The 144,179-nt window shown below is 44.2% G+C and overlaps 1 protein-coding gene across 4 annotated transcripts; it reads left to right on the top strand.

Annotated features, from left to right (window-relative positions):
- Window positions 1-72,319: 72,319 nt before the first annotated feature.
- On the top strand, window positions 72,320-133,144 carry runx3 (RUNX family transcription factor 3). 4 transcript variants are annotated; one of them, XM_036542481.1, is made up of 8 exons: window positions 72,320-72,562; window positions 72,848-72,963; window positions 100,579-100,820; window positions 102,592-102,748; window positions 104,142-104,246; window positions 119,561-119,728; window positions 127,304-127,375; window positions 132,526-133,144. In XM_036542481.1, the coding sequence occupies exons 2-8, from the start codon at window positions 72,906-72,908 to the stop codon at window positions 133,023-133,025; spliced, it is 1,302 nt and encodes a 433-aa protein (XP_036398374.1). In that variant the 5' UTR covers window positions 72,320-72,562; window positions 72,848-72,905; the 3' UTR covers window positions 133,026-133,144. The 4 variants fall into 4 exon arrangements, with proteins under 4 accessions (XP_036398374.1, XP_036398372.1, XP_036398373.1 ...); XM_036542479.1 differs by having other exon boundaries at window positions 132,523-133,144; XM_036542480.1 differs by lacking the exon at window positions 72,320-72,562 and having other exon boundaries at window positions 72,732-72,963; window positions 132,523-133,144.
- The last annotated feature ends 11,035 nt before the right edge of the window (window positions 133,145-144,179 follow it).

Below are 144,179 nucleotides of genomic sequence, written 5' to 3'. Positions count from 1 at the left end.
TTATGAATAACACAGGCTCCTTCCTTGAGCGGTCTGACTCCAGCCGTTTTCCCACGGCGTCACCGGGCTGCCTTCGGTGTGTTCCAGGGGTCTATCCACCGTCTCGATGAACTGACCCTGCCCAGGCGCAATCCACACCACTCAGCCTTCTACAGCTGGCTCAGCCAATAAATACTGTAGAAAGGGCCAGGGTGTGATCTCTGGGGCTCCTGGGTTTACCAGAAAAATTGCTTGCTGCACTACTGATGTAACTCAATGGGATTATGGAAAAGAGTTTTGTGTTTGAAAAAGTTTTGGCATTATTTCAGTGTTTTATTCCGATACCATGGATGCTTTTTAATAATAATATTAAAAGTTTGAACAGTCTTAAAAAAAAGTTGCAAAGTTTAAAAAGTTGCAACTTTAGTAAAAAACTCACTATTGAACTGCAGTTCCCAGCATTCCTCATTTGCAGCTGGCTATGTCAGGCAGGAAAGACCTACCTGCAGGACGTTTGCCCAGACACATGGATCAGAGCATGTACAAAGCATGATCTTGACCACGTTTACTCTACAATGTAAATGTTGGATGGTCACATTGTTTATGCAAATAATCAATGTCAAGCAGAAAGTAATGCTGGCATTCTGTCATGATAACCAGCATATCAGTATCAGTAACTGCAGCTCAATATTGAGCAGTTATAAATGTCATACTGCTTAATTCCGACACTCATCATGAACGTTTTGATTCCACAGTCTCAAACGTGTTCATTTTAATCTAGAACAGTTTCACCTTAGTATTGAATCTGTTTTTTTTCCCACAGCCCTGATGCTGTATGAAGAGGGGGAATGTATGGGTCTGTCTGTATATTTACCATTTTTTGTTTGGTACTCAAGCTGTTCTGAGAAATGTAGCCAGCTTTGAAATAATGAGCAGTACGCAAATTGCCAGAAGAAACAGCAACCAAAACAGGTGAATATCTCAAGGAGGTGTGAGCTGCTGACAGAACTGATGCAACATCATCGGAAACATAGAACGAAGAAGATTATGTGATCTCTGGTGATATGCACAGACTGGTTGCCTCTCCAATGCAATGTAATTGCTGAAGCGTTCTCAGGAAAGCCTCCTCCCTATGCCCTTAGTCACTTTCTTTGGCATGTGCCAGGCAGCGGGCCTGTGGATGTGAAAACGCCCATTGTCACTGTGAAGCGAGCCTGGGAGAGGCTGGCACTGAAACTGCCTGACTAAAAAGGTCATGTACACCCACGTTTCTCAGGTAGAGAATCTGAACGTGTTACACCACGATGCCTCAGAGTGTCGATGCCTACCTCTGACTGAGTAATTCAGAGGAACTTGACTTGTCATTTGCATCATGTATATCAGGCGGTGGAACAGTACAGCATTTATAGATGAGTGTTAACGGACCAATAAAGTTTCCAGATTGAACAATGTTATGTGTATTTCACTGGCACTTCACTGTGAGTTCCCTTCCCTTCACTAACCCCCATTCAGAGCATCAGTTATAATGCTGATGTATTTTTAAATTATATAGTATACTTATTTAGTACAAGTTAATTTTGTATGCTGAGATGTGCAGCAACATAACTCTGCTGCTTCTGTTTATCTTAGGTTTGATGTGTGGTAATACTGAGAGATCTAAAGAGAAAGGTCAGCTGGTCTTTTTCTCACAGAACAACATGATTTTTAGTAGCAGTTCCCTAAATGGAATCTGAGTCCTTTAAAAATGGTGCCTACATACAACCTATAACAATAATGTATAATAAAACAATGTGTATAACAATATAAAAAAGGTGGAATGAGAAAGCATCAAAGGGTCATTCATCTGGTCTTGGTGTCTAAAAACATGGGGGGGGGGGGGTTTTCTCATCTAAAGTTAGTTTTTTATACCTCATTTAGAAGCAGTCAATTAATGTAAAATCACAGAGCATGTATTCTTTGCATTAGAGATACTGGGAAAGATGATTGTATTGAATAACTGTTACTGTAAATGAATCACATCCGCCCATGTTCCTACGCTATGGATTTGAACATTACTCTCCGTACGCCCTATTAAAAACCCAGGGACTCCTCCTGAGTGCACGGGAAACCACTGTGGCCACGCGCTGAAAACCGTCCGATCATTCAATACAGACGCGCAATCGATGCACATGTTGGCATTTAAAAAAAAAGGAAGAACAAAAAAAAAAAAAAAACGAGCTGTGGCGAATCGGTTATTATCATTATTCAACATGTGCGGCTAATTTGTCCCCAGCAATTTCCATCAGAGATGGCCGGGGAAGAGACGGAGGGAAACACTGGTGGCCGCGGTGCCTGACCGAGTCCCACCAGCGCTCCCACAGAGACAGGGGATTAATGTCAGAAGGTTTTTTTTTCCACAGTTATAAAGGCACACTAATACAAAACATTGCAAAGGACTGTAGAGGAAGCAATACTTCTCATTTCCTAGGGTTCTCTGCGTGAGAATATGTCATCTCACCTACCCATGTCACAATAACAATATGAACAACAATAAAAATATGCACATTTATGAACAGATTGAATATATATCAGATATATTAGTCACCCTTTCATACACAGTTTGCAAACCAAATCACACTGTTTATTGTTTATTTATATTTGACAGCACATGTATATAATTAAATTTTGTATATTAAAGTGCCAATGATTTATGCTTGCAAGATAAGAGGCATAATTTTCAATTGAAAACTGTGACAAAAATGGAAGGGGTGGAAATGTTTGAGCAAATATGGATGTCCATCACAGCTGATGTGACATGAACATACCCAAAGTACGGGGCTGTCTTCACTGGCTGTGAGATGTACATCATCTGAAGACAGCAGCAAGGTATTTTGGGAGTTCACCTCAGCATTAACACCATCAGCCCTACAATGTCCTCATTTTATTTTTTACATGGTGACACAGCCTGTTTATTTTGTATATTATTACTTTTTGCATAGACTCTGTGAATCACCAGCTCTTGCAGTGACACTGGGCAAACCCGCCCTTCCTCAATGCAGTGCTTGTGGGTGGCGGCCTTGGAGGTGGGAGGGGGGCGGCGAGGAGGTAACTGCCCTGGTGGTGCTGGACGGGGTCAGGCTGGCAGGATGAAGTGTCCTTCTCATGCAGTCACGCCCGCACGCCCCTCTGGGTGGTCTAGCCTGCGGGACAGCGGTTGTCGGGTGCACACAGTGCCCCTGGGAGGTCGGCAGAGGTGTGGGGAAGCACCCTGGGATGTGCCCACACAGTGAGCGCCACAGAGCCCCGTGCCAGCATCACCTCTCCCCCCCCCACCCCCTTTCCCAGAAATAAATAATACATATTTTCAGAAGAACACCCAGACACGAGGGGGACACATTCTGTCTCAACAGGGGGAGTCACCACCACGGAAAAACACAAGATGGCTTCAGTGCCCTGTCAGAAGTTCCTGAGGCTTCAGCCACTTTTAGAAGTCCACTGGATTTTTTTTTCTCCTCCACCCCCCTCCCCTGTAAGTCGGCGGTTTGAGAGACACACTACACGGTCTGATGAGGAATAGCCAGGATAGCAGATTCTTTGGGTTTTTAAGTTGCGGTTGGCCAAAAAAAAAAAAAAAACATTTCTTGACTAAATTAAATTTCAGCAGCTCAATGGTCAGAAATACTGCCTGTCACCCTTTAGTTCATTAAAGTTGTGTCATTCTGTATAAGTAAACTGCTATTTCTGTTTGGGAAAATATTTTCAGAGGGACTAAAAAGCACTTCTTCTTACGCTCCTGTCATTGGTTTTTGGAAACATGCGCACATATCAATGAAAAGGGCTATTCAGACCTCAGAATCAAAGGATTTAAACACGGTGAAATGGCCATCTAGTGAGAAGCAAAGCCATTGCTGTGTCCACATCCTGAACTGCTGATTTGCCTTCCTTCATTGAAAACTTATGAATAATGTCTCTTTTGGTTTTGATCCTCACTGGACAGAAGTAATCTGTTCCACAACAGAGCAGCAAATATTATTTCTCCTTTTAACATTCACCAAGCAATGTCATCCGCAATATGAAAGAAATTCACAATGGTCACATATTGTCTGCTTACAAAATAGGATAAACTCTATACGGGAACCTCTTGAAAAAACAAGATGCCTCATCTTAAGAAGTCTTTTTCCTGTTGAATTACTAATAACAGAATGACTCTACCTTGACAGCCTTCCACTTTCAGAGCTTCTGACACCAGACCCCAGAGTCGGAACACTGTCACGCCTGTCTATGTGAAGCCCCAGAGCAGAGCTCCACATCGCCCTAGTTGAAGGAGCACCATTCAGTATTGATCACGTCAGTCATTAGCTCTTTATTGAGTAATAAACAGCCGCTCTCCGGCAGTGCATTACCATCCAGTGTCCTGCTGGGGCCATCAGTCTCGATCTACGATCTGACGTTACAAGGCACGATTATAGGTTATTAAGCCTTATTGATTATCACCGGAGGCAGCTAATAGAGCCAGACGGCTCTGTCCTTAACGGCCCTGCCTTTATCAATGAATGTCTGCTATCTCCCGTTAGACGTCAATCACTGTCCTCGTCAGGGACCGGCCAGCAGAGCACGGGGGCTTGTCGCTCGTGCCATGCCCAGGAAGTTGTTTTTTTTTTGTTCGTTATTGATCCGCGCCCGGGCCGAGAGTTGCAGCTTACTAATAGTCCCTTTATCCAACAGGACAAGTGCTTTAATTTTTCTTACAGCCCAATTCATTGCATTGCTGGTTTAACTGGTCCCTCAGGCTGCATGGCCATGCTCGGAGACAGAGCCAGGCTGTCAGCGGAGCTCTGAACAGCTCTGAACTCATGGTTGCAGGACAGAAAGAAAAAAAAAGATAAAAAAAACAAAACAACTGTATTTTGTACCGGGAAATGTGGCTGAAACTCATGAGGATAGGATTGGTAAGACATGTTTCACTACACCTAAACATCAACAATTGGTTAGGGCTTCACTGATGATCGCTGATGTGTTCGCATGTATAAGATTTTATACTGGATATTAACAAAGGTTTTACTCACTCTTGGCTAGGCCATTTTCTTTTCCCCTCTAATTTCAATATTCTTAAAGACTACATTGGTCTGCGGCTTGTCTGCAGGGGTGTCCTTGTCCAAAGAAGAGGGACAGAAAACAAACTCCTGACTACGCCACTCAGGGTTCTTCTTTATATATAGCACAGGGAACTCTGTTACCTGCCTCAATCAAACAACTTCTTTCATTTGGGTTAAGCAGGCAAAAAGGACAGATGTGGAAGCTACAAAGCAACCAAATTATCATCCAGCTGACTTTTTAAAAAGGTTTTGTTCCCAAGATATTCAGGTATTATGAATGTGCTAGTCTGTCAGACTACTGCCAATACCCCAAGGCAAAACACAGCAAGAAAACGTTCATTGGGTACAAAGTATACATTAGAACTCTGTTTCAGTGAGTTATTATGGTACAATTTGTTCATGTTGCTCAAGCATACTAAATGAAGTAAATAGAAGCGGCGTACAAGGTTGAGACGAACCGTATGTCTGGAATAAGCTGACAGAAAATATCAAGCATTTCATCGAAGTCACAGCTGAGCCCAGGTATTATTGTTGTTATTTACATCTTTTGTCATCACACCTGTGTCTCCCTTTAACCTGTGCCTCCCTGGGGTGGCCACGCCCTTCACACAGCAAGCCAGGCTTAAATAAGCAACCAATTATTCCACCACTGAATAATCCCATCAGTCAGTTCATGTCATTAATGGGGTAATCATGTAATTGAATGCACGCCAGACCAGAGCTTATAAAATAGCTGAAGTAACACCTGTGAGACACTAGCATCTGTGTGTGTGTGTGTGTGTGTGTGTGTCTGTGTGTGCGCATGTGAGTGTGTGCGCGTGTGAGGAACACTGAAAGAAAGAGCTGCAGCTGGGCTGTGAGTCTTCTTCTGTTTTTCTGAAGTATTGAAATGTTCTTTTTCCACTTCCGCTGGTGCTCAAATTAAAAATGTTTTCACGTCAGGACGACAGTGCGGCGACGAGAGTGTTTACAGACTCCATGAGCATTGTGGGTGCCCACCCGCCCACCTCCAATCGTTACGGAGCTTTCCTGAAGGGAAGCCATGGAGGCTGAGAGTCCTCTGGTCCACACGCATACTTAGCTGTGGTTTAAGAACCACTTACGTCCACTCGTTTTTCTGCCATTACTGCCCAGATGAGCCAGTTCTGGGGGATTTTTTTTTCTCTTTTACGAACTTCCTGTAATCATCAATCATAAACTTAAAAGAAATGGGAGGGATCTGAGGGGAGAGTCTGTAACCTCAAGGAGCTCCTAATGCAGAAAAGCTCTTTGCACAACGGGCTCCTTTGCCTGTAGTACTGTTATATAATAGGTAATGCCATCAATAATTAAGAGCAGATTGGGTTTAATATTTAATGTTGGCGACATGTAATTTACACTTATACCCGAGAAATCACGAGGTGCAGACCAAAATAAACAAGTGTATTTGCACTGGAGAGCGGAGAGTTACTCGAAACCGTTCCGGTGGTCTCCGTTTTCTCTCTTGTGCCCTCTCTCTCGCACTCTCTCTCTTTCTCTCTCTCTACCCCTGTCTGCTCCGCTTATAGTGAAGGAATCTAGGCAAAATAAATAAATAAATAAACTGAGGTGATATTGATGCCTCCCTTTACTTCCGGGGGGCAATCAATTCTGGGACCCTTGTCTGCAAACCTTTCGTTCATTGGCTAACAACCACTCAGTGATCACAGGGTGAGCTTAATCTAGTGTCATTAAAATGGTCGACCTCCATTTCAAGCCTTTTTTCACCCCAACCACCAAAGACAGTGAGACGGAACAGGTTTTGATTTTTCATGAGTAATAATTCCTGCTTACTACAGGAAGGATTATCTCTCTCTGCCTCTGTGGCTGGTTCTTGGAGCCAAACAGCAGAATTATTGTGGAATTATTGGTGGCTTTTTATAAAGCCCTGTTTACACTCGCTTGGCTTTGGTTACACCTCAGCGTGGCCTTGGTTTTTATTATGTGGCCAAAGGGAAGTACAATAAGAGTGTTCTTAAGGAGGACTCAAGAGCACAGGAGCTTGCAGACAAGAGAGATCCATTTGGTTTTTGTTTAGTTTTATTGTGTTTAAGAGAGAAACATTCAACACTTGTTAATGCAAAGAGCTCTGTGCCTTCAGTGGATTTGCCAATAGGATATGCCAGTGATTATTCTGCTTGATTTGTTGACGTAGAGCTGCATAATACTCATTACAAAATTTAATAATAAAAAAATGAAAACATATTTCGCTACCTTGAACTTGAATGGAAAATATGTATCGTTGCGGGCAACTTCACAAGAATTAAATGAGATTTATTTGTGGCAGCAGTGATGACAAAAGACAAAAGTGGCACCATCATTGTGTCTTTGGTTCCCATGTTTTGTTAGTTTTCAAAGCTCCCATGTGGTGCTGTTAATAAGACAAAAAAAAGAGATGAAAGCATTGAGCATTTCTCTTCTTCTGCGTTAACATCCGATACCTGAGGGTGGGGTGGGCAGAGTGGACACCCGATGCTGTTGGAAGGGTTCCAGGTTCACCTGTACCTGTGGAAGAACTAAAACAGGTGACCATATGGAACAGCTCTGAGCCAACACAGTGTGGGGTCAGGTACAGCTGAATGAAGCCGATGGGACCATAGCATAAAATGAGGATGAGCTCATGATAAGAGACGTGCCTCGATCCTGGGTGTAATCAGATCAACAGGAACGAACGCAGAACAGCTGAAAGCTCATCAGATCACATTTCCCCTGTGGCAGCATTTCAGGCGGTTTGTATGACACCAGCCCAATGGATTCTCTCAGGAACCTTCACTGTCTGCAGACCTAAGACAGCCCCATTCTATTTAAATCCTCAGATTCTTCTAATCTACCCTTATACTCTATACTGAAAAAGTGAAATAAGGCGCTGGTCCAAATGAAACTTGAAGAGTATGTCTTGATCAAATGAAAATACCAGCATAAATCAAACCTTCAGGAAAGCAAGTGTGGGTACAATCACAGAAAAATATTATTTTTGGATTTATTTATTTATTTATTTATGGATTTAGATTAAAGGGGAATGTCTAGAATTTTCTATTCATGAAAAACAGAGGTAGATTACCTGTAAGAACACAGCTGACATACTGGATAGGATAGATGTGGTATCATTGTTTTTCCTATTTAAATGCAGTAAAAGCTGCAGTGATTGTAGTAAATGAGGTAGTTATGCTGTGTGTGTATGTATGTGTGTGTGTGTGTGTGTGTGTGTGTGTGTGTGTGAGCGTGTGTGTGTGTGTGTGTGTGTGTATGTGTACAGTTTGTCCATTCAGGAGGCCATAACAGATTAACATTAAATAAAATTCATATGTTCGAAGTCACAAGACCAAAGGGCCCTGAATCCCAGTTGGACACTTTCTCTCAAGCAAGCGTGCATGTCACAGATCTCTAACGGCTGAGTCACGGCAGGAAATACGGGCTGGTTTGTTGCTCTTCCCCATTGCTTTATTCCAATGCACCACAGCACATACACTCACACCACACATAACTGACATCAACAAACAGGTACAGTAAACACGTGGTTGCATAATACAAACAAAAACTGCATCACTTTTTAACATATATTGATGCCAACACTGAAAATACAAAAAATATTGCCGAATGCATAAATTAAAGAGGAAGCTCAACACAGGCCACACAGCATGCACGGGCCCTGGGGTCCATTTTCCTTCCTTTGCCTTATTTTCCGCCCTCTGGAAGCTAGCCAGAGAGGATGCTGGGAGCTCGACGTGTCACAGTCGCTGGTCTCATCCCCGCTTGGTGTGCAGCCACACAGATGGGCCTGTGTACACCCTCGGCTGTTTACTCTGCACAGCACAAACAGAGCCCAGTAAACACAGCACACCAAGACATGGCTGCGAGAGACAGACTGCAGGCTCCACGTACGCACACATACACATAAACACACACACACACACACACACACACACACACACACACACACACACACGCACGCACAGAACACATACACACACTCACAACCAATGCACCCACTGACTCATTTTACACAAATGACATCAAACTCGTTTTACTTCTAATAAACTCTTCAAATTAACAGAGTCTTGCCATGCGGTGCACATGTAGTAGCCGTCAGAATATAAAATGAGGCAAAAGACTGCTAGAATCTTGCATTTGCATTGGTCAACATGGCTATGGAGTTTATAAGAATTACGCTCATTGCTTTACGAGGCTCAATATTAACATTTTAAAGGACCACATGGAATATTGTTCATATTACGCAGCTGTCAAGGCACCAAAACAGAGGATTTTGGAAGATGCATGTGATATTTGTGTTTCCAATTTAAATATTATACAAATATGCTGTGCAGCTTTTATAGTAGAATGTAATGCACAGTGTAATGCAAATATATGTACACATACACATATAAAGGGAGAGCTTATCAGTGTGCGCATAAGACAAAGCCATGCACAAGCAACAAGTTATATAAATTATCATAACTTCACCACGCCTCTTATTGTCCTAGCATTTAACAACATTGCCTATGTAGTTACAGATACAGCTGATCAAAAATGTTTAATCGCAAGAATGTTGTGCTAACCAGTCAGACCTGCAAACTGAACACACTGTTGAGAACACACTCACAAGTCCCTGCATTTGGGCCTTGCAGTACCTGAGGCCTCTTTACACACCTGCTGGTCATGTGGGTCTTGCTGGCTGCGCCACGGATGACTGAACGAAGAGTTAGTGTTCCCACAGGAACGTGGAGTCTTGGGGGGTGGGGGGGTGGGTGGGGCTGTTGGACGAGAGAGTAGGGAGTGTAAGAGTGCCCGTCCCACGCTATCTGATGGGGTTCTTCCAGTCAGACTGTCTTTTCTAGCACCAAGAGCTGGCAAAGGATCACTCTCTCCACCCCTCTGCCAGCCTGTGCCAAGGGAACACGCTCCAGGGTATGTGTGTGTGTGTGAGTGTATTTACATAAGTTGGGGAGGAAAAATATCTGCACTGCCTCCATTATTATTGTCATCAGCTTCTCAACCGCCATGGCACCATTAACATCAGAATGTAGTACTGTGGAGTGGAGGGGGTCAGGGAACAGAGCCAGGCGACATAGTGTGGGTTTCGCTTCTGCTTTCACTTCTGACCTGTCTCACCAGTCTTGTCCACTGACGCAGATGTTAGAGTCTGTGGCTATGTGGTTATTCGTTGGTCTGGGTGTTCCAAAGTGTGACAGATAAAGAGAAGCAGCTAATGGTCTGTGGGGGGGAGTTCACTTTTATGATGTCATCTTAAAATTAACGTAATGCCAGGAGAATGACATTGCCATGGGGTCCACTGTGTGTATGGAATGGCAATGCTAACAGTAATGGTAATGGTAATAGTCAGCAGGCCCTGTTGTCTCTGTTATGTCCCTTTTGGGTGTGGTTAAGGGTCCTCTCACGAACATGGTCAAAACAAGGCACCTTAAAGGCCAATCTTAGATTAGGGCAGTTGCAGGGGGTGGAAATGGTGGTGCGGTTCTGACCCAGAGGGCTGTGTTCTGGCAGTTTTCACTTCTTTTTTTAACCGTTGACACAGGTGGCCCCAGATGTGGACAGACCAAAGAATGTGTGTCTGACGTCCCTAAACGAGTTCAGAGTTATTTTTTCTCTTTGGTGTGGTTTTCTTGCAGCGGATAAATAAACTGAACAAGAAGTTGACCCCTGGACTGACCTGTCTGGCCTGAAAGTAAACAAGGCACAGGTGAGAGAGAGCAGGTGTAAATCAAACAGAAAGAGAGAGCGAGAGAAAGCGGTTTGGACACAGATCAGAGGAAAAGACCAGGAGCTGGAGTCTCCTGTTTCTCAATGGCCCAGAAGGTGAATGGCCAGAGCCATCTCTGCCCGCTGACCTTTATTACTGAGTAACCATGAGGTTGCTTTTGTCTCTCCTCTCTGTCTAATATAAAATTTCTCAGTTCAGTAATCACAGCAAAGTTACCAAATTGCTGAATTTTTCAAAATGTCTGGTGGAGTTTCAGTCTTGAAACCCGTATTACATGGAAGTAAAGGATGGCATGCTAATGGTGCACTGTTACACTGCATATGGTTGTTGGTGTACAAATAAACAGACAATATCTTCATTACTGTGCAGACAGATGTGCGGATATGTAGGAGGCTGTGGTATCTACAGGGTTAACATACAATTAATGTAGAAAATTACAGCATTTCTTTTTCTTCCAGGAGAGGACTTCACTTGACTTTATTCTTTTCCTGTGAGGTGTTTGCTGTCTTGCATACTTCTGAAAAGATAGATGACAAACAGATAAAGTAAACATCTGCTCTTCATTACCTAAGCCAGGACCGCTGTCTGCGGTGCCGTTTGCGACCTCCGACCCCCGCGACACATTCTAATTTGTACGGAGTGGAGTTAACGAGGGCTACCGTGGAGAGGCCCATAAAGTGATTAACGAGTACCGCAGAAGCACAGCCAGACATTAACACCTTCCAAAAAAAAAAAGAAAGGAAAAAAGCAGAAGCAAGCCCAGGCCTTCCTGAAATCAAAGGCGACCAGAGACTAAAAGAACTCCTCAGATAGACTCCTGATTCTCCTGGGGAATTCCAAAACAATATCAAAACAACAGGGTTGGAGTTAATTAGGGTTTATTAAGATGCTCTGATTGGACGCCCTTCCAAATGATCATAAGACATTAACGTGAGACAATAAAAGCCCCTTTGACTGCTGTTTGCTGAACTCATCCTCCTGGCAGCGATGTAGTCTGCTTTGCTCCGGATAATTTATTGTAACTGTAATTTATTGTAACTGCTGACTTAACCTATCGCTTCTAATGTGCATGTTAGTACAACCCTTAAAGCATTGATGATTAGTTGCTGATTTATGACATTAATGCATTTCATAATGCTAGACTATTCCACTCATCAGGCCAGGACTAAATGCATTGTGTATTACAGTGTTATCTCTGCACTAGTTTTCAGGCTGAGCGCAAGCCAAAAACAAACAACATGCTGTTCAGCTGTGGAAAAAAAAAGAGAAACACCTGACCTTGTTCCTGTGTTTTCTAAAAGCAGCCACTTAAAGGATACTATTGAGTGTCTCATAGCTTTAAGTCACTTAAGCCAGACCAAAGCTACAACAATTAGACCTTTCCAAAAACAGCCAAGCCTACAAATACAGCCATGACTATTTTATAGGGAAAAAAAAAATCAGTTTATTTGTTTTGACAATACCTGCAGCGGGATTCATTGTGCTGGCTCTTTGAGGTACCTGGCAACCCACAACAAGGGACCACTAGAGGGCAGTGTTTTGTCTACATATGAAGGGATCTTTGTTTCTATGAGACACCAGATCTTTGTGTGTTTTATGGCTACTTTCAAATGTGCTCTCCAACCACGACATGGAATTTGGGTAATTTCTATCTGTTTGAAAACAGATTGAGGTAAATTGGGCCCATGCTTAATTGTGGCATTTGGGGTGGTGTGGCATGGGATGGTGCATGTGTGATGTGTTTGTTTGTGTGTGTGTGTGTGTGTGTGTTGGGGGGGGTGGGGGGAGGGTCTCTGTCTGTGTCAGTGTTCGAGAATCCTTCCATCCCTACAAGCAGGCAGGCAAAAATTCACTGATTTTCAGCCATTTTTCAGCAATGTTTCAGAAATGCAATGGCTTCAACCATGATGAGAAAATGCCATACAACACAAAGCTTAACAAACGCAATGCCAAGATGGAGAGTGTATCACTGGCCAAAATACGATGAAATGATCTTCGGTTTAAAAAGAGCCTGTTTAGCATCGAAATTACCACAAAGCAAGAAGCCACTTTTTTAAGGAAATGATATATTGGAATGCTACTGGGTTTGAACTGTTTAAATATGAATAGTTGGGTCTTAACACCTCCGCCTTCTTTGCCACAATGTCACAAACACTTACGTCCTTAAACGAAAAAAAATAAAAAAAGATTTGGCAACGATAAAGTGTAAAAATAAAGCAGCCACAAAGATGCAGACTGAGTGCGATTCTCGGAGTTCTGAGACACTTGGCTCCTCTTTGAACAAAAATAAGGTGTGAGCAATGTGGGAGATACAGAGGTGTGAAGCCTCTACGACATGATAAACTGACTGCCTTCGGTTCGCTCATACGTGGAGTCCAGCACTGACAAAGCAATGCAGCTTGGAGATAACTGGAAAAGGAGAGGGGAAAAAGACAGAGAGAGATGGGTGGAGGTGGTGGTGGTGGTGGTGGTGGTGTGAGAGAACAGATAGGAGGGAGAAACAGAGATGGATAGGGGTACAAACAAGATAGAGGGAGAGACAGGGGTGGGGGGGAATGGAAGGGACTGAAAGATAGGGAAAGACAGATGAATGGAGAGAAAGGGAATTGAAGGAGAGGGAGAGGGGAAGGAAAGAGGGGTACAACAGTTTAAATGAGCACAGCAGTTTAAAATGTACAGCAATAGAGGACAGAAAAGGGGGGTGGGAGAGAGATTTTGTGAAAGAGAGGGGATGAGGGAGGAGGAGAATGAGAAGATACAGTGGATAGTAGTGATCAGGCCACTGGATTAAGATACAGGAGGACATTTTCAGCAGGCACAAGACTATACTGCTGTATTCATGAGAGAGGGCTCATGTTAAATGCCTCTAACACAACACAACAGATACTGTACGTAGAGGGTATACAGGCTCTGCTAGGAAATCTGCAATCCAACCCGCAACCACAGGATACACAAAGGTCAGCATACTGGCACTCCTCTGGATAAAAAAATGAATGCACAGGCATTCCTCACTGCTCCACTGACCATAGATATAATAGACAATGTAAATAAATACATTTATAGATAGACATATACAGTATAAAGTATACATCATAAGTAATGTTCAGTATACATGCATAAGCATGGGCGTCAATGATGCTATAACATTAATGGCTTTCAAAAAGTGGTGGGGGCGAAATGGGCCATGACAAAAAGTGGTGGGGACAAAATGGGCCATGACAAAAAGCGGTGGGGACACGTCCCCAGCGTCGCCAGCGTAAATGACGCCTGTGTGCATAAGAACATTTGGAAATGTAGTCATTCTAAACCTCTGAGATAAAAAGTGCTTCCATTTGTACTAACATGGAACCGGAGAGATGTCCCCAATGCATGGTGACAAAGCTAGAGACTACAGACAGAGTGACCTCTGCAAACGGGTCCAGGACCAAAATGGACCTCCTGTGACCTAGTGGTGAAGCAAATAACTGCAGACAGACTGACCTCTCCGTATGTGCCCAGAGCCAAAATGGAACTCCGGTGCACAGTATCCCCACAAGGCAACTGCAGATGGACTGACCTCTCCGCATGTGCCCAGAGCCAAAATGGATCTCCTGCGCCCAGCAGCGAAGCAGGCGGCTGCAGAGAGACTGACCTCTCCACATGTACGCAGAGCCAAAATGGATCTCCTGCGCACAGTATCCCCACAAGGCAACTGCAGATGGACTGACCTCTCCGCATGTGCCCAGAGCCAAAATGGATCTCCTGCGCCCAGCAGCGAAGCAGGCGGCTGCAGAGAGACTGACCTCTCCACATGTACGCAGAGCCAAAATGGATCTCCTGCGCACAGTGGCCAGGCAAAGTGACTGCAGAGTCCACGAAGATGTTGGACGCGGGCCACCATTCAAGTTTTGTTTGACGTTCCACCCCTCAAGCTGCTTTTATGGTGCTGTTTACTAGTAGAAGCTTCCAGAGATCTTTATCCAAGGGCTTTGATTTGCCAGAATTTTCCCACATCCCATATGGAGCTGAAGGAGAGCCCTGCCTAAGACAGCTTTCAGGCAGAAATAGAAAAGCTGGCAGTCATTTCACAGTCAAAATGTACATTTTATTTTTTTTTCTCTTCCCCCACCATACATCTTCAGACATAATCAGAACCTTGCAGATGTGCATGGAACCCCATGGTTAAGAGAGATGTGATGAAAAAGCACTCTGTGGCCCGATGGGGAAAGACGTGAAGACATTCAGCACAGGTGCCCTCAATCCTCTCATCCTCCTCTGCTCCTTCATGTGTTTTGTCTTGGTCAAGATCAAACACAGACCGTAGCTATGGAAAATGATGTCACTTTCTCTAATGTATTATTTTGTCTTTACAAAACACTGTAGAAAAATGCATTTGACAGAATTGGTGAGATGTGATTGGATGTCCTGCTGCAGGGGGGGATTTGGAGAGTTGCCTGGTGGCATGGTGAGGATGTTTGCCTCGCAACCTCCCTGCAGCAGCAGCAGCAGCAGCAGCAGCTCAGGCTGCTGAAATCTGATGAGGCCATAAACACTCATTATCGTTAAAATAATCTGTTCTTGAGGCTGGGTTTACCCTGAACCAAAGCAAAGGAAAGAAAAAAGGTCTGTACATCAAGTGAAATTAAATGAAAAGCACACTCTCTCACATACACATGCCCCCTTCCTACACACACACACACACACACACACACTCACTCACGCGCACACACATATACATGCACACACAAAATACAAACACCCATACACCCGTTCACACACAAACTGTTACACACACACACACACATACACACACATACACACACACACACACACACACACACTATTACTTAGACACGGGCAGACACACATACAGATATCAAAAGGAACAAGAGGATATGACATGGTTAACCAAACCGTATTGTTAATTGCATTTATTTCCTATGACAACCGCTTTATTACAAAGGCCTCTGCAAATGCTTTGCAGCTGGGACTGCTGCAGGGTTGCTGGGGCTGATGGTAGGGAGTCAGGGTCTAGCTGAGCTCTGTGAAACACAGCGCACTGTGTCTCTAACCTGTGTGTGTATGTGTGTCAATGTCTTTCTATTTTGGATGTGTGTGTGTGTCTGTACATCATTATATGGCTTGCTTTCTGGCTTTCTGTCTTTCTATCTCTCTGTTAAAAAAAAAAAAAAAAAAATATATATATATATATATATATACATATATATATATATATATATATATATATGTGTGTGTGTGTGTGTGTGTGTGTGTGTGTGTGTGTGTGCGCGCTTTCATCATTACATTGCTCACTGTCTGTCTTTATATGTCTGAATGTGTGCACATGTGTTTGTGTGTGTGTGTGTGTGTGTGTGTGTGTGTGCGCACGCGCCTTCATCATTACATTGCTCACTGTCTGCCTTTATATGTCTGAATGTGTGCGTATGTGTTCGTGTGTGAGTGCATTCATGTCTGGGCTTTAGCTCAGCGCATTTTGTGTCTTGTGAGTAAAACAAAGTCCCACAGGAGACCAAAAGCCAGTGTTGTGTGGAATTATGCTGCAACGCTATGACTGCAGACTGTCTGTGGCAGCGGCCCATTGTGAAACCAGACCACAGCAAACTGTCATGCGGAGAGGAGACAACGCCAGCATCCACCCCTGTAGTGTGGCGTGACTTGCTCTGACTCGCAGTGGCTCGCTGATTCACTCCTGCTTGGACCGGACAGTGTGTTTTCCTCGCCATGTCACATGACACGGGTCAACAGGGACTTCCACTGCGGACGTGCTGAGACCAGTTTCATCACTGCAATCAACAGAAAAAAAATAAACACATTTAAGAGGTTCCTGAACTGGCCAGAGAGATTCTTCATGGTGGTATTGTGGAGGAAGATCTCAAAGGTAAACTCCAAGAGCTTGAGTTTTGTGAATGGAGGAACATGAGGTTTTTGTGATGACTTCCATGTTCTCAGGTTTTTACAGCTGAAGTTCCAAATGCACATTTGAAGTTCCAAATGAAGATGCAGGAAGTGAATTTCCAGACAATCTATACATAACCAAACCTAAACAAACTGGTCCTGTCCACGGCTACAGGAATCTCATGTCCTACTTCTTATCTGCATTAGCTATTCATGGCATCCCTCCTCCACCCCATCTTCCCCTTTCTTTCTCCCCCTTTTCTTTTCATGGGTGGTCAACAAACGTACAATCCCTTTGTTGGACCCGAAGCCAAATAAAAATACTGCTATAACCACATCACATGTAACTTTGATTGTATGGAAATTCATCTTGACCAAATCAATAGGTAAGTGAAAACAGCCTGAAGACAAGGAGCCTGAATGTAGGCCAGAAAAAAAACCCAAAAATCTGAAAACACACTGAAAATATGATAATGCAGAAAAACTGAAAGTGCAAACACAAGACAACCAAAAACACTGGTTTAAAAACCGAAAACATCAGCAGAAAAAACTGAAAACCCTGGCTGAAAAAACTAAAAACATAAAAAAACAGCACACACACACACACACACACACACACACAAACACTGATTTAAAAACTGAAAACATTGACAGAAAAACTGAAAACCCCAGCTGAAAGAATGAAAAAAATGATTGAAAATTTGAAAATGTTGCTAGAATGAAAACGGGGGTAGCAAGGGAACAAGGTAACACATTAGACAGCATGCAGAACAAAATCTGATCACTGGCATTTGAAAAACAGTTAAACTCTTTTTTTTTACATTGCTGGCTCTCCATCTCTTCTTGCACAGTCTCAGTGAATGAGGGGGAGGGTGATGTTGTTTGTGAAACTCCATCAGGGACAGTTGCTTCGGGGCACCTCTGGAGGTAAGACTGGTGACGGTGCAGCACCACACAGGAGCCGGAGCCACCAGAGAGGTCCGGCTTGGTGAGAGTCCATCTGAGGCGAAAAGGAGGCAGGAAATGCTGACTAGGCGCACTGGTTTACAACTCCAAAATGGTTTCCGAAAAGGAGCTGGAGGGGGTGGGGGTGGGGGGTGGGGTGGGGAAAGAAGAGTTCAGCTGAACACAAAGCACTCGCTCAAGTACATGTTTAATCCCAGTGTGGTTTTCCTCAGCTTGGAACCCAAACCCCATGCACGCCCTTTTTATTGCCGCTTTTTTGAACATTTCTCTTTTTTTATTATTATTTATACTCGCAGCCGGCCACGGATCTGGCCCAGGTCCTCCAGAGGAGATGCGGTTTCCCCAGCTGCTCTGAACCCTGCAAAGAAGCGCCACAGAAAGCCACGCATAATTTGTGTGGTAGAGCTGGAGTGTACCCCCCTCTCCATCTCTCTCCCCTCCCTCTGTCTCCCTTTCTCTCCCTCGCTCTCTCCCTCTCCCTTCGTCTGTCCTTTAGGACTCTTTTGTGGGTGCATGACTGTTCCACCATCATCACCGCTGACAATTTGGTAATTCAGCTCCTGGGGCGGAGTGGAGTAATAACAGCAAAAGAACAAAGACCAGTGGGGCAAAGACAGCTTTAAAAATAACCATGGCCGCTGCAAAGTGGTTGACTGTGGAAGTGAAGCCACAAAATGATGCACATTTAGAATAAACACCATATCCTCAAGGGCTTGGTCAATCTGCTTTCTGTTCTGCCCTCGTGAAATTGCATTGTTCATCAAAATACCGCAATGCTCGGAGGCTCAACCGTTTCTGATAAAGAAATGATTTTGGACCACTGCCGCCATTGCGGTGATACTTCTTTCTGTTTCAGTTGCGACTGTTTTCTCCTACGTCAGTGCTATCTGAGAGCCTTGATGTTACTTCAGAACAGAGCAGTCATAGGTCTACAGGTGACCACCATGTTCAAAGCCCGTAGAATGCATTGTGAAACATAACCTCTGTGACATCCAAGGCACCCAGAGCTGTAATTGTTTCTCTTTTTCTCTATTTTTTTCTGTCCCTTTCTCTCACCTCCGCTGTCTCTCTCTTGCTATTGCTCTTTCTTTCTTGTCTTCTTTCTGTCTTTCTCTATTTCGGTCTACTAGTAAAGTCAAGGGTTAAGCCTAATTACAGTCATTACAGAAAGAATAGCTAAGGTTTGAAGACATTTGGTGCATGGACAATGCAAACTGTTCCCTGCGGGAAAATGACTTCGCTTTTAATATTTGATGCAAATTGTCTGTTCTCTGTGCTGTTCAGTGTGTGGTTTCTTTTGTTACTGCTCTGCTCAATGACAAAATAAGGTTTTGTTAAAACAAACAACAAAAAACTCATTTTCCTTCCTCTATGTCTGTCTGCTCTCTCTAGTTCTCTCTCATTATTTCCTCATCCTTCCTTCACTATTACTTCCTGCAAACAGGCATGGATGAATTCACTCCTTTTAGGCCACAGGTTTCCGCTCTCAATCCCTTCTTATCCGGACATCATTCAGGGTTTCCTTCACGTGAGCTTTTGGGTTGCCTGACCAAAGCTTTTATACAGATCCAGGCCTGACAGCTATTCGGTGTCAGACACCTCAGTCTGAAACTGAGAGCCAGGCCAAGACAAGAACCAGTGTGACCTTAACACCACAATCAGCTCATGTTCCTCATCCTGGTTCACACACAACTTCCCGTGTCTGGACAGCTATTGGCTGTGTCCCAGATCACACACTTGCATACTACTGCATTCTAGCATGCTGTGTGGCACGTACTCTACTGAATCTTTTAGTATTTATTAATAAATATTGAAGTTTTCACACCCCCTAGGCAAGCTAGCTAACAACAGGTATCAGTACTTAGTTCTCAAGTTCTTAGTTTCTTAGTTCTGTAGTCTGAAGACTACAACTGCCCTGGTTAACTTACCCAAGTTAAGATTTGCTCTCCAGCTTTACAGGTTTTTTCCTGTACAGGATCCAGGATATTAGAGGAAATGTAGACCACCACAAAATCGCCCACTGTGGTTTACTATCTGCCTCAGCGTCAGGTCATCTCAGTCTGGACTAGAATGTATGGTAGGAACTGATGCTGGAAGGACCAGAGAAATGAGCCAGGACAATGGCAGCACACCATGGTCAGCTGTGTGGCAACCAAGCTGTGAATTATTAACATGTAGGGTACACAAACACACACGCAATCTCTCTCACACACACACACACACACACACACACACACACACACACACACACACACAGTTTTAGAATTCCAGGTCATTAACACTGCTGTCATGTGGGCTACGCATACTGGCAGTGGTCTGCGTGGCAGGGGGTTGCCGGGCAGGTAGCATTCAATTAAAAAGGAGCCAGATCGGAAAGCGGAGACGGGCAGTTTAAATTTACAAAGTAAACACACCGCAAACTCACAGATGCGACGGCAAGACGTCTGGGCCGGAGGGCTGTTGTTATTGCACCCTGCAGTCTGAGAAAAGGCCACTGAGTGGTTCTTGGTCTTTGTCCCACTTGCCTTCCAAATATAACACCCACTGGGGTGGTCCCGTTCCAGCTGAGCTGAGAAAAAGCGATGTGTTGGCGCATTCTGCCTACCTCTCAAGGCCTTGCTCACTTTACCTCCCCACTTCCCTCCAGCTCTCTCTCTCTCTCCAGAACTGCTCACAAGAGGAAAACAGGCCTGTTACAGGCCGCAAAGCGAACGGTAATGAGAGGATGATGGTCCAAGATCAACCTGCCGTGAAGGACGCGCGCTGACGTCATGCCTGTCATCGTCAAACCCTTCTTAGACAAATGTCTCACTTTCAGCGAGGAAGTGAAAAACAAGAACTGAGCTTTTTGATTCTGAGAGTTTAAATGATGCCCTGTGCTAACCACTCTGTTCTGGGTTCTTATTAAGAGCAGATCGCTCACGTGCCTAAAGAAAATGGCTTGGTTGGGTTTATTGACGAGAACAAGATGGGTTGAAGTGCTCACACTTCCTGAGTGAAACAGCTGTGTCCTCATCCACACCTGAGCCCATTGTCCTCTGCTGTAATAGTGTTGCTCTGTCTATGAAAATACAAGGCAGCAGTGTGGCGTGGCGGTAAGGGGCAGGGCTTGTAACCCTGCCAGCAGCGCACCGCTGTTGCACCCTTGAGCAAGGTACTTAACCCAAACAGCTTCAGTAAATATTCAGCTATGTAAATTGATATTATCAATAATGAATGTAATCTGAATAAATTGCTCTGGGTAAGAGCATCGGGTCAGCAGTGTGGTGGAATGGTAAGGAGCAGGGCTTGAAACCCAAACGTTGCTGGTGTCTGAGCAAAATTTTCATCTTTCCATCTTTCCATCTTCTTTGTTTTCCTGCTTATGTGAAGAGGAGTGTGAGGGGTTACACGTGTAGGCAATTGGAAATAGTCCCATGACCTGACCTTCCCTCCCTTGGCCCTCCCCCGACTGTCGGTCCCAGTAACACGAGTGCTCTTTGTGCAGTTGCGGTCAGCTCTGCTGGCCCTTGTCACACCGCCAGCTTGGACGCCAATGATTTGGGCTGCAGGGGTCACGGGGGAAACAGCCATTATGTAGTCTGGGCTGCGCTTTCCACAAAAAAGGGGGTGAGGGTTAGAAGGACAAGCGCAGCGGCATATGTTCGACATGGAGGGTGCATCTGTGACGGTCATTCTGGAACTTGACCTTCACCTCCACCCACTTGTGCTCTAGACTCTGACCATGGTCAAACCCCAGACCAACTGGACAGAATACCCCCCCCCTCCCCCACAGGCATACACCAGTGGCTTTATGGGTAATGGGATTGATCCTGACCGGTGGCCCCCTCTGGCACTTTTATTGAGGTGATGGATTGAGGGTCTTAGAGGTGACACGTGCACAGACCTACTTTGCGTCTTTAATGATTCATGATTCTGGTTGGAGACCAGAGGTAACAGAACAAAGCTTGTGCTCATCCTGAGGACTCTGTGGAAACTCCACCCACCCCCCAGCCCCGTGCCTCACACTCCCCTGTCCACCCTGCACCACCCCCACACCCCCTCCACCCCCCCAGAGGAGCAGAGCTTTTAAGGGCCTGACAAGCTGGAGTCAGTTTGCCTCCACTGGGTGCCTGATTTATAGTGGTCAGAGACCTGGCTGATGAATTCACTCACTAATATCTATTAAGACATCTTCAACAGTAAAGAGATGGATGGGAGAGGGAGATGATCAATAAGCGTTGACTTGCTTAAAGAGCGAATCGAGAACCTCCCCGCTGAAGTGCTGCCAGTGTGACACTGGGGACAGAGTTGGTGAAGACCCCAGCAACGGTTCTCCCTGCAAACTGTACTCTGGTACCATTGACAGGTAGAGCTCAGGCTCCGCAGGTGCTCTTCAACTGTCACCTGTTCAGCCATCTCTCCTTCACTCACATTTACAGTTAGTCTTTTCCCGGGAAGTTACCTTACACAGGATGTTTCCTTAGCAAATACAAGGGGACCTGTGATATGGCACCATATGCCATCTCTATCTATCTCTATTTCTCTATTTGTTTAAACATACATTTTGGCCTTTTCAGTCTCGCTTAGTCACAAACAGACACAAACAGCTTAATTTGTGTTGCGCAGGGAATATTAAAATGGCTTGTCTGTATAAACACAGATTTGCTCTGCAGATGTCTGGATCTGAGGTCGCTTACGTTCGGCTCGCCTCTCACAGAGGCCTCAGTGGCCGCAGTCAGATCTTACAGCTGCAGACTGAGGCCAGTGATTCAGGTAGAACACAGTGGCTGCAGTTTCCAGGTGCAGAACTGACAGAGCCTCACCAAGGCTTCATGAGTCTAAATCTCACAGCACAGTGGATACTTCTACTACTGCTGCTACTACTCTATGACTGCTACTACTGCTGCTACTGTATGACTCTTAATACTACCACTAATACTTCTGCTATTACTGCTGCCACTACTATAACTCGTAACATTGTGCTATTAACTTCTGTTGAGAGAAAATAGTGATTAACGATGGACATAATGGCCATAATAAGAGATGGTATATATGCAAACCCCAGCCTGTCTCTGTTGTTTCTGTACAGTTTTATCAAAACTCCACAGTGTCAGCTCATTGAGGTTGGTTAGGTACAGCAAGAGATGACTAGAACATAAAACATTCAATCGATTAGCCTGTGTATCTAAACAGTCAGCGTAATTTGAAATGAAATGTATAACCTTTCAAACAGTGAAACATCTCCATCTCGCAGGGACTCTAATAAACATTAGAGAGCACTGTTGAACCTCTGGGGCACGCTTTTGCCAGCATTAATATTTAAAGGCAAACATAGATTCATACATTTGTGATTTTAGAAGGAGTGTCTAGTCATCAACTACTCCTTTGGCTCTCATTTAACTGTAAATACTCTGTTTCGCATACATCTAACTGTCACTGCCATGCCTCGTATATACACCAAACTGCATTCACCCTGTTTCATATACATATATATATATATCTGTTACTACCCCACTCCACGTAAATCTAATTGTGACCAGCTACTTCATATGCATGTGCATTTGCATGCCCTTTGTCAAATTACTCAAACTGTGTTTAACCTGCTACATAAACATCTGTAACAATCCTGCTCCACATGCAATAATAATTGCAACCCTCTTTCATACACACATAACTGCTCAATACGTATCTAATTGTAAATACCCTGCTCAATATACACCTAACTGTAACTACCCTGATCAATATATTTCGAACTATAACCCCTTTGCTCAATACATATCTAACTTTGACTACACTGATCAATGCACATCTAACTGTGACTACCTTGTTTTCTACACATCCAACTGTAACTACCCTGCTTAATATGCATCTAACTGTGCCAATACTACTTCCCACACTGCCTCTTACCCGGGCACCTGTTACTAGCCCACCTTGTACCCATGTGTATGTAAACCTTCACATCTTGATAGCCAGCTCATGTATTCACAGTCTAAGAGGGTGCTGGTGATGCAGCTGTTTCACTTTTGTACCTAATCACTCCCAGAGGCACTTTGATTTGAATTTTTACAGCCTGTGTTTTTTTTTTCTAAGCAACATGTACAAAAAAACCCCTTTTTTGATCAAATTTGCACCACATGGCTGAAAAAAAGATGAACCATCTTCCCTGATTTTTCTTTAATTTTCTTCTCTAAAACAATTTTGATCTGAGCCCAGCTGAAGCAGAACCTCTGGAGCCAGGATTATATTCCCCAATTGCCCTGCCGAAGATAATGGGAGACTACACTTTTTGGAATGGCTTTTGAATGCAGGGGAAAATAGATGAGCTGCAGATCTACTCGCTGGGCTAACGTCTCCTGATCCTCACCCGAGTGTCTGCCGCCCTTGGGCCGACACTCGGAGGGGGGAGATGGGTTCTGGCGAAGCTGAAATCAAATCCGAAGCGCTAGTTTGTTCCATCTGTGTTGGCCTCGCCTTTCATTACCCCCTTTCTGCATGATTTAGGGAGTTTCGTTTCACCTCAGATTACTGTGCTGCATGTATGCCATGCTAAGCTAACACCCCCCCCCCCCCCCCCCCCCCCGCCCCAATCCTTCCCCCATCCCCGGACCCAAAAGTAAAAGACACAGCTCCTGGAAAGGCCTCTGGATGATTTCTGTTGAGTTGGATAGGGGAACTTAATTGCTGATGCACTGGAGTCTAGGGTTCACTTGCTCTGCCCCCGTATATGTGTCCCGCTGATATGCCTCCTCAGACCAAGAGCAATCAATCCCCTTTCAGGAGGCTCCTCTGGCAGACAGGCTGCGCTTGTCATTGGCTATCTGGCAGTTCCACAAAGTAATCTGCGTATCCAGAAAAACAGACATGCCGCAAAACCTGCAGAATAAAAAGACATGCGCAATGTAGTGATCAAGATGACATAGCGCTGGAAAAGCTCAGTGCTCAACTAGGGTGGGAATCATTATTCAGGGTTTACGGTGAAGTGGGGGGACAGAGCCTCGGCATAGGAACACAATGGATTACCGTCCCCTTAACTTTACAGATCTCCCACACACTCCCCAGACTCCTTATCTGCTGAATTTTTTGGATTTTGTTGAACACTCACCACTCTGAGTGATAATAAAAACAAGAGAGAGAGTTGTTTTCCCACCCAGTACAATTAAGATGATGGATGAGCTGTTAGAGTTTTTAGCTGGTTAGTTTTGTTCTCAGAAGGCAGGCAGCATAGACAGTTTCCTCATGTAAGTGAGAGGTTCAGTTGGGGGGGGGGGGGGGGGGGGGTCCTGCCTGATGCAGCACTCCATGGTCTCATCGCTGACATGAGTAGCTTTTTATAAGACCATGCTCTAAAGGCAACAGATGCGCACCTCTGGCTTTGAGAGCACACAGCACGGTACAGAGCAAGTGAGCTGCATCTGTGGCATTTTCACGTTCTCCAATATAACGCATTTAATCTCTGTCAGAACCCCGGGGCTGCAGCTATAATGCGGTCTCATCACAAACCCCAGATCTGGCTCCCATTGTAACTCCCTGTCTGTGCGCACTCCAAACAGCTGGTGCAGCTTACCCCTGGAAAATCACATCCATTCTGCACTCTGCCTCTCTCCGTGCATCTCCTCTCTGCCCCTCTTCCTCTGTCTCTCGCTAGCTCTCCGGCTGGCCCTGGAGCAGGCGTGGAAAGGGTTAACGTCTCAGGGGCTCTTAACGTTTTGATCATTGAGTTTAACAGCAGCGGAGCGAAATTAGGAACGTTTCTCTTAACGGTGGGATTGAGCAATAACCGGGGGGCCAATTATACCCAGATGCCTGTCTGAGCGTAAACAGCACAGCGTGTTCCGTCCTGTCTCGTCAAGGTGCAATCCGACATTAATCCTGAAACCGTTCAGCCTCGTTGTAGTAATAATAATGTACACTGAGACTGGGAGGGAAAGAAAAGCACCAACAACATTCGTAGTATATCACCAGGCCATCACTATTGATTTATTAATGCTGGGGCATGCTTCTGTGCTAATTGAATTGAGATCCAGGAAGTAAGTTAATGTAGCTGACAGCGATACAGGAATTTAATCTCCCGAGTGCACAGAATTATGACTCTTCTCTATCTTTGCTGTCAGTGGGATAAACAGTAAATCAATCTGGGCTCCAACTGGGCCACTCAAAGCAGTTTATCCCAGGAAAATAAAATAAGGAGCCTCCGTCATGAGTGCTCTTCATTTTGGCCCTCTCTCAAGTCAACACTGTTAAAAGTTCACTCCACCATCTCTGCAAAAATCAGACCTAATTCTATGAGTGAACCCTAGAAATGATCGTGTTTGAAACTTGTCCAAGTAACGTAACAAGTAATCTTACGGGATTTGCATATTGCTTTCATATATATACTTACAAACATGCACACACGCACATATGCATATGTATAGAGCAATGTGTGTGCTTGGTGCTAAGCACTGTAAGATAAATTCTCATGGCCCTAATATAAAATGATAACATGAATACAGCAACCTATAAAAATATAGGTAAGATTAGCTATGCATGTAAGTAAGATGCTAGGATAAGTAAAACTGTCATGTAAAACATTAATGTCATCTCTTTTTCAGGTATGCTTCAAACAAAGGGGAGCAGTGACACTGTGATGGAAACAAGCTCAAAGCCAGGCCACTGCAGAGTGTATAAGATGTGCATTTGATGCCAGTCCACGAGGACTCTGTGGGAACACTCAGCTGTAGTGAACACTCTTACACAACTCCATTTACTCTTCCTGCAGCTTGTTAAAATATTATTCGTTTGCCCATGTCCATGTCCGGGGCAATTTTTACACGATACTTAGGTGTATATTTACACAGCTGTTTCATTTTTTTCTGATGCAGTAATGAGAGTGAAGTCTTGCTGGCAGGGGGGCTAAGAGAGAAATTTGTCACCCGCGGTGCCGAGTCCAGAGCCGTGTCCGAAGTGCGCTCCTTGACGCTGCCACCCAGCAAGCTGGGGCATGTAGTGCCTTGCTGGGGTCATGTGACCGCTGACACAGTTTCCTGGACCCCGTGTGTGTGTGTTGGGTGGTGGGGGGGGGGTTAAGGAGACCCTGACAAGCGGAGAAAGAACACGACCCAGGAGCGGTAGTTTACCACAGACCCCTGCAAACCACACAGCCTCCAGCGGAGCAGAGGAAAAATACTGAGGAAACAGAGAGGGGAGGAGGGGAAAAATAAGAGAGAGAGAGAGAGAGACAGACAGAGACAGAGAGAGAGAGGGAGAGAGAGAGACAGAGACAGAGAGAGAGAGGGAGAGAGAGAGACAGAGACAGAGAGAGAGAGAGAGAGAGAGAGAGAGAGAGACAGAGACAGAGAGATAGAGTGGGGGAGAGGGAGAGAGAGAGAGAGACAGAGACAGAGATGACTGGGGGAGAGGGAGAGAGAGAAAGATAGAGGGAGAGAGAGAGAGAGAGACAGAGAGAGAAAGAGACAGACATACAGAGAGAGAGAGGGAGAGAGAGAGACAGCGAGAGCATGACTGCACAGCCAGATTCACTGGTCTGGAACGAGAGCCAAAAGAACGGCTTTTTGTGTATTCCAAACTTTTCGATTCTAGTTTTATCCCACACATAATTCACTGGACAAAAATCACTAATTCTGTTTTGGACGGTAGCCTTGAAAGAGGACCCAGAAAGACCCTTGATAATATACTATCTGTAATAACATCATATCTGCAATAGCATTTGGCATAGTCAAGGATATTTGGTTATTCACAGCTTCCAAGTTAAGAGTAGGTATTCACATTTAATGTGTTTCACAACAATCTTATGATATAGATAATTTAAATTACATGTGGGGGTGTTATTAATATTTTACAGCAAAATCATAGAAAAATTATACAAAACAAGAAAGGCTGTTAACTGTGAATGACAAAGCTGCAACTTAAGTTAAAATATATTGCTTAATAAATATATATACGTGTGTGTATATGTGTGTGTGTGTGTGTGTGTGTGTATGTATATGTATATACAGTATATGCATGGATAATATAACAGTGAAGCGGAAAGGCATTGAAGACATGCGATACTGCAGCAGTGACACTGCATGCCGGCGGGGTGTTCTTAGCGGTGGAGAAACGCATGCTGTCGGACCTGCACCCTCTGCCCCCAAACCACAGCTGACCGCCAGGGCGCTGGAAAGTAAAACCAGGAAAACCACGCCGGGGCCCGGGTGGAAAAAAGGCGCATCAGCCCTGGAGCTGCGCAGCACTGATGGAGGTATTAAGATATTAATTGCTTTTTGACATGATTTCGTTGTGGGGAGAAGGGGCAGGTTGCGGCTTTTTACTTGGAGACGTTTTAATGACAGAGGAACCTGACTGCGCAGAAAATGAGGCTTTACTGTGTGCGTGCATGTGTGTGTGTGTGTGGTTTGAAACAAAATGATTAAACAGTTTGCTCTTGACAGTTGTACAGCTTTAACCGCTACCGATGACAATTAATTTACGGGTAAATAATTCAGTCATTCCAGTGGTAAAATTACTTGTATTTCAAACGTTTTTTTTTATTTCTTTTTCAGTTTATGCCATGTATCAACAAAGACATACGGTGCCTTAATACTGGCAGGAGCCGGAAAATAAACAACACTGACGGCACTGAGATAAAGTTATGTATATAAAAAAAGATTTAGCATGAAGTGGTAAATGAAGCTGTGAGTCAGAGAGGATCATGGGGTTTGGGACAGAATGCGCAGCACAAACGGGAGCAGACGTAAACATGGTCACGCTGGCCCTGCCCCAAGGCAGGGCTCAGACTGCAGGGCTGGGAGAACTGAATCACCAGGCCGGACCCTCTATTTAGTCTGCTGTTTGCCTTTCTTGATCCTGCCATCCGGTATCACTGATGATTCTGCTGTTCTTTTCTGGTAATGTGTGTGTGTGTGTGTTGTATGGGTGTGTGTGCATGCATGTATGCTTGTGCATAAGTTTATGTGTGTCTCCGTATGCATTTGTGTGTATGGCTGCTTGTTCTGTGCCTGAGTCTGTATACATTACAGTATGCGAGTTTGTGCGTGTGCGCGCGCACACGCGTGTGTGTGTGTGTTTGTGTGCGTTTGGCCAGGATATGAGCAGAAAGCATTACCTCATTCATATCCCAGGAGATCACAGTGGGATCTGGGAGAATCCCTGTCTAATCCTGTCTCGTCTTCCATCTCCCACACAACGTAATCCTGACAAACCAGGTCCTACGCCTTAATGAAATCAGAGAGGGGCGGGGCTGAGGAGAATAGTCCCAAATCAGCACTCGGCCCCAGCCTGCAAATTGGACACCCCGAGAAACCACACTTTGACCGCCAGGCCGTGGTTAGAGCCGGAGGTTGGAGGCAAAAACGGTTTAAAAGAGGGGAATGTGAATCACGGACAAATCCTATCGGATAAACATCCTCCTTTCTGTTTGACAAGTAGATTATCCCATGATAGGAGAGGAGACACACAGGACAAATAGCAGGACCATTTTCCTGTTTATTTACTCTCCTTATTCTTACACGATTCACTGGACACATTTATTGTTTAGGAAATTCTTTTTTTTTTTTTACTTCTCCTAGTCTAGCTTTCAGTCTTTGTTCTCCATGATTTTCCAAGAATATGAATTATGAATTCTGAAGAGAAGCCAGTAACAGCATAAAGGCAGAAAGAGCATGAAACCTGACCTGTGTGCGTCTGGAAGTCCCTCAGACAGTTTAATTATGGTTTTCTCTCCGTTTGATAGATTACCCAGAGCTAAGGTGGTGCTCTGAATTCAGATTAAATACACAACTCTCGGGGCAAATAAAACGCCACGGATTGACTTTCCTTTTTGCCACGAGCAACTGGCGAGCAGAAAGACTCCAAACAGTCTGCCACACCAGCCCATGTTTGAGAAAAAAAATTACAAGCAGTAATTAAAACAGGTTGAGATAAAATGGGGTCAGGAGAAATTCTTTAAGTGTGTAGAGAAAACTATTTGAGGTAGAGCTTTTGGTGGTGGGTGGGGCTGCATTGGGGTAGTGCAAAGGGGGTCTGAGGAAGAATGTAACACACAGCATTCAGTCTGAAGACAATCAGGTCGACCACGAACATGTAACAATATGAAGCAAAGTGTTCCATTGTCTTTGCTCTAGGAACAGAGAGTGGCATGGCTCCCTGTGCCCTACAGATAAAGGACTAGGCAGAGATTGGTATCTGCCACCATTTTCCTGCTAAACAAACCCAGTTCAAGAGATCCCTTGATTATCTTTTTGTGTGGGAGCAAGGTGCAGTAAATGAGACCTGGTCCCTGCATGAATCAGATTCAGCGCACTGACAGATGTGCTCATTTACAACCTTACATTTGTACCCATTTCACTGCCTGTGCTCCATTCCCACTGTTTTCTGGGAGCTTCTTAGGGTTACATAATTTATTTCCAGTTCTTCAACAACTGGCTTTGCGATTTTCCCTTTAATGTCAGGCTTTTAATTCCTTTTCTCAGTAGACTGTGAGTTTTCTGATGTTCCGATTCCCTTTGGAAAACACACAGTGTCCAGGGCTGTGTGACAATTCAGTTTTATAAGTGCAGTAGAAAAAGAAGTACATTTCAAGCAGGATTTTTATGTTGAATTAAGATACCAAACCAGTCACAGACTCTTATGATCCGTCCCATTCCCTCCAGCTAATTTAAATAGGCCTACTGGTGCTCATTAAATAATAAAAGGGGTGTGTGAATTAATATTTAAAAGGAAGAGCGAATGACCTATTGGAAAATCTCTACCTGGAAGAAGAGGCGTAAGTACTTCAAACGCCGCCATGTTCTAGTTCACTACAGCGAGCGCACAGCCAGTTGGCTCCCTGAAAAAGAATATGAGGACGACAGTATTTGTTAAATACATGCGCTCATTAAAAACAATCACTCCATCATTAATGTGGAAAAACAAAGTAATTAATGCTTCCTGTGAGGGAGCAACCGCAGTGTTTACAAGCGTACAAGTTAAAAGCTTCATTATTTAGCAAACATCCTTTTGCAATCTCATGTGAAGTGATTTTGTATGTGTATGTGTGTATGTGTGTATGTGTGTGTATGTGTGTGTGTGTGTGTGTGTGTGTGAGAGAGAGAGACATAGCTTCTCTCAGTTGTGATAGCGAATGGGAGGGTGCACGAAATGGCTCGTCCATGGCAGCTGCAAGCAACAAGTAACACGTCAAAATGAGTTCCAGACCCCCTGGATGTGATCTGGGAAGAAGAAGGAGAGGGGGAGGAAAGAAAAGCCACTTAAACCCCCAGCAAATGTATGTCGGAGTGGAGAGAGACAATTCACAGGCAGTAAGTTTTGGCTGGAGCAGAGCGGAGTGTGAATTGAGCGGCAGCGAACTGAGGCACACGGGCAGAGACAAGCGCTGTGGATCTCTCAAACACCTGCCACACCCTCCTCTCCGGTAAAACCATGGAACACACAAAGAAGGCTCCTTAGAATCGCTTAGCCGTGCCACTTGAAAAATGGAAATGTGGGTAGATCAGATGGAACTGTCAGTGATCATTGTGGTTTTTGTTAGTAGTGCTTATTAATTTTTTTTTGTTAACCATCAGTTTGTCATCCATAGCTCCTTGTGGCTCTGGGGATAGCATAGTGGAAGCAGAGACCCTTAGACCATGTACATACAAACATGCTCAACATGGCTCAACAACCATAACTATGTCGCGTGCCTGTCCACAGGCACAGGCTAAAAATGGATGAAGGACCCCGTCCATGTGGGCGAGGAAAAGGACTCCTCGTTTTGGGATAGGGTGTGAGATGCAGTAAATTTGTCAAGGAACAGAACTCTCAGATTTCAGAATGTGAGTTGTCTTAATGCAGGACTTGTTAGTAAGCACACAAGCAGCTGGTGTTTAGGAAAGTTCATTGTGTTTCGATGACAGTGTAAAAAGTGTAAAAGTCAAGGACAATATCTGTTCATTTCATCATTTCATGCCTCTTAATGTATTTGTTGTTGTATGTGTTAGTAAGCAATGGAAGAATCCTTCCACATGACAGCAATGTGTTCTTAAATCTTAAATGTAAGACCCTTAAACGTATTGGGCACCATACCTACAATGTGTTCTACCAATGTATTCACAGAATACAGCCAGTGAATTCCTCTAACCCTTTGATTACACAGATGAAAAAATCACTCCCACACAAGGGCAAATGACAGATGCAAACTCCAGAAGCAGACTGTGTGAATCCTGGGAACCCCTCTTGCATCACCCTCGGATTGCGCTGGGCAGTTCTGTGAGACCTGACAGGCTGACCCGAGCTCACATCCTTGTTCCCTGGCTCTCCCGCACAGCTCCGGACGTGCAAATTAACGGCTTTTGCACTGAGCGCCTCCTCCTCCCAGTTGTTGTGAAACGTTGCGTCATTTGAAAGCGAGACAATACAGGCCCGTTGTGTAACAGGAAGGCCGGCCGCGCTATGGGAGGACCCTGGTCATACCCTGGGCTACTTTGTCAACAAACAGGGGCTTCCTCCCACATGCTTATTTCTGTTTTTACTCCTGAGTTTCTGACATGACTAACACTTCAACACTGTTATTTTTGCAACACAGTCAAAGCCAACAGTAGACAGTCTTAATGTCCTTAAATATCACTATGTATGGCATACATGCCTGGGAAACAACTCAAAACCATCTTTTCATCATAGGCTTTTCTCATAGGCCTTTTTTTTTACCATAGACTGGTTAAATTATTTCTGATACAATATGACAATATCTATGACGGTAGTTGTTTCCATGCGTTGCCATCTACTTTAGTCAGATGAACAGTCATTAAATATAATCTTTACGGTTCAAATGTAAAAACAGACCAGAGTGCGGCGAATGAATGTGTCTGCGGCATTCTTCTTCCCACAATCCTCCAGGCTCCTCCAGTGTGGCGCACCCCATCACGAACGTCTTCTTCCCCACACACAGCGCCCCCGCTGACAGCCCTCCCTCGGAAACAGTCACGCTCAAACCGCCCCAGAGGCCTGCAAACGCAGTGGTGGCCCACAGTGCACTCAGCGCTTCCACACACGACAGCCACTGTGGAATCGCTGGTGAGAGCCGTGTCCACAAAGGAGCCCACCAACAAAAAAAGAAGAGAAAAAGCCATCTTCTTCTTTCTTCACCTTTTTCAACACTTTTTCTCTTTCTCCTCTTTTTCCTCCTCCTCCACAACCTTCTGTCCCTGCTTTCCACCTGTGAGTGGGAATTACACGGTGATAAACGATACTTTACCAGAAATGGCCAAACTGCTGAGAGAGGCAAAAAGCAAATGCAATTAGCGTGTGGGTTTTATAACCTATAAGTGCAGGAGATGAAGTGACGGCCATCCGAGGAGATAAACAGGGAGTAATTCCTGTTGCGCTGTTTAAATTGACTACCGCTGGGGAGGAGAGGGAGTAAAACAGTTTAACGCCAGAGCTGGGAACACACACCTCGCAGCTGTGGCCGTACAGACCTGCTTCCTGAAGTCTGACTGAAAATCAGATGTTTCAAATCAAAGGGGAAATGTTCACTGAAGTTGACCAGAAGTTTGTAATCACTGTTTACTATGCATATTTAATTGGAAGTTAAAAAGAAAGTTAAAAAGTTAAAAAGCTAAAGTTTCAGGGTTCTCTAAATTATTATTTCCATTAGAATGTAAAACGTGTTTGTGTTTAGTGGGGGGGGGGGGTGGCGTGGCTAAGGGTGTAAAGGAGGTATTGTAGCTTTAATGGAAAGAGATGATGGCCTTGTCCATCGTCTGTTGAGTCATCTCTGGAGACAAAACTTCTTGATTTCGTTTTGCAATAACTATCTCCAAAGTAGTGTTTACCAGTGCGGTGGGCAATTTTTTTTTCTACTCAGCCATTACTAAAATATCTACAGAGTTTTCTTCCATATTCATGAAAGAATGTCTCACATAGCCAAAGAAGCCGCATGTTAAAAATATCTAATTCCTGCAGACCAAACGCCCTCTCTCTTCCCTGCCCCCGCCCCCAACACCCCCCCCCCAGTCCCTGCTCACTTGCCGCTGGAATATGCTGAAGGTCAGTCGAGGCCGCTACTGCCGCTGAAATCTCTCCTGTGGGCCCTGATGAATAGCTGTCCACTCTGCATAACCGCCATGCGGAACGTGGGCACAGTTGGCAGTGGGGGGGGTGCTGAAGGCGTGCCAAAGGGCCCGGCTCCTCGCTGGGTGGTCTGGCTTCGTGCTGCTCTGGCACCACGTCCGCCCACCCCTGCAGTGGCCGGCCACGCCACCGTAAGGTTCCCCGTGTTCCTGACGGAAAGCCTGCGTAATGTAAAAAAAAAAAGAGGAAAAAAAAAAAACGCAGACTTGGAACGGATTTAAAGTGAGAAGCACACAGGCCGAGTTACAGGACAGGGATGTTTGCTCTAGAAACGGCCAGCGGGAGTCATTTTGATACAGATTAAGAACCAGTCAGGGGAGAGAGAGTGAAAGCTTCTGATGTAACAGAGTGGGGGGTTGAGGTGTGACTTTTGTGTTTTGAGAGTCCGAGTCACACCCTGCCAACCTCACCCAATCAGCACACCTGCGAGCAAACTGTGGGGGTCCTTAATGGTCTTCCTTCTTCCAAAGGCTCTTGTCACTGTGCCAGACCAGGCCAGCACTCTGTTGGGTCCTCCATATCATTTGGTATACGATGCAGGAGCAGGAAATGATTGGGGGCCATAAGAGTGAGACAGTTTGCTCTGGAATCCTATGAGAGTGAGACAGTTTGCTGTGCACTCTTCCGTTGGAGAGGAGTTGTTTGCATACGTTTTGCTCTGGGGATGAGGGGAAGGGGGGGGGAGCCGTATCATGTCACTTTCAAGCGGAAAACAGCAGTAGCTCTTTAAAGTCAAAGATCTGGACCCCCTCCCACCCCACCCCTCCCCGTCCTCCCAAAACCACTCCTGGAACATTATAAAGAGGGACAGAGAAATGGGATCCAAGCGCCGGATCATCATTATGGTTTGCTGATGGCTGCGGTTGCATGTGGAAGCGTTTGGGACAGTCCCGTGCAGGCAGTCCGTTGGCATGCTTCTGCTCCCCCCCCCACCCCCCCACCCCACACTCCTCTGACAACCCCCACCAAAAAAAAAAAAAAATGGAAGTCATTTTGATGTGGCCGAGGCGCAGGGTGATGAGATGAAGCAAAGCCTCACAGCAAGGTGTCTGGCGCTGCTGCGGGGGAAGGTCAGACACAGAGCCCCTACTCTGCCTGATGTCACCCACTTTCAGGCCCCTAGCACCTTTCAGCCTTCCTCTCCCCAATCCCTTATCAAGACGCCAGGTAACACGCCTCCTTATTTCAGTAATTAACAACAAAACAACAGATTACAAAAAATAATACAGAAAAAAAAACAAATCCCCAGAAGAACATTTACATTTATTTATTTGGCAGACACTTTTATCCAAACCGACTTACAAGCAAGGCAGAGTACAACACAAGCAAAAAGCCAGAAGGAGTCATTAAAGAGGAAATTAAAGAGTGTTTCTTTAGATATGGACCAGTCCTCACAGAGGAGTACAACCCCATCACTTAGCTTCTACATTGTCAAAGAGAAAGTCGAAGTGAAAAGTGGAGTTTTTTTTTTTCCGCTTTTGGCTGGATCCGCTCCCTGATGCAGCAGCCTGTGCTGACCATACGCTGGTGCCGCCTCTGTGTCCCGCCGTACCGCCTGCAGCCAACTCCTCAAACTGCCAGTGATGAGCTGGCAACTAACTGACAAATTACACTGAGGGATCCCCCTCCCCAGCCCTCCACCTCCCCCACCCACATGATCCGTTCACCGTGCCCAGAATCCTTGCCCATCCAGACAGAGGAGGCCTCCATCACCCTCTCACACTGAGCCCCGTTCTGAGACACACCGCTGGAAGCTCCGATCTGGAAGTAATTTCGCCACGCGCTACAGAATGTGATTCACCCCCACCCCCCACCTCCCCTCCCCGGCTGAAGGATCAGGGTTCTCTCTTTCTTTTACCCAAAAATCCACAAGTGCTCTCTTGACTCTCTGCCTGATTGGAGATGATTAAAATGATTAGGGGTCGTTAGCAAGAGTCACTTACTAGTGAGTGGCCTACGGGGTGGGGTGGGGGGGTTGGGGGGATGATGGAGGTGGGGGGTGGAGGGTGTGTGTGTGTGCGGCTCAAAGTGGAGACAAGTCCCATTCTGTCATCTTGCACCCTCTGCCTAAATGAAAGCATTAGGAACAACCGGGGGCCCCAAAGCTGCTCTAAAGACAGCCCCTCTATGAGTGTATTAGCACAAGGAGTAATCACAGGGCCTGGCGGAGCTGTAATGGGGCTGTTAATGTATTAGCAGGGACAACTTTCTACACGTGCCCTGTGTCAGGAAGGCTTTTACTGGGTAATGACAGAGCCACCTTTTCGCTGCAGTAATTGCCTGTGTCCAATTGAAGGAATACTACAGAATAAATTAATAATGCATATAGTTTGTCTGCCAATCAGGCTGGAAAGATTAACATTAAAGTAACAAGTTTACCGGTGGGGTGATTAATAAAAATGGACAGATGGATATGATGTCATAAACAAGGCCAGCTTTTCAGAAGAACAGCCTTTACGAATCATGCAATGATAGTGCCTCCTAGAGATAAATTGGAAAGCGCAGATTGTTCTAAAACATGTGACCTAACTTTGATTCATCAGACCACAGATGCTTCAGAGAATGTGAATTTAAAACATGGAATGCAAAAAGAGAGCACAAATTAGTAATTGACTGAGGAAATCTCAGTGTCAAATAAGCACTGTTCCAAAGACATGCATCTTGTGTATTGATGGCCAGCTGTGTATATGTCTGTGTCCCTAGCCCTAGAGTGATACACAAGACACGCACACACACAGACACACACATACACAGTACATGAACAACGTGCCTCTGAATCCTGATCAGCGCCCTTTGACAGCTGACGCTGAGGGCACACGCGGCAGATCGGATCTGTTTGCTGTACTCCATGAATAATATATGCTGTTTATGAGTGTATGCTTTCTATCTGACCCCTGGGGTTACCGTGGAAACAACAGCCATCGGTGGAGTGGGGGGGGGGGTGCCTGAGTGACGGATGGCCCTCGTCCAGCGATGCGACGGAGTGTCGCTGTCTAGAGACCGTCCATCGCCTATCAGTGACACGTCCAATCAGCCAGACTCTGCTGCTGCCGCTACAGCACACCTATAAACATGCCATGCATTAACTAATATATGTCTATATACAGGCAGTTATAAACACACTATGATGCAGCCAGTTCATTATAAAATGATGCAGCTGCTACAAACTTAAAAACAAACAACTCTGTGACTACGACACAATTATAAATACACTACGCTGCAACTGCCACACAATTATGAATATTCTATACTACAGCTGCTAACCAATTATTGATATACTATGCTGCTGCTAATACAGAATAAAAAAAAACATAAGATGATGCTCGCACTATAAAATCATAAACACACAATGATGCTGCTGCTGTACACTTACAAATTTGCTATGATGCTGTTGGAATTATACACCTACAAACATGACACGCTGTTGCTGCTGTGACCCACTTATAAATACAATAGTGCTTCCACTAATGCTACATACTGATAAACGTGTTATATCAGTGCTACACGCTAAAAAATGTGCTACGTCGCTGTTGCTAGGGTAATGATCATATTACAGAGTGGCAGTTGTGACAGCCTGGACTCCGCAGCCAGAGAACGAGTTTTAATATGAGGCAGAAAGGAGAGAAAGTCTGTCCAGGCAGCCATGTGAAGCCTCCCTCAGCCCTCCATTAGAGAAAGGGTGAGATTGCACCGTGTGGCTGTGCCAGGCTGGCCGCTGCGGTTTCACTAATGAAGACAGCGACTGTCCTGCCGTGAGTTTCGCTGGAAAGGTGCCAGTGGCTCTGAGCGCATGGAACCTGCCTCTTTAAAACCAACCCTCAATTAGCACAGCCTTGTTTAAGAGTCTGCAGCCCGGAGGGCTCGTGCAGGCCAGGGAGAGAAGAGTGAGGCTCATTCTACAGAATGACGAAGGAGACGGTGGGGTTTTCAGAGGTCTGGTCTCATCTGCCTGGTCCTGGGCACTTGTTGTGATTAGGGCATGAAAAGGGCTGATACAGGTGTTTGGACATCAAGGGGATCCGTCTGAAGCATGATGTCACGACCATGTGGTGTGCAGTCATGGCCAGGAGAGAGTCTGAATCCTTGTTTGCGCAGGAATTCTGATGTACACACTTCTACACAGTTTTGTGCACTTACGCAACAACATAAAACGTTGCGAATTGGCATGGCACGCATGGCAGCAGGCACATTAGGGCACCAAGGGAAGGCATCTGTAGGTGCATGCTAGAGAAAAAGAGCCAGAGCCACACAGCTCCTGTGCACTGCACATTAATTTTCTGTCAGAAGAGTGTCAGAAGTGAGATGGCCTGACAGAGTTGTTGCTGAATGTCCTTACACAGATGGTGTTTAACAAAGACCAATAGTTATCTGTTCATTGCAGATCAGTCAGAAACCTTTACAGGTTGCCATCTTTTGGATTGATAGCATTTTCATAAACACCTTCTAAAAGGTGTGCATTTTTGAGTTTCTCTGAGAGAAAGCATGTTGTGAAACAAGCCAGTTCTCTGTAATTTCATGTGAGCCAGGCCTAAACCAAATATGATGCTCTGACTGAAATGATACATTGATGAGATAGGAGGAACCTCTTCTGCCATCGTGAGATAAAAATGGTGAGATTTTCCAGGAGACACTCTATGATCTGCCACGTCACCAAACCTGAACCATTCATGTAAGTGAGTCCATGCAAGCTACCCATGCAGCTTGTTATCTGATGATCTGACGGCTGTTTTTATGTACCAACAAAGTGATAAAGACTGGTACAAAAACAGAGATAAGCTTCCTTCGAAATGATCTCATTGGAGAAACCAAGATAATGCTTTTACAAATAGAAGAAGAACCATTTGAAAATACACGGTGAGGTTAAACTTACCTCTTCTACCTCTACCTGTTTCTGCCTCGCCTTCTTCATCTACTCTAAACACAGATAAAATAAGACCCAATCACATGCCCTGGCAGGCCTCAGTTTTTGCCTGCGAGAGAGGGGAGTCCCTGGGTTTGGTCTGCAAAGGCTACCGAATGGATTTCTAACCCGGGCCGGTGGAAAACCGGCAAGGAACGAAACAAAAATCGCAACCGGGTGATCACGCAGAAGGAAAGGTCATGTGGCGACAACGGCAACGCCGCCGAAAACACCAGTGACGACAAAGGAACGCAGCCGCGTTTCTCTTAACCCCCGCGTTTCTGTTAATCGCTCGTCGGTGTGGAAGGCACTTTAAAAACTGGAAGCGTTTATTTAACCCAGGAGACAAAATAGAAGTGAGTGATTTAATAGCCTTGCTTGTGGTTTCAGATGGCAGGCAGAATGTCTGGTTGTTTGTCGGTCAGATTGTTGTTGGCGATGTGCAGAATTATCAAAGTCCCATAAAGTGGAGGGCTGGCTAACACCTTTGAAATGAAGGCAGCTTCAGTGTGCTCTGCTCACAGTTTACACCATTACCACACACTCAGAAAAAATAATGACTGCACAGGGGTACTGTGTGTGAGGTTCTGCTTTTCTGCCTCAGGAATTTCCATGTAGTTTTTTTCTCTACCACACTACAGTGCTGCTGGTGCTACATACACAAACATGACAAGGTGTGCCGTTCAAACAGCGACATATTACCTTTATATAGACTCCATCCAGTCCTATGCAAACAAACAGACAGAATCAAAAATACATAGAGGGGCTCTAAAAAGAAACTTATTAGTGTTTCCGTGTGCTAATTATAATTTGCCATGCCTATCTAATTTGAGTGTGACCTTAAGAGTAAACTCTCTCAGCTCACACCATGTACATGGTCTATACAAGAGTGCTTAGTGGCCACCAGAAATACCAGAGAAGCCTTACAGGAGGCCCTGCACATTGAGAGCATTATCAGAAGATCAAGGTTAACCTCAAAAGCACAGAGAACGGGTATAAGTCAATACCTGCACCCACACTAGTGGGCACTCTGTGTGCAATCATAACAGCACAAGTCATAGTGGGAATGTTGAGTTATGAGTAACTCTCCGCACTCCATGCAGATAATGATGTGACGTATGAGAAACCATGGCAGTGCATGTAGGTATGAAGAATTAGCTTTTTTGCCCTATTAAGTTGTTTATCAAGGACTTAAAAGTTTAGAGTTTAGTGTGAACATCACAGATGTCAATGCCATTCTCAAATCTACTGAACCATAGATCTCTGGAGTTTCTCACCCTTGATCTCAAAAGCAGACCCCAAACCTCAGGGCCCACATCCCGTATCGCAGAGGAAATACCCCAGTCTCAGGAGCTGCATATAACAATGAAAAGATATTACAAAATGAAATTGCATTTGATTGTGGGAAACCAAAGCATCAGTCATAATATGTTAAACACTGCTTAAAGATGCTGACTGATAGATCAAAATGCTGAAAACGGGAGTGAGAGAAAGAGATAGAGGAGAGGAGAGGTTTATAGAGACAGGGAATAAAGAAATTGATGGTGAAAATGCCAGAGTGACAAAGGAGAAAGAGACAGAGAGGGACGGAGAGAGAGGGGAGAAAGAGGCAGAGGGGACTGTGCGTACAGTATACATGCTGCATGTGATCACAGTTTTAGGGTTGTAAATTATTCAGCAGACTGAGACAGTCCCCCTGTGCCCTGCGCTGTGCTGAAGCTAATGCTGCCGCCGCACATATTACAGGAGGAAATCATTAAAGATCAATGAGCAGATCATTAAAGGGGCCCCCACCCCAGCCCTGCCAGCGGTCTCCCCTCTTTCCCCATGGTAACACCAGCACCATGAGCTCACCATGACGGCTGATCGTCTGATTGATTGGATGGGGTCAGGGGTTACCAAAGCAGAGTGTGACCCAGATCACTAATGCACTTGTAACACTTTAAAACACTTTAATGCAAGTTAAACAGAATGAGCCTGGACCACACAGAAGGGCACAGACCCAAGCTTTTCAGAGCTCTCTCTCCCTCTTCCTCTTCCTCAGTCTCTCTCTCTCTCTCTCTCTCTCTCTCTCTCTCTCTCGCTCGCTTTCTTTCTCTCTCTCTCTCTCTCTCTCTCGCACACACTCACACACACACACACAAACACGGTGAGTATCTCACCTGTCACTGAAGCACAGATACAACCCTGCCTTTGGCACTCAAGAGTCTCCTATCATTTTTGATGCCCCCTTTTTAAATGCATTTTGTGGCTATAGAAAACAAGAATGTAGTGATTTCAGATTTATTTAAAAATGAACTAAACAGCTAATTGTAAATAAATACACTGCAAAATAAATCGAGTTTTAGATCCAGAGAATGACAATGAATCATTATTGGATTGGTCTGAAATGTGTTTTATAAAAAGTACTGAAGAATGATACTCTCAACTGCATTATGGAAACCGTCCGGGCAGCGATAGCTGATCATGATTGAATTTGCTGTTCAGGGGGGATTTTGAATGTGAGGTAATTGCTGACGGGCAGTGTGTTAGAAGGCCTTGGGTCATTCTCATGGTTTCAGATGACATTGTAATATCGCAGGTCTTGAGACAGGGAGAGATGATGAGAGTGGATGTGCTTATTGCGATAGTGAGCTGGTTTTCTTTTGTCAGTTAATGCGAATACTGTGCCATGACAGACTGTCAGACTCACCTCTGCAGCCCAGAGTGTGTGTATGTGTGTGTGCTCTTGTGAAAGGTGAGGCGTGAAGCTCCAATCTGTGTTTCAGTGAATGTGCGTGAGCTGGCTACAGAGGAGCTCTACGTGCATGCTAAAATTGTAGGGTGTGGGTGTGGTGTCACACGTCGTTTTCAGCGCCTTATATCTCCCAAACACGCTGACCACACCAGTGGTGCACGTATTCACAAGAACTGGCTACTATTTAACACTCATAGAGCAAAGCTAGTCATCCACCCTAACATGGACCAGAGGCCAATGCTGCAAGTTTGAGCTCCAGCTGGGGGGGGAAGCAAAGTGTCTTGGCTGGACTGCCTGTGAAACAGGCCCAAATCATGCTGCACACCTTGCTGAGAGTGAGAGGGTGTGTGAAAAAGAGCAAGTCTCTTTTTATATTAAGTGTAACATAAGTGTAACATCATCAGACCTTCTTATTACCCTCATCAGCATGGCATGCATGCTTTATGAAGTAGTAATGCATCACTCAAGGGCGCATTATGTGCTTGTTATGACACCGATATGGATTCACACGGACTGCAGATTTACTTTATGAACTTCAGCACTGCAGTACTATGGTAGTGCTTGGTTGATCAATAAAAAAGACAACATGTAAGATTCTACTGACCCTAATGTTGCAGTTTGATCGAAAAAGACAGGTTAGGTTGCCACTCTTGGCCATTCCATTAATAAATGCATCTGAGTTTGTCCCTTTGACACAAAGTGCACATGTTCCCATTTATCAACTTGCCTATATGCGCGCTCTTTATCATAGCGTCACTGTGTGTGCTTTTTCTCATAGCATGCTACAGTTTTAGATTTTGTGTGTGCTCTATATCGGTGTGTTAGTTACACTGTGTGTGCTCTATATCACAGTGTTAGTTTGAGCACTCTTTTTCATAGTGTGTCAGAGTGTGTGCATTCTTTATCACAGAATGTTACAGTGTGTGTGCTCTTTCTCATAGAGTGTTAGACTGTTAGAGTGTGTGTGCTCTATATCAGTGTGTCAGTTTGTGTATTCTTTTTCATAGTGTGTTAGAGTGTGCGCACTATTTATCACAGAATGTTACAGTGTGTGCGCTCTTGATCACAGTGCATTAGAATCTGTGTGCTCTTTTTCATGGTGTGTTAGAGTATGTGTGCTGTTTTCACAGTGTTGGAGTATATGAAACAGGGCAGGGTCATGATGCCGTCAATCATGCTTGTGGTTTCCTGTTGTTGAGCGGCACACAGCTGCAGCACAGGAGGCTCAGTTGGGTTTAACTGTAACACAAACCAGTAGGTGAAACTGGGGTTTAACCATTACACAGACCAGTAGATGGAACTGGGGTTTAACCATAGCACAGAACTGTTGCAGAAGTCGGGGTTTAACCATAACACAGAACTGTCACAGAAATCAGGGTTTAACAATAACACAGAACTGTAGCAGAAACTGGGGCCTAACCATAAGACAGAACTGTAAGAGAAACTTGCATGCACGTTATCTCAGTTGCCAGGCAGATAAAAGCCGCCAACTGGTCTTTGGTCCCAGTGTTCTTAGGTGAACATTGTTATTCTTTGAATAACAAACCTTTGGGTTTGAATAACAAACCTTTGGCCCTTTACTTTGGGAAATAAATCCTTTTTGGGCCCATTTAAATGTAAGGCATCACAGGCATCTTATAAACTCTGCCAGTCTCGGATCTTCCTACTCCTTCCTATACTCTTAATTGGTGAGAAAGGTTCAGCTGCTAAATTTCGCCACATTTCTGCTGGTAGCTCTGTGTTCCCTTAACTATGCCATTGGAGGAACTGGAGCGGTTTCCAGCTGTTCATATTGTAGGATGTCATATAGGTCAAGTAAAAACCCTTTTATTTCTATTGAGCTCAGGCATTTTGTCTATTTCAGAAGTGTAATATGGGCCTTTTGTGATGTGGGGACTTAATACTGTGTGTTTGGGCATTTATAATTATAATAATCCAAATAGTTGAATCCTTCATCCCCTCATGGAAAGTGATCCAGCAGTAGTGTACCATAAGGTCACAGGTGTAATGGGGGGCATTTGTGGGTGCGGTGTGCATGTTAAGGCCAGATAATGGCCTCCCTTGCCAGATATGGGCAGGCTTGATTGATGTCCACTCTCTGTCAGGAAGTGCAGTAATGTCGGGCACAAATTCCGACAAGGGGGGTGAGTGGAGGGGGAGAGGGGCATGCGTAGGAGCAGAGGGAGTTTGTGGTTTTTGATTGGGTCAGAAGTTGAGGTATCGGAGTGGACCGAATGCAGCCACCAACGGGCTCACTGTCTGCGTTGGCAAGGCGACGCAATGATAGATGGCGGGCATTATCGTTTGTTAAGTGCCCCCTTGTCTTCGGGCAGGAACACTTAACATGCCCTGTGGTCGCTAAACGCAACCGTAATGTTGGGAGGGAGGTAAAATATTCATTGGTGAGGACCTGTGGTTTTCCTCCTTAGAAACCCTAAAAGCCTGGGCTGTTTGTTTTTTTAACCAGGCCCTAAAACAAACCCACAAAGGGCTACCCCTTTAAAGCGCTCTGTAATGTGCATTAAAGGGTCCAGTGACCTTACCACTGTCTTTGAACACACACTTACTCAGAGTTTGAAATGGAAGCTCTTTGGAAGAGGTCTCCTCAACTCAGAAAAATAATAATAACACTGGAAAACAACACATTGATACTGATACATTTGTATTCCATCCAGAAGTTCTCCTGTGGTGTAAACATAAACTTTTTATTAGCATAGCATTATTGTTCCAGTGAAACTCTGATGTATTTCAAGTGGGCATATCTCACATTTTAGAGTACATCCTGGCCAGTTGTGGTTCAGCAAGGGTACAGAATATTCCACACAAATGTGTTCTTGATGGAGCGGCAGAAACAGATGCAGTTTACATACACTGTACGCGTTACAGATGCGGAAGATATTCACTACACGACGCTTTTATCCAAACCGACTTACATGTTACATTTACTGTTACATTTTGTTGACTGAGAGAAGATGACCAAAAAATTCCAGCATGGCTGTGGTAAAGAAATCACCTGCTTTGCGTGCCTTTTTCGTGCGTGTGCCATGACTCATGTTAACCTGTGTGCATGCGCATTGGGGAGACACAGCAGTTATCAGTGGATCTGTGACCTTCTGCTTCACCATCACTGGCAACATGCTATGGAGTTGCCATCTTCTTCATGTTTTTTCTGTGACACATTTTTACCCCCTATCAGTATGAATAGGCAAAACCACGCCTGACAGTTAGATGTTACATGAAAACAAAAAACTGACGTAACAAAAGAAGGTGAATCAATGTTGAATATTTGACAATCTGACATGCCCTCAAGTTTATGTCTTAGGAAAAATAAAAAAAATAAAGGACACAGAAATTAACAATGACAGTTGTCAGAGTGGGAGAGTGAGATCTGAGAGAGACAGAGAGGGGGTGCGTTAGCCCACAGCCCAGAGGCAAGTTTAAGCAGGCCACAGCAGCGGTGGCAGCCATACAGCACGGCAACGAAAACCACCGCTGCACAGCTGATAGGCTGTATCCAGCTGCCATGTCATCGGTTGCTGCAGTAACCAGAGCGCCTTGTGATGGGGTGACGGCACCCGTGGGTTTCATCTCTAAGATATATCTAGGCCGACAGGGAAGCTTCCACCTGTGGTTGGACTTGGGTTTTGGTCGCTTAGAACGCTAACCCTAAAAACCTGACTTTCTGAAACCCCTTTTTACGTTTGCCTCTTTCTCTTTCTCTCTCTGTTCTTTTCTCTCTCTCTCTCTCTTCTCTCCTCCTCCTGTTTGCTTCGGGGCGTAATCTGTTTCTGTTTGCGAGCTGAACGCCTCTCGCCCCAGTCAGATGTTGGCAGGAACCCAGGAGCTGTGTTTACATGCTGTCTGAACACCGCAGGCCCAGGGAGGTAGGGCTTGGTTTCTAAACCCACGTCTCAGGCCTCAAAGGATATCTCTCTGGGTTTTGGGTGTTTATTGTAGGGAACCTCTCAAAGGAGCCTTTGGTGCGCTCATCGGTCGGCCACATCACCGCTGCTGTTCCGCAGTGGCAGGTGTGGCCGGGCAAGAGTGGAGTTAACCTCTGCACTCAGCAATTAACACTCACTCAGTGTTAACCTCTTCACACTGAAATGAGCACTCAGACATGAGTACAAGTAGCAGATAAGCTCCATGTAGGGTATAGCGTTTATTGCTGTAGTCAGGTGGCTATAACCACTCCATGTGACTTTTAATACTTGAGTCACTTTTCGCTCTTCAAACTGCACTGCAAACACTCACCAAGAATAAAAATCTCATGTCAAACTGTTTTAGAGTTAATTAAGCTCCACATGCTGCAGTTAGCAGTCACCACTTTACACCACCACAAACAGCACGCTATCTCTGCTAGTCCTAGCTACTAGCTACAACCAGCTACCACCAGCAATGATGCTAGCAAATGTGTAAAGGACATGGCTACGGCTTTGTGAGGAACCACCATCCTAGTTTCTTGATGAAACCTACACACCGTGTCAGTACAGACAGAAACTGAAAACAGAACAGAGAAACTCTTCGGTATATCATATTCGTTGCTGCTAATCCTCACATGAAATTCTGCTATATTTAGGATGCTGTTTATGCACAGAGCCCTGCGAGATCCAGACAACCACAATAACTTCAGAACTGGGACAGTCTGGCAGAGTACGCAGTGTTCAGCCCTTTTTTTTAGTTTAGTTTGTTATCAGTGATCTCTTCCCCTTCCTCCATACCAAGACCAGACCCTGATGCGAGCCGGAGCCTCTTAAACCTCTATGGTGTTTGTGACTTATAAATCTCTTTGGTATTTGTAACCTTATAAACCTCTATGGTTGCTGGAAAGCACACTGAGAGTGAGGAGGATTGTGGTTGTTTGTGACCAGGTGAGACTTACAGGGCCATCTCCACAGCAACAGACGGCAGCAGCGTTGGTCTGTGCGGTTAGTGCGTGTCTCGGCTGCGTGTGTGATTTGCTGTTGTTATATTTAGAGCTTAGGCAGACAAAAATTATTCAATGTGTTTTTTTTCTGGGTGACTGGCATGACAAGAGAGAGATGAGTCCCAGACCCAGATGCAGTTTTTCCAATCCACCATTTCTTTTATATATCTCAGTGGTCTATTGTAGATCTTTCCCCAAGGCTTTGTCCCTGCATAATAATTTCAGCTGCCACTCCATAGTTTTTGAGGGCTGATTTTACAGATTCTGGTCAAAGCTACGCAAACATTTTCGCATATCATTTCAGTACAAATTTACGACCTTCTCATGATTAGTGCTGTATTCGCTCTGCTTTGACCCTGTGGTGTGGCCTCATTCATGAGATGAGGCTAAATGCTTCACAGAATTCAAACTATGCTATGCTAACACATTTCTTGTATAGAGTGTTTCTAACATGTCATGCGATTTCATGCGAGTCTTGTGTGCATCCTTTCCCACGCGCAGTGACCGTCTCGATCACTTCGGCGCTAGGGAAGAGTAACCGGAGCTGAGAAACCACGGCGATGGCCATCAAAAAACCAACGACTTCCTCCGAAGTCTGCTCACATCCGCTTCTTCTGCTGAAACCTGCTGTTGCCATGGCTCCCAGGACTGGCGTTTGCGTGAGAACAGCTCAGACAGTCAGCCGAGTTCCTCACACACCGGAAAGCGTCAGTCAGTGCTCAAAACCGTTTCTCACTTCTGCCTCCTCGAATGGGGAAGGTGGAGGAAACTAATACACAAAGTTCGTCTGTATCACCCCTTTCTCTACAGAAAAAAAATCATTATTTTTCGTTCTGTTTTTTGTCAATTCATGTCTGGAAATCCTGTCTATCACCACACTGAAAGTCAGCATGTAGTCAGCATGTCCGTGCTGTTTGCTTCTCACAGAAGGCATGAAGAAAATTTCCTCAAAAACGACACCAATTTTTTTTTATTTTTCTGTGCTTGCACACACTGAGCAGCAAGCTGTCTTTTTTTTTTTTAATAAAACAGCAGTCTCCACTCTGTCTGTGACACTGTGATCAGACAGACAGCTGGACCACAAGAAAAATGAACTAGTGTGGTATATTGAAAAAAGCTTTTTTTTTTTTTCTTCACAAAGTCTCACGGTTAAAAAAGTCATAGCTGATGTGTGCGCTGAAGCACATACAAAATAGACAAATTGCTCATGCACATCCATCACACGATACTGGCACAACATGGACATGCCCCTCCATTTCTTTACAAAATTACAAAGCACTGAATAACAAGCATTGAAAGGAGCTAAAAATGCAACCAGGTCAAACCCTTTCTAGTCCCTAACAGCCCTGCTCCAAAACAATGGTGCGCAGACACATGCACCAGCACAAAGCAGGAACACACATGCACATACATGCACCTGAACAAGTGAATATCTAGTATGTAAAGAACTAACAAAAGTAATGCAAATTAATGTGATGTAATGTAAAGTAATGTAAGTAACTGGTAAAGATGTAAATTTATTTGGATTGTCAGTATTTGGATTATCAAAGTCTTTGAAAATAAATCAAAATGAGACATGCTCATCTTTCGCTCAGCATTCCGTGGTTATGCAGGTATTGATTGAACAGTTACAGTAAAAATGTAAAATAAGCACATGACTGCAGTTATGAAATGTTCATTTCTACAGAAGGTTATTTCTTGCATGACAATAATAATAACTTGATAAATGCTCATAAAATAATTCCATAAATAAACTGGTGTCTATGTAAAGAAAGGTAATTATAAATGAATTAAGTGTTTCATTTCATTACTGTCAATTTCATTCTATAGCAAATGCTAATATGGTGCAGTCCTATGGTGAAGTCAAGTGAAAATAGGAACTTCCACAGTTGCATCACAATGACTTGGTGGACTATACAAAGAAAATAATTGCCCCCCCCCCCCCCCCCCCCCCAAAAAAAAAAAAGCCACCAGGAAATTCAGCAGTCGGAGTGTCAAAAGCTCACATGTATATGCACCGTGACACCCCCCCCCAAAAAAAAGGTCACATGGTCCATAACATGGTCTTGCTGGTTGCGCAGTCATGGTTAGCATGTCGAGACGGTGTGGGACTGTTGCACTGCACACGCTTTTTAACTTACCGTATGCTTGCTAAACTGAGAGCTCCATTCTGTTGATGCACTGTAAGGGTATTTACCACTAAGTATACTGTTGCCTGGTAAAGGGGGAGAAGAACACACAAGCCCAATTAAGCATGCCATTACGTGTGCTCCATAAGGATACATCTGAGACTATAATAAACAGACTTCAGCCTTCCTCTCATCTTTTGCTGAATAAATAGGATAACTTTTCGTGGCGCTGAGACGGTTTCAGGGCTGTGTTTTTCTCATTAGCATAATGGAAACATTCAGCTCATGACTGTAAAATTCAGAATAGCCACAAACGTTTGGGTCCGTTGATTCATCGCGCTCTGAACTTCGTGTTGACCGTTTGGTCTTTTAGTGGGTATGTAAACGATGACTCACCCTCTCTAAACTCGGTCCAGTGGAAGAGTGTGAATGAAATCAATACTCACTGTGCACAATACACACAGTCAGAAAGCATAAACAGCCCTTTAATATCTTGTATAACAGAGAAGATTAAAAAAATAGGATTTGGGGACAGAGTCTCTTGATTGCCTTGCAACATTCACACCAGGAGGAAACAACAGGACCTATAAAAAAGTTTAAATTCAAACTGCTCGCAGCAGAACCACATTGTATGAATCCACAAACAGAAGAAATACAGTCACATTATGAAATATGTATTTGCTACATTGACACTTTGCTCTGGACAACTTCCAACGGCCACACTTCTATTGTATGTGGGAGTCATTCTGTGAACCGCTGATAGCAGGCTGCTATAGTACAGTTGGATTTCCCTGAATCATCTGAGGTAAAATATCTTGATCAAAGGTAAAACACCACATCCACTGAGATTTGAAACTGTGAACTCTCAGGTCAAATGTACATTGGTCCTGCCACTACTCTGCACTGTGGCCTGCTATTAAAGTCAACCTTCAGAGAAAGCCTAAGTTCCACACACCCACGACCAAAAGCAAGCCGAATCATCTGAACCTGCACAGTCACTTGGAGCATTAGCTTTTTGTTTTTTGTTTTTCTGTCAGAAATGTGAAGCTGAAAAATAAAAAGCCGTCCCTCATACACTTCAGTGCCCCGACACCCCACGTCCTTTGCCAACAGCGTGGGAAGATAAATTGCACATCTGTCATGTGGTTTCAGACCCAAAGTCTTTTCTTTGGGGGGGATTGCAGAAACCTGAGTGCTACACACAGGAACTTCTCTGTAGCTTTGAATACCTAGGTCCGACCTCCACAATGGGGCAGAACAACAACAATAAAAATAATGAAACCACAGAACTGAACAGGTACATTTGTGGAGCCTCCTGTTGGTGTATTTTCCCCATCTAGTGGTGACACGAAGCTACTGTTTTTAACTTGGGGGAGCTGCTCAGTCCATGAGTGAGTAAGTGAGTGAGTCACTTAGGGAGAAAGTGAATGAGTGAGTGACATAACCATTGCCAGGTCTGTTCTTTTTTTTACAACCAGGAAGAGTAGACATTTGCAAGATGTGCTCCCAACAGGAAAAAAGCATTACTCCCATGGAGTGTTGATCAGTGCCTGCTCACTGCCAGGACGGATTGGACTCAGCTCATGTAAAATCCAGATGTATCTACTATAAGATGGTTCAACTGTAAGAAGGAAAGGGTCTTCTAATAATTCACAACACTGTACATGAAACATACAGTATTTGCTCAAATATATGGCGACTTTCTTTTCTCCCAAAGTATGAGTTTCAAACACAAAACTCCCGCTATATTTGCAGACAAGTAAAAAATGCTAATGCTACAAGCAAGTAATCAAAGATGGTGCCATTGGCCATATAGATGCCAGTGGATGTAGTGTGCATTCAGCAGACAGGACCATTTTCTTATTTGCTGTCCTCTGCAATGAAATGAATTGTGTCTACTATAGCTGTTGGCTGCTGTATACTGAGTATATTGGAGGATTGAATTTGCTTCACTTCGTGGCTTTCTGTGCAAGTGAGGGAAAAAAAGTTTCATTTCATTAGTGAAGGAATGTTATTTTTATTATTTCTTTGTTTCATAACATATATAATAAATATAATAAAAATCACATTCTTTTGATGGGCTGGAGGGTGTTGCCCTCATCTGGACTGATGTTGACTAAGATGTGTACAATTAATGTTTAGCACTTCTTGTGATAAATTAGGAATATGGATACTGTAGGTGGGTATTTTTGCCTGTTTCAGAGCTGCTGCTGTCAGAATGCTGCTGATGCACACTGATGCTCAATGTGAACTTTGGAAAATTCCCATCCCTGAGTGAACAGCACTGTGAGAGCAGGCCGGTGTGACTCACATTCAGAGCGGTGGTTAGTGAGGGGGTGAAGCAGGGACCTTTAAGCCCACATGACTCATTTGCACTTACAGGAACCTGGGGACGGCTTCTGAGTTGCAGGTTTGAGATCTACACCATGTGACCATGGAGATGAGCAGTTTGTGTGTGTGTGTGTGTGTGTGTGTGTGTTTTCAGTGTGTGCAATTAGCATAATGATAAATGTGCATGTCTGATAAACAGTAATCTCAGACACACACTATTTGGAGCATTCTAAAGGAAACTTTCGCAGTGCTTTCACAGTGTTTTTGTGTGTGTGCGTGTGTGCGTGCGTGCGCGCGTGTGTGTGTGTTGAGTTGAGTTGAATATGATTGCCTGGGAGATGCAAAAAAAATATTAAGACCACAATGATTCTCTGTTGCTATTTGAAGCTGCTTGCCACTATGTGGGTTGATACGAAATGCTGGCCAAGTCTTTACAGTCACTGGAAAAAAAACAAGGATGAAACTTGTCATATCCACATCGCCTGCCATCGTAAGACAACACCACAGTGATCTCACTCTGAATTATGTCCTTTGGTCTTTCCTGACCTTTAGGGTGATGCCCTCAGGCAAAGGCAGGTGAGATGCATATGCAGTCATACCATGCAATTTAGAGCAAAATAAGGCTAACAAACAGATAAGACTCTCATGCGTGATAATCAGCATCTGTATAATACATTTGCATGTATTTTACGGCTTCAACCAGAAGACAGAAGACTATTGTAGTACTTGCTGCCAGTTTGTGATTTTCATCAGCTTTGTGTTTGTTTGCAGATCAATAAAGACATAATCATATGCTGCAGCACACAATCAACAGTCCAGTAATTTCAGCAGATTGCCAGTGATTAATAATGAATGACACTATAAAAAACAAATAACACTGCAGCCCTTGATCTCTCATCCACCAGAGCTCACCACTTTTTTTAAGACAAGGCTTGGGACAAGATGGTTTGACATTTACCTACTGGATAAAGTTTCTTACAGTATGCATGATAATATATATCACAGATGGTATGGTCAAGTGTCAACTAACTGACACCATGATCAAACACACACACACACATACATACACCCATAAACGCACACACTCTTCTCTCTTCGCCATCCCCTTCCTCAAGCTGTCTGGGTCAGTGACAGATTGTAGTTACCATGTTCTGCCTGGCCTTGCGTGGCCAGTGATACTCGATCTATGTTTGTAAAGTGCAGTGTTTCTGCCTTGAGAGGTAAGTGGTGGTGTGTTCTTTCACGAAATGGTGAATGACCCATCGTGTACTCCTTCCAAAGTAAACCCACCTGCCATTCAACTGCTAATTTGTCCAACTCTAAAAAAAACGGTCCTTACCTTAAAAACCCTGCTAGTGCTCAAATTCTTCAAAATGACTTAAATACAGACCTTTTAAAGTCAAAATACTTCATTGGCATGTATTACAGTCCCATATATTTCCCTGCCTGAGGATCAATAAAGTGTTATCTTATCTTATCATATCTTATCTTATATGTGCATTTGCAAAGCTTGTGACTTATAAACATATGAGAAAAATCAGCAGAAATGGAAAATAAAAAAACAAAAATTTTCCAGAAACAACTTAAAGGTGTTAAAATTTAATTATGGAATTAAAATCGTAACCCCACCCCCTTTTTTATTTGCTGTAGAGCGATTCGTTTATTGGGGAGACATATCTGTGCTCTTAGTGTGTGTGTTTATGACTATTTAACTGCAAGCGTTACAAAGCTCTTGGTCCTTAATTGGATGTAATCCACCCCCTCTCTTTCTCTCTCTAAACATCTCCGCTGAATGGAGGTCAACCACAGCCACATTTGCTGTCCCCCTAGACTTAGAGGGGGCTTGTCTTATTTTTGTGCTGCTCCACTTCCCCGACACACACCACCAGCCAGTTACTGTCAGAGGTCTGACCTTTTTAGCATGAAAAATAAACTTTTAATCCCCCATCCCCTTTAAGTAGATCCAGAGGGCAGAAGTAGACATTTTATCAGCCCATACCAAACATTACCTTTTACCCAACAAAATATCTTAAAGCACAGGTCACTGTTTTAGGTACTCAGGGAAAGCCATTGAAAGTGTATTCCTGGTTCGAAGCACTTAAACAACCATTAAAAGACACACACACACACATAAAGTCAAAAACCCATACACATACATTTACAATATATTTCCATTTCTGTATGTCTACATTTCTAATGCTGCAGGTTTTGGCATATATGGACTGCACAGTACAACTTGCTGAGTGAATGTGGTTTGCAAGACAAGCTGGTTTCAGTTAAGTGAGTGTGTGCAAGATTGTGCTGTGTGTGTGTGTGTGTGTGCATGTTAACAGTCATCTTATACTGTAGTAAAGCCTTAACTTGGTATTTAAAAAGGTTTTCACAATCTTCACACAGTTTCTGAAAAAGTATGACAAAGCTGTAGCAATATTAGGTCTGAACATTCTGGCAGCATTATAGTTTTATCATCTCTGTATGGTCTCGATCTCTTAAAAAAAGTGTGTTAAAGAAATGCTAAGTTCTCAGAAATGTTGTGCTGATGTGACACTGAAGACACATTAATGTGAGAGAACAACTTGTATGATTTCCCATTGCGCCAAGTCTTTCTTTCGCTTTGTGAGATTGTAACAGGAATCTAGAAACATAAATGGTATATACAACACATGCTCTCCATTGCTTTATCTGTGCAAAAAAAATAAGCTGTGTAAACTGTCTGTCTGATGAGCACCACTGCAGTCGGGCACACGCTTTCCTCTCAATCACTGATTGATTGATTCCACTTGCTTTCCTTTTTCCCAACATACCGATCTGTGCAGTGTGAAAGGAGATGTGCCGGGTGACTTCAGCTTTGCTGTGTAAATCGAGCTGCGCCCTGTGAATCTAGCTGTGGCATTTGAATCAAGCTGTGCCCTGTGAATCTAGCTGTGGCATTTGAATCGAGCTGCGCCCTGTGAATCTAGCTGTGGCATTTGAATCGAGCTGCGCCCTGTGAATCTAGCCGTGGCATTGAAATCGAGCTGGGCCATGTGAATCTAGCCGTGGCATTTGAATCGAGCTGGGCCATGTGAATCTAGCCGTGGCATTTGAATCAAGCTGTGCCCTGTGAATCTAGCCGTGGCATTTGAATCGAGCTGGGCCATGTGAATCTAGCCGTGGCATTTGAATCGAGCTGTGCCCTGTGAATCTAGCCGTGGCATTTGAATCGAGCTGTGCCCTGTGAATCTAGCTGTGGCATTTGAATCGAGCTGGGCCATGTGGGTTGAGCTCTGCTGTGTGTATCAGATTGTGCTTTGTGAATTGAGCTGTGATGTGTGTATTGAGGTGTGCTGTGTGAATCCAGCTGTGTCATGTGGATCGAGATGGAGCATTGCGGAGATATTACCCAATTTATTCACATTTCTTTCTGCAATAGTGGCTGAAGCTGTATTTTATCTGCAAATTCTGGCAAAAATAATATTTTTTCATATCTCCGTTTCCACAATATCTTTTTACAAAATAGTTTTAAGGTACTCCTTTACTTTTCCCAATATTGTGGCAACACAGTCATCTGGGAAATATAAAGAAAAGAGAACATAGCATTGTAAACAGACAAACACGCCTATGTATACCTGCCACCTTTGCTCTAAGAATCACTTTCATTTTGCAACAAATCAAGTGTGTGTGTGTGTGTGTGCGTGTGTGTATGTGTGTACACATGTGTACGTGTGTATGTGTTTGTTAATTTGTGCATATGGGTGTGTGCAATTTACTAAATAATGGCTACCCGCACACACACACACACACACACACATCAGCCCATTCACCACCCACCCTTCACATTTAACTGTTGTCAACAGTGGAAAGTTGACTGGTATGCGAGAGAGAAAGAAAGAGAGAGAGAGAGAGAGAGAGAGAGAGAGAGCTGCTGCCTCTGAAATGCAGTGGGGACTACATACACAGGCGATGCGCAGACATTTGTACTGAGTCCACCTCATTGGAAACATAAAGACAGAGGCTGGGCCCTGTTAACACCCATACACCCCCATCCCATTAGTGACAGTTCTATTGCACCTCCACTACGGCAGCCTCCAGGTGGCGTGTTTCCACTTTCTACAGGTACACCTGAGTGTGGCACAAAGTTTGGCCATCTAAGCCAGGTTGCACATACTGTATATATCACTCACTCTTCCCAACCTATGCTTGGATGGACCTAGGGCTGGCAAAGAAATGAAAAGTATACAGGCGACATTACAACAAACAAAGAATATGCATATGTTTCATCTGGAAAACATTGTGACACAGCACACTTGTGATAGCCATGGTACATTACTCATTTAGAAGATGCTCTTATCCATAGTGATTTAAAGGGGTTACAATTTTTACATGTTATCCATTTATACATCTGAATATTTACTGAGGCAATTTTGGGTTAAGTACCCGGCCCAAGGGAACAGAGGTAGTGTCCCTGTAGGGAATTGAACCAGCAACCTCACAGTTATGAACTCTGCTCCTTACCACTTTGTTACACTACCAACCACATATAATGTGTGCATGAATTCAATAGGTTATTATCACATGTTGGTACAACCTTGTAGCTGTAAATAGCTACAAATATTATGCTGCTTTACTTGTTTTTTCCTGAGTGAGAATTGGATAGCTATATTCTGCTATTTATGATTTTACATTAATATTAGGACATACTTTTAGACAGTAATAATAATTTTAGATTGTTACTATATTTTTATTTATTATTTTTAAAATTGTGATTTTTTGGAAATAGATATTTGAGGAAAATGTAATTGATGATAATGTGTTTGTGGCTTCTGTTTGAAGTGCAGCCCTCTACCTGTCCTTGTACCTGGTTGACCAGGCTTGCATGTGTGGGCCTTCAGTGCAATGGAAGACAAGGTAATTGAAGCCATACTTTTGCTGTAAGGCTTCCCAATAACATGTGCACTTCGATTTTCGCATACGTTGGCTGTGAAAACATATCTGATCTGCACAACAATGGCTGCGAACACCAAACACAAGTCAACGGCATTTTCCAGCTCCTCTTCGTAATCATTGGGATCGTTTTTAAACATCTAAAATTTGATAAATGATATCAAGCAAAAAAAAAAAAAAAAAACATAGAGAAACTTTGTGGTTCACAGCATGCAAATCAGAACGGTCGAGAGTGAACACTTCTGGATAAAATGAGTCAGTGGAAAGAGGTGTTAAGACGTAGGACAGTGGTTATTACTGGGAGAGAGTAGTGGAACTCTATCTGCAGTAAGCACATCAAAGGGCACAATCTGCCCTCTCCGGGGAGAGGCTCACTTACTCTATACAATACAATGGAACGCTTTGCAGCTGCATTAAACTGCTTAAACCTTAAAACCACTTCAGCTAATATGATATATAGTGCAGCGCCACTGAAGAGTCCTGCCTCCTCTAAACTGCTAGATACTGTCCCCGGTACTCCTGAGAAGTACAGCTGGCAACAGGATTCATAGCCGGAGGAGCGTGAGAGCAGCTCCCCAGGTGGAACAGGCTAGTGCTGCTCTCATTAGCACCACATCTATGAACTGAAATTGCTCAGAATAAGATGCCAGTGTTACTGGTGGGAAAAATATTTTTAAAACGTGTGCTACAAAACAGTAGTCCCTGTGGGGGATATTACTGTGTGCTGTATTCAGCTGATAAAGAGGTCTCTTCTGGTGGACAGCAATACTCAGCCCGAGGGCCCTGTGACACACACACACACACACACGCATGCGCACGTATTCACACCCACATGTGCACACAGACAAACACATACATGCACACATTGCAACCTCTGCTTTCCAAGGAAAGGGCATGAATCACATGCATTACTGAGCAAACTGAGCAGGGGGCTGTGTGTGGCTGTGTGAAGGTTGCCGTCAGAGACGCCTGGAGGTTTCTCTCCCTGCCCTGAGATGCAGAGGAGATGTGTTATCAGGCCCTGCAGCATTCTGAAACAACACAGCACACATCATGTGCTTTCTTCTCTTGCATTTTGTGTCACTGTACACCCTGCCCTCTCTCACGGTGTTGTGCTCATCACCATCTGTGTCAGAAAGAGAGAGAGAGAGAGCACGCAAACCCACGTAAATATGTATTCTCTCCTCTCTCTGTCTGTCTTCCTTCGTTCCTGCATTCCTGTCTGTGTCTGTCTGAAACGCAAACACACAAACACACACATTCACATACACACCAACAGACGCACACACATGCACACAGTGCCGGAAACCAAACCTCAGAGTTTTGTCACGAAACGCTGCTTGTCTGACTATCAGGTGATGTGAAATCGGGCTCACTGCACACTGCAGACATTCTGGTGCTGTCAAAAAAAAAAAAGAAGAAAAGGAAAGAGAGAGAAAAAAAAAAGGAGACGCAGTTCCCCCTTGGTCGTCTGCAGAGAAGCGATGCAGCGCAGCGAGTGGGCCACCGACCGCAACCGCAAACCCTCACAGTCAGCAAGCACCTGGCTGTGCCTCTCCCCTCTCAGACATGCAAAGCAGAGAGACGGAGCTGCGTTTGGAGGCCGCGGCACCCTGCTGTGGCGCCCTGCCCTTAAATTAGGAGGCAAGAGAAACTGTGCTGTGCACCCCGCCGATCATGTGCTACGGTGTCGGCTGCAGCGCCGAACGTTCATGCTTTTCTCCATGCAACCAAAGCCCGCTGCACAAAGCTCCGCGTGTGTGCGTGTGTGCGTGAGCGTGTGTGCGAGAGAGGTGAGGGAGACCATGTCTTCTCTCTGTTCTCTCTATAAGTGCACGTGTGCGTTTGTACGTGTGTGCAGTAGGACACTGGTCACATGTCTCTGAGCCTATTTAAAGCATGTAGCGTGGGAAAGCACCTCAGATGTGTGATCTGAGATGCTGAGAGAGAAAGAGAGAGTGAGAGAAAGAAGGAGAGCAAGAGAGAGAGAGAGAGAGGCAGAACAAGAGAGAGCTGTTGTAAAGAACTCTATTTTGGTATCTTCTTTACTTGTGCTTCACAGATCTTCAATATGTGAAGTTATTTGCCTGTTGTATTTCATGCAAAGCCAAGCCAAAGTGTTTTTAAAAAATTGAGCGCATATGATTTTTCAAAACTTTTTGTGTATTTTTAATATTAATTAGTATATGGTTGCTCAAAGTTCCTTTTCAGGGTTGCACAAATGCACACACGCATATATACACACCCAACATGGTTCTAAAAGAGAAATATGGGGAGGAAGATAAGATGCGAATGCTGATAAGCAGATTTTAGTGTCGCCTGTTCTGTCGTAATGCAAAGATTCAGAGCTACACAGGAAAAACATGGTACACGCAAGAGAAACACAGATGCATAGGAGGAACACAGATAATCAGGAGAAACACAGTACCTGCTGCAGAAATATGTAACTCTGAGGACAAACAGACGCACAGGAGAAAGACAGTACACACAGAAAGAGACACAAATGCACACAGGCCTCTTCACAGAAACACTGTACTTCTCCCTCCTCCATCATGTTGTCATACTGGTGTTTGAGCGGAGACTGCACAACATGGGATTAGCTGCATCTGGGAGTTGGACCCGGGGAAGTCCTCTCTCACCCTCTGTGGCTCTCCACGTCCTGTGGTTCCGCATCAGACCAGTTTGGTGCGGAACACAGATGAACCGATCTGGGACTCGGGCCACCAAACACGCCTCCTCTGCGGCCTGAAGTCAACGGCAAACGCGTCCCACGCTGAATCCCTCTGCAGTGCATGAACTCGTGACCAGAGGACAGTCAGCCTGAATCACCGCAGTAAACAGCCAGGAATACGTGAGGACAGTCTGCAATGCACTCTGGGTCGGGGGTGTCTGTTAAACCAATAAACAAACTGAGGCAATAACAGACATGCAGCTCAATGGGCAAATGTGGCCCTTCAACAGATATAGAATTAGCAGGGTGGCAGTGTTGCATAGTGGTAAAGAGCAGGGCTTGTATGTGAAAGGTTGCTGGTTTGATTCCCCACTGGGGCACCGCTGCTGCACTGTTGGGCCAGGTACTTTTACTTCAGTAAATATCCATCTGTAGGTAATATCCATCTGTACATGTAAAAATTTTAATCTGTGTAAGCTACTCTGGGTAACAGCATCTGCTAAATGGCAATAATGTAATGCAGTAGAGGGGGCATATCATTCCCACATGTTTTCTCCAGCTTAACTAATTCTCAACAAAGGTACAAAGGAGATGTGGAATTGTTACAAAGAAAGTAATTTTGATTTAGCCTTCTCATTTATGGGTTTTTAATTTTTGGGGGGAGGTTGTGTGGGGTTATGTGAAGTGCATTTTTTGGCTGCAGTCTGACCTCATTGTCGCTGTACACAATAGTCCACCACAGACTCATCCTCACTGACAGCGCTGTGCATGAAGAGTGTGTTCATTGAACGTGCTCATTTTTTCGGTGAACGGTGAACTTGAACATATCCATTTGCAACTAAAGAATATGAACTTGAGTTCGCTCCGGTTTGTGGGAGATTCGGAATCCTTGGGTGTGTTAAAGTTACTGTTTGATGAATAAACACGGACGGCGTTATTCCATACTTGAGACGTTTTTATTAGTGCAACTCATCAGATAGCTTGACAGTTTGCAACCTACTGCCCATATCCTGGGTAACAATCCCTGCACTTGTAGACGTACACATAAAATAGTCCCCGGAGCAGCTCATTTAAAAAATGGAAGAAATGAACTGGGACTGTGAACTTGTTCATTTTAATCTGTGTGAACTGAACGTTGAGCTGGCTCTTGTAAAGTGTGAACTTGCACAACACTGCTCACTGATACAGAGCAATCATGAATCGAAACTCCCTCCATGACCTGGTCTGAGTCTGGCCTCCTGTCATACCAGGCCAGCATGGAGAATTCACAACGTGGCAGGTTCTCAATCATTCTGTCTCCATGGTGACAACAGACAGTGACCTTCCTTGCGTCGGCCGCCTGTCTCTACGTCTGACTGATGACTCCTTGCCTCAGTCTGGGCCTGGTTCCTGTTTGAGGAGCTTTATTCAGCCGGAAAGCCTTTTCGCATCAAAAACTCAGCAGAGGTGGAGGAAGTCCATTCAAGATTTCTCAAGGCAGTCTTTGGCACTAAGGTGCTGTGCGTGTACATCCTTAAGCAAAAAGGGGTGGAGGTGGCGGTTTATTCTGTGCCAGCACATGCACCTTGAAGTTCCTCCTCCTGCAGGCCTGGTGCACATTAGTGGTGATGTGAAAATCAGTCTCGGGTGGCCCTCATTAAGGCTTGGGCCCCGAGCCGCCACAAAGGCAGCACTGTCACTTTAAATAGGAGCCAGGCATATGCCATACATCAGTGGCAGGGTCAGGCCCACAGGGGAGTCAGTGCCCCATGCCTGGCTCAGGCCACTGGGCTAGAGAGCTCTTATATTAACTTGCACATAGCACAGGTAGAGGGAGAGGGAGGGAGTGAGGGGGAGAAAGAGAGGTGGAGGAAATGGACAGAAAGACAGAGACTGGATTAAACTGAATTGAGAGAAGGGTAGAAGCAGTAACAGATAAAGGGAATGAGGGATTGAGACTCAGAGAGAGAGAGAGAGAGAGAGAGAGAGAGAGAGAGAGAGAGAGAGAAGGAGAGAGAGAGAGAGAGAGAGAGAGAGAGAGAGAGAGGGGGAGAGACAGAGAGAAATTTTGAGTGGAAGAGAAGCGAGGATCACGTCCCATTTGAGGCCTGTTCTGAAGGAGAGCAGGGGCAGCCGAAAAGCCAGTCAGATCCATCAGGGATTCAATGTCAGCATCACCTCATAAAGCATCATAACGAAGGCAGCTTAGATGCATGACAGATGGAGTGAGAGGGCAGGGGAGAGAAAGGGAAAGAGAAAGAGAAAAAGAAATGACAGAGTGAGAGAGGACATCACAGAGCCAGATAGGAACAATGTGTCAGTCCGTAATAAGACAAATAGAACAGCATCCCTCAGTTCAAAAGTACATCTGACTGCAAACGACAATAAATTCTCGATAAGGGCACTTGCCAGGGGAGCAGACATTGAGAAAAGTGCACACCATCCCTCACAGCCTCAAAATCACTCTCCTGCAGACCTCTGCTGTAGGTCCCTTAACCAAGAGACTTTAGAAAATGGAACTCAGGGCAGCCAGTTCTAAAACCAGGTCAAGCCCACACGCTTTTTACCATAAAAAAAAGACACCAGGAGCCATGTGGCTAAATTTTCCCATAATGCCTCAGCTCTGTGGTAGGGCACTGCGGTGGGGGCCTGACTCATAGTGTTCTCATGAAAAAATGAAAAAAAAAAAGTTCCCGTGAACTGTAATGTACATTGGCAAACCGATGCTGCAGCAGCTTCAGGCAGGACAACAACACCAGTAAGGTGTGGGTTCTCATCTCTGGGCAGAAGCACAGTTCCTGTGCTCTGAGGGAAGGAGGGTCCCTCAGAGGAGCTGATTCAGAAATCAGTTCTTTGTCAAAGACCTGGATTTTGTAGCTCAGCGTTTTGAATGGTGTGGCGTGACTAGACAATTTTAACAAAACCCATTGGCTAGACTTTGCAGAAGTCGACAATCTGACCACTAAACACACAGATCATGTGCCTGTTATGCAATCTGTCTGCATATAAAAGATTAAAAAGTTTGGAAAACCATACTTGCAACGATGACTAACCTGGGTTTTTTAAAACAGTGCAATTAACTGAGAAATGAGACAGCTTTTTACAATAATAGAGCCCTGGACTGCAATGATTTTGGATTAGTGTGCATTTTCACTTTTTATTCAGATCATTTTGGTATTGATATAACTTGCACACATTGCTGATTACATGATCATAGGCACAATCAACCATAAAAGTATTTACACAAAAATACTGATTAAAAAAGCACGGAATATAAGGATGTATAGAAAATTGTTGATATATGTAAAAATGTATGTGTTACATGTCACAGATATGTGAAATATTGGTACACTCTTAATGAATAAATAAAAATTGATTCACAATTATATGAGCGAATTATATTGTTTAATGATCCCATGTCTGGTTTCAAGATTCCTTTAATCTGTCTTAACAATGCCAAAATGCATGCTAGTGACCACTGTGATATGATCAATATAAATATGAAAATTAGCTATTTTGGAGTCGTGTTGCCCACAAAAGAGAAAGTAAAGCTTCAACTGAGCAGTAGCTTACACGTTTCACTGCCACATTCCTACTCTGAGACAATCGGCCTGTGTTTGAAACACCCACCCGAAGAGAAAAACTAGCTGCAGAAATTCTATAAAATAGTCATTCTCAGGCCAATAGTAGTCAAAAAAAAATGTTTGCGCACTCTCTCGCCTACCTGCCTGTGCCCAACTTCACCTGAAAATCACATGAAACTACCCCCAAATGAGAAAAGCGGGAAACAGACCATATCAATTTTATTAATTCTGACACAGGCAGCAATACCCTGCACTCTTCACTGGTTCTGTTGGGTCTGACACAGGCAGCGATGCTCTGTACTCGTCACTGGTGATATCGCACCATCAGACTGCAACGTTTCCCTCAGCCCAGCTGGGTGCTGCCGGCCCATCTTCTTATCAGCTTTTATTCTAGTGCTTTGCTATTATCAGATCTTTGTTGGCTGCCTGGAAACTGCAATCAGTCTAACGCCTGATGAACTGCCGTTCTTCGAGCCGTACCCAGTGCAATTCACAGGCAGATATCAGGCGCTGGCGTGTAATGGTTAGAGTGCTGAACTTCAGACATGACAGTTGTACATTGAAGTCCCTCATGGGACCCAGCTGTTGTTATTCACCTACCCTTGGTCTTATAAAAATCAAGCCACGCGAAAGAGTAATGGAATGTTTAAGCTATAACAGCTTTATTAGCTGTGGAATGTTTAAGCAGTAACAGCTTTATGAGGTGGGGACTGTTTAAGATATAAGAACTTTATAAACTGTAGAATTTTTAAGGTATAACAGCTTTGTAAGCTATGAATTGTTTCAGCTATAATAGCTTTTTAAGCTGTGAGGTGTTATCAACTTTATAAACTGGCCAATATGTAATATAAAATATGTGCTATAACCAGGGTTGGGGAGTAATGGAATACATGTAATGGCATTACGTATTCAAAATACAAAATATGAGTAACTGTATTCCATTGCAGTTACCAGGTAAATTGATGGCAATCAAATTACAGTTATATTTTAAAAATATTTAGATTACTGAGGGGATTACATTGGATTTTTTTCTTTTTTTTCATTTAATGTTTATTCAATTGGAAAATCTATCCAATGATAGGCAACTCTGGGGTGTATCTCCCATATGCCCCTCACAGAAAAAAGAAGAAAAAAGCATGCAGCCTGCCTGACTCACAAGACAGTAGAATGGAGAGTGAGACAGAAAGCATCCAGTGCAATGTGTTGATGTCATGGAAATACTGGGACCATTTTACTTTCAAATTTGGCAAAGGTCGCAACATAACAGTACAATGCAAGCTGTTTGCCAGCAACCAAACTGCTATCCGCTTCAAAAGAGTCGACCTCTAACCTAAAGAAGCATCTTGAAGTAAGTTCTCTTGTTCATTATTTAAGCTAATATTTGATCGCTAGCTAGCTATCTTACATAGTTTGGCTGCGCTGGATTAGCTATTCAGCTAGCTAGTAGGCTAGTAGGTATAGTATGAAAGCTAACTAGCTAACAAGTAGATACAGTGACAAAACAAGTGAAATTTCACGTTCAAAACTGTGATTACTCCAACAATTTTACACTATGCATATTATATGTTATTTTTGTTTAGCTACTCCTTTCTCACTCACAATGTATTTAGGGTGGCTCGTGCCTTTTCTAACTCATGTTTTCGTGTAATGTATAGTTTTTGATTTAACATTTACAATTCTGAAGAAACTGCGATGAAATGGCTATAGACTTAACATGGGGGTGCCAAAATTTTAGCCACAACAATGCTAAGTGAACATTCTAAAAATGATCAAAACCATTCAATGTTCAGAAAGTAATCCAAAGTATTTAGATTACATTAATTAGATAGATTACTTAAATTGTTTGCAAACATGAAAAGGATTACATCTTATCATCTTACAAATGTCAATAAACATGTTTCATACAATTATGAATTAATCTTAGTTTTTTAGGGGTCAATTAATTGAGGACAACAGAGTGCCACCACAATCTGTCTTCAGTTACGGGGACAGACACATATACTGTCCTACTCCTGTCTACGTTAAACCACTGTGTCAAGACCCTGTTTTTAAACAAAGATGACTGATGAATCGCAATTAACACAATTTGCTTTGATGGAAAACAAGCTGAACTGCATGGGGCGATGCTCAATGCAGAAAGCTCCACTGCAGTCAAAAGACATCCTGCCCAACAGCCGAGCTTGTCTGTCACATACAAACCCCTGTCTGAACCACAGGAAATGTACACTCGCAAAATAGAGAGACAGGTAGTAAGACACGGTCAACAAACACAGACAAAAATCACTTAGCAACCATAAATGTTCACACAGAATTCTGTTTGGATGGCTCTTTTGTTCATGTTAAAGGAGTGATAACTGAAAGGGAGAATTGAGGGAATGATGCAACTAAACAACAACCAAAGCTGTTGTTTAAAAAAAAAATGAGTTACAATTTTGGCTTCTTCTAAAGGTCCAGCAGAATTTGCAAAGGAGCAGGGTTATTCATGCAACATCTCCGCAATATCTCTGCAACATTGTCCCAGGGTTTTCTGGCAGGCCTCTGAGGTTGGTGCAGGCGGCGGAGTTTATGATAGGCCGTGGTTTGGTCTGGGCCGATCTGGGCAGGCCTGGGTTAGGTTGAGAAGCCTGCTCTGGGGTGTCTGAGGTCTTGTGCTGTCAGCGGCTTTGGGCATCGTCGCCAGTCAAGTTGCAGGGGACAGAAACCCCAGTAGAAACCATCTCTTCCACACGCCCTGTGCCCATACTTTGTCCGTCAAATCCTCCCCACCACTAGTGCTTACAACAGGAGGAATCAGCAGCTGCTTCTTGCACGCATGCTAACAAGCTGACGTGCAGCACGATCAGAAACCAGCGAAACACTCCGCACAACAGCGTCGGGCTTGAGTCAAATCTTCCCCTTAAAAAGTTGACGCCAGGCAACTATCTGAGCTGTGGTGGGTCTGCTTGCTTCTTAAGTCGTTTGTACATCTGCTGTGGAGGAAAATAACAACAACCCCATCATTTTCATATGCACTCCATTCATTTTCATGTGTCATTCCCCTAGCAGAATATTAGTAGTGCTTTTGTTCAAGCTGGTACAGACATCTGTTTCACTGAAGCGCAATCATTAGGCGAGCCTTTATTTGGAGAGGGGATCGTTGTTATATGTAAATTTGAGTTGAAAATGAAATCAGGTTAGCTGCCTTGCCATTTAAATCAAATGGTGTGACATTATAAATATCCTTCATTCATGCAGCTGCCAAGCGTAGCATCATTTGAATATTTAATATTCATTGTCAAGGCGCACTCAAAGTAATTCTTTTTCCTTCTCAGTTACTGTTTTTTGCAGAGCACTTTCATTTTGACATGTGAGGTCCTCACAGTGCAGTCTGAAATGTAACTGCCATGATGATATGACAATAATGAGCAGTTGATGAGTTTGCTACTTTGATTTGAAGTAATGCAACTGCAGTTCACACTTTTGATGAGAGCGGCAGAACGGGGTTTTCAGTGAGGAATTCAAATGAATTTTCGAGTGTGAGAAGCAACAGTAATTTGTTTGAATCTGCACTGACAGGAAAGCAGGTTGGGGGTGGTGAGGTTGGCGGGGGGGGGGGGGGGGGGGTTGGGTGAAGGGGAGGGTGTGTGTGTGTTGGGGTTGGGGTTGGGGGGGGGGGATTTGTACCTGCCGGTGTGTTTCTATGTGTCATTCTGGGAAACAGAGATTTTTTTTCTAACAGTGTCAAGCCGGCAGGCCAAAGAACTGGGTCACAATGTGACAAGCAGCTGGTTCATTCTCTGTTCAGAGGGTCTGCTTTGCAAGACAGCCACTGTGGATGGAATGGCGCTTACAATATTCCCACTGCACGCCACCTTACTCCACGCTCATCCTGCAGGAGCTCCATACCCCTTGCATTCTCTCAACAGGAGCAGGTTAATTTTGAAATCAGACCCTTGCTTTTCCTTAATTTATATCTTAGAGCTACAGATGATTGATCTTTTTTAACCTGTATTGTAGACCACACTTCACATACAAATGGACAGCTTGTACTCTGCATTCAGTAATACCAGTGGAGTTAATCAACAAAACAGCAGAGAGTCACTGACTTTCTTTTCAGTGTCAAAGTCTGTGTTGACGATTGCATGGAAATTTTGCAGAAAATCTACACCTATTTCAAGCACTGAGCGGAGCCCATTTTGACCTACTGTCAACCAGACCAGACCTACTGTATACACAGCACATTCAGAAACCATCTTCTTCTAAACGATTTTTTTGATTAATTCATAACAGCAATTCACAGATTAATTCTGTTGCTAGAACCCCAAGTTCTGGCTTTAAAACTGGCTTTAAGGTTGCTTGGCACATCAACTGAATTAGCACATTTTCCCAAAACTGAACCCCAAGCAGCATCCCAATGTATATAACCCCACAGTGCCCTAGCATTGGTTATGAAAGGGTTGCTCCTTCTAACTCAACTTGACGGTTGTCTCCTGAACCGTGGCGACATGTTGGGCTACCACAGTCTCCATGTCTGCACAGGTCAATTAATAAATAATGCCTGGAGTGTTCACTTGCAGCCCTGATATTGAATACTAAACCGCTTCATTTGAGAGGCCCCAGATTTGAAAACCGAGCTACAGAATACTTTTTTTAACCTCACAGAGCATCTTGGCACTCTTCTTCATCTGGGATTTTATTGCATACTTTACACAAAACATATTTCCACCTGAGACAGTTTTGTTCTGTATATGTCAGAGGTTTTGTAGGTGTGTGGGATGAAGGTGATGGTTAAGGTGGTTTGTTTTGTAGTTAGAATGGGGGTTAAGATGATGATTATTTTATTTTGTAGTTGTAGTTATTTTGTAGAAGTTAAGTATAAGGCAAATGTATTTTTTGGAGGTAAAGGGTATGGTTAAGATTTTTCTCATGGGGGTCACAGTAGTAGGCAAAACATCTGCTTTGATTGCATGCTGAGTCCTGTGCCCTGGGTTCGATAACGGCTGTGATATTTGCCAACATGGACTAGGAGCCAGGGAAAAGTGTTGGGTTGGTCAGCCAAGGCCTCCTCATCTCACCGCTCTTAGGCACCCTGCAACTCGTCAATTCACTACATGATGCTCAGATGACATCAGTGGAGTACTGCTTCAAAGTAGTGCACTGTGTGACTTGTAGTGCAAAAAATAGCTGTTGGCTGCATGCAAATGGAGAGCTGCATTCATCCTGCCTCAGAGCTTCAGCGCAAGTGTAGAGGTTGCCATAGCGGGACGAGGTTAATTCAGCTACTACAATTAGCAGTTCCAAAATAGGGTTGCATGAAGGGGAAAAAGCATGAAAAAATCCCATGGAAGTTAAGGTCATGGTTAATGCCTTGTTTTATTTGCTTTGTTTTTCAGTGTTTGACTAATGCCAATATAGGTTTTGATCCCAGTTTGATCTTATAGCCACCAACATTTAAAAAAAAAAGTAATCTGGAGCGCACCTTAAAATCACAGAGTGTACCTTTAATCTTCAGTTGAAATATGATCAGTAAATATATTGTTTTTTGTTTGTAATGAGTGAATTATTTCGAATTGTTTTTTCCTTATAAGTTAATTTTACAAAGCAATAAATGAATAATAAGCAATTAATAAATTCAATCAAATGACATGAAAAAAAAGACACATGAAAAATTAGAGGTACTACTTAAACACAGATAGACATCCAGTTGATTGATATCAACAACAAACAACCATTTATTGTTTGTGCCCTTTATTTCAATCGCCTGACTGTTTCCATTCTGAGTGGAATGAGAAGATGGCCACAGTGACAGACTGGAAAGGTGTGTGCAGGCGAAGACGCTCTGAATGAGCACTGTGGTTAAAGTGCGTGACTGAGGAAAACGGCCGCTGGCCCCCCCGTCACCAGGCCTGAGAACCTGTGAGACCGCTGCGCTCACTCTTCGGTTGGCACAGTTATTTTAAAACGTGTCGCCCGTGGAATTGCAGCACGTTATCATACTGTGACACTCAGTGGCACAGACTTCCTCCTCTGCAGACTCAACTGCCAGGGCCCAAACAATAAAATTAGAACGTTCGCCCTGGGGGTGCATATTTTGGGACTGGCTGCATGTATAATGGTGGTATGAAAGCGTTAACACTTCTCTTTCGGTCAGACGAACGCGTCCGCTCAACTGTTTTTTTTTTTTATTTTCTAACTGCCGTTCACTTTGAATAGAAAACTGACGTTAAGGGACACTCTGACCGCCTTCGTCATGTCTCTTTGTTTGCCTTTCTTCGAAAAGAACACGGCTATTCTGGGTCGCCCTACCTACGACAACAGCAAGGTGTGAAGTAAGTCTGCAGGCTCTAATGTCTTGCTAATCTCTCATAGCAGACCTCCGCTGCCCTTCTGAACAAAGAAGATTCATTTGCATGCGTTTGATACAATAATGACCACTTTATGACAAACCCTCCCTAAAGTCCCACGCTACATTCCATGTTTATGGGGAACATATGGAAAGGCCTGCAATTTTTAAACCACAAAATAAGACCCTTTGCAGCCGAACGCATGACCGCACTCTGTGCTTTTAGCCTAGCAGGACACACCCAGAGGCGGAGGAGCTCTGTTGGTGATTAAGCCTCGGTGGTTTTCCCAGCAAAACAGAAGTTATATTAAACTTAAATACAGGGGCTTGATAAACAAGACATTCTCAAAAAAGAAAAAAGAAACAAATGCCACAATGATCCTTTCACAGTTTACTTCATGGCCTCGCACTGAGCATTGAAAAAAGCTGTTTAACATAAAACATATGCTGTTTACCTACACAGACATAATGCAATGGACAATATGTCTCGGTTTAAAGGAATAAAAATAAAATCCCTAACTGCTACTGTTCTGCTCCAAGCAGTGCTCAGGGTTAATGTCTCAAAGTTATACCTGCCGTTAAATGAGTGAATATGCAAATATCTCAGTGGCTGAAACCACAGGATACTTTCATATGTACTATTACCAAGACATTTTTTCAATATATTTCAGTGCATATCCCTTAATCCTGCTGGAAAATTATTCTGCATGATCTGAAAATGCTGAAATATACAGAATAAATACGATTCGATGTTTATTACACGTAGGAGGTATAATGAAGAATTATTATGCATTATGCTACCATGTTATAGTTGTATGCTGCTATACCTAAAACGCACACTGAAGAATGCTGTACCTTTAAGCATACACCAGTGTGCTCTCCCCACCATGCTGCAAGTACAGTGTGTGTGTGTGTGTGTGTGTTAGTGCATGACTTTGTGTGCGTGTGTAAGTGTGCATGTGTGTGCGTCTCTGCATGTGTGTCTCCGCATGTATGTGTCTGTGTGTCTGTGTGTGCACGCGTATGTGTTGCCTTCCTCATGTTTTGGACTCCGCTCTGGCCATATTGAAGCAATCACAGCACTGCAGTGGGGGCTTTCAGATAGCAGGATCCCAGCCCACAATGCGCACACACTGACACAGTCACAGCCAGGACCTCACCGAGAGACTATTGAACCCATTACTGCTCCCCGGCTACTGTTCCCCCTCAGCAACCAGGCCCCGGCACAGAGCAAAGGGGCCATCAAAACAGAGACCAAAATACACACAAAAGAACAAATCCAATAAAAAAGCTCACATTGGGGAAACCAAACTTATATTAACTGAGGGTTTTAGATATTTCCCTCCAACCTGTCCGTCTGCAGAGCTGGAGAACACGAGCGGCCTCCAGGCAGGCTGCTCAACAGATCAGAAGCACCTGCAAGAAAACAAAAAAAAAATCCAGATGCACATTTTTTTCATGCCCTCCCAAAGAGCTAACATGGGAAGCGTAATGACCACGTTGTACAAACGCCAAGTGGAGGCCAGGCCGGCCTGGGAAAACTCCTGACCAGTCCCTAGCCCTGCTCTGCGGTGGCCGCTGTCAGCCCTGAGCACCATGACTTGTCATTTTCCCATACGTCACCCCTTCGGTGACGTCGAGGGCTTCCTTTCGGGGAGGGCGGTCATACGGGTGGATACGGGAGAGGCATGTTTGGAGAAAAGGACAGAACACATTGGGAGCCAGCAGCAGGCTTGGGCCCCAGGTCCAGTGCCCAGAGAACCCCCCCCCCCCCCCCCATTCTATGCCACACACGCAGACACACACATTTACACATGCGCATGCACGCAAGGGGTAACCAAGGCATCACGTGAGCAGCCAGACAGTGGTTTTGGTTCCCTCGGTCACAGGCTAGCCGGCTAGCCGTGGGCTGTGTGACTGGAGCAGGAAGGGACAGCCCTGAGGTTGTTTTGCTCACGTGCGCTCTTGGGCCGTGGCCGTAAATCACACACATTCACAGCACATATAAGACAACATGAAAAGCACAAAAGAGGTTTTGTGATGAGAGCAGGCCGTTAGGCCCAGGTTGGCCACTGTTGTTGTATCCTTGGGAAAGGTGATTAATCCCCAAATAACTCAGTAAATATCAAGCTGTTATAAATGGATAACATGTAAAAATTGCAACTTACATTAGTCGTTCTAGATAAGGGGAAATGGAGGGAAATGTAGGAAATGTAGGGAAATATAGGAAAATGGTAGGAAAATTTGATGTAAATAAAAAGTGTATTGAGCAGTGTGTCAAGACTTATCTTGACCACTTTGTGGGTCTTTACTTCCACTCTGAAATGTCATAAACCATCATACACTAATATGTGTGAGTGGAAAAAAAACAAACAAGAGCTTTCAGACATACATTCATATAGATACATTCATATACAGTTGTATAGAAAATAGGAATGTATCATATACATATTTTTATTGTGTTTGTATCAGTGCCCCTAACCCAAATCCCAGCCTTACCCAGATATATGAGCGTTTGTATTGAAGTATCTAATTAGCTGGAATGAGATGTACATTTTGAAGGCACACAACCATGGGAATTGCATGCGAATGATTTAAATGATGGCAAGTGTGTGCCTCCCCACCGGTAGCATTACTCATGGATGTGTGAATTCTGAATTAAAATTCCAAACAGCATTGTCAATCATCATAATTTCAGTTTGTATACAAGCTGTATGGAAATGTTGTTATAATTTATTTAAAGACAAAACCAGTTAAATACATGGACAAAATACAAATACATTTAGTTCAGTCAGTTCACTTACATTTAATAACAAACTGTACAGTCTGACAGACCAAAACATGAGTTTCTAAAAGTGTGAAAACCACAATCAGGTTAAATCCGGTGGTTAAAAAGCTTGCAAGCACTAGTTTCCATTACCTGAATACCACTGTGTCCAGCATCATTTCAAGGTAGTGTTCATTTGAGGTAGTGTTCAAATAGAGTATTCATAACAAAATAAATTATGATTAAGCTTTACCTGTTGAAATGGAAATTCAGGTCATATGTATTTTGCCTATTGACATAATTCTTAAACATATACGTTGCTGCTGTATTACTTATTGAGTAGCTGCAAGTGGGACTTGGAGACAATCGCCCCTTGTTTGACAGGAATGGAGAAACGAGAGACCTCGGTCAGCCATTACTGCCTCCAGCTCTCTGAACACCTTGTGAGAACTGCTTTCCTGAATCAGACAGTTTCACTCTCTGTTTCTCCTGACACGAGCTCCTGAAGAGGAAAGAAGAAAAAGTACACAGCACACCCCATCATTTAGTGCAGCTTCAGAAAGGTGGTTAAAATAAAGTGCTCTATCGTGGGACCCAGGGAGCCATGTTTGATAGCCTGGACAGCTCCCACATGGCCTTCACATATGAGCCTTGCCTCACAGTAAAAAGAAGTAGAGAGAGAGAGAGAGAGAGAGAGAGAGAGAGAGAGAGAGAGAGAGAAGAGAGAGAGAGATGCTGAATGTAAGGGCTGGCACTGCTGCTTCTAATGAGGCTAAGATTATGATACTATCAAGTGGTGAGTGAGGGTGGAGAGTTGGTTTGCAGGCCCAAAACCACCAGTGCTTACAAACACAGATGCGCTGTGAGTCACACATACACATACACACAGACACACACACAGACACACACACACACACACCATCGTGCGGGGGCAGCCATACACACTGCTGGAGCTCTCTGCTTTCTTCTCTTCTCTTCTCCTCTCTCCATTCTGGCGGCAAACCCCCAAAAACCAAACTCCCGCCTCCCTCAGGGTTGTCTCTCTCTCTCTCTCTCTCTCGCTCTCTCGCATGCTTTTTTGTTGCTTTTAATGCAAGGTTAAGGATTTCTAGTTCTTCAAATTTGTTTTGTTGCCACTTGAAAGTTTCCTTGTGTGAGAAGAGTAGGCCACTGAGCTGAAGAAAAAAAAAATCAACAACTCACAACCAATGAGAGCAGAGAGACACGGAGTGTAAAAGAAAATAGAAGAACGCAGATGCTTGGAGAACAACAGAGAGAGAGAGAGAGAGAGAGATAGAGAGAGAGAGAGAAAGAGGAGGGAGGGAGGCTTGGTGACCTCACGTGACATGTGACGACAGCTGTTCCAGTCCCCAGAGGAGCTTGACGCCGAGGACTTGGGAGCCAGGGGTTTCGCCGACTCATTGATGCTCCAGACAGGCCTCATTCACAACCACGGGACCACAGACGGACAGCAAGGCACCTGAACCTCAACCCAAGACCGCTGCTTTCCTGCCACCGCTCGCCACTGGAGGACGTCCCCATCCAGCCTCGGTGAGTCCACTTTCAGGCTGCACGCTTTCCGTGGGATGGTCTCAACACAGTGTGGCTGCAAGCCTCTCTCTCTCTCTCTCTCTCTCTCTCTCTCTCTCTGTCTCTCTCTCTCTCGCTCTTTCCTTCTTTCACTCTCTCTCTCTCTCACACACACACACTCTCTGCCTCTTGATGCTGCGAACATATGCTGCTCTGCTCGCCGGCTTGTGGCTAGGGATTCCTGCGGTAGTTGAAAAACCCAAATTTCTAAGGCTCTACGCTCCCTCTCCCCTCGTCCTGTTTCAGGGCGAACGCCGACTACCACAAGGGGCTGCATCGGCGCGGGCATCACTCCAGCCAGGGCATGGCTTCCAACAGCATCTTCGACTCCTTCCCTAGCTACCCCACCAGTTTGCTGAGAGGTAGGTCACCAGCTCCTCTCGTCTCTTCTCACACCTATCACCCCACCCCCCCACCCCAGCTGGGCTGTCAGGACAAGATAAGCGTGACCCCCAGGGGGGACACCTCTCTCTCTCTCCTGAATTGTCTGAACATGTCACCGTTTGGCGGCTCTCAGAGGGTGAGAGAAAGTTCCGATAAGAACTGTGACAGTAACACCTCTGAACAGGGGACCCAAGGCTGTAGCATGTTGAAGAAGACACTGGCGGTTGGGTTGGTTGAGAGACTGTAGAATTATTTAGGGGGGAAAAGACAAAAGTAGAGGTCGGCCGAGGCTGAAGTCTGATGTGAAATGTTCCTGTTATCGCTGGGCCTCAGGAATTATGAATTCTTGATACAGCACTCCCATTATGGGAAGCTCACCGCAGGCATTGTCAATGCAACTTTTTCACATCAGTAAAATGCAAAGGGAGGGACGAGCAGATTGCTGTTTACTGGAACAAAGAGATGAGGCATTTAACTCCTTATACACAGAACAGGAGGCACAGGGCCCTGTGCAGTACAGCCAGTAAAGTGCGATCGTACAGCAAGGCCTTTTTCGAGAGCCAGTGCAATTTGTTTCCATGGCAACCCAGAGCATGTGGCCCTCATGACATGTCATAATGCCCATAGAATTAAACGTTTCATTTCTGATGGTATTTGAAACGTTCACTCACAGCTATGCGTACTAATTTAATTAGGATGATGTGAACATTCAGCTGGGACTATCAAGAGGAAAAGTAAGGAGGAGAACAAACAGCACAGTATCTTAGCTATTCAGTTAGCTGTGAGTTTCCCGTAAGCTCTGTCACTGATTTCTGCAAGTACCATTAATGTAAATGGGATTCGGCAGAAATGTTTCTTTTAATGTTTTGTGGAAAATACTCTGTAAGACTGGGAGACCAGGATTCTAACCTTCAGCCATTAAAACAAAACAGAAGAGCATTTGAGCTCGACATTAATTCTGCTTTTCTGTGCTCTTTAGGGGGATGATGATTTTATTGTATTTTACTGGGAAACTGGGAGCAGAAAAGGAGGATTTATGTCTGTTTGTCTGTGCAATCCAAACATGAGATTTTAATGGGTTGTGCGTCGCAGGAGATGCAGCGAGCGATTCATCAATGCACGGGGCTGAGCGGAGCGCTCTTTCCCAGAGCTTTTTTGCAAAAAAGCATCGCAAACTTCACACAGCTCTCAGCCTTTTTTCTCCAGTGCGGTCTCGGCGCAGTGTTAATTAGAGCCAGCTACAGAAGAAGCAGCACCAGACCCTAATTGTTTGCAGAATATTTTTCAAACGCTTTTTGAGTCGCGCACCCCACCGCCACTGCCACCAAACCCACCCCCCCCCCACCCCCCCTTTCATATGAGAACAAGTCTCCAAAATCCCCAGTGGGACAAGAGCCACTTGAACACATTGACGGGTGACAGTGTTCTAGAAGCACATACATATATTTGGGAATCATTTATTGCTTCCGCTGTACAAGTCCCTCTTAGTCTCTTCCTTCCCGCTCTATACATCCCAGCACAGGCAGAGGTGTCAATACTGACGCGGGGTGATAGCACATCTACGATTTCATTGCAAACGGGCGCTGAGAGCTGTCACAAAGCTGGCCTATTAAATGTTTAACTGAAGGCAAGGAGGCCAAATGAGGGAATACAATCCACAATCCGCTGTGATTTGGCGTGCGTTGGAGGCTTTAAAAAAAATGATCTTTCAACAGAATCGTTTTCTAGGGGAAGGGGGAAAACAAACTTAATAAAGTAAAACAGGGAAAAGTAAATTCTTTTAACTGCAATCACCATTCAAAACCATTAGTGAATACACAATATCGCTTTACAATCCATCTAAGTGAGAACCTGAAACCCAACTGAAAGAACGCAAAGGCCAAAAAACGATTAAATCCTCCAGTCCAATCTGAAGCCATTTTAAGTACAGGCTACATCATGTAAGCAAAACAAACCAGAAAAACACACAACATGTATTACACAGCCATTGCAAATTTGCCAAAATATTTTTTTTTACTGTAATCAAAATGAAATTAAGAGAAATGGTGGAGAAATGATATCAATGATACAATTACAAATTGGAGATAAACACATTTGTTTCCCAGTATGTCTATTGAAATGGCGTATTATCCTACATGGAGTATGCAGGCTTATATATATTTACAAAGTCAGAAAAAATAAACTTATAACTCTAAACAAGTATGGTTTAGTATTGTATCCCATAATGTTAAAATTAATGTTAAAATTTGTAGGGTGAAATTTCAGATATTTGTGTGAGTTCTTTTGTTCTAAGTCTAATTTCTGGGGAAAAAAATCTGTACTAGAACTGCAACACTGTACGATTTCTCTGGAATTTCTTTCCTCTGAAAATCTGGGGGTTGTATTCATAAGAAAGATAAACTTAACACCCATAACTGTAATTACAAGAAGTTTTGAGTGAGAGTGAGAGTGAGTAGTGAGTTTCATGAGAAAACAACATGATTCACAGCAAGCTTTGGACACCTAGAGGACTGCCTCTCTAGGTGGAAAAAAGGCTGAATTCAGTGATGCTTTAATGTCAAAGGCCAACGTCCAAAAAGCATTGCCCCAACAGTTAGGAAACAGTGTTTGCAACTGCAGAAGGTGAAGACGGCCAGTAGCTAATCTGATGTAGACGCTCTCTGCTCCTATCGCTCCACACTCACCACAATGAGGTTACACCTGCCTCTTTCCCAACGACACATTAGAGAGCTTCATCATTTATTCAGCCCGCAGATGCCTTCAGCGGAGGCAACTCACAGCGCTTTCAGTTTTTCATCTGGCACGTTCACCCAGGTGGGCACATTCATGCCGGCGGTCCAGCGCCAGGCTGCATGAGCGCTAACGCCATGGCATGGCTGGGAGTCAAATCTATAGCCCACAAAATAACACGCTGAAGTGCGAATCACTTCTCACTGTTCTACCCCCCCCCCCCCCCCCACAAACAATGAACTTTCAATTAACAAGAATCAGACACTTTTAAAAGTCACAGAAATGTTACGTTCTCATAAGTTCACGTGACAGATTTTGTTTGTCTCCCAGGAATTCTCTAGAATTCCCTCACACAAGCAGTCAAAATGATTAACAGGTTCCCTCAGCTTATTTACCATGTCTCTCAGTGTTTCCCCCTCGCAATGTAAAACATATAAGCAGATGCAGCGCTGTGACAAACTAGCTAGCTAACACTGTCCTTTACCCAACAACAGATCAGGAGAAAACAATAGAATCCTCCTGTTTTTGTTTTTTTTTCCTTTCATGGGCTCATGGGCATTCAAACACTAGAACATTCCAGAAAAAAATCAGATGGATTATGTATTGATGTATCACAATTAGATTTTCCCCTGTTACTATTGGTCATGAACAGAAGCATATGAGATATGTGGATGAATATATCTGTAACGATTCCGAGCTGGGCTGGATGTAACTGGAGGGAATGTATTAATCTTTCAGACATGTGGTGTGTATGTTTTTCCCCCTTTCCTAAATTAATATTTTACTTAATTGGAACATATTCAAAGCCATTTCTGCTGAGTGTTTTGCTCCGACTCCAAAACATCAGGACTGGCTGAGTGTGCTGAATTCTGTAACCAGATATTAAAAGTTTCGACATTCGGCAGGAGAAATAATAAGAACCTCATGATGGCCACCGAGTAGTGGAATCCTGTCTCCAATTTAGCCTGGTATAATATATATTTATAAAAATCTATGGGCATATTGAAACTGAACGATGTTCTGGAGTTGATTTGGGCAGTGAATGTTTGAGGAACCTATTTCACTTCTTCAGTCTGTCTTGCCGTTTATGCTGATCTGTCAGTGCTATGTCAGATAGAACCTCTACTTCTGGTCGTCCAGATGTTTTATGAGTTTGGAGGTGGGCTGGGGTAGGGGGGCCCCTCTGGTAGTGTCACACCTGCCCCCCACCCCACCCTGAGTCCCTGCTGAACCTCACAGCCAACAGGCCAATGTGAGACATGCTCTGAGATAAATTATGTCACAATGAAGTCTTTGAAAAAGGTCTGAAAAAGGTTTCATGTTGTGGCCAATATGTTTTTTTTCTTGGTTGGCTGGCAATTTAGAATAGAAGCGTATTAGTCTATATGTTGACAGGTTTCCAAACTCTAAGATATTTTCAGATAGACATTTGCACAAAGATATTTGCTTTATATCTGAACTTCTCTGAATCAAATATATTTCCACTGCAGGTCTGGAGGAAAAAGTCTTTGGTTGAGCATGTAATTTGGAAAGTCCTAAAGATTTTCTAGTGTATGGTAACAAATGGCATTAAGAACAACACAAAGTCACCTTTAACTGTAGGAACCATATGAACGGTTTCCTCTGAACTTTTAAAAGTTTTTTTTTTTTTTCATTCATTTCACCCACTGGCAAACTCAATTTCTGTGTGACAACTTGTCCAGATTAGCAAACACCACTTTCCCGTTGAATAGGAAGTAGTTGTCTTTTTCTAGGTTGAACCATGATCCATAAATTTTCAGAAACTACTTATTTTGAATTACGTTACAAACAGGAAAACAGCAATGGCCCCTCAGAGATTGTAACCTGCATCATCAACATTCAGCCTTAAATTTGACTCACAAGCAAGTGCTCCTGGTTTGCAATTTTACAGATCACCAAAATCAACCAAGAAAAAAAAAAAAACTGCGTTCATACTGCAGCACAGTAACACCTGCAATTATGAGTGAAAGGTAATGATGGATGTGCAGTGAATTGAGGGTTAAGAGTTGTTAATGCCTGATCGTGGCTGCGTATTTGCTGCTGCAAACTCATGAAACGAGTGGTGAGAGGAGGCTAGCCTAGGCTTCCGCTGTCCAGGCCCGGCACAGTGGGTACCGCTGTCTGTTTCCAAGAGATCTTTGAGCTTGTGCAAAATACATTAACCACACAACACAGAGTCTTATGACAGAAAAATGAGAGTGTACGACATCGTTATGTAAGAATTACTGAGCAACGGAGGCAAATAATTGGTAGGATGAGAGAGCGCAAATACACAAGCCTGTCATGATAGAACGAGTTGAGATGTCAACAGAATTTATAATGTCTAGACAAACTATTTTAACCAGAGCTGTCCAGTGTGGAAAATGAATATAAATGGGAACGTATGCATGCGTGGAGGAAAATATGCAGACATTTAAAATATTTTTGGTAATTGGATAATGAGATGGAAATGCTAAGCATATTATTTTTTTTTCTTTCTGATTGAGAAAAGCTTGCATCTCTATGATTCCAATATTCCAGCGGATGGTTTTCTTTGGGCATAATCACATTCACAAAGAGGCAGATTATTCTGCATGAAAGCTCTGAAAAAACACAATCACTAAAGTCAGTGTCATTGCTTCCCCATTGCATGCCTGCGTTAGCAGAGGACAATGCAATAGATGCTAGATGTTAGTGAACTCCTAGATGTTAGTGGACTCCAGCTAGTTAATTCATCAATTCAACTGTTCCACTCTCTGTCTAAAGTGATCAGTTGTTTGTAATTTATATGAACCATTGTTAAAGTCTCTCTTTATTTTGAACCCAGAACTCCCTGGAAAGCAGTAATACTTTCAGTGACAGGACTATCCTCGCTTTATACATAAAATGAACGAATGAATGAAGCTCCATAGCACCACATAGCACTTCATCATTTCCTTCTCTGTATACAGTCCAGAATACACTTGAAGGTCCTCTTTATATTGTTAGAAAATATTTGATTATATTTTCATTAATATTGCCTCAATTATGACTTGTTTTTGACTCCACTCCCCCAGGAAATGGCATTTCTGTTTTGGTTGTTTGTATGCAGTTTCACTTTGGTCAGTGAGTAATTAATCTGTATTTAACTGCAAATAGGAACATTTAAAAGTGTATAAAATATTCTCTAATGCCTTTTAAATAATGTCACACAGTTAATCTGGTGGTTCATGATCTATTTATTTTTATTGGTTTATAATAATTATATAAGCCATGCTTAGTGTAATAAAAAATTATTTAACGATTGTTTCCAGATGCTGCGAACAAGCCCAAACATGTTATCAGGGACTGAATGGCCATTCATTGTGTGAGACAATGGCAGCATGTTGACAAAAATAAATTGAAAGGTGATATCAGAGGACAAGTATCTAGTATGACAGTTGTAGGGGCTGAGGTGAATGACAGGGGCATCTTTTATTTAATTTTACTCAGTTTCTATTTTTTGATGCCAGCAGCTGTTTATGTTTAAGAGTTTGGCCGGTGGGTGTGGACTGACACCCGAACCCCCCTCCTATTCTCACATAGGCATACACACACACTCCCATAGACATACACGTGCATGCATACATACACACACACACACACACCTGCCATTAGTGGAGTTGTTATTATTCTCAAGAGGGTGGTGGACCTTGTTATTATTCTCAAGAGGGTGGTGGACCAGTGAAACCCTCAAACAGACTCAAAGGGTTTCTGTCTTGCTCTTTCTCTTTCGGACCTGTTTAGTGCAGGAAACACAATGTTTCTGCAGAACGGAACGCCCTGCAAATAATTGACAAACACTACATGCTGATAAATACTGACTCACAGCTCTCTGACAGGACCAACGCAGGGGAGAAGGACTTTTATTATTTATTATTATTGTGCTTAGTAGTAGTGGTGGTAATAGTATTGTTGGTGATGCTAGTGATGGTGAGGGTATTAGTGGTGTTCGTGGTGTTGGTGATGATGGTGGCATTAATGATGTTGTTGATGTTGGTGCTGGTAAGGATGGTGGAGTTAGTGATGGAGGTGGTGTTAGTGATATTGGTGATGGTGTTAGTCATGGTAGTGGTGTTAGTGACATTGGTGATGGTGTTAGTGATGGTGGTGGTGTTCGGCATGATGGCGGTGATAGTGATGTTTTTGGTGGTGGTGTTGGTGAGCGTGCTGGTTTTGAAAATAACTTTTGTTTTTGCGCCTCCTCTGCTTAGGCAACACTACCCTATGCCATGTCAAAAATGGTTGGGGGGGGGGCAAATGTTGACAAAAGTGCCAGGAAATGCAGAATCCACTACCCGCCTGGTCATATTTAAATCATTATAAGCTCTCTTTCTTCTTCTCTCTTGTTCTCTCCCTCTCTCTCCGACTCTGCCTCTATACTGCCCTCCATTCAGCAGGAGTCATCCGATCCGTATTCCGTTTAAAGCGTAAAGTTGCATTTTGGCAGGACTTTACTGAAGAGCCCTGCTTGTGTTTTCATTCACACTTTTTTGTGTTTCATTTTTTTTTTATTTTGTGTTCTAAAAGAGGCAAAGTTGGTGTCTCAAGCGAAAACACATTTTCACAATGTATTTAGAACGTTGTGATAGCATTATCAACCTGAAATGGTGCGGTGACAACTTACTGAAAACATCCCCTCCGAGGGGCCTTCTTTTGTGCTCTGTGATTAAAGTAAGTAACGCCACCGATACTATTACTACTAACAATAACTAGTTACTAATTCCTAAAGTAATGCTGACTATTGTGATTTTTGTCGTTGGTCAAAGTTTCCTTGTGATTAAACACCGGCTACATAAAAACAATACAAAAAATTTTAAAAACTATAATGATAAAAATAGTTTTTAATGCCAGAACCCCCTCTGGCCCACTTGTGACCTTCTGTTAGTCTGAGCTGATCCTCAGCTTCCAGCACACTCTTTCAGTCATCATTAACAACATGTGCTTTGTAGCCAGCACTCAATGGTTGCACTGTGGCCACACCCATCTTATCAGGAGTCCACCTATCTCTGTTGAGCTGTAGTAATTCAAAACACTCATGACACATGACTGTGGAAGGTGACTGCAAGCCACTGGGGCTTTTATTGTTACACATACAGTAGAAAATCTGGGTTTTACACACACACAGGTAATTTCTGCTGCACTAAAAAATGCACACATTTTTGGCTAGGTGTCATTTCATGAAATATATTAACACAATGTGTACCCACAGGAATGCTGTATGTGTGCATCTTTATACCACCAAATATATACTCTCTGCACGCACACAGAAATAGCCACATTTGTTTCCCACCACTTACACACACTACTCCCACACACAGACAAGAATGCCCACACACACACACACGCAGACACGCACACATTACTCCCACATGCAGACAAACACACTCACACTCATAAACACACCCACTCCACACATGCACACATACACACACACACTTCTCCAACACACAGACAAGAGCACACTTTCATGCACACACACATGCACACAGATATGCCTAAACAGATTCTACACTATTCACACACAGGAACACATTCACGCGCAAACAGGCATACAGTATGTGCACACACACACACACACAAACACACACACACACACACACACACAGAGTAACATTTATACATGCACACAGACAGAGACCTGATATACAAACAGGCACAGTCAGATACACATCCACACAGTAGGATATCAGGCCCAGGTCAGTGAGGATTCCCCCTTTTATGCAGAGGCCTCTTTAGCTCAGACCCTGCTCTGTCACACCATGGCAATGTGACAGTGTAATACTGCAAAACTAACACTATGGTTAATAGATAAGGACCAGTCTGGAGTGCTGGGACTGCTACAGAATGAATAGAAGGAGTCACTGCATTGGATGAATGGGATCTCAGCTGTCTGCGAGGCCGATCCCTTCTCATTCAGTGGCAGCCACGCAGCCCCTCCACGCTGTAGACAGCGTCTCCTGTCCCTGTGGAGCATTCTCTCATTCCCTTGTTGATTAAACAAAACTGCCGTCAAAACAGGGAGAGGAAAGGGAACCGAGAGCTGATGGTTTTCCAAAACGTTCCCTTGTGTTCGGCGGCTCGTACGCTGTGTGCGAGCGGCAAAAGTCCAGAGGAAGTGTTACTGCGGAAGGAACGATGTCCCTGAGGGTGATGTGTCAGGCAAAATGTCAAGAGACAGCACACAACAGTGTCTTGTTTATGTCTGTGACGCTACGGCTCGGAAACTGGAAAGTTTTCATGAAAAATTCTCGGAAATTTCAAAAACAATTTGTTTGATGCATTAATGAATATTGATATGATGTTATACTAAAAAAAATATATATATTATTTCAAACACATTACCATGTTAAAACAAATCTGGTGACCATGCTCACTCCCACACAATGCTGCCCACCAAAGGTGCCCTTGAACAGCACTTTCAGAAAGTGGACAACAGTAAATGTAATAGATTGTGACATGTACCATTGTGAAACACACAGACTAAAGTCTAAATGGCAAATCTCTTGCAGCAAAAAGAGATTTTCGGCATGAAGTATTTTCTTAAATCATTCATTATAGGCTATCTTTAATCAAACTGAAGCATCCAGGCCCCTCCCTCTTACCAAAACCAATAAAAGAGTTTAATCACTCTGCTGCAAAAATGTGGATAATAACAGGACAGGAGAAGCTGTAGGCTATGAAAGTGTTTTTCAGACTCTCTTTTGAGATATTTCCCAGAACCATTTTGAGTTGTTTTTGTTCGGCACATTGTTCCTGATGTGACGAAATGCACGCTCTAAGGGAACAGATAGCAACTTGCCCAAAAGGCATTCGAAGAAGTCTTCCCTCTTGAGACTCTTAAATGTATCATCTCAAGTCAACAAAAAAAGCCAAAAGAAAAACATATCTTTTTCACTGTGAGCTGAGTGGTGCTGAGAGTTGGTACTGAACAGACAGAGTACAGAGACAGTTCTTGGAGTGAATCTTGGTTACTCTCATACTCTTCTGGAGGTGAATTCTATATACTGGGAAGAGGGAGCTGACATTGCACCTATATATAAAATTAACTGTACATTTATCCCAGAAGACACTGTCATTAGGATTGGCTTACAGTATTTACAATGCAGTCTATGCAGCTCTTTTACAACTAAAGTTAAGTGACTCAAACAGCAGAGATCCATACAGGCACCAAACTCAGGGATTACAAGGGCCACTGCCCATTATATTTGCTTAGCTGCTACAGCTTACATTTTTTTCCATACTATCCATTCATACAGCTGGATATTTAGGGCTAACGCTTTGTCCAAGGGGTACAACAGCAGTACCCTACCAGGGAATCAAACCCACATTTTTTGGGTTACAAGCCCTACCAAGAACCACCCTGCTGCTGTAGATGAAGCATGGTCTGAACAAACTGTAGCCATCTACTTGCACAGTGCTCTGCTAATTGATGTGCTCAGCTGAGGAGTGACCTAATGCCACCAGAAAAGAGATACAGGAATCACAGTTTTCCGTGACTATGACGTCTAAGAGCCAAACCAAACTGAGAAACAGAAAAGTGAGAGAGACAGAAAGAGAGAGAGAAGGAGAAATAGAGGCTTTTATTTTTAAGCCTATTTATTTAACAGCTGTCACAAAAGAATAAGAACAGACAAAAAAGAACAAAACTAAAAACATAAACACAAAATCCAGATCACAAATACTGCAAACAAAGGAATCACCAAACTTTTGCATGGAAGCAAATTCAGGCAGAAAACATATTTCAAACAGACAAGGACAGAGGGAGAAAGAGAAGAAGAGTGGGAATATGTACTTCAATTTATCATAAGACAGATAAATAAACTATGGATCCAACATCCCATTGAGATAAACGAAAACGAATGAAATGTTGAACCAAAGCTGGTGAGACATACTGGACAGAGTTCAAAATCTGTGATGGAATTGGCTATGAATTTCACAAGTCTTTTTAAATGCATGCTGGAGAGAACGCTGTATGTGTGCTGGTAATTTCACCTCTATGGTGTGAGGGAACCGTGCGTGCGCACACACACCCCCACGAGCACCACCCCCAGACTTGACCTGGAGTAACTCCATTACCCTGTTTCTGCAGCTCTTCACTTCTGCAATTTCTCAGCGGAGAGGGATAAGGTCGGGATCTCCCCAGCGCTGAAGATAAATTAGTTTCTCTTTCCTTTTTTTTTTCTTTCTTCTCTCTTTTTTTCCGCCTTGTCTGGTCTGAGGGCTTTCCCACAGAGGGCCACACAGACAAGCAGGTGACTCCTCCAGACAGATGGACAGCCCACCATCCCGGCTGTGTGATAAGAGGGAACCCCTGACCAGCTCGGCCAGGACGCTGGCTTAACGGTTTTGACACTAGATTCAGACATTTCGTCTGACTCGATTCAGACGTTTCGTACCCCGTCAGAGCCTTTTTTGTTCCCTGAAAGGGCCTTGAAACGAATCCTGTTCGGGAACTTTGCTAAGTGAATTAATACCTTCACTTGATGAAGACCATTTACGTCAAAACATTGCATTCGTCAGCTTTTTTGGCACTATGCAATAAAGACGTCTTAGTGAGTTACAGAGGTTTGTGGGTACTACTGCTTTATGAATCTAACTGAAGGATATTTTCCCTGCACACTGTGCCATTTATCATGGGTTGTGTGTTCGTACATGCTGTGCTCAGCTCTGCTCCTCTAAGGCCCCTGGTCCAAATACATCAGATACAAGAATGGCAGATGCACAGGCAAATTATGATGAATATGTAAATATGTCACAATGTTTAACTCTGTGGCACATGTGTAATGTCATGACATCTGCCTCTTGACATAACATGCCACTAAATTAAGGTCCATCTGGTCAGATCCAGTAAAAAGACATTGGGCAAAAGACTCACCCCCTGTCTGAGCAGCAGTATCACCATTACCAGTCTTAGCTGAGGGTCATCTGGAAATAAACCAGCATTTGAACAGCAGATTCCAGAGTCATTGTAATCACATGATGTCACAGCAATGTGAATCTGAAAGCTTGATTTTAATATGAATAATATAATCCTTTTGACAAATGTCTTGACAGACATCTCAGGGGAACTCTAGCTATAGAGTAGTACGTACTCCTGAGGTATACTGTCAACATGACATCAACGCACAACCCAGAGGAAAGCCCTTCTTTAAAAATGCTGACAATAGTCGAGACAAAGCCCGGGCAGAATGCCTCTGACATCGCCACCCCATCATCACAAAATCACATGTCAGGTCATACTCTCACCGAAGCCGACACCGAAGCTTCCTATTGGCTTTCATGTGTCACCACCACCGGGTGAGTAAGCTGTAGTGATTGCAGTGCCAAAGCAAAAAAAAAAAAAAAAAAACTGCAAAAAAAGTCCTTTTTGCCTTTGAGGCGGTACGCAGAACTGTAGATATGAACGGCTGCCGAGAGTCGCTTATCGTCCTGCCATCGGTGTCGGCAGGATGTCGAGAACAACGGGCTGCTCGCCACTGCTGAGGTAACAGAAAAGGAGACAAAAGCGCAGCAGAAAAATAAAACATTTCGAAAAGGGGACCGAAACGCCTCTCCTTTAATCAGGGTAATGATATGATGGCGAGTCATTGGAGGGTCTGATTAGTTTAATCACAACACTGCCTCCTTGTACCCTGATTAAGTTTATAATCCCTGTGCCGTTAGTTTGGGGGGGGGGGGCACGTTAGCCCGACAGGCCAAACACAGCAATCAAAGGATTAGACTGATTTGAGTCAGAGGCCTCCATTACTCAGACCTCCTTCACTTAATGTGCGTGTTCATTGATTGTATTTGCGATAAGTCAGCTTTGCTGTCTATATGCTACCAGACATACAAGGGACGTGTGCATGTGCGTGGATGTGCAGATGTGTGCGTGTGTGTGGGTGTCTGCGTGTGTATGCATGCATGTGTGAATATGTGTATGGATGTATGGATGTGAGTGCGCATCTGGGTGTCCGTGCACATGTGGACGTGTGTCGACGTGTGTGTGTGTGTGTGTGTGTGTGTGTGTGTGTGTGTGTTTGTGTGTGCATGCTCACACATGAATGTGCAAGTGTGTGTCGATGTGTGGAATTGATCTGAACTTGTGTGTGTGTTAGTGGGGTGTATAATTTTGCTTCATTTTTACTGTGCACACGTTTAGACCTCAGAACAATTAATCAGCCAGTGACTCAACCCTTTCACTTGAATCAATTGCGCAAAAGCTGTGAGAAAAGAAGAAGTGAGCAGGGGGGGAACCATTTGGCTTGTTTGGCCTCATCCCAGCGGTGGAAGATTTCCCTTATCACAGCACTGATGCGTTGTCAGAGGTGCAGAATCAGAGAGGGTAAGGCACATCAAAGCTGCCACATTCATTTCAGGCTGGCAGTTGTGTGACTCATGGCTCAGAGTGAAACAATCTCAGCGTGTTATTCTCGAAAACGTGATCCACGCCGCGCTCTTGGTGACGCACGATGTGGCCCTCCTGTACTCCTCTCTGCACTTTGCTGCTCCTTTCAGCCTCCCTAAACCTGTCTGCTTAAGAATGGGCTTACCGCTCAGAAGTGCTCTCTGAAACGATTCCATGTGAGAATCAGATCAGCTCAGTCTACGCCGATCTCTTTGTCTTTACCACACAACCAGGTTGATTAGCTCTTCTCTCTTTTTAATGATAAGGAGCAGGCAGCTTTCACTCTCCTGGCTTTGGGAATTGATGCTAATTCAACTTAATATGATACGAACTATCACAGGGCACTACTGTATGAGTTCTGAGAGGAAGACCCAGCAGGTTTTCTGAAATTACAGCTGGGATGTGTTTTACTGTTTGCTGTTTTCTGAAATGACACCTTGGATGTGTTTCACTGTATGGTTTTCTGAAATTACACGAGGGAAGTGTTTTACTTTTTTTTCTTGTCTGAAATTACATCTGGGGGTTCCAGGGCAGAGGTGTGATATCTGTGAAAGAGATATTGAGACAGAGGGCAAAGACATGCAAGGTGAGGTGATTTTTTTTTCGTCATGGATCAGTTTGATCCAGTAATAAAACCCTATTGCATAACAATGTTACATATAAACATCCCAAAAGAGCAGCTCTAAGTGAACTCAGAATGAGAAGTTTGATTTGTGTGCGCATGTTAAGAAAATATATACAACCTGTAAACCTACAGGAAAAGCCTCTGCACTGTGCTCACCATTGCACAATGGATCCGACCCATAAGCCTGACACTGCAAAACGACCCACCAGGTCTGCGGTCTTTAGTACTGACCAGCATTCCTGAGTGTCCCGAGTCTGCCACTCGGCCGGGAGCAAACCGGTACCCCCCCCCCCCCCTCCCCTCTGCTCGGACAGATATGCGGCAAACACGTCCAGGCTTCGGCAGAGCCGCTAATTTTTGCAGTATTGTCTCATGTCTGCAAAGGAAAGCGCTGCAGACGCTTGTCAGGAAATCCGCGCTGGGTCGGAGTTTGATTTTCGTCTCGGGCCCGTGGCGAGCCAGATAATGTTGGATTGATTGAACACCCGTGGTAGGGAACAAATGCGCATTGGATATCTGGAACTGCTTCGTGCCGTATTATTCTTGAATGAGTGTGACAGAGGCTGGAATGCCCTCTCTCTTTAATTTTCAAAGGGTGCGGATGTAGAAATATAGTAACACTGCAAGGACGGGAGAGAGACAGCATAAACAGCACGTGTGACGTCTAGATCATGAGAGCAATCGTGTTAGGCGGCGTTCTTTTCCGATCGACTGTTTATTTTTGCGAAATAAATAATAATAAAAATCATGCCGCTCATACGCGGCATACCTCGCCGTGTTTTCTTCATACTTCCTGGGGACGGAGCGCAATGTTTTTGAGAAACATGTGGCTTTTGTTGCAGGCAGGAATGAAGAGCAGCATTCCTGCTGCAGCCACATGAAAGAGGCTGGCACGATGGGGCTAAGCGAGGGCAGGCTGCCCGGCTTCCTCCGCCTGACGGGGCTGCGACTAATTAACTCGAGAAACACGACTGACGCTCCGGCTCGTTCATTACTCACTCTCCTTCTTCTTCTTCTTCTTCTTCTTCTTTTTCCTCCATGTTTAATTGTACAGAGCTTCTTTTAAATCTGGATGGGGAGGGGGGTAGGGTGGGGGGGGAATCGGGCAGTCACACAGCAACACAATGGGGGCATTGTCTTCTGGTAAAAATGTGGTTTACAGACGCCGCTTAATGGCCTGGTGGTTGTTGGCAGCCGAACTCTACGGCTTCCTAATATTTGGTTCACATGCAATTTCATTTTGGGAGGACTCTGAATTATGGGTCGCCTTTATAACCAGGACATCTTTTTTTTTGCAGCTTATTTTGAGAGCTGGAAGGACAGCCTCTCTCTCTTTTTTTTACTGTTTCTATATTCGCATTATTAGTGAACCCAAATTTTGGCAGAAGCCCTCTGGGTTTGGGTTGCCAGTCAAGCATGTTGTACTGCAATCTGAAAGGTATCCAGAACTAAAATCGATATCCCTCTTCAAAGAGCGCTGTGTTTGATCTTGGTGGGACACGTAACACTAAGGGAAGTCTGAATGGAGGAAATCCAGGAGCTCTGATCATGGGTGTTTTGAGCTCAGTATTTATGAGGGTATTTTTTTAATTTTACAGGCTGGTGAAATGATCTGTGATATATACGTATATTTGTGTAAGCCTGTGTGCAGTCTGTGAAAGCGCGTTACACAAAATGGACACCGGGAGCAGTGACGAAGAGCGCCGATCTCTTTTCCTTAACAAGGTCAACGAGTTTAACGAGGTGCCGGGGACACGTCTGTGGTTTGTGCTGCACGAGGCAAGAAGGTGAGATGAGAAAGCCGTGCAAAACAGTGCAGCATAGAGCGCAAATCTGGTGTTGCTGTGGGCATGTCTGCGTGTGGGGGGCGATGACATCACTAGGAGACATCGCAGTCAAGCTGTCTCAGCTTCACCAGTGAGCAGTCTTGCCCATCGCTGTCTGTGGTGTCATGTTCACCGCCACCCGTGGTCACTAATGACCAAAATGGCATATCAACCTTCAATAAAAATATTGTCCAGAGAGGTTATACTTTCCTATGCTAAACTCTTGAAACAAGGTAAGCATACTTCAGTTTGCATATAATGCATGAATTAGATTGGGAACAGCGGTAAAGAATCTTGACTTAACTGAGGGATCAACAACCAATCTGTCCCTTTCTCTAGAAGAAATAACTAGAAAAAACGATGTACTGAGCTTAATGCTGGTGTTGAGAAATACTGAGGATGAAAGCTATATCTTTTGGCAGAAGTACTCAGAAGAAAACTCTTTCGACAAAAATTCTGATGTGTAATGGCAAAAACATTCGATATCTATCAAGAGAAATTTGATCCGATACTGATCTTGAATGATAAAGCATTTCTTTGCTCCCACATTTAATGCTGTTCTTATTGGGTAAGATGCTTGCAGATCTGGCTTTGGCGCCACTTCTCGGACCGCACACTGCATTCAATGATGCACGCTCCAGCCCTAAAGTTTCTCAGTATTCATGAAGCATTGACTACTAAAATTCAAGATACATCATATTAATTAGTATTAAGTCATTTTCTGAATTAGCCATAGGAGAGACATAGTGGGGGGGGGGGGTGTATTCAGTTCCCCGTCAATGAGTCCTCATCAAAACACTGAAGACACAGACGTCCAGTCTCTGTCTGAGTGTGTGAGTCACAGTCAGTCAGGGGGGTGGGGATGGGGTTGGGGGGGGCTGTCACTGGCAACACTTGAGAACATATTGTAGCGATTACCGCAGCGGAAAATGTTTTTCTGAAACATGCAATTACTATAGATTACAGATCGCGTTCATGGCATCAGAAGTCCTGGCAGGAGAGAGACAGAGTGAAAGAAGGAGAGAAAGGGGGGATGATTACTGCTGGTCCTCTCCATCTAAATATGAGAGACCCAAAACCCTAACAGACCCAACAGTGATAAATAGCCCAAGGGCCAGGAGAGGGCCTATAAAATGGGATTGGTCAACTCAGCATGGCAGTTAAGCTTTTGAAGCCAAAAGGCATGAGTGTTTCTTCTGCTGATACATTTCATCTCATGGAATGGAATCCTTGAGGCTCAGCAGGAGATTCCACATCCACATCTTCCACATCCAAAGAAGAACTCATACTCCCATGATGCATCTCTCTCATCTTAAACTCACACACAGCAGAATTTGTGTGGCTCAGGGAAGGTTTGTGTGACTCCACAGGGATGGAGTATGTGAGCAACTTGTGCAATGAATTTTACAGGTGTGCAGGAAATGTTTGGAGTGTGCGGGAGGTGGGGGAGGTGAAAACAGGATTGGGTTAAGCCTCTGGAAAAAAACCCCGCTCACCAGTAAAGTTCTATTCTTTTTAACAAATGAAAGATGTAAATTTAGCAGCTCCTGCTTTAAATGTAACTTTTGGGGTGTAGCAGAGTAAACAGCTGAACAAAGTGCTGTGACCGTCATTCTGAAACTCACCACAAAGCAGAGCCCCGCCCTAACAGACCAGACCTCCACCCTCTCCCTGAGCCTGATAGAGTCAGTGACACAGCCAGCCCTCTCTGTCTCCACCACCACCCCTCTCCCTGCTTCCTCCCTCAATAACTGCATGTGTTCCTATATAAACAAGAGATCACATAATGTTTGTGTATGTGTGCATGTGTATGTGTGTGTGTGTGTGTGTGTGTGTGTGTCCATATCTGTAAATGAGCATGTTTGTGTGTGCATGCATATGCATGCGCTTGTGTACTTATGTGTGCATTTGTGTGTGCATATGATACTCATAGCATCACGTTGTGTAACCTGCTGTGCATGCTCTGTGGCAGTAAGACTGCTGGTGCTTAGGAATGCCTCGGATCTCTGTGACTCCTCTTCCTCTAATTTATTTACAGTGATACTCAGAAACTCTGATTCAACAGTGTAATCATGAGATCAGGTGGAACAAAAACCAAACGGTATCCAGCCCACCTGGAAACGTGAATAGAGATATCAGCATTTTGTTTCCATCGCGTCAACATCAGAGATAAGTGACTAGAGACCTCCAGGTGGGGTTCTTCTGCATTTAAGCAAAGATTCCCCCAGCCATTTACTCTGTGCCATTTTCCACTAAATCTATTAAGTCCCACTGAAAATTGAAAGTTTGCTTATACCTTTGTAATTACAATGTTGTTACACAGAGCAGTAAATTTGACACCTATGTAACTATATAGTAACTGAAATAGAGGAGTAGATAGGTTTACTAAATTCCACATTACACATTTAATCTAATCCCCCTCCTTAACTCTAGCCATATCCCTAACCCTTACCCTTAACCTAGCCCTTTATCTGCTTTCAAAACAGTTGCAGAGGAAATATTTGTGTAATAACTGTCTGTTAGCAGTGTGCTGTGCTTGTGGCCCATTTATTGTAAAGTGTGGCCTGCTCTATTGAAACAACAACTGGTCACTTAATTATAGCACGTTGAGAGGAGTTGCATAACACTGTTGTCACCTTGGCATTAATCCACAGAGTGCTTCACAACAGCACATACTCAGCAGCTCCCTCTAGAGACAATGGATGGGTGGAGCATACTTATACCTACAGTCCTGTCTTTCTGCTCCAGTAAATATTTCCATTTCCATGTATCTGTTTGTGTGTATGTGTATTTGTGTGTGTGTGTGTGTGTGTTTGATTAAGATGAACACTGCTGTGTGAGCTCTCCTTTTTGGTTACTTCCATGTCAGAATATTGGGAAAATGTCAAGGAATGAATAAATGAATTATATTTATATTATTCCACCTAATCAAATAAGAATAATATTTATTTTTTACAGCACCCTACAGAGTGAGATTATCAGGAAAGTGCAGTGTAGGGTAGCTGCTTTAGATGATTGTGACCTTCCTCTCTCAGCTCAAAAACAAAAAGGGCAGTATTTTTAGAATATATTGACAATACCTTTTCTAACACTGTTCTATTTCATGTACAGTACAATGGTGCAATAACACATAAATGTGTTAAAGCTGCATATTCTGAAAGTATTAATTCTTTTCTTTATTAATTATTTTCTTTAAGTATTAATTCTGTTACAGCAGAGTTGAGCAAGAGCCAACCTTTATAACAGTTATTGCTTTCAGGATTTGGGATGTTATAAACTCATTTATCATTCACAGAAATACATATTTTTAAATGCCTTTTTTTGCAAAAAACAAAGTGAAAATAATTCTGTGAAAGTCAAAATGGTTTTAAAAATAAAAGCATACCACATGCTAGAGACCTCTTCCAGTTATGGTCCATGCTTAATGATTTATTTTAAATCATGCCATGTCTGTGAATATCTGGAGGTATAATTATGAATGTAAAAAAACAAACAATCAAATATTGGCAGCGTATATAGATCTGTATTCACATATCAATCAGCAATATTGCATTAGGCAGAAAAGAGGAGAAGAAAAAAAAACTTTGAAACAGAACTTTGAACTTATCACAAATTATTATTTTTATGAAAACGGAAGACACCCTTTCAGCTTTGTGGTTTAGGTTCCTGGTTCAACATCAAAAAAGACAACAAAGAACACAAAATGACTCGTGCTGACACATAGGTTTTGGGGTTGTTATGCACTGGCTATCCAGTGTGAGTAATGTTAACCTTATGGGACTCTTGTTGCTTTAACACACAGGAAGCGATGAATTTATTCCTTCTTTAACAGTGAAATGTCTTTACCTAGAAATGAGGGTGTGCACGTCACACTACAGTACTTTACCGTTGCTGACAATGGGAAAACTACTGCTGGCACTACAGTGCAATGTAATGGAGGCACTGGGCCTTTCATCCAAAGGTAGCAGGTTTCATTTACATGTGGAACGCTGCTATTATATCCTTATTTATTCTGAAATGCATTAATACACTGCCAATTTTGAATGAAACAGGCATTTTTGTACATTTTTGAAAGTACAGTACAAAGGTACATAATGAGGCCCTCACTCCCGTCCGGGACGTCTGAATTTTCACATATGACAGTGAACACTATTTAACACTATTTAGGTGATCCTCAATCCCTAATATATTTCTTGTAACTGTATTTCCTAAGAAAAAGAAGCCCAACCCAAAATCTAGAGGGCATATTCAAACTGAGAGGAAACAAACTCCATATCATGAACATTGCCCTTTTATAATACTCAGGGTTTTTTCCTAAGGAGAAAACCCCAACTGAAATATAAGGAGACATTTTTCGGAAAGAATGCATTCCGCTGGTTTAGGCCACGCTTGCCCTATAATTTGTAAATGTACAGAAATGTGCAACCGCCGCTACTGCTAAAGATAGAGATCTTTGTCTTATGTCATCAGTTAACTTCAAACTATTTCTAATTGCCCTCATACCCCTTTTAAATTAATAGCCGCCTCCCTCCAGCATCTGTGTACAAACTGAAAATAGCTCCACGGTTTACAGGAGTAATGAGATTCATATTTCCACACAGATTAAAGTAAATCCCTCTCACAGACAGAGAGCTACTTCACTGTGGAGTCCAAATGACAAAAATAAAACGTCTAATCTTTCCCTCTTTTTCAATACGTCTTCCAGCTTTTAAATACTGAACTGGTTCATATCAATCCCAAGTAAATGGAACAAAGGAATCCTGGGGCCATAAACCAATGAAAAAGAGTACAAATTTCTAGTTTATTATTTATTATTAGTTTACGTGAATATTTATTATTACAAACAAATGACAGTGTCAAATGTGTTGGACTCCTATTTTCTTTGATTGTGCAACAAAAACGAAACGATTAATGTTGCAGCAAACATGATCACAAAAGAAAATAAGATGGCTGGGGATTGGTCAGAGCAGGACTTGTAGTACTAGTTGTTTAGTTCATGAATCAGTCACAAAAACTAGTGTATCATCATCCTTGAATCCATAGTTCAGTCTGGTGTGATTTAAAGGTTAAAGGCGTCAGACACACTAAAATCAGAACATGTTAAAATATGAAACAACTATAGAGAAGGAAAAACACATATATATCCTAGTTTTCTTTTCTTTGCATTTTTTCTTCCAAGGGGTCAACCACACCAACTGCAGTTTATGAGGGTCGAAAATATGAATCAGGAGAGAAGGCCTAGAACTCATATAGGGGTAACTGTATGTGTATGCGTCCATGTGTTCGTACACTCACATTTCACTTCATGGGTTTTGAAGTTCACACGTAAGACAGCTTTGATGAGACCAAAACAGCTTTATGTGTTTTGGTTTGGAAGAAGACCAATCATTTTTTTCATACCTGCATTACTAAAAATAAATGACACCTGAATTGTGTTTGCCATAGTTTGGGACCAATACATTTGAGGAAACAAACCCCCATGTAATTCAAATAAATAAAATAATACACTATTCGCAAAGGCAATCCCTATTTTAGAAAAGCTTGAACTGATATGTCTAGAATAACCATCGTCATTCTTCACTTGTTTTCCTATGGTCTGTAAGAAAATGGTACAGTATCAAACCAACACTCCTTTCCTTAATGTATTTGTGAAAATAACGCTGTGGAATGCTTCATTTTTTTTCCTTTGTGTGAAGGCGTATAGTGCTAAATTCAGTCTTTTTTAAAGGAAGGAATAAAAAGTCTTATGTAGCCTAAATACTGTATTAAATATCATAGAGCCATCCAGCATCCATTTCATCTAAACCCCGCTCGGATCATTAAAAATCGTTCAGGGTATGGCAAGGATTGTACAGTGTGTCTGTGCGGCTGAAACTAAAGAAACTGCTGTTGAAACGCAGGAGTCTAAATATGACAGGCGCGCATTACTCCTGCGCAGGTTCGTTTTGCGTGTGGTTTGACATTAATAATGAAGCGAGGCGGGACGAGATGACAAGCTGAAATATCAGAGATGTCATTGTCCTGCCTGGCTTTATCTGGGACCGAAAATAGCTGACATTGAGAGCCGATACTCTCTGAAGAGCCGCAAGGTCCTCAAACATTTGGATACAGTAGATTAACTTTCTGAAACATAAGAAATCCTTAATTATCATCTTCATATCAAGTCTATCCAGAAATCTCTTTCCCGTAGACTAAGCCTAAAGCAGGTTAAACTCTGCACGCTAACATCGTTATGTTTATAAACTGTTAAAGCAGCTATTGGCTTTTCTGTTATTAATACGTCCTAATAATTGTGTCTGTAAAATTGTATTGCAACAATGTACTGTTATAACACAAAGCATTTCTTTTTTGTAATAGTCAGACCACAAAATCAACGGTAGAATGAATAATCTACCTTGCAGATACTATTAGCTTGGCCCAAATCGTTATACACAAAAGATAATAGCTTGGATGGGCGTAAACTCGTTCTCTAGTAAATTCTCTACTAATTATCCAGATGGATTAAGGTTTTGTCTGTTTTGACTTTGCACCGTCTTAACCAATGTTATTGCGGCAGACCAACAATATTTACGTATTGCACAAACGCGTATCACTCCAAGCTGACTCCAAATTCTGTCACCGCTTTATAAAGACTGAGCAGTGTACATCTGAACGTCATTCTGGATCAGTGGAAAATAATGCAGACATTTTATGTCGAGAAAAATAGGTTATTTTCTAATTTTCTCTTGATTTTGTTTCCCTCACTTAAAGTGGAGCCGTGATTACGAAATATGCAACATTATATGGATATATACTCCAGTTGCTGGATTGAAATCATTGCTTAATATGTCATCGTTGATCTTTAACATAAATTGTTTACTATATGGAAATGGACAACGGTTAACTACGTATTAAATGTATAACAGTGCAGTCCGGGTATTTTAATTGGTTTCTATAAATGTGGAATTTAGTCAGAGCATTTGGCCACCGTCATAGTCCCCCTCCTCCGCTTGAAAAGAAGTTCAAATGATTATTCTCCATGACTATCTGGTCCTTGGCATGCGTAAAAGGGTAATCTTCTCATTCCATTCACCTCACCACCGATTCCGCAAGCCTCTGGGCTCGAGTCTGCTCGACATCAGAGCATAAAGAAAACTAAACCCAAATCCTAAACCATACCCACCCTTCCCACAAAGCCTATCTATAGCGTCTACACACACACGCCGCTGAGCGTACAATAGAGAGACCAAGATCGCACGCGCGCGCGCGCACACACACATACATATGCACACACTCCATCGTTTCAACATATCTGTGGCATCTGCACTTACAGTATTGCAACAGAAGGCCAGACAGTCAGACAGAGAGAGCTATGATTTCTATGGTGATACTGACGTGACAGACGTAATTGTTTCAATGTACTGGCTTATTTTTTTATTTATAAGTCTATCAGTCTGACCTGAATTGCCTGGAGAGTGTGTTTTGTCCAAATATGCAGAGCAGAGTAAAACGCTCATAATCAACTGTGTCTGCTGCGTGTGCGTCGGAAAAATGTTTTTTCTGTAAACTTCTCATGTAGAAAAGGTTTTCCCCTATTAAATATTTTGCATATTGGTTTAAAGTTATGTTATGGCTTGGTTCAGTTTTACATCAAATCAAATGAATCAATTTTTATTTTACTTCAACTGGTATTCACAATTTAGCCCTTGTAAAAGATACGATACTTTCATAATTTGATTTGTTAATTAAAGGGATATTATTAGGAATAATTTTCCACGATTATCTTATTTTGAACGGCCATGACAAACCTTCCCCTTAGGTCTGAATATTTCCATTTTGTTTTCCTTTTTCAAATGTTCTCACCCTACGTATGTATGTTTAAATAATGATTTACTTTTAAGATAAGAACTGTGCGTGTGTGTGTGAACTTGGCCATTTGAGGTTAATGTTAACCTGGTCTCATTTTGAACATGGTAGTGGGGATAACCAAAAAGTAACAAAAAGTGTGTGATAGAGGTTATTGTGCGTGTTGCTGGTCAAAACTTTTTTGATGATAACCAGAGAGGCCGGCCTGTGTTTCTGTGACTCATTTTTAAATCATCATTTGATCTTTTTGGGGATGAGCTTTGTTTATATTTTTCCCTCCGGCCCTAAGAAAAGCTTGTTTTATTCCAGTAAATACTTGAGTTGTTTGTTTGTGTACTCGTGGATTATATCATCTAATTAAAATATTCTGACAGAAATGGAGTAACTAATTACTGAGTGTAAAAGGAAATTAAAATGCGTCTCTGCCTAACCACAAACCGAGCAGTTTTAGGTCTCATGAAATTTTGTTTTATCGTTCACTGGCCTTACATTTACCGTTTTCTGTCATTGTCCAAATCTGTTTTTAAGTTCTGCGGTCAGACCGATGTATTGCCCTTCTCTCAAGAAAAAAACGTGGTTTCATCATTGACATAATTGAACTCGAATATATGACAAAATTAAGCACAGACACGTGTCTGTTAAACAGCCTAATCAAGAAGACTGCCTTTGCACCGGTAGGTTTGCGAACAGAAATTAGTGCACTTGGAGGTACAGACAACCTCATATAGAGGCAGATTACATGAATACTACTAATGCTGAAAACATCTGAACAACAAGAAAAAGAGGCAAATTTTGAACACCATTTTCCCGCAACAGGACAATGTGCGGATGAAGAATCGGGTAATCGCGTTTTTTTCTTAAGGTATATATCTTTTGAGCTTACTATAAAATAATTTCTGCAATCGAATAATGCAAATTATATCTATTTTTTTTACAACCGAAAGAATAGATATGTTTTTATTTTTTAAATTCCCTGTCATATAGTGCAGCATATGTATAATTCACATACACACGTATTCCATATAATCTCCACAACAGCAAATCATTAAAGTTAAGCACGTCGCTTTAAAATAAGTTTTTGCTGATTGCGACAGACGCGTAGTTATGTGCCGCATTTTCTTTCAGAAGACTGAAAATACTTTCATGTACTGAGAGCATCTCAGCCGTCAGCTCGGCCCATGTCTTTTAAACGACAAAAGCGCCAACTAGTGTTCAAACTTAAACATTGCGAGTGTGCAGGGCGTGGCGCCTCGTGGGTGACAAAAATTTAACAACCCATTCGATTCTGAAGTGCCATCTAAAAACAATGATGTTATCATTTTCCATACTGGTATAATGGACACATCCACACGACTGATTTAATATTAAAAGCATAACTGTTTGCTCAAATCTTTGAAATATTAACACGACATTACAAGCGGAATATTTATTTAGAAGAAAAATCCCTTACTGTTTTTAAAAAACCAACTAAGTTACATTAAGATTTAAATGGTTCATTTGTAGAAATTTCATGTCCCTCACTCTGCCACTTAGTGGCATATGGTAAATGTACGTATGTATTTGAAACATGTGTTTAAAAAAAACATTTTGTTCAGAAATGACTGAATGATGAACTTACAAGACTAAGGTACCCCCCTATAGTGATGCACGCTGCGCTTAGCTTTTTTTCTGTTGCTTGTGCTGCAACTTCTTAAACGTTATTTGCGCTGTAGTACTGAAATGCAAGAGAGAGACATGGTCGCACAGCAAAAAGGAGATAATTCAAATTGTCAAGGCACAATATAATACAACAATCCCATGAGCGGAAAATTTATTCTGATTTCAGACAAAATGCTATATAATAATATATAATGTAATAATATAAATAAATACGAATAATAATAATAATAATAATAGCAACAGAAGACCTCCATCAGGTATGCACATAATGCATAAATAAAAAAGTCAACAGACACTGACCTGCAGGGAAAAGCGCGTGATACCTTACTCTAAACGCTCAACCTGTGAAAACAATTATGACAGTTGTTAGGATACAAGTAAAGTAGATTCAAATGTCAGAACAACAATATTTCAATATCTTTATAATTAATATTTAATGTAAAAAAAAATCTATCAAACTATTATCTTCTTGTTTCAATCTTGCGTCTTGCCGTCCGTTCCACAGTCCTGTTCATGATACTTTGCTATCGGTACACAAACATTGGGTTTTATTGACAACATTTTATGTTCTTCCATTAAATTACATGGCAAGTTTAAGGTCCATATTGGCATGAGGAGGCTGCCAAACTTTTCCCCTCGTTCGATGGTTTGAAATCGTTTGGGTTGTACATCTTAATACATTAATTCCAGTTCAATTGAGATCTAAGTTACTTGCAAGCACAATGTTTTCTTACATACCGTAGCGTCATCGTGAATGCAAAACAGAAGATAAGGGCGAGTGAGGCAGAATTACACACCTAAAGAGTTGCGCTTTGTATATCACTTTTGATACACACAAAACGAAGCCGCGAATCGACTGCTTCAAAGTCAGGAGTCAATCACAGACCATAACTCAGGTTTGATCTCTGAGGCATTGTGTACACATCTATTGATTCCGCTATTAAAATTATGTCGAGCAGGTCACGAGATATAAATATAAAATGTTCTAATTCTGAAATATAAAGGATTTATAGACAGCCCAAAACTTCCCCTAAATATGTCACGTACTCCTGTCTATAACATGTTGTTTCACTATTAACATGAACGCAAGCTAAAGAAAGATGGTAAATTAATATCATTTATTACAAATGTGGAACGCAAAACAAGAGCGATCATGACAGCTTTTGGTTCGCTTATATTCATGAGAATTTGATTGGTCCAGTGATAGCCCAACCCAGTCAACTCATTGGTGGAAGTCATCGCCACTCTCCAACCACTAAACACTAAACTGACTTGAGTAAATAATATTACAGCACTTTTCCCTCTCGCACCACCACACTGCAAGGCGAAGAGAGAATGTGTCTTTGTTAGCTTCTGCTACAAACTGTTTAAAGGGAATTCTACTTACACGCAAGTTCGAGAACAAAGAGAGATTCTGGACGTGTGAAAGAGCGAGAAAATAAGACGAGTGGTTCATCTAGTCATTGTGGGGCTTGTCTGATTTCACGGTCAGATAAGGACCTCATCGGTGACTGCCGCGCTATTTGTACTCGTCACCGAAGGGCAGAAAAATAAGGACCTCAAAACAGAGAAACTTTTTTAAAGCAACGTGCCTTTTATATATACTTCTTAAAAGGTTGCGCGGACGCAATTACACCTGGAACATTTCCACAGAAAAGTGAATGGACTTTGCTGAATAGCCTATCTGTCTTGTGCGCTCTACGGGGACAAGGAAGACTTTGAAAAAAGTTCGTGCCGGGAGTGAATACAGACGCACAAGCGCTCGTGTGACTACGGCGACAGGCGCAAGAGCAAGAGCTTTATAAATATACTGTTAGACTAATGGATTAAATGTTGTTTGCTTTTTAACAGTTCAATGACGCATTTTAAACCTTTCATGCCTTGTAAAGTCTTTTGATTGTACAGTTGTATTGACATTTAAACCGTGATATTGAACACTCTTGTTGATATCGTGTTTGCCCAGCAACTTTAAACTTCTGAATTTGGGCGACATTGTAGTGTTAATAAAGACAGCATCAGGTGCAGAATCGAAAGTAAACCGAATTTGCATAGGCAAGCAGGCAAGAGAAAAACCGCTGCGAAAAAAAGGTCGGAGTTTGCGGTTATTTTTACGTCGGTTTGATGCAGTCAGAGAGAAAACTGAGCAAGGCGATGATTCTCAGGCTGTTGCATCCTGAACTGTAGGTGCTGTGCACAGGCATACGCGAACATTTATACTGCTTCGTTTGTGTGCAACTCCACGTACACAGAGAAGAGGTTCGTCTGCGTCTTTTAACCAGGAGGACTTGGGAAAACTGTAAACACATCAGAGCTGCGCGCGCTCGACTTCCAGCACCGCACAATCGCTGGACTGTTGACTGAAGACCGTTCAGCGTTGAAAGTGAAAAACGAAAAAAAAAGGAGATCGGAAATAAGGAACTGTTGTCTTACCAAGCAGAAGAGATAATTAAAGTCCAGTTGAGCAGCGCTGACCCAGTTGTTGTGATGCATATTCCCGTAGACCCGACCACTACCAGACGGTTTACACCGCCTTCCACGTCGTTCCCCTGCAGCAAGACTGGAGACGGCATCGGGCCCATGGGTACGCCTGGACCGGTGAGGACACGAGCAGAAGCAAGGTCCGTGGTGGACGTTCTAGCGGACCACGCCGGCGAGCTGGTTCGGACAGACAGCCCGAACTTTCTCTGCTCCGTGCTCCCATCACATTGGAGATGCAACAAAACACTTCCCGTAGCTTTCAAGGTAAGAAAGAAACCACTTTTGCTTTCAAAGTGGTGGATTTTTTTTTTTTCAAAAACAATCAGCCACAAAGAAGACCAGCAGTAATATTGCAAAAGTGTCTAGTGTTGCATTATAATGCTGTGATGATTAAATTGTATTCTTACAGGATATTGTAGCGGTATACACATTACAGTTTAAACAGACATACATCGTCAGGTATCTAACTGATAAAATATTCAAAGATGTTCCACCATTGGGTAAATTGATTGCTGTAGAAAATGTATTTACATTTAGTTGACATGCAGCTTTACAGAAGTCGAAAAGTGTATAGCAGTGTTTTATAATAACTATAAAAATAAGAAAAAACCAGATAGCTGTAAATTGTATGCATTCTTGTGCGGAAACAGCGTTGACCAAAGCATACTCTGATTGGGATCCAGTTGACAGCTATGCGGTCCTCAAGGCAGTTTTGCATTTTATTGCGCCTGACTGCACGATGTCTTTCAGATAAATGTCTGTAACACCCATGACAATAGGATTTAAAATGTTTATTTCGAAGATTACTTTTTCATGGATTTGCATGTTTGTTTATTTTTTAAATTTTGGATTTTAAAATACCACCAGTATTTCTTCAATTTTGTCTGTTAAATAAAGTTGATTATTATTATTATTATTATTATTATTATTATTATTATTATTATTATTATTATTATTATTATTTTCACTGATATTTGTAGCAACAATAATAATGCAAAGAGTAATAATATTGACAATAATATTGAAAAGCACCCATTTACTTAATATTAGACCAGTGTTTGGATAGCTCTAGGAAAGGGCTACTGTGTATGCTTTCTTAAGGATAATTTAAGAGTCACGGCATTGTATAAATCTAAGTCTGATCACGTTCTTGATTTACAAAAAAGAGAAAACGAGGGTGTAAATGCATCAATGAATGTGTGGGGCAGAGTTTATGTTCATCGAATGAGTGTTTTTTTGTGGGAAGCGGTATTGGTCGGAGGGTGAATATTTGGTATGTGGGTAAAGTCTAAAAGAATTTCATTGCGGTTTTCTCAACAGAGATGGGTTCATTGCTCGCGACAGTTTTTCTGCTGGCACAACAAACTGTAATGCTCAACCAAACTTGTTCAAAGACTTTCCTTCTATTCTGGAAATGTTGAAAGGGATTATACATATTTAATACTTAAATTACAGTTGATTTACAACGCGGTATTTTGCACTGTAGTGATGTTCGCACATAATTAAGAAGAATGTGTTTTAAACCGAAGTAGATACATATTTGTATAATACGGCGTGGCATCGGAGCAATTATTGTATTAAATGTGTAGGGTAAAGGCTTTCACGAGGACTGGGAAAGAATATTGTTTCAAAGATAACATTTACAAGAGAAATCTTTGTGCTTTCTTTTTTGATAAATCAAATATATGGGAAGCATATTATTTATGTTTGCTTGGGACTTCTAATTTAAACACTTTCAAGGGCGCCAGTTGCCGGTTTTATTCTATGGTGTACCCAGATTTCATTATTTTAACAAACATAGTCACGTAATCGGTAGAATATTAATATAAAATCAGTTATTACTACCAGGTCGTTTTATATTTTTTATTTACTGTTGCTGTTGTTGTTACGGTTGCTGTTGTCCTTAATCATATTAGAATTTGTCTTAGTGCTGAACTGCTTTGCTTTGGTAGATGGTTTTCGGGTTTGAGGACTTTGCGAATTTGTGCACCTGGATTATATAATCTCATCAACTAACCGAGAATTTTTCCCGCAGGTGGTCGCCCTCGGCGATGTTCCCGACGGGACGCTGGTGACGGTGATGGCGGGGAATGATGAGAACTATTCCGCGGAGCTGAGGAACGCGTCTGCAGTGATGAAAAATCAAGTCGCCAGATTCAACGACCTGCGGTTCGTGGGCAGGAGCGGTAGAGGTGCGCAAACAATCACGCAGCTTTCGCTCTCCACACTGAACAGATGAATAAGCATAAAGTGAAATAAAAAGAAGAAGAAGAAGAAAAAAAACACCTCGCAGAATTACATCATGCCACTTACCTGCGGGAGTTTTCTGTCCGTTTCATGTTCACACAACACGCATCAACACACCTTGTGTTTTCACCATATAAAATAATACACATTGAGCAAGTTGCACAAAAAACATAAGTAAGTTCAATGGATATCCCGGTGAACATTGTGTTTCAACCTTGCTGATGGAAGGTTAAGCCCGCAGCTAGAGTTACAAAACTGTGCTTCATTTGCGCTAGCTACTACGGACTCCAGCTCATATTATCACTGTTTGATGCCATTCCTAATGATTTTCATTCTGAACTTGCTCGGGGGATGTGCATGTGAGAGAGGGATGCCCTGCTTTAATTGAGAAGATCATTGCTTGTTCATCTCTCTGGGTTATAAGTACACTGCCGTCCTCTCTCAGAGGACACACCTTAATAGCACACATTGGGCATACTTGCATTCTTAGTGTTCCAGTAACACAACAGTGGATAACGTAGAATCAGATGAACCATATTTAACTGAAGCTGTGTAAAGCATGCCCTCATTGTATTTAACAATGTTGCATTCTGTGTTGCCTAGTTACCCCGGTATCCTTCACAATCAAAATACTTCACGAGATAAAACATTTAAACACGTATGTTTTTAAATACGCAACAGACAGACAAATGCTGTGAATTCAGAATTTTTTAAACATTTTGTTTTACATGAGAATCACCGTGGCCTAAATATACATTATATTGCTTTGTGTTTTAACGGTCTTGCTTGTTTACACACCTTTTAAAAACCCGTGGTCACATAGCTGACATTCTTTTAGGTTTTTCTTTTTCTCCTTTTTCCTCTTGGCCCCTTACTTGCGTTTTTCCTTTAAATGTTACACTTAAATAGCTGCAGACTGACAGACAGGAAAGGCTCTTGTCTCTAAATTTGATGTACCTATCATTTCTGCATTCAATTATCCATCCCTGAGACCTTTCTTCTAGTTCTTAATGAGATTCCCTCTATCAGAGCAGCTCCTCAGAGCTAGGAAAGAGCACGGCTCTGTGTGTTTGATCGCCGCCCACGCACTGCGTACATGCATACAGAGCCTAGCTGGGTCAACGAGAGCTCCACGCATGTAACACACTCATCCTGCTAGCATCAGCTTTGTACAACTATAAGCTATTACTGTCCACTCTGTGAACATTTTGCAACAGATTCCCTTAGCTGGGTTAATCTGTGAGTGATACTGACTCAAACAGAAGGTTTGAGGTTTTCTTGTATTTCCCGTCGATCGCTCACTAACTCCCACCCTGCTTAATTCCTCCCTGCCTTCAGGAAAGAGCTTCACCCTCACCATCACTGTCTTCACCAGTCCGCCCCAAGTGGCCACATACCACCGGGCCATCAAAGTGACCGTGGACGGGCCTCGGGAACCCAGACGTGAGTACCCACGATTCCCTTCCCGCTTCCGATCGGACAGGGCGTGACCCAGCGCGGGAGGGAGGGGGGGTGTTGGTGCATAGCCCGGACGCTCATTCCTGGTGTATAATTAGAAGTTAAAAGGGGCCAGGGCTCCCACCGGTGCACTCTGGCTGGTGATGGGTCACGTTGGGTCATTGCTTTATCAATCCGAGGGGAAAAAAATAAAAGATGACAGTGTGATCAGTGTCATTGCTGAGGAGCCATTGATTTCGGGCCTGGCACACACTTTCATTCAAAACAAGAGGAGTTTTCTCCGCTTTGCTGCTGCGGTATGGGGTATGAAAGTACACATGACAGCATGAGTTGGCTATTTTTATGATAGGCTGGTTCTGGCGTTCGTGGGGGTGGGGGGGGGGGGGGGGGGTGGTGTGGGGTTGACAGGGACCTATTCTGAGTTCAGGGGACAAATGAGGGGAAGCAACTATAGAGAGTTTCTCCCGAATGGGGCACATGAGTCACCCGCCGATGACAGCCGTTGCAGGTTTCAGAGACTAACATGTCCGCCAGCATTCGTTCACGTTTTCCCATCCTCCTCTTTGGCCGAGCAGGGCGATCGATCGGCTGCTGCAGACCGCAGAGAGAGACGTGCTGCAGTATTAGCCGGTGCGGCTACCGCGAGAGGGATCCGTAATACGCATTAAGACAAGCGCTCCCTACCGCAACCACTGAGAGGGGCGATGTGTCACGAAGCCACAATTGCGAAAGGCCGCAGCCCCCGTCTTATAGCGTCGGTCTGAGGGTTATACCTGGCAGACCGCGATGGAGGCTCATTGACCAGGGATTGTAAAGAGCTGTCCACTGAGAGCCCTGGAGAGGCACGTGTGCTAGCCCGGGCTCTTCGGGATGACCCGCTTGACTGTTTTCGGAATTGATGCATTTTAATGGAGCAGAAGGGGCGGAACCATGCGAACTGAATTAATAGAATGGCTTTACTTGTCAAAATGAACCATCAAATGTATTCCAGAGCCGGGCAGCCATATTGGATAGGACTGAACTAGAATCTGTGTTAAAATTCTGTTGTAATACATTGTTATAGAAGCTGCTACAATTCTAGAACAGCAGGTATCTATCCCTTCTGTGTGTAGACATCCTATTGGATTGGATCATTTTTATGCAAATCAAGTGGGGGTGCTGGCCAATCACAGCAGTTCTGCATACACGGGTTGACCATAGAGGGTGTACGAGCGACTGCAAAAGGGTGCTGCCGCGCCGCCTCTCTGTCCGTCTGCTATTTGAGGAAGTGCGAGAAACGCAAGAACCGCGAGCCCAGAGAGGGGAAGGGGAGAGGTTAATACACCTCCCCACTTTTCTCCCCAGTGTCCTCCAGTGCTCCAACACCAGAGCGGTTTTATTTGAGACCGTGTGCGTGAGCCCTGGTTTCCTGCAATTAAAATAAGACATAAAGCTGTCTCTCCCTTGTCTCCCTCCAAATGTCACGTCTGCTCCTGGGGCGTCGCACGTCATGTGAGCCCTCGTCACTCAGACCATCTTGTGAAAAAGAGCTGCTTTTTTCCCCATCTCGTTTTTTTTTTTTAATGAGGTTTGTGGCCTCCCACTTGACTGGAGCCTCCGGAAGCATCATTTCATGGACAACTTATTAAGGCAATTTGGAAGGGTACTGAAAATTCCATAATAATTTTTTTTTTGCTTTTCATTGAATTTTTGTACATAACACTGTTATGGTGCCTTGCTCTGTTAGAATAGTGTAAATGGGAGAACGATAAAGCTTTTTTCTTAGCAGTGTCCCAGTAGAGGATGGAAGCCACAGCTTGTTTAGATCTGTGAGACTAATTTGGAGAGACGACCAGAGCAGCAATCACTCACACCAGTAAGGTGTTTTGTGAACAGAAAGCATCTGAAAGGCGTCAGATATGTCAACTCTGTTTACATCTTTTTCAGCCCAAGAGAGCATGGAGTGGAGGTCCATTATGGTCAATTATTTTTCTTTGATCAGAAAATTTTACTCTTTCCCAAGAAACCCCTCCCAAGTCTGCCTCTTGCCTGCTCATTGGCTGGGGCAGTCGTCGGCTGTGTGCTGCATTTGTTTGGGGCTTTGATTTGCAGTGCTTCCAAGTGGAGTTTGGCAGGGATAAGTGTCTTGTTCACAGATTTGGTTGGGAAACCTGAAAGACGGGGTAGAGGCCACCCCTACAGGGCCCTCCCCTGGAAACAGTACAGACACAGTACTTCCTCTCATCTCTAACCCTGCAAGTAATGAGTGAGGAAAACTGGAGCGAATGAATCAAAACAAGTACACACAGGTGCACACCACCCACACACACGCGGACACACACACACACACACATACACAGGACATACAAATGCACAGGCACACACATATGCAAACACACATGCACATCACACAGATGTTGGCGCACTTATGAGACATACACATGTGGGTGGACATGCATGGACACACACACAGGCAAGCGTACATGAAGGCTCACAAACACACACACACACACACACACACACAGGCCTATACAGTCCACTCACTACACACACACACACACACACACACACACACACACACACACACACACATTCACCAGAAAGATGTTATCAGAAGGTGTGAGGGGGAGGGGGGGGTGTTAGAATCCACCCTCCCTTTCACAGATGAAGTCATGTGACACATCTGAACCCCGGAATTTCTGAACCAGACTGCAGCATCAGCTAAAGTTCTAATCAAAGTTCAAAGTTCAAAGGTGCAACAGGGGCTGCATGCAGCCAGTGCCAGGTCAGACAATCAGCTATGGAAGATTAAAAAAGTTTGAGCCGTGAGGAACCAGACCACAAAAAATGGTGAGAGAGAGAGAGAGAAAGAGAAAGGGAGAGGAGAGGCAGCACGGTGAAAAAAGGAGATGACGACAGTGGCACTCGGACAGGCGATGAGACCCTCCTCGGTGGTGACGCAGTTGAGCTAAATTAAAACCTCGCTGCACGTTGCGTGCGCTATCTCCCCCCGATGACATCACCTACATATCCGCTGTCGGCTGGGCAGTTTTATGTCTGTGCCTCCAAATGTGACTCACAGGGGTGATGAGCTCTTCAGTATTCAGCAGCTTCCTCAAAACATTTTCTCCTCAGTGCCCCTAGGCTGAGAGGAGAGGGGAGGTGAGGGGGAAAAAAATACTTTTTGTGAATTTATTTGAAAGAATGCGTTTGCAAAAATAAATGCTGTCTGTCGTGTTTATTTAGGTGTAAGTTAAGGGCATGCTAGGACCTCACTTCAAGCGCTAGGTGCTGTTGTTTGTGGGAGTGGTTGCCATAGTGCGGTACACTGTCACACACAATTACAGTTCCAGGCTGAAGAAGTGTTTCCACAAATTGCAAACCAGAACTGGATGCTGCACCTTTTCACAAAGCACACGTGTGCACGTGTGTACACACAGACAGCTGCGAGCGCACAAACACACACAAACACAGAAGCAAAACAAATGAAATCACTTAGCTGTAACTCAGCGATAATCGGTTAACTTTTAGTAAGCCACGGTCTCGGCTGATGCGACCTTGTTCCACTTTTTAAGGTGGGTTGCAACAGCGGACAGAATTTGCAGGAGGCTTTGTTCCCATTTCCAGTTTTTTTCTTGTTTCTCGTGTTTGCAAAATACTTTGTATTTCTTTTGCTTTTTGTGGCTTTCATTTGTTTTGTATGGTGAGGGGCTGAGAGAGCAGAGACAGCAGGTTGAATTCATTTGCATTTAGCACTCTGACTGTACACGGTATGCAAATGGCCAAACAAAGACGTTTGCTGTGTTATTTTTCTGATGACACAGCCGGCCCGCCCCAGAGTAAACAGAGTTGGGGCGTACGTTGAAAAGGAGAAGCATCTGACTCTGGGACAGCGGCCAGGTGTGTCCACCTATTAACGCGTCCCGTGCCGCGCCCAGGCACACAAATCAGACGAGAGGCCTCCCCCCTCCGAGAAGCTCACGAGCGGAGCCCACTTTGATGTCGAAACAGAAAGGGGTGGTGCTTTCAAAAAAAAGGCCGTTCAAAACACGCAACAATGCTGAAAAGAAAAGCAGTCATGTTGCATACAGCTTTGGGGCGAATTTCTTTGAACGCCTCAACGCATCATCCTCAACCCCCACCCTCAATCACACCACCTCCCACGCCCCCACCGAGCATCCCCACATGCATGAGCTAGGAAATGAACCAGTGGCGTCCAGTGTACTGATGTCAGTAGCGGATTACAGAAACAAACGCTTCATTAAGAGGCCCCATGATTGCTAATGTATAATTTGATGTGGTGTGTAAAAAACATAAAGAGTGCTCGCCTAGAGACTGGCGTACAATGAGGGACTTGATCGTTTCACAGAAATGTCACTCTGCTTTATGGTGAAGCACCAGAAGCTGTAGATGATGTTCTTTTTGGGGTCAGCTTTTCAGTCATGCTTTGCTTCTTTGATTACGAACTGAGCAAATATTGGAGCTTGATAAGCATGCAGGAATGGTTTGTGGAAAAGGGCTTGCGCTTTATGTCACAGGGAAGGTGGAGGGTTTTCAAAATGGCTGCATCGCTGTTCCGTCAGTAGCACATCCATTTTTATTTATTTATAAACCTGTTAGCTCCATACCCTGCATTACCGTACATTTAAGCTTCATGTATGTGGGTGGTGGGTGGTATTCCTTTTTGAGGGATTCATTTGGGTTTCAGTCACAAAAAGCAAGAAAACAGACAGAAGTGAGTGGCTCTGTGGTGTCTGGTGTTGACAGGATAAACAGGCCATTGACTGTCTGGGTGCTGGTCTTATTGTGCCACTGGCTGGAAAATCCCATCATGCATCTCCCTAACACACATCCCCCCGGCCCACCCACCCACTCTCTTTGGAGAGAGAATAGGAAGCAGATACCAGACAATCCTGTAGCCGAAACTCCTGGGGTGTCACACCAGGTATTCAACCTGCAATCCTCGACTAAGCCCGGTGAAAGCACCACAAATTAGACAAAATATGTCAGACGAAAGTAAGAGAAGGAATTTCAGTCCGTCTGTGTCGTTCTTCCAGTGTCTCAGTCTCGTTTTTCATTCCTCTCCCTCCCTCTCTCGCTCTTACTCATAATTTAACATATTTTTAAAGCAGCAGAGAAATGAAAGTTTGCTTGGTTTGCTAAAGAAAATCAATTGTAAAAAACAGCTTAAGGGCGTCACTGGATGAAATTGTGACCCCCCTTCGGCTCTCCTCGCTGCCTCATTGATGCCTCGGTTGTTGCTTTCACCCTGTCAGAAAGCAGACCGATTTGAGAGCTTTCTGCCACAGGGCGTGTTGTACATGCCTCAAAGGCAGACCCCTGTTTCCCAGTCAGCAAAGCAGGAACATAAAAGTCATAAAGTTTGTTTCAGAGAAGCCACTTGAAGGAGTTATTGACGCATCCAGTGTTTCTCAGAAAGCAATGTAGTTATTCACGGACCCAGCGGGATTATGTTTTGTGCTGCAAAAAAAAAAAAGTGAATGGATTGTGTCGCGACTCGTTCTCAGAAAAAGAAAAGGCATGGTCAATTTCACACACTCCCCCCTCCCCATACCAAACTTTTTCCTGTTTATCCAACAATTGAAGGGAGTAAATGGCCACTTTGTGTACCTCTGTACTTCCTTATTTACACGGGCCCAGAAAAAAGACTCCCATTACGCCGTTTTAAAGTAATTTAATAAACGCTGAGATCTCATTTTAGAAAAATAAATGGCCCATGAGTTGGAATATTTTCTCCTTAACTGCATTATGATAATAAACTGTTTTTTTTTTCCTTTTTTTTGTGTCCGGGGGAGGAGCGGAGGGGCGGAGAGTGTCGGGGAAGGGCGGGGGGCACAAAAAACTCCAAACTTACGGGAATCTAACTGTGTAAGGTACTGTACTTTTAATATTTATTTGTCTGAGGTTTAATAGTGAGGAACGGACTGCAAAAATAGATGTTCCAAGATGTTTGCGTTTGCTCTGCTCATTCTGGAAATAGGGAGGGGCAGTTTTCCCAAAGGCTGAGTTTGGGGCAGACTGGGAATTGGATAGGTAGTCTTGGGGAATGGCAAAGAGAGGAGGAAAACAACATCTATCCTGTAAAATTTTTTTACTGATATTCTTTTGTTTATTTTATTGTTTTATGAATATCCAAACAGATCCAAAAAGCTACATAAAACCCATCAGGAGCAATGACCCAGGAAGGGAAACGTTTGCATAATGTTAATATATCCTATATCTATGCCAACAAGAATAGAGACAAAATAATTGAATTGAATATTATGGGGCCAAAACACACACCATGTGCAGCTTTTGAGCATGAATGCTGCAGTCCAGGGCTCTCTGTATTAAACCAAATGGTAGAGAGAGCCAAGGGTGTAAATATGGCAGACAGCAGAACAAGACGAGACATTGCCTCTAGCAGTTTCCTGTAGTCCTGTAGACTTGTGCTGATTGCATTTCAGTCTACATGTGGGCATTTGTGCAGCTGTGTTTCTCTTCACTGCAGAGTGTCGCAGGTGAATGGCCTTTTTTTTTTGGAGCCGCAGCTTAACTGAACACCCCCCACCCCCCCCGAATTTTCCATTTTTCTGAAACATCTCTGAACCCACACCTGCAGTTGTACTCTCATAACACAAACACGCATACACAAGATGTATGTCCCTACTGAGTGGAGACCTGCGTTCCTGATGTTTGTCACTGCCGGCCTTTCAGGCGTGTGGGAAAAGAAAGAAACACTCTTTGTCACAGGCGTCAGAGCTACACCAGCCGATGTGTCAGAAGGTTTCGCTTTCTCGCCTCTGCGCACACACACGCAAAAAACGTACTCACACCCGCCGCCTGCGCCTAACTCACCTTCCTGCAGCGCCCAGCCTTCGTTGGAACCCCCCCCCCCATCCCCCGTCATACACACTCGTGCACCCTACCACGACACCTTGCTTATTATCACGTTCCCCCAAACCCCCCCCCCCCCCCCCCCCTCCCCAAATCTCACCTCCTGCACTAAAACAACATTTAGAGTACAGGTTACTTCTCTAATATAATCTATCACTCGGAGTGAAGAGGGCCGCCTCTGTTGTGGTGGTGCAGTCAGCACCCTGGGAGGGTTAGTGTTCTGGCGGCATGCCAGGAGGCACTGAATCCCCCCCTCATTGCACGCCACCTCTCCACACACACACACACACACCCACACACACACACACACACACACACACACGTGCACGCACACGCACACACGCATGCACACACTTTGCGGCAGCCACCACACCCTGGCCTCTGTCTCCCTTCAGTCAGGATGAGCTGGGAGACCCAGAGGCGGAGGGGACAAAGGAGCGTGATTACTCTCACAGTGTTTTCGGTTTCCTTCGTGTGTAGTCCCCATTGTTGTGATCCTGGGCTGACGGCACCCTTTGCCCCCTCCATGGATGCTGGCCAACCCTTGCCTCCCCTCCCACCCCCATCCAGATGCAGTGTAGTGTAGGATGGATCCCCCTCCCAGCTGTCGGGCTTCAGGTGTGCACGGCTCACATAGTGTGAGGGACACCACTGTCAGGGCCTCTCTCTGCTGCTCTCCATTTGATCGTCAGGCTGTTGTGAGCTTTTATCACCAGAGGCGGGAAGGAGAGAAAGGGTGTCTGTCATATTTTCCACTCACAGTCTTTAATGTTGTTGCCCCCCCCCCCCCCCCCCCCATCTCTCTCTCTCTCTCTCTCTCTCTCTCTCTCTCTTTCTCTCTCTCTCTCTCTGTAAAGTGTTTTGTCTCAGCTGCAGGGTTGCGTACTGTGTGTTTAGACCCAGTATAATACAGCACTCGGGGGGGAGTCCTGGGTCCTGGCATTACAGAACCCTGCGACTCGTGAGGTTTTTTCGCAGCTGTCATATTTCTGTGGGCCACCTTGTGTAAGGACTAAGAAAGAACTTGATAGGGCGGCAGTAATGGAGGCTGTTGTGCGCGTGCTCGGGGGACGGGGGCGGCGGTGGTGGGGGGGGGGGGTGAGACGGGTCACAGTAGCACGTAGCAGTGCGTCTCTGCACCACTGCACGAAAGCCTTGCGCCGGCAGCCTGTGACTCGGGTAGCTCATGGTGCGTGGCCTCCCGAAGCGGGAGCCGCCTGCCCCCTTTCACAGGGTGTGCAGCGCCTCCGCTGGCTCTGTCTCTCTTTGAAAAATAACGTTCACAAACTTCAGCTGAGCGGATCTGCTGATAGACACCAGTAACTCATGGATTTTATTTTTTTGTGTGTCGGTATGGCTTCCTGTTCAGCCCTGATGTTGAAAGAGGTGTAAAGATTTTGGGTGGGGGATCACACTGGGCTTAGCTTTTTAAAGGCATGCGGTCATGGGACTCTAAGGGTTGTGGTCCAGGGGTTTTTCACTATAGTTGACGTCAAAACCAAGAGGGTGTTCCTGGGGAATCCAGGTTCTGTGTCCTTTGCTGTTACAGCAGTTCATTCGTGACTAAAATCTCAGTGTTACCCTTTTTCTTCTCACACTGACATACAAGGTGCACTGTCTGTGCTGTTCTTTGGCTGCGGTCTGATGATCTGTAACACAGGGTCAATGCCCACTCAACAGGATCAGCAAGCTTCACTATGTGCTGCGCATTACTGGGGTTTGAATGAGACGACCCTTAGCAAAGCAATTGGCTCAAATGGCTCAACTTAGTTCAGTGCAACTGGCTTAGGCACAGCCTACTTGCAGTTGTCTGCAGAGTGCATTGGCAAATTCAGAGGCAGCAGAAAATGCAATGGGACCCGCAGTGTTTGGTGATGCATTCTGCACTCTCAACTGTGAATGTGTACCATCCCCTCTGCTCACGAGCCATGTCTTGAAATTTATTGTATTTCTCGACAAGAGTCTAAACTGCTTCACTTTCACTCGGCAACGAATTCGGCAAGCTAGCCAGCTTGGTGCTCAGTGGGTCGTCAGTGAGGAGGGACCTGATTGGTTGGGTCAGCTGTGACATCACTGTGGCCCACCTCTACGCTGTGAGAGCAGCTAGAGGACGGGGACGTGCGAGGCGGAGAGGAAGAGAACTGTGCAACCCCGCGTTTGGCAGATGTTGAAACATCCTCAAGCTCCGTCAAAAAACAGCGGAAGTAGCCCCCCCCACCCCCGCCCCCGCCCCCCGCCCCTTATCCACCGCCCCCCACCCCAACAGGAAGAAATTAACTGTCATCTTCCCCGCCAGTCCTCCAGGCTTCAACTGTAATAAGAGGAGATGCTATTGTGAAGCAGAGCTACGTGGTATCTGCCCCCCCCCCCCCCCAACTCTCCCCCCTCTCCCCCTGCTCACAGCCAGAACAGCGTGTCAGTTACAAATGCTGTTTGCAACAGTATTAACCGCCTGGACAAAACATAAAAGGGGGAGAGCCGTTGACATGCGCGACTGGTGGCCCAGCACACCGCCAGCCTCTTCAAATAGGCAGGGGAAAAAACAAACACGGTCCGCTCCTTTTAAATGCAGGGTTCTTAAATCAGTGCTCAACAATCCAGAACACATGCCCCCCCCCCCCCCCCCAGCACAGTGCAAAGAAGGCCACACTTGCTGCTGGGGGTCTCTTCAAACACTCCGTCTTTTACAGAGCAATGCAGTTTACAGTTCAGACCAGCCACTCAAAATCAAGTTAGGATCTTATCATAGGTCTATCAAGCCCCTTTTTTTACGATTTATACAAATATTTACCCTCTGAATATATTTCCCTCTAATGGGAAAACGGGCCAAGCACGTATCGCCCTGCTGCCTAGATAGGATTACACTTGGCTCCTGAAAAAGCGCACCCAGCCTTTTATAAAAAGAACTTGTGTTTAATGTCTCTCTTCAGAGGGGAACATATGCCTCTTTCTTTCAATACAAAAAAGGGTAATAGTAAAATACAGGGGGGTGGGGGTGGGGGGTGACGAGGGAAGGAAGTGGAGCATATAGAGTCATCAATCAACTGTGCCCGTCGGAGCTGAGGACCTGTCATTTCCTACCTTCACAAAGTAAATACACTCTGAGCTCGGCTACTATGGTCTGGGAGAGACCACAAAGGCTGAGCATGAGAGAGAGAGAGAGAGAGAGAGAGAGGGAAAGAACCCAGTCAGCTTATGGGTGCTATTAGCACCTTTTGGCTCAGCTATTCCTCCCTGTAAGTAGCCCTATAAGTGCCCCATGGCTAATACTAGGACCCGTTACCAAAAGCAGGAAGCAGTGCCTGCTGACACGGGTACGAAAGCCCACTGTAACACAGCACATTAACAAGGTTCTTGTTTGGCCTTTTTAATGCAGGATACTGCTGTAGACATCAGATGTATGTGATGACAGGTGTCAGTGGAAGGTCTGAAACCCAGACTGGGATTCTGAAATCAGAAATGAAGCGTGGAGGCGGCGTCACAATCTTTGACACCATCTCTCTTTTTTTGGTTTTGTTTTTCTTTATCAAAAACATAGTTATGAGGCAGAACAGACTGCTTTTAACATGTCTGGTTTTTCTTTTACTTTATCTTGATGTACACATTCTCTTATCTATATGCATACCACAGTTAATAGTCTGTAACTTGGGGCTGACGCATTGTACCCATGTAGTAGCCATTTTGTGTGACATCACCACAAACCCAGTGCAGTGGAGAAAAGTTAGTAGCCAGTGGCCAGGGATATGCACCTGCTCTTTAAGAACAGTGCAGTGGGATTTCTTTAATGACCAGCCAGAGTCAGGACCTCGGTTTAAAGTGTCAGGTGACAGACAGGTGATTCTGAATGGGACTGTTGGTGCTGGTGTTTGCTTTGTGTTACTGGACGACGTTGGGAGGGGAGGGTGGTGGGCATCGGCAGCCTGTAAGGGAAGCTTTATAGGGTTCTCACATAGCTGGCCACCCCTCAACAACCTCACTCCTGTTTGGTTAGTTTTACATCACTCGCCCCTCCTCACTCTTGTGACTCTCTTATGTAAGAACCTTCATGCAGTGATATGGAACTGATGAAGCTTCCTTGAATCCCATCGCTGGTGTGTTCTCCCTGGTATATCAGTAATATTCTCTCTGCCCCTCCGTGGTAGTGAGGAGAGCTGTGCTTGCTAAGCCGACAGGCTGCTTCCGACCTGAAACCGAAAGACAGCAAGCGACACATCCTCAACTAGCCTGCATGTCTAGTAGCGGGGCACATGTTTTGAAGTGGGGCGATTCAGGTGCAGCAAGCATGCGTTTGAAAGCTGCAGAGCGGATATGCAGTGAGGAACTGTGCTAGTAAAAGACCGCTCTTGCACTTGTGACCTGTGATCTCAGAACTTCCTCTGAAGTGAGTAAACATCAGGCTGAATACGTGAAGTATATTTACAAATACAATGCATTGCCTTCCGTGTAACTTTCTACCAGCAAACAATTTTATCTGCTCACTGGATTCAGAGCACCAAGACATAAGACGTGGATTCACACATGTATGCGTGCATGAAATTTATTTCTTTTGCGTGAATGCATATGTGTTTGTATGTCTGTATCCATGTACCACGTGCGTATTTGTTTGGATGTATTTTTGCGTATGCACAGGAAGCAGGTATGCATGTGTGTTTGTATGTAAATGCTGTTCTCAGTTCTAGCTTGTGCTCTTACTCAGTTTCAGTTCATCTCATTTGATAAATGCATTACTCCTTTGTAGTGTAACCCTAAGAAGCTTGCTCAAAACACTACTGTTGAATTCACTTATTTTATTTTTTGTCAGTCGAAAACCTCAGAAAAGTAAAAATTAATTCTTTTTGTTATGCACCAGTCAAGGCGTTAATTAAAAAACAGTTATTTACCTTATTATCCTAGTTAATCTTTTGAAGGGGCGTAACCCTTTCCGAATGGGTTTTGAGAACCCTGTGATAACATCTCTTGAGCTTAAGCTTCTCCCATATATATTGTACGCTGTCTGAACGTAATTATTTTAGTCTCCCACTCGGCTGCCTCCATCAGCCATGCCTTTCTTGTGGTTATGATATCATTGCGAAAAAAAGCAGCATTCGCTCCTAAGTGCACCCTGATGCATGAAATATTCATCTGACCACAAAACGCTCTGAAATGGGTCTGTGGCATGCTAACCCCTCTCCTGCACCAGCGCGAGCGGGTGTTAAACGCGGTCAGCCCCGGGCGTTCACGGGAGCGAAGGGGTCGGCCTGGAAGATGTTAAACCGCCATGTTTAACAGGAAGGCGAGGTGCCTTGCTTCTTTTAAGCGGGGGCCACAGCGGGCGGCACAAAAGAGGCATTCAAGTCCGTAAAGGTATCGTTTTTTTGACCGATTAGAGGAATCGGTTTCAATTCGGCCGTGCTTAAAAATGAAGAAATGGCTCATGCGGTGTAGTGGGTATCAGGTGTGTGTGTGTGTGTGTGTGTGTGTGTGTGTGTGTGTGTGGGGCGGGGGGGGGGGGGGGGGGGGGGGGGTTGTTTCCAGATGGGAAACGATTGGACTTTTTTTATGAAGAAGGGGGAGAGAGAAAGAGAGGGAGAAAACGGATGGCTCACTTGATTACTGTTGTAACAGTAACTTCAGGATCCCAGTAATGAACACCAGGCCCTGGCGTAATGAGGCTTGCTCTCTGCCTTCCCTCTCATGGCCATCCAAATCTACTGGAAGTGCAGCGTGTTGCCTGCCTCTTGCCAACTGGACCAGCGCCAGTGGATTTCCTACTAAAGGGATATTTACTTTCATCCCTTACGAGCCAGCCAATTCATCACAGACCACCACTGGCTACAAAACTATATCAATTATCAGCTTCTTTTTTTTTTTTCATCGGAATATAATTCCCCCCCTTCAGTTGTTTGAGGAGGTATAAATCTCTCAGCAGCAGAGCGAAAGCTGGGAGATTTTTTTTGGAAGGCGGTTTCCCCCTCCCTGTGGGCTGAGGAGACAGTAGCCACACTGTCTGGGGGAGCGGTGCATAGGGGTGGGAGTAGGGGCTGGGACGTGCCAGGACCCCCTCATCTCACACACACACACACACACACACACACACGCAGCCCCCACTCCCCAGCAGTGAGAGAAGGCCAGCAGGGTTGGCTTCCAAAGTGCAAATAACAAGCTATCTGTGGCGGGGGGGTTGGGGGGGTGGGGTGCTGGTAGAGATCGTTCCTTTTGCCAGAGGGGCGGAGGTGGATGGGTGGGAGTCTATTTTTACTGGACCCTGTGGCTTTTGCGTGTTACTCCGAAACCAGAGAAAATAAATAGCCGGGACTTTCAAGCGCCTGAGCTTCCAGGTTCAGAGGCACCGAGGCGGCGACGGATTCATCCACAGGCGCGAGTGGCGCGAGTCAGTGAGCGAGCACGCGCGTGTGCGTGTGCGCGCATGTGTGCGTGCATGTGTCTGTGTGTGTGTACACGTCTGCGTGCATGCTTGTGTGTATGTCTCAGTGGGATGCGGGGGTAGAGGGGGCACGTCTGGGTCCGCGAGGAATTGATTTTGAATCTGAATCATTTGCTGAGAGAGAAGGCATCCTGAAGTGCTTTCTGTCCACCCCAACAAATGGACAGAGCGGTAAACGAAAAGATATATTACCCATGGGTCAACCGGGCAAAATCCATATCGGTGCGTCTGCTCGCCCCCTTTATATCTTGATAAAATATTCAAATCTAGCCATTACTTCGCATTAGGGCGCTCTGCAGAGAGGGGCGAGGGACAGTGCGAGTGCCAGAGAGAAAACCACAGAATGTACACATGTTCTTTCAGACACAGCTCTACGGCGTTACATTAAAACCACTCCTCCATTAGGAACTTCCTCAGCCCACCTCAGGTTCCTGTCTGCATCCAGAGAGATAAACCTTTGTCACGACTCTTTGTGTGGATTTTGCCTCATGTGTTTTTTTTATGTTTCTTCACTGCTGCTGTTGCTGCCTGGGGTAAAACTACTGACAGATACAGTTATTGTGATTGTTGTCCAAGTGTGTTCAGCACAGTTTTGTCTTCTTAACTCTTTAATATACAGCTAAATACATACAAATGTGAGCAAATGCATACACAGACTTATGAGTAAAACAGGCTAAAGGAGTAGTCCTCACTTTAGTCATTTTTCAGAGTAGCCAGAATGAAAGGCAAGGAGCACGAGCCGCGGACAGATTGTTTCGATATGCTAATTGCAGGCAGAGCAGAATGTTTACCTCCTCAACCCCAGGCTGTTCCTGGTGCTGTCCCGGCAGACAGAACGTGCGTGAGACACTCCCGAAATCCTGCACCTGCAGATGTAAACGAACAGCGAGAGGCCGATGAGCACTGTGAGGCCTGAAAACGAGGTCGCAGAATTTCCTTCCGTTTGAGTAGCTGCATGTGATTCAGACACAGAAGGGGCAGAAATAACTGAAGCCGCTGTGCTGTTTAAAGCCAGGCCTGCCTGGGGCTTTCCTGGCTTTATTTGGGGGGGGACTGTCAAGCACAATACTGGCCTTTATTACATCTCAAATTGCCTTAGAGTCTGGTAACAACAAAGATTTTTTTTTTCCTGGTGTTATTTTTACACCTTGCATAGTGTTATTGTTGGCATATAATGTTTCGTCAAATGCTATAGGGGAACAGGTGCAAGTTTTAGAGCGTTGAGTTTAAATAAACAACTGGCAGGGGGCCAGCTTCAAACACGCATACGCGTTCAGAAGTTGTCAGCATCGTTTTATCCAGCGACGCTATTTTTACAATGTGCAGAAGAGAGAGGCCCTCTGTGCTCCTCTGTGGCTTAATCTAATTTCTGTGGCTGAAAAACAGTGGCATGTATTTACCAACACTCGGGAAGAAGGTTGTATTTCCAGTCTTGTGCGTCTCTCTGATGTGTTTCCCCCCCCACCGTAATCTCCTTGAATAGAGGAGGAATCCCCTGCCCAAGCCTGGTGTTGTCACATTTTTAAACTCCGGGTGCTGAGCTGCAGCTAAACGCCAAAGAAACCCCTGCTGTTCATGAGTCACGTCCTGCCCTCACCCAGATGCGAACAGACACGTATACAAACATTAAGGAGCAACGCAAATCTACCCAAAAAGCAAACAGTGACTAAATAACTTCGATGGCACGATATGGATGAATTTTATTTTTATAGCATTAACATATCAGACTTGAAGTCCTCTTTAAAATGTGTAGTGTTTGTATTGCATGTACAATTTGTGTAATATAAAACAGTTCAATTTTTAAAACCGCAAGCTTAAAAAGTAAGACCATGAGGCCTCATAGAGTAATATCTGAATTGTGTTGGATGTCATACAGAGTGTGAGGGTGAGACGGTAGCACCACTGCAGCTGGCTAAGTCTGGCCCACAGCCTCCCTGAGGTACCAGAGTGAAGCAGAGCAGGGTGGGTAACCGGCTTCTCTCCTCCATCCCTCTCACAGGACACAGGGTGAAACTAGAGGACCCCCAGAAGGCCATGCAGTTCTCGGACCGCCTGTCCGAGCTGGAGCGTTTCCAGCGGGCCGGCCTGAGAATGGGGCCCGGGACCAGCAACGCCAGGCCCTCCCACCAGAGCCACTTCAGCCCCTCCACCCAGTCCCAGATCCAAGGTAATGGCCCTCTCAGACCGCCCCCTCTTTACTCTAATCACACCGCCTCCTCAGTTCACCAAGGCTGTGCTGATCTGTGACCACAGGTTCAATCTAACCTGAATGCACTCTGCCTTTACGTTTCAATAGCTTTTGAGTATGTGCGTTTTTTTTTTCTTTGCTCCATGCAGCAAACAGTCAAACTCAATGAGTTGTGTCAGAAATTTTAAGAAGAATTTTAAGAAGCTCTGGTTTAATTCATTCATCCAGTGCTGCTGTTTATCAGTTACATTGGCAAGCCGTGACTGTGGACAATATTCGCTCGGCCACTCTGATTCGTCAGCAGAACACAAGCTGTGGGAGGATACAGTGGGGGCTATCGATCAGGGGAGATTACGGAAGAACCAGATGGGAATGGGAGTATTGATCAGGGGGGATAACGGTCGAAACCCAAAAGGGAGGAGGGTATTGATCAGAAGAGATTACGGTCGACCGCACTGGATTTTCCTGCGGTTCTGTCCCTGCGTGTCCTGCGTGTGGCCCGCGGGGGGGGGGGGGTATGGGGGGTTGGCTGGGCGGCACTGTGCCACACCTCCATTTCCCGAAACAGCGGTGGCACAGTGGCACTGCAGGAATGTAGCAGTGCTGCGTGACCTCCCCGCCCACATCGGTCCCAGCCTGCTGCTGTCTATGAGTGTGTGTGTCTGCGTGTGTGTGTGCGTGCGTGTGTGACAGTGTGTGTGTGTATGTGTGTGTGTGTGTGTGTGTGTATGCCCATGCAGGAAAATGCATTTACGTATGCACACAAACAAATTTACATAGGAACATACACACACACTTACATGACGCCCTTCATTTATACACATTGGTTCTCATGAAGAGTGTAATTAAGATAGTAATTAAGGCAGTGTGATTCGGCCTGGTTATCGATGCTGTTTGTAGACACAGAGAGTCTGTTTTGCCGTGTTTTGGTTAGAGTGGGCAGCTGCGTATCTGTGTGCCAGGGTTAGAAAGCGCCAGCCTGCGTCCTTGCGCTGTCTGATTCCCCCAGAGCGACGGCCGCCGTGTCTGCCATCAAGATGCGAAAGGACAGCTTGAGCACCATCAGCTTTTAGCTGACAGCAGCCTTAAAGTCAGCTGTGCTCTTTTTTTTACCTATAAAACAGGATGGCGTGGAGTAGAAGTCGTGAACATCACCGCTGGTTTCTGTGCATAAACTATTGTGCAACCCTAATTTCCTTCCCCTGAGAAATTTGTGTTTTTTTCTGAGTAAAGATATAAATGCTGCCAATCTGTGATCTTAGCCCCACGCCCTGTCACATCAGTTTAGACAAATGAGACAAATAATTACTTCACTTGCTCCACCTTATGGATGTGTCATTCTGCTAATCTTATTATTTAACGTTGATGCCATTTTTTATTTACATTCAAATGAGTTATTTACATTTCTTTTTATCTTTCAACAGACCCTTTTTCATTATTTAAGCTCTGAAAATAAAAGAGCAAACAAGCGGTTCGTGTTTACCTTGAGACAGCAGCGCGGTGCAGAGAACAGTTTCTGCGGCAGCCAGAAAGATTAGCAGTGCTCTCCACACCTCTGTACCTGTAGGCTCTAGAGGGGGAGGGGAGGGGAGGAGGGGGGGTTATCTTAAAATCACTGTTTTATTGGGCTGTCAGGGCATTAGCGCAAACACCCTCCATTACGACAAATACCTCTCCAGCAGACACAACACATTAAATGTTGGTTTGAGCGTAATGCACCCCCTCAAGCCGCAAGGAATGGGAGGGATTTAGCCCGCTCCACATTCTGCTGTGCGCCATTGTGCCTGCCAAGTACTGGAGGCCTCTCTACAGCAAGTGAGAAAGAGAGAGAGAGAGAGAGAGAGAGAGAGTGTGTCTGTGTGTGTGTGTTTGTGTAAGGAGGGGATGAACCCAAAACCACACACCCTAATCTTAAGTAATACTATCATGGCGGCTTCCCCTAGGGCAATTAGTAAAATAATTCAATAAGAAAACACGGAGCCCTGATGTTTTTTTTTTCTCTCACCCCCCCCCCGCCTGTACAGGAGTGTTTTACAAAGGCTTTAAAGCTATCGTTTGATATTACATAGAGTATACCTACACACAGTTGGCAACGCCAAGACAAGGCCAGCCCTAATGAAAATAATTACCCCGCAATAAATCAGGTCTGGTAACAAAAGTATGTCTTGATAAACCTGACTTCACATACAATTGCATTTGGCCACAGTCCTGCTGTTAACTCTCCTAACAGATAAATTTAGCAGTGAGAAATCAGCTATCAACACTTCATAATTAAGTGACTGCATTTGCTATGCTCAGTGGCAACAGACTTTTTATTTTTCGCTCAGAACTGGCATGACTCGTCTGCCAAACAGATACAGTGTCATACCTTAGTGAGTGCAAATTGCTCCATAGCTGTTGTCTGAGGCATGAAATAGTGTCTGAGCTGTGTTGTTAACACAACACGCTCGAGACATCGGCCGTGTGCAGCACTGGATTCTCAGACATGCAGACGCACATGGACACACGCGCGTACACTCACACACACACACACACACACACACATACACACACAGACATACACACTGAAACCATCGTGCTGATGTTGCAAGGCTCCGCATGCACCCCAGACAGACAGGGCAATTAAGAAGTGATTAGGAAGCGTGCAGCAACACGACTCACCTGCGCAATCCAACCTCTCAGCCTCCGCGCTCACCTTGTTTATTTTCACATGTGGCCACAGGTGAGTCTGCTAGACGTGAGGAATGACTGGCGGAGGCGGAGGGGTGTGTGTGTGTGCCTGTGTGTGTGGGCGCGCACATGTATGTGTGTGTGGTGTGTGTTTACGCCGATGCAGTTAAGCACAGCCAAGAAAGAGATCGCTGGACAGAAAACTGTTATTCTGGTTTTCTAAATGTCAGGTGATGTTTATGATATTCTGGGAATGTAGTCCGTCTCTGTGCAGGAAGCAGAAGTGTCAGAAATGAGAGTCGCATTCCAAATGACTCATTGAAAGGAAAGAGGAAAATATTTGGTTTAATTGCAACACTTTTTCAGATATTCCACAGGCTCGCTTTCCTCCTTGCAGGAGGCAAACCTTCACAACTCTTTGAAAGGATTTGAAAGAGGACCAGATTAGAACAACTCTTTTCATTAGGAGGTATGAAAGAATAGAGGCAAAAAGTGCCCTGCCCTTTGAAGTGGTGTCATTTAACATACAGTGTATTCTCAGTGTCTGTGAGTTTTAACGGAAGGTAAAACATTAAATGATATCAGAAGTTTTATAAACCCAAGCAGAGTTTGACGAGGGCCTAAGCCATCAGAAGTTTTTTTCAGCTGTAAAGGATCAAAGACCACATTATGGTTGTTGTGTCTCTCGGCTCGATGCGGGATTGTTTTAATCGTTTTAACTCCATTGGAAATGGTGGCACAGTGCCCGCCCGTGCCCCAGACGGCGCTATTTCATCGCCGTGACGACCAGACCCTTCGAATCATCACCGTGCAAGCAGGATGCTGGTGTGTGGAGATGAACAGGAGGCTGGGCTCACAGGGCTTACAGGAGCATGGCGTCTTCTCATACAGCACAGCACAGGAAGGACACAAAGCCAAGCACACACAGATCACGTACAACCTCACCAGTCTAACTGCTGTCCCACCCTCCTGTGACAGACACACATACACACACACACGTGCGCACACACACACACACACACACAAACACACACACAGACACACTGAGCCTTAAAGGGATGAGCTGCAGCAACGTTGTTTTTCAAACACCTCCAGCTCACTTCCTGTTGCAGACAGGATGTGGGGCGGAGTGAGGGGCCCAGCCAATCCCTTACATGACATGACCTGTTTTCTTACAAGACTTTCTCACCTAGCAGGACTTAAGCAGCTGTCATTTTACATTTTCTGCGTCGGTGGACTGGCCTGTCTGAGCCACCACAGGCCAGTATCATCTTCACTGCATCACTCTCCTCAGATCCTGTGTCTTCAGTGCTGAAACTCTCTTTCTCTCTGTCTCTACCCTCTCTCCCTTTCTTTCTGTCTCCCCCCGCTTTTTCCTCTCATTCCCCTTCCAGCCTGGTTCAGGGATACCCTCTGTGTTGCCGTCTACCATCTACTGTGACCACGTTGGTTACCCCATATAAATATGCAGTCAGGCCTGTGGTGAGCACCCCCTGCTCCCACCCCCACACCCCCCCCCCCCCACCTTCCAAATCCTTTCTGATCCTCATGAAGACGTTGTTAAGCAATTAGGGACACAAGGTCACTCCGGAAACGAACACAACAAACAGAGGCCCACTTCCTTAACTGCCCCTATTTACAGCATACTGAGACGCAAGGCCTGAAAAATGTGTTGCTCTTCATGCGTTTAGTAGTAGCAGTGGTGCCGTTCACAGGGTTCATTTTCCCTCCGGGGCTGCCCTCCCTACGCACACAGACACACACCAGGCTCAGATGTTTTTGTTTTCAGCATTTTCTGGTGTGCAAACAGGCTAACAAATATGCCGTTGTGTACGGCAGTCACAGCTCAGAGCTGAGCAGCAGAGTTGCGCCAGAGGTGTCGTCCCTCAGCCCTGTCCCCCTAATTTGGGGTTTTCGCTCACCGCGTGACGGACACTATTCGGCCCGTCGCCGTGCGCATGTGGGTGTGGTGGGGCCTGGCCAGGCAGCATCCCCGTGCAGCGGGTAGGCGTTCCGATTCGTTTGACCCGCAGAGCCCACTGCTCCTGGCCAAAGCCGCAGCGTTCGGGGCCCAGACGTGGCCAAAATGAGGCGCAGCGGAGCACATTTTATGGGTTCCCTTTTTTCACCCCTTTCAGCTGCGTGGAAATCTCAGCCGAGCGGGTCGTTTGTTCTGAGAGCAATAATGCATCCTTCCAGTTATTTGTCTGTTCTTGTCTTTTTTCGTTTGTTTGGCTTTTTGGTTTTATACTCAACGGTTCTTTGCAAGCAGAAAAAATTACTTCAAAGCTGCACTTGCCACTTTGAGAACTGCTCTTTTTAAAAATATATAAAAACAGAAAAGAAATAAACAGCAAGAGTTAAACAAAACTTTTGGAATAAGGCTACCATTTTCCTTCTCAGTAGGACAATGGTGAGACTGACAGCCTGAACACTAGCTTGTAACGCTTGCAGAGGTAAAATTTCATATCTGAGCAAGCCCAAGCTTTATATTACAGCAATTAAAGAAGTATCTGCATGCAATGAAAAGTCCCTATTGAGTTTTCTTTTTTTGGGGTGGGGGGTGCAGGATGGGGGTGTTTCAGACAGAACATAGAAATTTTCTGCCTTCCCTGTGTTTGTTTTGAGTCATGTTCTAACTGAGGGCTCAAAAGAAATATCAAATATCCCAAATAGCTGAGCCGTGGCGCTCCGCTCTGTGCCCGTCTGCAGCGACGCCCAGGGCCCTGCGGAACAGGAAGCCAGCACAAGGCCCAGCATTCACGGCGTTTCAATGACATGCTTCATTACGCCAGCCCCGGAGTGCTACATTACATTTCTCAGACGCATTCCAGTCTCACAAAATCACAGGACCCGCGAGGAGGCGGCCATTTCGGCTCAAACTCCACTCAGGCTCCTCGTCGCGGGCTGTGTGTGTTGATTCCCTTCCCTCCATTCCCAGTGGCTCCACTCTCACCTTGGTGATATGGCCATCGCACAGCCCCCCCCCCCCCCCCCCCCCTTGGCACCCCCTCTCCCCTCCCCAGCCCCCTCCACCCGGACACAGAGCCCCACCCTGGAGCCGTGGAGCTCTTATTAACTGGAATAATCTGTGGCGCAGTATTGACGTTGTCTGCCAGCCAATCAAAATATTTGAAGGAAATGTTTATTTTCTTGAGCGGATCGCACCAGCTGCTGTGAACCCTTCTGAATAACTCCATTTATGTGTAAGAATTTGCCATTGTGGAGTGAGCCACAGGCCGTCCAAGTACCTGAACGCTGACCCAGGGATTTGGAGGGGAAGGGTGGCAGTTTTGGGGGGGGGGGGGGGGGGTCTGTCACCATGGACCTGGTGTTGCTAAGTGGGACGCCCCCAGAGTCTGACCTCCGTCAAGGCCATGACCGCTTGCTGCATCTCTCTGACCCTACTCAGACCTGACCACTGGCACTAGAGTGCGACCCTGTGGCCCTGTCTGAGGTTCAAAGAGTCAGTTCCAGCCTGTTGAGCTTTCAGTGATGTTGTTTAATTGATCCTGTCTGTGTTTGTTTGCAAATCTCCATGTTGTATATAAATACTTTCATATAGTTTTTAGTTTTTAGTCCTCCCCAACTGTACCTGTGTCGGTAAACAGCACAGTGAGTGTTACGAAAGAACAGATCTCACACTGGGCGTTTCTGCCCCAGAACAATGAAAATAACCAGTAAGATATTTCAGTTCCAGGTTTTGGCTAGCCTGGGCCTAAATATAAATGTATATCACCTCTTGAGCTTGCGCAGCAGTGACCCACACTGGAGGCAGAGACGAACAGTAGCCCTTAAAGGATGAAAATCATGAATTTTAACTTGCCTAGGCAGTAGGTTAGCAGTGGGGTGACTGGTTATTTCATTCAAGGACAAGGACTTCCAGGACTTCTTTGACTGTCCATCACAGCTGTCTTTGTGTGAGTGATTGTGTGCCTGTGTGTGTGTGTATGTGTGTGTGTGAGTGGTGGGTGGGAATGAGGCTGTCTGTATACACAGTACGTGAGGGTCTGCTTGCAACAACTAAACGATCTCAGACCAAGAGCAAACAACCACTATTTGCATGTCAAATTGTCAGATACCTGCAGTGCGGTCGTTGAATGGCCGCCGGAGCCCCACGCGCCACGCAGGTCATGTTCCTGACAGATGAATTCTCAGGTTGTGGTGTGTGTGTGTGTTGTTTTTTTTCGAAAGAAGAATGTAGCAGGGGCTTAGCCAGCACACCTCCTCTGCTCCGCGGGTCTGACAGACAGACAGGCCTCTGGCTGAGTAATCTAACATTCTGATGAGACTTTTCTTCTCCTCCTCCTAAGCACTAAGTAAGCAATGTGACGGGCTGACTTTGCCCCATTTCCCCCCGAGCAGGACGGCTCCCATACATTCAGCAGCTCAGACTGATGCTGCCAGGAGTGACTGTTACATACTTTCAGCCACAAACACACACACACACACACACACACACACACACACTCATGCACACACACACACACACTGTGAGAAATGTGGAGTTCCCGTGAGGACCCCAGAGTATTTTTTTTCCCTCATGCTTAAACGCATACTATAATTATTCACTCGAATAGATATGATTTTTCGAGGACAGAAAGTAAAATGACACAAAAAGAAAGAGAACTATTTATTAATAGTAATGTTTTGCATCATGTTTTACACTGACACACAGAATAGTAATGTTATTTCTCACCGTGGAGCTGATGAGCAGAGCGTGTAGCAACATATTCTGCGTGTTGCAGTTCTGCTTGGTGAGTGCTGGCCTCCACAGCCTCTTTGCCGTGGGCTGGCTGTTCACAGCAGTGCAAAGAAACAGTACAAGATCATTTGTGTGCATGTGTGTTTAAATTGATTATCCCTTTATTTTCCTGTTTTCAGCTCTGTGGCCTGAACAGCTTGATTCTACCAGTCTGAAAACCTGCAAGGTGGAGGAGGACCTCAGGTGGTCAGGTAAGAATGAGTCCCACAAGAGTGCTACAGTGCTCTCTGGCTCTCTCTGACTCAACTCACTGCAGCCGGACGTAAGCACACTAATACTGCTTACTATGATATCAGCTCTCCTTAGATGACCCAAAATGTGTGTGCGTGTAGGGGTATGATTCTGTGTGTCTGTTTGTGAGTCAGCATCTGTGTCTGTGTGTGTGCGTGTCTGTGTGTTGACTCACTGTGGGGACCAATCACTAACCAGCAAGAGAGGGTGCGGCACGCAACTAAAGTTTGCCAAAATTACTACTTCGCCTTTACAGGCACGCAAAAGACAAAGTGGACTTGGGGTGCAAGCACAGAACACCACAAGGTATTGACCGCTGTGGTGATCTTGACTGCACAGTGTAGTAGGGAATAGATTGGTGGAGTGGTAAATGAAAAAACAGAGAGGAGAGACAGGACATGGGGGAGGGAAGGAGGGAGGGAGCTCCCTTGGCATGGCGTGGGACGGCATTTTCAAGCGTTCCATTTGCCCCCAGGTGTCGCTTCCCAGGACATTCTTTAAATACCCTCTGACACTGGCATCAAGCTATGCCCATTCCAGAGTGATTCATCCAACCCGCGTGGGTGTCAGGGGCCATGGTTTAACTCCAGCCACCCCGCCGCCCCCACCCCAAGAGCCACATCTCCAGATTTGTCCTTCATTGAAGGCTTTGGCCACATACTTTAGCATATTGATTGAGTTTTACCAGATTGCTCTGTTACAGAGATAATGAGCTGCAATGAAACAGTCTCTGAGGCCAGAAGCAGAAGGTGTGAAATGCTTAAAACACAACCATATGATCGTGTAATGAAACGCTAACACATTTTTTTTAACCTGCTCCACCTTAGCATGCGTGGGAGGCGAGGAAGGCTGGGGGCACTGCTCTCACAATTTTACTGGTAATGTCTCATAAACAGTATGCCACAATATTCACCCAGATGTAGAAACCTGAAATTCTCTACATTTTTGCTTTGTTGTTGCAGACCAAGCAATGTTTTGATCAAATCTGATCAAAAATATGGACTGAATCCAACTAGCTTTCCATCATTTATGAGAGAAAAAAGAACTTTCCTGCAGGTAATTTGATCAGGCCACACCATGAGGTTTAAATGACACCTTGGAATCACAGGGCAGCATGCCAGCATTTTTCTGCATTATGGGGTAGTCGGGGGAAAAGAAAGACATTTGAAAATGCGAAGGAAGACAAGCCATAGGGCCCAAGAGCCTACCAAAATAACTACTGTTGAAATGTGGCTCCTATTTTTCATTTTGGGGGGAGGGCACAACTGATATTATTCCTTGTTTCCTCAGATTTGTGTCCCTCTGCTCATATTAAGTTTGCTGCTGATTCACCACTCTTAAAACACACAACGGTTGAAAATAACATGTTTTAAAATTCCAGGCTTATCTTTTTTTTCTAAGAAATATTGCCCTTTGCTTGAAACTGAAGAGTGAGCTGAAGAGCATAGAACACAGCACCTTGCATTCTTCACAGTGTATCCCTCTCTAAAATGTGTGGTTCTAGGGCAAGAGGGAAATCTCTCAGAAAACCAACAGTCTGAGGTTTGTCGTTCGCACTCGGCCGGATCGTTTGCATGGCGTAGATTTCCATGGGTGTGATCCATGACAGTTTGCATCAAACTTAGATAAACACTTTGCAGGTGAGTGCCTGCGATTTGAATGCTGTCCACGGCTGACCGGGCCGGCTTATGTTAACTACCAAAATCAGTTTCTGCTGTAACCAAATCGCCCAAACCTCCTGGCGTATCAGACTTCCACGCTTGACTGTGGATTAGTGGACTTCTCGGAAACGGGCGGACTCCCCTCCGTGTTGGGCGGGGGAATTAAAGACGCGAGCCCGCTCTGGAACACAGTGTTCTCAATAAAAAACGATAATTCCCCCCTTTGAACGGAACATCGCTAACGTGAGGCCGGGCCAGGCCTCTGGGTTTCATTCACTCCTGTCCCTACAATTTAGTCAACACTTTTCAGCTGTAATTAATGGAGATCATGTGTGAGGTGGGCCGCGACATCCAGCCCCTGTCATATCCTGGCCAAGCCCCCCCCCCCCCAACACCCGAGTCCAAACCCCAAAGTCCTGTCTCTATTGCAGGCTTAGCATTAAAGCCTATATTTAGCCGAGGGAGAAGTCAGCCCCAGCTTTCGGGAGTCCTGCTGGAATTAGCGGGCAGACTCGAACTCTCCCGGATCAACATCAGCAAAGTCTTGGATTTTCCTTGCGTGAAATCAGATACCAGCCCCTACTCTGGGCTGGAAGTTTCTGGAAAAAGAAACAGACCCAACCAAGCACCCCCCCCCTCCACCCCCCACCCTCAGAAAAAGAGAATTTCAACAGTAGAAGAAGTGTTCTGAAAAAAAGGAAAAAGCCGTGGAAATTGCATGGAACTGTTTTTTAGCGAAAAGCGAACCCAGTTCTCCAGACACACGGGAAGACGTCTCAACGAGATTGTGGCACGCAAGTTGGCCATTCTCCACCCCGAGGGCTGTGCGTGCAAACCCTGGCTTTTCACAAAAACAGCTTTCTCTGCCCTCAAAATCCACATTTTACACTCTGGTCATGTGAGCCCATCCCGTCAGGGCTGCCGCAGATGTCAGCTTCAGGGAGATGTGGGGACAGGGCAGGGCAGCCGGGACACAGCCGAATCCTGAAAGCCTCTACAGAGGGGCAGGTGTTGGCCCTCTCCTTCCCTTTGACCTATTTTTGGTCTCCCTTGGCCTTGGTCAGATTAGGTTATTGACTGTACAGTTCCGATCATCTCCAGATCGGCAAGATTTTTTTTTTATCGTCGCCAACCATTAAAGAGACCACAAAAAAACCCATTGGAGACAATGTGCTTGTAAAAGCAGACATTCTTTTATAAACACCTCATGGCTTCCTTGCTAGAATTACAAGACCATAAAACCTCTTACAGCTGCCCTTAAGGCCATGCCATTTATTTCAATGTACACTAAAATGACCAATCAGAAACATACGGACTATTTGTGCAAACCATGTCAAAGTGGATGTCATGTATTACAAATGTGTAATATATTAGTACTTGTAAACTTATGTGTATTTTTAATTATAAGAAAGTGTATTATATATTTATATACAAAATTTATATGCTTGCTACGTGATATTTGAAGTATATTCATGACTTCATATTTTATCAGTCAAAGGTTTAGGATTGAGGCAGGGGAGTGTCTCAGGAGAAGACTGTGGTCTTCATGTAAAGAATCATTTATGCACTTTTTCTTTCTGTTAAGCAAAAGCAAGCATTAGCTCCTGTGAGGTGAACATTAAATGATCTTTATCTTTGGAGTGTCCTGAAATGGTTGAGCTGTTTAATGATGTTATAGTAGCTATCACTGGAGAGAGCAAGAGAGAGTCAAAGAGTTAGTAGAAGATAGATGGCACCCATGCACTTCTCACATGCAGGGGCTAGGTGGCAGCATAGAGCAATAATTGCAGTACCCATAGACTCATGAACAGTCTTAGGATGAGGAGTGCCATTGAATGGTAAGGGAGTGTTTTTGTGTTGGGAGGCACACAGACAGTAAAGTCACCAGGTTGTTCTCAGCACAGCATGGTGCTTTTGGTTGTTTCAGGGAGTGAGGTACAACCCCACGCGGGTGCCCCTTGAGGTGAAGGTACTCAGCTGCTCACACGCAACAAGATCTGGAGGCTGCATTTAAGGAACCGTAACCAGGCCAGCCATGCTGATAGGCACTTTGGATTGCAGTTACAAAAGCATCAAGGGAGTGAGGGCTTGGCTATCAGAGGACAGCAGAGCAAAGTGTTCCCCAACAAGACCAATTACAGCTGACCTGGACGGCAACAGAAGGGATTTCAGTGACCTTTACAGAATGATCTTCGTGTGTTTATTCTCACCACAGAGAGTTATTTTTTTCTCTTTTAACACCCACCCACGCAGTCAGTGCTTTCTCTTTCTCATCTCTCTCCATGTCCCTCTTCTCTCTCTCTCTCTCTCTCTCTCTCTCTCTCTCGCTCTCTCCCTCTGCCACTCTTTCTTAACATCCCCCTTTCTTCCTTTTTGCCCCCCCCCCCCTTCTCCCAGTGCAGTGACTTGGTCTTGCATGCCTGAAAAGCTGGCTTTGCCACTTCCTGTTTGAGTTCTTCATTTAGATTTACAGCGAGCGTTACACAACAGCCAAATGAGCTGTCACTGTTTACACAGAGCGCTGCTCCACAGCAACAAAGCCTCCATTGACTCAGACAGGACAGGAACATCATCATCATCTCTCATACTTTGGGTGATCTGAGTGCTTCCCCGCAGATGAATGGCTGAGTTTAGTAACGTCTTATGTGTGTGTGTGTTTGTGTGTCTGTGTGTCTATCTTGGCGTGTGTATTGACCAATCACATTTCACACCTGATTTTTTCCCCACGCTGCTCGTAAGCTGACTGCTCGTAAGGCTCACTGTTTCCCCCTCTGCTGGGTGGGACAGCAGCTCACAGCTGTCTTCCATTAAGCTGGGGGTTGGCTGGTAATCGGAGCTGCAGGGGAGGTGTTAGAAATGTTTCACTTCCTGTCAGAGAAGGGAACGCTAATACGCCCAGTACACTTTTGTCACCTTTGATTATGCGGCAAATTAATATCTGTTAGCTCATTTCAGAACAGCAGCCAGCTATGTGAGTTTATACCTATTCATTACACACAGAGATCAGGGTTTATACCAAGTCATTACACACAGAGATCAGGGTTTATACCCTTTCATTACACAGAGATCAGGGTTTATACAGAGTCATTACACACAGAGATCAGGGTTTATACCCTTTCATTACACGGAGATCAGGGTTTATACCGAGTCATTACACACAGAGATCAGGATTAATACCCAGTCTCTACGCACAGATATCAGGGTTTATACCCAGCCTTTACAGACAGGGATCAGGGTTTATACAAAGGAGCACATCAACACATAGAGTTGTGGCAAGGCATTGCCAGAGAACACCAAGCAATATCTGCAAGGGTTTTATGAGGGAAAATGACGGTCTATGAGAAAGTTGCATACTGTAAGTACAAAGTGTGTTCACTGATACTGCAGATGATGGTGAAGGCTTTAATTAATGAACTTGTGTGTGTGTTTTTTGTGTTTTGCTCCAGCAGGGACCTCTGAGCTCTTCCCTCAGCGCACCTCCTTTCCCTCGCTGTCCCCGCTGACAGACCCCCGATTCTCTGACCCGCGCATGCACTACCCCGGCGCCTTTACCTACTCGGCCAGCCCCTCCAGCACGGGCATCGGGGGCATCAGCATGACGGGCATGCCCGCCTCGTCCCGCTACCATACCTACCTGCCCCCGCCGTACCCCGGCAACCAGAACCAGAGCAGCCACTTCCAGGCCAACTCCTCGCCCTACCACCTGTACTACGGCACCGGGTCGGGCTCCTACCAGTTCTCCATGGTGACGGCCAGCGGAGACCGCTCGCCGACCCGCATGCTGTCCTCCTGCCCCGGCTCCACCACCACCGGCGGGGGCAACAACCTGATGAACCCCAACCTCAGCAGCCAGAGCGACGGCGTGGAGGCCGATGGCAGCCATAGCAACTCCCCGACGACCATGACTGCGTCCGGCAGGATGGACGAGTCCGTGTGGAGGCCGTACTGACAGGGAGAACGGAGAGAAGAGCAGCCCTGCGTTAAACAAAGAGAAGAAACGAAAGAGAATTGAAGAGGTCGTGGTGCATGTCTCACCCCAAGCCCCCCTCCCCGCCTTTCCGTCCCTCCCCCCTCCCCCAGCTTTATTCTGCTCAACATATTGACCAAAAATATCTTCCTGTCCCAAGTTCAGGGGTCCAGCAAAAAAGGAAGATTGTGTGACATACAATAGGAAAAAAACTTTATTGTTTCATTTTAATTTAATGTTTCACTGGCCTAAGGAGGCACTCCTCCAAGAGTATTTGAGATCAAAGCCATAGCAGAGCATGCCAGAAGTCCTCTCAGACGGGTTCAGCACAATCAACTGTACATAGCTGGAATGGCGTAAAGACGGGACATCGTAGTCTCACATCTTTTTGATCAGCGTAAAGATTGGATGGCAACAGAGAAAAAAAGGACTGCATGCCAATTCCAAAGAGAATTTAGGGCCTGCAGACTCAGCTCAACTCTGCCATGCATGGGTTCCCGTGATTCAAGCGGAAAGCTCCTGTTCAGTCAGTCATCACAACTGTGAGCTGAAATTTGCAAGTAAGTTAAATGCATCAACTCTTTTCTTGTCTTTGAAAGCCATGGACCTGCAAACATGACCAAATATAACACCTTCTGCCCTCAAGACAACAGCTACTGTACAACTGAAAAACTAAGTTAAGTCCTAAAAAGCCTTTCTACCAACCAAACTGGTGGCTGGTTCCTTTTTTTCAAGCTTCCTTTCAGGACTTGGTGAATGCCTACACCAGCGGAGAAGATATCTGGAACCACCGTTGAAAGACTACACAAACCATATGACTTCTGTTGTACCAGTACCACACAAGTGCTCCGAATGGTCATTCTGTCCTCATCCTGGGGGAAGAATAGGACCCAGTCAGTCTTTTTGTAACTTGCCTTAAACAGCCAAGTTAACACATTGATGGAATTGCCAGCATTCACATGACCATAGATCCAGTGACATGCTTCTGACTGTAAATTAGAATAAACAGGTACAGGTGTGCTGGCACCCAACAGGTATGCATGCATTGGTTGCTCTTATTTGGTCACTGCCACTTCCCGTTTGTGTGATCCACTGAGGACCACTATGAGTGTGAGTATCCTAGTATGAAGAGTTATGGAACCTGAGACATCACAATGAACATTTAAAGTCTCAAGACCTGAGTCTAGTGGTTACCCCAGTGGTGTGGTCAACTTGTCTCCAAAAAGACAATCCGGTACTTTTTAATGCAGCAGCTAAATGATATATATATAATATGCTGAATAATATTAAAGAAGACAGAGAGGTAGTGTTGTTTTTTTTTTTGAAAGCATGAACAATTTATGAATTTCAAATATTGTCAATACTGTGTCTTCCAGGTCTATTTTTTTATTGTTAATTATTAGGATTTATGATTTTTCTTATTTTTCTTATTTGGGGCATGGCTTCCAACAACCAGCTTATTATTTTTTTTTAACTGGATAATAAGATTTGTGTGTCTGTATTTATTTGAGCCAATTAAGAGGAATTGTACACTTAACGTGTTGCTGGGTCGAAGACAATTAGCAGTCCTCTCTTCTTTCTTTTTGTTTTTTTTTTTGTTTTTTTTTAAAGATGAGATTGGATTTGAGCTACTGTAATATATTAATTCTAAATTATAAGAAAAAAGAACAACAAAAAGCCAGACAATATTACCTGGTTACTTGGTTTTCATTGTAGCTTCTATGCACTAAAATGTTTATTTAAAAGAATCAGACTGTTAGGAACCACAAATCGACTCTTCCAGAATGGGTTCTTCCACGCATCTCTGAAAGGATGACTTTACGATGAAACGGTTGCGTTGAAGAGCTCTGCTGTCAGCACCATGCACCCCGAGGCCTTCTGCTCCATTGAGTTTAATTTCTCTAAATTACACACCTGCTTGCTGCGCTCCTCTCTCCAGTAGACACCATTAAAAGGCCAAACGCTGTCTTGCTTTGCACTATAATTTGCTTACCGTCTCTCTCGTCTGAGGAAGGCGTGTCTGACAGGGAATGTTGTACAATGAGGTGATGTGTGACAGAGAGCAGCTCTGTTTCAGTCACTCTCCAGCTGAGAGAAACACACAGACCTGCTGCTCAGTAAGAAATAGAACCAAATGTAATTCTGATTACCTTCCAACCCGCCACCCCCCACCCCTCTACCATCCCACCATTAATATCAGAAAAATGAAATAAATCGTCTTTACTCTCATCATTCACAAATGTTCAGAAAACTCATTTGACAAACTGAAATTTGGATTTCTTGGAATTACTTGGAATTACTTGGATTAGACTCAAAAAAATTGGACAACTGGAAATTCAAGAGTAAAAAGCCCCAAAAGTAGGACTGTCCCATAGGGGGAAAAACATGGCAGATCTTTGGAAGGCTGAGCACCACGCTGCAAGCACGTGCTTGTGTTACTGCAGGTGTGGGAGGGAGATCATTTTGTTGTGTTCTATCTGCAGAAAATGCTTTTCCCAGCAGGCATTCCCATACTGTTACACCACACCCCTAGCCGAGATAAAGGCCAATGATGAATAGCCGGGGGCGGGGTGAATTTTCTAAGGGTCAGCCATTAGGGAGATACTGTTACACACACCTAGGGAAAGCTTCACATAAAAGAACTCCTGTCAGACAAGGCCTTTTGTGTTTCATGACCCCTGAAGCCTTTTGAAGGCTGTAAGGTGATTTTTCTTTCTTTTTTAATTTATTTATTAATAGCAGTGGGGGCTGGAGGCTCTTCACCTGATGAATGCAGCTGTACAGAATATCGTTGAATGAATGGTGCAGTAGCACTTAAGTCTTGGTGTCGGGTTACACGTTTAAACCTTTGGAGTTTTTTTTATAGAGTGGTTGTGTTGGGAGGGGGGACGGGCACTTATTGTACAAATTTGTCATTGCCTTTTTCGCCTTTGAGACAAGCTGTCTTCGCAAAGCGGGCGGTTGTAGCACAAACAAAGGCCATCACGAAGGAGGTGTTGGTGTCGTACCTGCGCAGAACACCTGTAGGTGGGAGAGGGGTGGAAGACGGGAGAAAATGTGATGAGTTTTGACAGGCGACAACGGGAAAGACGATGGCTTTGATCATGCCGCCTACCAGTGACCTCCAGTGAGAAACAGCAGCATTTTTTAACCCATTTTCAGACAAACCAAAGCTTTCTAACATTAGTAGCTCAGGTAAAAAAAAATGTGATCAAATAGACCATTACTGCTTTGTGATGTTCTGATGTTCTGATGATCCTGTTGACAATCAGTTGTTTAAAGAATGGTTCTGTTGGGAAAGTAAACCAGAGAAATAATGCGCAGATACACACAATCCATGCACAGATACGCAACCCTTGAGGCTTTCCTGTGTCCGTATGCTGGGCTATAATCATACAGCTGTGAGAATAACCAAAGAAAAATGCCGGTAAAACCTTAAATTATACAAAACAAACAAAAAAAAAAAACGTTTCTTCTGCCTGTAATATTGCAGCATAGATACATTTGTTCTTAATTTTTTACCTGACATTTCTCTTCCAATGTTTTGTTTGTTGCAAAGTTTGAAAGAAAATGTGTACTGCAAACAAATTAGACAATGTGAGGGCCATGAGAAATGACCCAGGGTCCTGCTCATAGCCTGTGTGACATACACAGTCACTCGAATATGCACAGTTATTATTGTATTTAAAAGCACAATGGATTCGGTTTGTTTCTTTAAAAGAACATATCCTCATTCTCACTGTCTTTGCTGTTTTTTTTTATTTCATTTTCTTTTATGCTCAAAGCATGTGCGTCAAAATCAAGTATGTTAATTTAAAAAAAAAATCTATGTATATTGCATTTCCATCGTTGTATCATCATTTAAAAGTCTCTGTAAGTGCTTGTGATACATACATTTGTGTGATGTAGTTTTCAAATGCATTTTAATTAAAAGAAATCATTTCAGCTTCTGTGGTTTCACCTCTTTTTGATCTCATAATGACAAGTAACAGACCTTTTTAAATGCTTGTTGCTTCAGAGGAGGGAAAAAAGGTTGCCAGATCTTTAAAAACCTTTTTTAGTGATTTCAGCATTCAGGATAACACAAGAATATTCCAAAGATGTTTTTTTTCCTAATAAAGTGTTGCTTCAGAGTTTGGGAACACTACATAACTCACACATGGATACTTGCCCTCACCATTCCACATTTCCCCAGGTCTTTTTTCTCAGGCTTTTCTCAAAACATGACACAGGCGTGTGCCAGATCTCACACAGCGGCCTCACTGTCTCACCCGGAGCCCTGTGATCTGGCCCCCACATCTCCCTCAGCCCGTCCCAGCTGCCCGGGTGTAAGGGGGGGGGCGGAGCACAGAATTTGATCGAACACTCCATATTGAATGGTACACTGCGTACTGCGACAGCCTTGTGCCCCCCCTCACACACCTCAGAAACAGAACAGACAACTCAGATGTTGTACAAATACCTGCCAATGGGGAAATTCACGGACGCTGTGCTGTACCAACATAATTATGAGTACAGCACAATAATATGTCCCTGTTGCACACAACAGGCATGTGATCCAAACAACAAAAAGGACTTGATTTACAGCACAAGAAACAATTTTATAATACAGAAAAGAAGTGGCTAAGATGTATATTCATGTAATGAGCACACAAGATATGTAAAAATAAATGGAAAGGGGAGGGGTGTGCTGGCACGCCACTCTGTGGCCCAGCAGCACAGAGCAAAGCCGGGAACAGGGAGTGCTGCTTTGGCATGAATATTTGAAACCACAGATTGCAAATGCATTCCTGTCCTCCACCAAAATGCAGGGGGGGGAACATGGATACAGCACCCCAGAGCTATATGGTTTATCTCAACCGCAATCAGGCATTGTAGGATACACGCCTGTTAGGAGTGGTGACCACTATGACCGAGCCTCTTAGTGGTCAATTACTGCCTGGTTAGGAGGCCTTGACCATCCAGCTAGATGGCAACACCCCTCCTGGCAAGAGAGGTGTCCAGGAGTCAGGTTTGGTCCGGTTCCTCTTCCAGCCTTGCTCCTCGCAGTCTAAAATGGTCTGTCAAACAGGCTAAGGAAAGAAAATATATTTGCTAAATCAACAAAGTTAAAAAAGGGAGGGATTTTGTGGATTTGCAATTCGCAGTTTTAAGTATTTGCGCTAGGCAGCACTTCCCAGCTCCTCAGATGCAAAGGGCTGTGCCAAAACCTATGCTCCTAGTTTTATTGTATCTATTTATGTATGTGTTTATTGCATTGTAACACACATTCACATAGTAATCACTTGTTGCATGAAATACATTTTCGGTGTTTGGAACAAAGCTCCCCAGTTGAGCATAAATCTCTTATCACGGCCCATGTGGCCGGGTCATTCTCACAGAGCAAAGCTGACTGGCTGGTGTTGTTTCTGATCATCATGATTGTCACATCATGCATCCATTCCAAAGCCTGCTAGGCTACCGATGAATTCGTACCCCGGTAGGGTTAAAACTGCCAAGCAACATCACATAAAATCACCATGGCAAGGAGAGAGAAAGAATAGAATGTAATTTTTAGAACCCAGCAGAGATCTCTCATTGGTGGGGAAGTCATGTGCAGTAAAAAAAAAAAAAAAACAGAGTTCTCAGCGTCAAAAATACTCATGCCAAGCCTTACCACTTGGAAGGCTTAAACACTGCAATGGTTCATTTAATTTAGAATGTGTGTCCTGGGGAGAAAAGAAAACAAACTACAGCCACATTTTCATTGGCTTCCATTTTCAAAGCTCCCTTAGTTACCCTCATCTGACACATGACAATTTGGGGCGATTTTTCATTGCAGTGAAAACAACTAGGAAGACGGCACCCACACTCTCGATCGGATTCAGTTCAGTCTTGCACAGACAGATCAGATTAGCTTACTACGAGTAGCAGCAGCTTGTGGGTGATCTGATAGTTGACATATCTTCTCACCTTTTGTATAGTACATGCACAACGCCTTGTGGTGTTTCTGAGAGAATTTCTGTGGAGGTTCTTCCATATGTCTGTGGTCCTTAACAGTCAGCATACAGCTCATGGAGCATGGAAAACAGGTTCTAATTGTATACATACGAGAGGTATTGCCATACAATCAGAAACTTGCAGCCACAACAAAGCAGCACAACTCCATGCTATAGCAAGGAATGCTGGATAAAACCCTACCACTCAAGATGACGTGAAGAGCGTCCAACCTGAGTTGCGAAAAGACAGGCAGCTGTGGCAGAACTGCCTGGGTCTCAGAGGGAAACAGCATCGGGAGACTGACAAAAACTACGTTTCCCATGAGCTACCACAGAGTGAAAAGGGGGCATCTGCACCAGGTATTGTAATCATTGTAATCAAGGCTTCTGTATGAAAAGCTGTGCTCTGCATAATGCCAAACTTCTTTTTCTCTCTATGAAATGTGTGTTTAAATGGGCACTGACCCGCATTAAAAAACATTGACTTTGGAAGCGTTTCCCTCTGGAGGAAACAGCAGGATCTCTGATATCCAACACTCACAGAGAAACGTATAAGCATGTAAAAGCATGTGCCAACGCCATATTACCATTTTCACACAATGACTCTCTCAGAAAATGAGAAAAAAAGAAAAAACAAAAACGTAAAATCACCTCCCTCGTCAATTAGGTTTTGTATTGGTAGAAAGGGAAGAAGAAAAAGGGTTTTGTAAGAACATAACTTTTTTCCCCCTGTGGATTTCCAACATAAAAGTTTCAGGGGGTTGTTTAATTCAGCCGCAGAGGAGCCAGACTCTGGGCATGGCATGAGATAAACAGTTTATTGTTGGGATGGGTGGTGGTGAAGGGTGGCGAAGGGTTGGGGGGGGGGGGGGTGTACTTTGTACAGACAGATATGGCAATGCAGGCGGTTTCAATCAAAGTTCAGAGAGGACCTGCATGAATTCACTGAGCCTCACTGGCGACATGCTGAAGTGTTTGATTAAATGAGATGCAGTCTAGGTTGCAGCAGCAGACAGCCGCTACAAACGCTATTGTGCCACAGGGGGCGCTCTGTAATGCCATGAACATTGCACAAATCTTAAGCAGGGTAAGCGAATGGTACACAACACAATAAATGCGTCAAAACTGCATCTCCCTGTGTACTTTGTGACAAAGTGTACTTTGGCCTAACTGCTGTGACAGGCACTTCAAGAAGTTCACACAAGCTTAATATCCTTATCCTTAATGCTCACTCTTTTTTACCTGTCTAAAGGGTCTTTCTTTTTCCTGGTTTTTGATACGAGATGTTGGTCTGCTCACTGATGTCCCCCCTCCATCTACACTGATGGGAGATCAGAATAAACAGAACTGGAATCTGAATCTGATCTGATCCAATCTGGGCCAATCAGTACTGTTATTTTACAGGCCTGGTCATCCTCTGAGAGCATACTGAACTCACAGCTACTGCATCCCTTCCAGAAATGCACAATGTTTTTATACCTGAAATGTTTACATTATCTAAAACAAAAAACAGGTCATTTCCATCACAAACAAGTAGCATCTACCGGGATGCATACAGCTAGGTTCCAGCAAGAATTGTGGAAAAAAAAAAAAAAAAAAGATGAAAAAATCCAATCCTGTCCAATCCAATCAAACTCCCCCATTTTCATTCATCCTAAAATGATTCAGTTCCATCTTCGAAATGAACTGTGGCTGGCTTCACCCTCCTCTGTTTTTAAATGATCCCTAAACTGCTGTCTGTCAGGCCTGACACTGGCGAACGAATCGATCATTTGCAGCATGGTGTAAACGATAGAGCTGTCAACACTGCTGAAGCCAGAGCAAAATTAAAGCTAGGCCTGGAAACACAGCACCACCTCAGCCGCATTAACGTTGTGAGCGACGGCAAGTTCTCACTTGTTAAAAATTAAAAAAAAAAAAAGAGAAAAACTTGAAACGCCAGCCGTCTTTCCACTGTTATGGGCTGTGTTAATGTATGCAGTGTTGATCCGTTTTATTTACTCCATATGGGAGCAATCTACGGGATTAATCCTGGAAAATCCATGCAAAGTACATCCAGATTTTACACCTTGGGTGACTGTAAATAGAAGCTTGGTAACCCGACCTGACTCATTCATGAAAAGCAACTCTTCCATTTTGTTGTCAGCAGTTGCGTGAAGCCTCTGCTGGAATTTAAAAGAAAATCATGGAGAAAATATTCACACCAGGGTTTGCCTTTGATAGCTAAGTCACTCAGACTTTATTGTCTCCTCCATATAACCCAGAATCCTTTGCCAGTGAATCTAGGCACCCCTCCCACCTGTGTGGTTTAAGGAGTTGGTATTTATTTCCTTTCCTCTCTTTCCTTCCCCTTTCTACTTTTTAGTCCTTTTCTCTTTTCTCTCTTTCCTTCACCTGTCCTCTTTCCTTTATCATCCTCTTCTATGCTCTCTTTTTTTCTCCTCTTCCCTCAACCTCTCCTCTTCTCTCCCTTCATCTCCCCCTTTCCTATTCTCTCTTCTCCTCTTGTCTCCTTTTCCCAATTCCTCTCCTCACATCTCCTTCTCTTTTTCCATGACAGCCCAACTGCGTTGGCTTTACTCTGAGAGAGAGCTTTTGGCTTCACAACAAAGCATCAGGGCACACGCACACAAACACACGCACACACACAAACAAACACACGCACCGACCAGAGATACACTGTGTTCCGTTCACCCCAAAGACACAAACACACACACACACACACAAACATGTGCACTTTTGCTATCTCACTACATCTGAAACAATCGAAGGGCAACACTTATCATGTCTTAAAAAGGTCATTTACAAGGACTCTCAAAAAACAGTCTCAAAGTCAAACTCCCCACTTTTGAGAGTTTTGACCTCTTGGATTATTCCATGTTCTGCAGGTTTAACAAGGCAAATCATGCATCGAGACAGATACATTTCTTGATCATTCCTTACAATCAGGAGTCATAGAAAAGGGCGATAAGTCTTCAATTAATGTATCCTGTGTTGCTTTGCCCTCTTCCGTGTCTCTTGAAATACAGTCAATTATTCACATGTGTGGAGAACAGGCACCACCATCTGGCATTTGTTCTGACATGGACATCTGAGACCAGCTCATCTTTTCTGAGTTACTGCTGTTTTTCTCTGCTCTTTCTTCCATTGTCCCCATCTTTCCCTTATGGGGATCCTGCGACTCACACGTTCACTTACCCACACGCATACGTACACACACTTATTAAAAAACACACACGCACACACACACACACACACGCACACCCACACACACACACACACACACACACACAAATGCAGAAATCCCTTTGTTTTTGTTGGAAGGGTAATACTTTTATTCTAATTTGGACCAATGCTGCTGTGAAACTCAGGTCCCCCAGCTCTGAGAGAATGCATACTTTTAAACTTTTTTTAAGTAAGCAAAAGTCTGTGAAAACATGCCACATAGTCCACCGGTTTCCCCTTTAAAGTCCTTGTCCTGCTTATAACTGGTGTCTCGTGGGGAATGAAGCCAATGGAAGTTTTTTGCACAACAACTTGAAGTTAGAATGTAAAATTTGATATCTACAAGAAGGGCTCAGATGTACTGCACATAATTCTTTCCTCTCAGATACACTATATATACTAACATCGGCTGAAAAAAGAGAGCAGGAAAACAAAACAATCTCAGCATCTTGGAAAAGTGCAACCTCATTAAAGCTCTCTCGTTTCTCATGAACACTGAGTCCCAGCCCTCTGGGGTACGCAATACCTGCATACGAAACCCATTATAATTATTTTGGAACTGGTTCCGGGACCCCATGAAGTGACCTCTTCTCCCAGAATGCATGTGGAGGAGTGAGCTGGAACCGGTTTGATTCGGGTGCCTACGACGACAGCTATTTTTTAACTGGACTCTTGGTGGGAAAAAGCCTGTTGCCCAAAGTCACAGTTCCCACAGTTTGACCGAGAGAAAACCAGAGAGAGCAAGAGAGAGACCAGGAACAACAGAGAGAGAGAGAGAGAGAGAGCAAGAGTGAGAGAGAGAGTTGGATACTGAAAATACAGGGGCCAGGGGTCCAACGAGCTGTGATGCAGTGTTTCTCACACTCTGGTTCACAATCGCATCCATTTCTCAAAGACCGAAAGAGCCTACGAGAGAGAGAGAGAGAGAGAGCAAGAGAGAGAGGAGTCCTGAGCTGCCAGCTGAGGTGATTTCTCATAAAGCGTAAATCCATCGAGATTACCCCCCCTCCTTTTCTGCCTCATTCTCTGATTCCCACAGCGCGAGGAAGCTTGCCTTCCGATGCCAGTTTTTTGTTCTCTTCTTTCAGATATCACCAGTGATTGAGTGGACCTGGCACCCGCAGCCTGTTTGCCACTGTAAATACACACTTCTTATTGCAGGAACCATCTGAATAAAAAGAACAGAGAACTGTGGGGTTCAGCCAAACCTCTTGGCCTTCGACATGAAGCATGAGTTAGGGACAAGGCAAGGCTCTCATTGTGACAGTTAGGTGTGTTTTAAAAGGCCCCTCTTTAATTCCTATTTGTTTACTTGCTTAGCAGAAGCCTTTATCCAGGGCATATACACCTAGCCTACACATCACCCATTTATACAGCTGGATGTTTTACTGAAGCAATTCAGGTTAAGTATCCTGCTTAAAGACACAAAAGTAGGGCCCCATCTGGGAATCAGAACGTTGTCCTTTGAGGTTATGAGCTATGGTCTTTACCACTACACCACACTGCTGCCTATGGGCCATGACAGGCTCCTGCTCTTCAAACTTCCCCTAAGTGCCGTTGTTTCAATGTTACAATGATCTAAATGATATGTGAGGGGTATTGTGAATTTTGACATTTTTATCTGAATTGTTTTTTGAGCTGCATATTGCACACTGCATGTGTATCAACCTGTGCTGGGCACGCAGTCCTGGTTTGCTGTATGCACACAGTTAAGTCTTCTGAGAGAAGGAACTTCCAGATGGAAGCACATAATTACCTGTTTGAAACAGTAATTTCAACCATTAATTGCAGTTGTGCAACACGTTATTGGTAAATAAATATGGATAAAACCTGTGAAAATAAATAAAGTCTTTGAATTTAAAGACACATAAATGTGGCTCTCCATCAGTAACAATAAAAGAAGTTCTTTCTTAATAAAGCTTGTTTAGATCTT

The sequence above is a fragment of the Megalops cyprinoides genome, chromosome 12 (genome assembly GCF_013368585.1).
Source record: "Megalops cyprinoides isolate fMegCyp1 chromosome 12, fMegCyp1.pri, whole genome shotgun sequence".
NCBI lineage: Eukaryota > Metazoa > Chordata > Actinopteri > Elopiformes > Megalopidae > Megalops > Megalops cyprinoides.
Note: the sequence above shows the minus strand (reverse complement) of the source record. Positions and strands in the feature narration are given on the sequence as shown.

What these genes read in the sequence shown, in the direction of transcription:
- runx3 (XM_036542479.1), top strand. Translation starts at nt 72,906, where the DNA reads ATGGCTTCCAACAGCATCTTCGACTCCTTCCCTAGCTACCCCACCAGT. An exon ending in CCCCACCAGTTTGCTGAGAG is followed by an intron (nt 72,964 to 100,578) that starts GTAGGTCACCAG and finishes ATATTCCCGTAG; the next exon opens with ACCCGACCACTACCAGACGG. An exon ending in CGGGCCTCGGGAACCCAGAC is followed by an intron (nt 104,247 to 119,560) that starts GTGAGTACCCAC and finishes TCCCTCTCACAG; the next exon opens with GACACAGGGTGAAACTAGAG.